The 144,179-nt window shown below is 35.9% G+C and overlaps 1 protein-coding gene across 1 annotated transcript; it reads right to left on the minus strand.

The window, feature by feature from the left end:
* Positions 1-40,631: 40,631 nt before the first annotated feature.
* Positions 40,632-105,843, minus strand: CAPN9 (calpain 9). Its single transcript, XM_003767829.2, has 20 exons — positions 105,397-105,843; positions 88,084-88,153; positions 84,304-84,422; positions 78,951-79,084; positions 75,401-75,569; positions 73,069-73,152; positions 68,875-68,960; positions 67,005-67,082; positions 65,278-65,438; positions 63,969-64,126; positions 62,356-62,564; positions 57,283-57,319; positions 56,417-56,497; positions 54,119-54,176; positions 53,795-53,859; positions 52,803-52,871; positions 51,495-51,573; positions 47,838-47,954; positions 42,550-42,608; positions 40,632-42,257 (listed from the first exon to the last, which is right to left on the minus strand). Exons 1-20 carry the CDS (start codon positions 105,607-105,609, stop codon positions 42,231-42,233), a joined length of 2,073 nt encoding a protein of 690 aa, XP_003767877.1. The 5' UTR covers positions 105,610-105,843; the 3' UTR covers positions 40,632-42,230.
* Between the last annotated feature and the right edge of the window lie 38,336 nt (positions 105,844-144,179).

The following is a 144,179-nucleotide window of genomic DNA, read 5'->3' on the forward strand; positions in this document are numbered from 1 at the left end:
CCTTCTCTTCCCCCTTTTTTCCTCCATGCCCCTCCCCTTTTCCCTTCCATTTTGGGGGAAAAAAAGTGGATATTGATTCAGAAAGGCAACAAAAAGTGATAAGATAGAGATGGGAACTCCTTCAACTGTTACATATGATGTTCACATATTTAAAATCAATTCATTGTTTCTTTGTGTCACCTTGGTAAAGTGGCTTGGAAAAGTTCCTCCTTTGATTTGCATACATTACCTCAGCCCCTTCTTGCTTTCCTGTTGTTTGTTTTCTCTTTAAGGCTATTTTCAGTTTTGGCAGACTTACAACTAGAAGGATTTCAGAGGCCATTTAGTGAATCCCTGACCTAGATCGTTATCCCAAACAACTCTTTCTCTACCAATATCCAGTCTCTGCTTGAAGCCTCCCAAAACAAGGAACTTCCTATACCCTGAAGCAGCCCATTTCTTTATTTTACAATTTCACAACTCTAAGTGTTAGGAAGTTTTCTTATGACTTGAGTCAAATCTTCTTTATTGCTTCTTCTCTTTTAGTCCTGTTCTGTATTCTGGAGTCAAGTAATCATTCAAATATTTGAAAATAGTGATCATTTCCACCCCCCTTCCACAACCTTCTCTTCTTTGCTAAATATCCTCTTTTTTTTTCCCCATGTTCCTTGAATGACATACATGGTCTTCAGGCCTCCATTTCTACTATCCCAAATCTGGGAATATACTCTAGTGTGTAAATATTACTAATAAAACATGGTACTCAGAACTGAATAGAGGGTTTCAGATGTGACCTAAGGTTGAGGACATAGAAACAATCAAGTCCCTTGTTCTGGCTAATATGTTTTTATTTTGTTTTAACTCAGTTTTCACCTATATAAAATGTTTAAGGTAGTAGAAGAAATATAATATGTTTTCCCCTGACTCCTAGTATTTATGCCCCCAGGGATGGTTCTGAGCCATTATAAAGTATTAGGTTGACAAGTCTGACTGGCCCCTGAAAAAGAAATGAAAAAATTGTACCTTCCTCCATTCATTGGAGAGATTGGAGACTATGGGTAATAAATGTTGAAAATGTCAGAAAATGGGGGCAGCTAGGTGACACAGTGGATAGAGTACCACCCCTGAAGTCAGGAAGAACTGAGTTCAAATGTAGTCTCAGACACTTAACACTTCCTAGTTGTGTGAACCTGGGCAAGTCACTTAACCCCAATTGCCTCAGCAAAAAAAAAAAAAAAAAAAAAAAAAAAAAAGTCAGACATAGTGGCTTGGTTTGCCTGCACTGTTTCTTTAAAAAAATCTTTGTTATATGGAAAAGTGCTGAGGTGGGAGGGAGAGAAGTATTTTTGGAAATGAATGAAATCAATGGGATGTTAAAAGCAAAAGAGAGAAACAATGTTAAGAAATAAAATGCTTAATTGATTAGCATTATGAATATGGAAATATCAGAAACTTTAGAATAGCTATTGCCCTTCAGTTCTTCTGATATCTCAGAACATGCTCCATTGCCTAACTCACTTCTCCTACTTGTTTTAAATCTGGTTTGGATCAATAATAATGTTGTTATTTGGTTATGTCATACTCTTCATGAATACCCTTACCAATGAGATAACAGATTCATGAAAGTATATGAAAAATAATGCCTCAGCAAGGTTCTGAATCAATAGTAGAGCAAATACAACAAAAAATAAGAGAATATCCATAGAGGATGAAAGGTTCTGTGATTTGTTCCCAAGAAGCACAACTGGTATGTTCTTTGTGTTCTGATTCTTTATGGGATCATAACCATCCACCAGAACTACCATCTTATTACTTACTTCTCCTTACTTGGAATAGCTATCCTTTAGACCTGACATGCAAAGAACATGAACTCCTCTGCCCTCTCCCTGGGTAAAGAACTCAACTTTGCAACTCCTCACTAAAAGTGAATTGTTCTGGTAGGTAAATAAATGAGTACAAACTCACAACCCACTATATTTATTTGGCTACAAATCAAGGTTTACAGTCTATTTATCCATATATCAAGTACATATTACCAACTTTCCAATCCTAACTCCTAACTCCTATTCCCTCCTGACTCCCAAGTCCTTTCTACCTCTAGCTCTGGGAACAGGAATCAAATCTATGCTATAATTGTTTCTGAAAACTATATGACAGTCAATTGCTCTTTGGTCCATTCACAATCCCTGTGATTTCCAGAACTAAAATTACCTCCCCTGGATTCCACAGTTCTGTTTATCACATTAGAATGTAAGCTGCTTGGTGGTATAAGAATAGAAATTTTTATATTTACATTCTCAGTGTTTATTACATAGTAATTGCTTAATAAATGATTTTTCATTTGTTTACTTATTCCTTCAAATTAGAAAGGACTTTACAAGTCATCTAGTTCCACCCTCTCGACACTTCCATTTTACAGATGAGAGAACTAAGGATCAGAGAAATCAAGTGATTTGTTCATTTGTGTACTTTTAGGATTTGGACCAGGAACCTCTTCTACTATACCATGCTGACTCTTTCAATTAGTCCTCCAATTCTAAGCCCTAACATTCAATAATTCCTAGAAATGCACTTACTTTGCCACAATACTATTATTGTGCTCCAGTTAGGAAACAAGTATGGGCCAATTAATTCCCTGAGAAAAAGTGGGGAGAGCTAACTTCCTATTAAGGTGTCTCATCTGCTTCTGTAAACCTTAAATAGATGAAACAGTGGTCTTTAAATTTGAGGGATAACACTGCCTTAAAAAGTAGCATTAAAGACTTAGAGCTACATAGGACATTACAGTGCAATCTCAGGGATCATTCTCTTCCTATGGCCAGCTGCAGTCTCAGTGGCTTCCTGGTTCTGCCTTTTGTAAGTCTCAATTTAGAGGAAGATGGGAGAATGAAATTATTTCCCTCCTAACTTTGCATTGGTAAACCTTTTCCTGTCTATTCAGTATTTCAGCTGTGTATAGGGTAATCATAACTCACTCAATTTGTCTTTAGCAAGAAGGCTTAAAGTCCCTAATCAAATTTTTCCTTAGAAAACCATATAGGACTTATATTTAGAGCAAGGCTGAATCAAATTACCATAAATTTTATGGAATCCATAGCCTTCATAATTGTTCATGGTTTCATTCTAATAAAGGCCCTGCTAGTAGAAGGCTTGCATGTAGTATGTCTTAATTAACTTTAATAATTTCCTTGGTGATACCAAAGTCACCTCAGTAAACTTGTCCTTCCTCCAACAACTAACTAAAATGAGTTATTTCTACATTCTCCAGTATTGACACGCCATTCCAAAACATCACTCTCCCACCTGTAAAAGGGGAGAGGGAATCCTTTTATTGCATAAGATTTCTTTCCTGATCTCTAGTCTCCTTTTGGAAGAGAAGCTCCATTCCATAGAGAACCAGCTTCCTCTTTCCCTGAAAGAGGAGAAATGCTATTTCATCAAGACTATAGTCTGATATGCTACTCACTCCAGTTCCAAGATGAAACAACTATTCCTTAATCTCCAAATATTTGATTTCTTACCTGAACTGAAAGAATGCTACCCTGAGATCTCAGCCCTATGGACATTGAAAAGCTATCTAAAATCTTTCCCTAATTATTACTGTTCTGTAAGAAATAACCAACAGGATGATTTCAGAAAGGCCTGGAGAGACTTACATGAACTGATGCTGAGTGAAATGAGCAGGACCAGGAGATCATTATATACGTCAACAACAATACTATATGATGACCAGTTCTGATGGACCTGGCCATCCTCAGCAACGAGATCAACCAAATCATTTCCAGTGGAGCAGTAATGAACTGAACCAGCTATGTCCAGAGAAAGAACTCTGGGAGATGACTAAAAACCATTACATTGAATTCCCAATCCCTATATTTATGCCCACCTGCATTTTTGATTTCCTTCACAAGCTAATTGTACAATATTTCAGAGTCTGATTCTTTTTGTACAGCAAAATAACATTTTGGTCATGTATACTTATTGTGTATCTAATTTATATTTTAATGTACTTAACATCTACTGGTCATCCTGCCATCTGGGGGAGGGGGTGGGGGGTAAGAGGTGAAAAATTGGAACAAGAGGTTTGGCAATTGTTAATGCTGTAAAGTTACCCATGCATATATCCTGTAAATAAAAGGCTATTAAATAAAAAAAATAAAATAAAATAAAATAAAATCTTTCCCTATTGCCCATCCTATATTCCGAATTTTCCTCAATTCCATCCCTTCGTGTCTCATCCCAAGGCTATCTATCCCTTTTCTCTGGAATATCTACTCCACTGGCAACAAAGCTGATTTCATCTTAAATCTTTTTCCTTTCCCTCTCCTTCCATTTTTCTGATCCTTATTGAGAATTGGCTGCTTTCTGATAATATAACTTCTTTGATCATCTTTTCCAGTAATTACTGCACTTTCATTCATTTCTTGCCACATCTCCCTTCCAAATTACCACCTTAGATGGAAGAGTTGGAATACTGCATGCTCCCCATTGCTACCTCCAGATTCTTTCTCTACCATCATTGTTCACCTTTGAAGTTACTTCCTTCAATCCATATCTATCACTCAATCAAAATTCTAGTAGATAATGCCCACTGACCACCAGGACACTGCTTTTCTTTCTTCAATGAATTCAGTGTCTGGCTCACAATCTTTCTCTCCTCTCCAGGTCCTGCTCTAATATTAAGGAATTTCACCATATTTGTTGATAACTTTCTATATTAATAATTCCTCAAATTACTCATTTCATATGACCTATTTCTAGACCCTACCTTAGCTGTACACCACGATGCTCATGCCCTTGATCTTGTCACTCACAAGTATTTTATCTTCCATATTCATGAACTCTTGAACACCCTAATTTGATCACAATCTCTTGTCATTCCACCTCTCCATTTAGCTTGCAACACCAAATCCTGTTCTTCATTCACACTGTGACTCCTCAGATTTTCTTCTGGGTCATCATCCCTGCAATAGCCACTCTCTTCTTTCCCCATCTTGATTCCTTAATGAACCAGTTCAACATTACACTATTTTTTTTTTTTTTAATCTCTTAAAGCCCTTACCTCATATTGTCATTCATCTTTTCGAACCTCAATCTTGGATCAATCTTGGATCTCACCATATACTACTACCTTTGCTCCTACACACTTGGTGCTTAAGAAAGATCAGGAAAATCATGATTCCATGAATTTGTACAAATTTATGTTACATAAACCTCACCTGAGCCCTCACCACACTTCCTTAATTAGTTCACTATCCCACTCACTACAGTGTCTATTTCAAACCTTTTTCTCCCTCCTTAAATCTCATAACTTTTCTTCCCACTCACTGCCAAGAATCTTGCCTCATATTTTACTGGAGAAAAAAATTGAAGCTATTTGCCAAGAATTCCCCCTTCTTCTCTCCTCTTCATTTCATGTCACCCAGATACCTTTTGCCTCTTTTTCCTCCTAGTCCTTGTCTCATGAAGAGGTGGCTTTTCTTTTTACTAAGACTAACATCTCTGCCTGCTCAAGTGATCTGATTCTTCCTGTTTTCTCCAACAGATTGTTCCCGTTATCATCTCAATAATCTTTAATCTGTCTACTAGCTATTTCCTTACTATCTAAAAAAAATGCTCTTCTTTCCACCACTCTCAAAGATTTTTTTCATTTGATCTATCCATCCCCACTAAATATTATTACATCTCTACTAACTTTTGGGACTGAAATCTATGAAAAGGCTATCTACAACAGGTGTTTTAACTTCTTTTCCTCTCACTTTCTTTTTAACTCTAAAGTTTGACCTCTGACCTTATCATTCAAAAAAATTTCTGTCTAAAATTTCTGAATAGATATTATTAGTTAGTTGCTCAATCTAATGACCTTTTATCAATATTCCTTCTTCTTGACTGCTCTATAGCCTTTGACACTGTCAACAACCTTTTTTTCTTTGGTACTCATTTTTCTCTAGCTTTTCATAACCCAATTCTCTCCCAGCTCTCTTCTTACCTATATGATTATTGTATCCTTGATTGGACTTTTATCCAGATGATACAGACTAATCATGGGGATCCCACTGGGTTTTGCCCAGGGAATTTCTTCTCTTCTCCCTCTATACTATTGTAATGGGAACTTTGTACATTCCTACATCACCTAACATGGAAACACTGTGCTTCAGAAAGAGGCTATCCTATGCTTTCTGCCACATGGCTGGCAACAGCCATTTTTCTATTGGCTGCATAGCTGGAAGAGGATGCATCTTTAAAACTATGAGACTTTCCCCCTACTCTGTGTCCATAAAGTGAAGATTCAACTTTATGCAGATCAGGACCACTGTGCACTGAACAAAGTATAGTAGGGAAATCCTTTTCCTTCTCTTTCCCCTTTTTGATTCTGTGGTTTGGAGAAATAGTCTCAAAGTGTGGGATTGTTCTACTTTGTTTGCTCTTTTTGGTTTTATGATCAGGCAGTGGAATCTTCACTAGACTTGGGAGTTTCATCGATGGCAAACTTGGAACCAGAATTCAAGTAACCCAATTCAAGCAGAATTAGTAACCCAATCAGGGAAATCCAGAGAAGCTAGGATTCCTCAAGCCTCAGGGGGCCTTGGGCCTTGGATCTTTGTTGGCCTGGACTATGTATGAACTGCATACATGTTATGTTATGAAATTAATTCCCCTTCTTTACCCCCACCCCCAGAAAGGGAGGTTGTATAGAGGGGCATATGACTGTTAAGAGATTAAATGGAACTGGGGTTCAGGGAACCCTTATATCTTTGTTGGAATATGGAGTCAATAATGGAGAATCTGAACAACCTCTTACTCCCAAGATCACTTGAAAATTCTGGAGGGGAAGTGAAATGTAGTATCTCTGACCTTCAGGCAGTGGAGCCCAGAGTGATTACAGTTATACTATTTTACTTGATGATCTCATCAGTTCTCATAGATTAAATTATCACCCCCATATTGATGATTCTTAAATCTACTTATCCAGCCCCAATCTCTCTACCGACCTCCAGTCTTGGATGTCCAACTGCCTATTAGATATCTTGAACTGGATGTTCTGTAGACATCTTAAACTCCATTTGTCTAAAGCTGATCATTATTCTTCTCCAAAATACTCCCCATTTCCCTATTACTATCAAAGAAACCACCATACTTCCCATCCCCCAGGCTCACAAACTAGATATCATTCTTACCTCCTCATTCTCTCTACTCTCCTAAGCTCAAAGCCTGCCAATTTTACCTTTGAAATATTTCTTGCATATGCCCTCATCACTCCTCTGACACTGTCAACATCCTGATGCAGGCCCTTATCACCTCAGGCCTAGACTATTGCAATAGGTTGCTGGTTATTCTCTTTGCCACAAATTTCTCCACTTCAACCTCTCCTCCACTGACTGTGAAAGTGCTGATGTGAGTTCTGACCATATCACCTCCTGCTCCAGCAACTCCCTATAACCTCCAGGATCAAACATAAAATCTTTTGTTTGGTATTCAAATTCCTTCATAATCTGATCTGCACTCCTCCCCCTTTCCCCTATTTGTTTTTTGATTGAGTACCACTGGTTTCCTCAAAATGGCTTGAACAAGACACTTCATCTCTTGATTGGGCATTTCATTGACTGTCCTCATGGCTAGAATGCTCTCTTTCCTCATGTGTGGCTCCTGGATTTCCTGGCTTCCTTCAAATCTCAGATGAAATTTCATTGTTGAGCACCTAACCTAAGTGTGAATCCCAGAAAGCCTGTAAAGGGTTAAAGAAAACTGTACCATTAAGGGGCCGGTCAGTTCTCTGAAAGCCCCCATAGCTCTGAATCATAACATACTTGAAGGAATTGCAAATCAGCCTTTACTGACCCAGATTTTGTTTGTGAATTGGAAATGAAATAAATCAGAGGGAAGTGGGAAGAAAAGCGAGGCCAGAGAACATAACTGCTTCTCAGTCTTCTTGTACTGTTATCATCCTCTCATATGAAGGGATCTATTCTGCTGGTCAGAATTAGATCCCTAGCAGCCACTGTCAGGTGGCTTTTGTAATATTTCATCTTCTACACTTTTCTCAATTCCTCATGATTTTAGTGCCTTTCTTCTATTTATTATTTTCAATTTATCCTGTATAGTTTGTTTGTACATATTTATATGCATGTTGTTTCCCTCTTGGATTGTGCATTCCTAGAGGTCAGGGATTGTTTTTCCTTTTCTTTGTTTTTCTGACATTTTGAACAGTACCTGACATGTAGTAGGTGCTTAATAAATATTTGTTGACTGATTGAATGATTCAGATTCTAACACTATAGTTCTTTGTATATTATGATGAAATGATACCAAAGAAAATAAAACTAGGTACAGAGATTCACTAAAGGGTCCATGGTAAATTAGTGGCAAAAACAAGTCTCAGTCTTGGCAGTAGATAGAGTGTCAAGTCTGGGGTCAGGAAATTTTATCTTCCTGAATTCATCCAAACTCAGACACTTGCTTGTTGTGTGATCCTAGGCAAATAACACTATTTGTTCTAGTTTCCTCATCTGTAAAATGAGCTGGAGAAGGGAATGAAAAACCACTCCAGTATCTTTGACAAGAAAACTCCAAAGAGGATCATGAAGAATTGAATACTACTGAAAAGCAAAAGCAATAGCACCTTGACCAGATCAAGTGTATATAGAAATGGTTTATCTTGAAAGTTATATATTTTAGTGGTATTGAGGATTTTGTCTGAAGATATTTGCTTAACAAATATCTGGAAAAATCATGAATGTTAGTACTACTGAAAAAAAAAAGTTAATCAAAAAAAAACACCAGTAAGTATTCACCTATATCATTACTTTTCCATTGCTAGAAAATATTTATGAGATTAATTTATACATAAATCGAAGGTATCCTTGGTGAAAATATGAGAAAGAAATAAGAAAGCTTTTTTTTTCTTTTTAAAGCTTTTTGTTTTCAAAACATATGCGTTTTGGATATTTTTTCAATGTTGACCCTTGCATAGCCTTGTGTTATATGTTATATCCATATGTTATATGGATGTTAATATGGATGTTATATGGATGTTAATATATGTTAAATCCAATATGTGTAAACATATTTATACAATTCTTTTGCTTCACAAGAAAAAATCAGATCAAAAAGGAAAGAAAATGAGTAAGAAAACAAAATGCAAGCAAACAATAACAAAAAGAGTGGAAATGTTATGTTGTGATGCACATTCAGTTCCCACAGTCCTCACTCTGGGTGTTGATGGCTCTCTTTATCACAAGATCATTGGAACTGACATCAGTCATCTCATTGTTGGAAAGAGTCACGTTGTATCAAAATTGATCATTGTATAATACTGATGTTGCCATGTACAATGTTCTCCTGGTTCTGCTCATTTTACTTAGCATCAGTTCATGTAAGTCTCTTCAGGCCTCTCTAAAATCATCCTCCTGATTGTTTCTTATGGAACAATAATATTCCATAACATTCATATACCATAACTTATTCAGCCATTCTCAAACTGATGGACATCCACTCAGCTTGTAGTTTCTTGCCACTATGAAAACAACAAGCCTTTTGTTAACAATATTCTATAGTAGACTACTACATAATTGATTGAAAGATATATAAAAGACAAGATCATACTATGCTTAATGTCTGTTGATATATTATGAAAAGTTTCCTCAAATTTTTTCCCAGTAAAGTATCTTATGTGCATATGCTAAAATCTTACAAAAGTCTTTAAAAGATGCAACATCATAGTATAGTGGAAAGAGTATTATCCTTGGAATCAAGAAGACCTGGACACAAACTGTACTTCAAAGTAGTTTATATAGCTTACTATCTATATGACCCTAGGCAATTCATTTAATAGTCTATGTCTCAGTTTCCTCATCTGTAAAACAAGGGAATTGTACTTGATGGCAATGTCTAAGGTCTCTTCTAGCTCTAAATCCTTGATCCTACTTGATCTTCTGATTATCAAAAATAAGGCATATTAACAAAGGCACTAAAAACAGGGAAATGTATGCTTTTCAAAGGCAGTTTTCATTGTCATAGAGGATGTCCAGAACAGAGTTCAAATGGAAAAGGCAAGTCCTATAGATGCTGAGGTTTTCCAGATGCTCTAGTTTGTGAATAACATTGTACTAATTCCATTAAGCCTCGAAACATTGCAGAACTCCTAAACAAGATCTACAATCAATCAAAGGAGTTTGTCCAACCAGACACACAAGAAAAACTAAATGGATGAAGAATGTCTATTGTCTAATCTATGAAATTCAGTTGGATGAACAGCCCTTAGAACTGGTCCATCAGTTCATATATCTGTCCATATATGGACAGACATTGCTGATGGAAAGTGAACTGAAGAGCGGGAAGACATTAGACTGGCTTACATTTGGAAAGTTAAGAATCATTTTTAATGACTTCAAGTTTCTTCCTGGGACAAATGCCCATTTTTAAACACTAATATTCTTTTGCAGCTGAGTTACTCATGGAATATCATAGCCTGTGAATTTTATGGGTCACCCAAGGGGCAAATGAAGAGACTCATGGTAAGTATGAATGGGTTACAACCCATTACCAAGAAAGGCTTGCTGAAAGCAGCTTGAACTATATCATTAAGGAGATGAATGACCAGAAGGATAGGAGACTTAATCACAAATCCAGATTGAAGTATAATAGATGGACAGACCATATGTTCCATTGTATCCACAAAATGTCAAGAGAACAAGAGAGAAGCCTCCAGTACATTGAGTCAATCCATTGTGGATCCATATCCACAGTGTTAAGTAAAAGAAGAAATCAAAAATGAGCCACTGGACAAATCATATAACTTCTCTGGTTCTTAATTTCCTCAATTGTAAAATTGGACTAGATGATCTCTATGTTCCAACTCAAAACCTTATGATTCTAAGATTTTCTATGTTTCATAGCTTCTGGCTGGGCAACAGAGTAAAAACCAAGAAAAGCTTTATAGAAGTGATTTTGAGGTATAATCTTTAGGGATAAATAGGATTTTAATAAGTTAAGATAGGAAGCATTTTCCAGGTGCAGGAAATAAGACAAAGGAAAAGGATTCATTAAATAGAAAAAATTTGAGCCTTAGAAATACGAGACATGTTTACAGACAGTGAACAAACTAGTTTGACTAGGGTAGCCAGTTGAGTAAGATGACTAATTGGAGTTTTCTTCAGTTTTTTTTTTTTTTTTGATGCCTTCATTATTCTAATGGACCCAGATAATTTTATAATGGCAAATCCACTCACTACTTCACTTTATCAAGCCAAAATGAAACTTCCTAGTATGCTTGCAGTATTGTTCTTATCAGTTTTTAAGAACCATATCTATAGTTACGACCCTTGTGGAACATTAGACAATTTAAAACTTATATTTGTTGAACATCAAAACACTTATAACTTGCATTTCATTCTTTCTCCCATGCCCTCTTCTGAATTCCAGCTCAGATTAATATATTTGTATTAATATTTGCTCTTATCCTATTGCCTATTTCATTCATTCTGGCACTTAATTATATACAGATGGATATAAATATTTACTGAATTGAGGCCATCTCTGAACTTTTATTTATAGTGACAACTCACAAAACACTTGCCTTATTATGATCATTTCTTTATGGATGAGGAAACTGAGGTTTGGGAGAGGTTAATGACATAAAATAACATCACAGACAAATGTTAGAGTTGGGCTCAATTTATTTACTCAAGTTGCATTTATTAAGCATTATATTATGTGCCCAGCACAGTACAGGAGTACAATTATGGTTTCTCTCAAAAAATTTACATTCCATTGACCTCAACCTAGATCTTTTGACTTCACTATTCTTTCCAATATATCAAAGTACTTCTAGAAACACAGTACCCTTAAACCTGCATTTTTCATTACATATCACGTCTTTTTTTTTATTTGAAAAGAAAAATTTCAAATGATGGGTACTTATTAGCTGCCTTTATTATCTAATGGGGGAAGACCATATACAAATGAAAATTCCAAGTACTTGCTATAGATAGCAAGTGGAATGAACTAGAGAGCAAAATATTGCCTTCTATAAAGAAGAACTGATTGGAAGCTCCAATCAGAAAGCAGAGGAATCTGAGGGATTGTTCAGTATCCAAGGTTGAGTTAACAACATGGTGATGAGGTTGGAAGTGATCAGTTTATCCTGGGAGTAGCATCTTGTTAATGAAATTAAAATGAAGCAGATCTCTAGGGTTTCTTAAAACTATGACCACCCATGAGACCGAGGAATAGTTATGGAGCTGATAAGAACCAAGACTTAAACCTAGATTTCCTCATTTAGGTCTAGTATCCTCTATCTGTTACATCTGTAAGCAAAGGAGTAGGTCTCATATGTGTAGTGGGGGCTCCATATAGATAGAGGGGCTTGTCATTGTGTGTTTCAAAGAGAGGCTGAGTAGACATTTTTAGCTTTCTTCTCCCTCATCCTTCTTGAAAGGAAAATTTCTTTTCCGCCAAGAGGGGAAGCAGGAGTTTGGTACCAGAGACTAACCAGCTCTTCTCAGAGAAGGAAACACTGGGCTAGAAATATGTCTTTCTTTTCCTTTAAATATTGTTACTTTATGAGATATGATTGGATGCAAAGGGAATTCTAAGTTCTATATCCAAAGCTTGGTCCCTTTCCCATCAAACACCAGTTCTATAATGAACACATACCAAATAGCAAAGAAATGCATTTATCCAAGTCACAGCAAAACAAAAAAAATCAGAAAAAGTATACATAGGAAAATATACCAGACAATACAGAGTGAAGGCACTCTCTTACTGGAGTGAGTTCTCTCAAGCAAGAGAAAGTGTCTTGATCTCACCCAAGAGGAAAATCTGGCATAGCAAGTTGGGGACAGGGATATGATGGAGACTTCCAACTCCTGTCATGTCTTCTCAGAGACTTTTCCTTTAGCAATCTCAAGTGGGGGTTGGCCTTTTTTTTACCTTCCTTCTTGAAGCTGGAAGCCAGAAGTGCCCAAAGAAACTCCACACTTGAAGAAGATTTGAAGCTTGATGAGTCTCTTTTGACTCTCCTTAAAAAATCCCAAAAGGGGATGAGTCACCCAAAGGGGACTTTAAGGGCTTGGCCATAGCTAGAACTCTTTCACATCTCACCAATTCTGCTCTCCTCAAAAGTCAGAATATTCATGAAACTTCCATACCAATGGACTTTAGGACAGGGGTTATATACATATTTTATGGTTTCTATGATCAATCCTTGCTCCTAGGATAATCAAACAAACATAAAGAGATTTTTTCAGTCACTTTTTGTCCACCAGCTCTTGTAACCATGGTAGGTCATTTTGAGCCAGTTTCATTTGAGAATTTCCTTTTTTTTTTTTTTTTTTTTTTCATTTGAGAATTTCCAATTTAGTGGTGTGCTGGAGTTAAATCAAACCAATTCCCAAGGCATGAATTTTCATTATGAGTATTTATACTTGAGAAATGGGTAGATGTTACAAACCAAGGCTTGATTTATTGTTTTGTAGATTGTCTAGATTTAAGAAAGTGATGGAGAAAATGTTAATAATGCAGAGTAAATTAAAAATTATGTCATATGTACATTTTCTTTTCAAGAGTTGGTTGTCAAACATTTACTGGCATACCCCTGACCCAGGTCCAGATTCTAGATTAGTACTAAATACTTTGTATCCTTTCAGTGATTGACAAGGAAGTGAAGTTTTTCTTATGTGGAATAATAAATGGGAAGGAGGAGGACAGTTCAGTGTTTTCCCTACTTACATCCCTGTGTTCAACTGAGGTGTCCAAATCAAGCCAGCGCTAGTACAATAACTCCATCTCCTTTTTTTGGTGTGTCAAAAAAAGGTGTGGTGCCATTTGAGTACAAAATGTCTCCATATAATCCTGAGACTGTCACACCTACGGACCTTGCATGTACTCTTACCCAACAAACTCATTACAACTTTATACATTCTGTGATTTGTAGGTATATCAGCTGCTTTGTGTATTTTACAATTAGAAGGGATCTTAATTAAAAATAACTAAACTACAACCAGAAGGGATTCATTCAAACCCCCACCCCCCCATCATCTCCCCACCCCCACCTGCCACACACACATACATTTTATGGATACAATTAAGGCCAAGAAATGCCAAATAACTTTTTTTTTTTTTTTAATTTAATAGCCTTTTATTTACAGGATATATACATGGGTAACTTTAGAGGATTAACAATTGCCAAACCTCTTGTTCCAATTTTTGACCTCTTACCCCACCCCCACCCCCTCCCCTAGATGGAAATGCCAAATAACTTTGCCAAGGACTTTGTTCGATTGTTTTTCAGTTCTGTCCAACTCTCTATGATGACATTTAATGCTTTCTTGGAAAAACTACAGGATTGGTTTGCCATTTCCTTCTCCAGCTCATTTTAGAGATGAAGAAACGGAGGCAAACAGGGTTAAGTGACTTGCATAGGGTCACAGAGCTAATAGGAGTCTGAGACCAGACAAGAACTCAGGAAAATGAGATTTGGTGACTCCAGACCAAGTACTCTGTGCACTATGGCACCACCTAGCTGCTAAGGATGCATGAGTAGCAAAAGATAGAGTGGGACCAAGTCTCTCTAAATCTAGTGTTTTCTTTCCCTATACCTACATAGTTTCTTCCTCTTCAAGGCTGAGCTTTCTTACTCTTCCTGTTTAATCTGACATAGCATCTTTATATATAGTATATTATTACTCTTAACACACATATATACATATGTATGTTTATATATCTGTTTACAATCTACATATGGTAGCATTTGACATGATTAATGTGAAATTCAGTAAAATATAATAAAAAAGTGGATTTTGGAAGGAATCAGAACATCTGGTCTAAAGCCTCAACTCTTACCAACCAGCTGAGGGACCCAAGACAAATAATTTGATCTCTTTAGTACTCATAATTCTTATTTATGCAGTAAAAAATTTGATTAGATGATACTTAAGAGCCCTTCCTAAATACCTAGGCAGCTAGCTGACACAGTGGATAGAGTACTGGATTTGAAGTCAGGAAGTCTCATTTGCCTGAGTTCATATCTGGCCTTAGACGCTTATTAGTTCTGTGACCCTAGTCAAGTCATTTAAACTTTATTTGCCTCAGTTTCCCCATCTGTAAAATGAACTGGAGAAAGAAATGGCAAATCGCTCCTATACCTTTACCAAGAAAACCCCAAATAGAGTCACAAAGAATTGGCCACAACTGAACTACAAAAATCCTTTCAGCTTTGATTTTTTTCCCCATTGACTATAGATTCTTAACTTCCCAAATCATTTCAGGCATGTTGTGAGTTGAACCCAGAGTATGGTTTCTGATACTATTGCTATTTCTACTATTGCTGCTTTACTATTACTGTTACTATTACTGCTGTTGCTACTTTCACTGTTATTACTGCTGCTATTGTTACTGTTACTACTCCTGCTACTGATATTATTAATGTTATTATTATTCCCAAATTAGTTCAGGGGGACTGTGAGTTGAACCCAGGAGAGGGGATTTATTAAATCGATCTTGGGATTCTTTTGTGTAACATGGATATTTTAACTCCTACTAGGCCCTGGAAGGCCCCTCTTCCTATGTTAGGTCCTGGGTAGCAGGCCATGTCCACTCTCCCCTTCTTCGTTTGTGCAATTAGATTTGGAAAATTGAGTTTAAAAAGAAAACTTTAAATCTTGAGGCTCTGACTCCCCTTCATATACCATTGCAATGCAATGAGAAGACTAGAAAAAAAAAGTCTCCAGGTGCTTGCCTCTCTGACTTCATCCCTGTCCAAAAACTACCCTGAGAATAGAATTATTGTCAAGGACAATCTCATGTGCTGCAGTTATGCCCTCGTTATAGCCCCTATCTATCCAGAATCGTTCTACTCCCCTGTCTGACAGGGCCTGAGCCACAATCTCCAAGCTGTAAGTACCAAGTTCACTCCTCTCCCCCGCCCTCTCTTTGAAGTAAAGATAACCGCTGCAAGACTAATTATACTCTCCCTTCTGTATTTTGCTTGCTAAAAAAACTTTATGTAAACACAGTGCCTCAGTTGCTTTGGACTGAATGCTTTGGAAGCATATTCCCATTTCTGCAAGTTAGCTTAAACTCTCCACCTTAAAGATTCAAAAACAATCTCTTCTTGCCTCAGTTTCTCTGGTATTACACTCCTTTGCCACACCCTAACATTCTGATACAGTATCACTTACCTTTTTGGCCTCCTGGACTAATTTGGAGAGAAGATAGATAGGGACATGCAGACTTTAAAGAGGAATAAAAAATGCAGAGTTCAAGAAGGATATAATTGCAGCTGAAGTCTCTTTCCTCTCTGCTGCCAGTGTTAACTTTGTGCTAGTCAAAGGGCATCATGTGGTATTTGCCTTTGGAGTAGTACATCTTTTCAGCTTAAACTATACTTTGAAGGGAGCTAGACATTTTAAGAGAGGTGCAGAGAGCATTTGAACAATCCAAGAAATTGGAGAGGGGGGGGGGGGATTTGACAAGGACTTGGAGTGGAATTCTAGGACCCTAAGCAGAGCAGAGCTCTGTGATGAGTGGTCCTGGGCTCCTGTTTGTATGCATGTATAACTCTGAACAAGAGAATCTTGGAAGCTTCTACAGAGCTCTTTAATCCAATCATAACTTAATTGTCTGTGTGAAGTTCCTGTTTCATTGGGAATGAGATCACTATAATGTCAGTGAACTTCTCTCTCTCTCTCTCTCTCTCTCTCTCTCTCTCTCTCTCTCTCTCTCTCTCTCTCTCTCTCTCTCTCTCTCTCTCTCTCTCTCTCTCTCTCTCTCTTTAATTTGCTTTTGGAAGAACTGAATTCAGGGAGTTCTTGAAATATGTAGTTTGTATTTCATGCAACTTAATCTGCTTTTTTTTTTTTTTTTTACTGTATATTTACTAAAGTAATTAAGTTGTGTGTTTAAATTATGACCTTGAATAAGGGTGGAAAAATAAAAGGACAAGACAGGACAGTAAGTGAAGAGGCTGCCAGAGGATGCATGAGTCATTCTGCTAGATGACAGTTCAGGATATTATGGTGACATGACAGTGGGGACAAATCACTGGTTATTTGAAAGTCATGTGTCCTGTTGACAAGAACTAGGTTGCAATTTTTATTACATTTGAACCCCTGGGTCCAGGAAGAGGTGATACTTGACCAATGAGAAATATTTATTGAGGCACCCTAGTAATTTAATGAAAGCATTAGCTTCCACCGAGGCCACCTAGCAAGGTTACTGTTCCTACGACAACAGTTCCCTCTCTATCAGCCCATCTCAGAATGGTTTATAGATTCAAGCAATTCTATCTCTACAAAAGCTCTTGCAAGAATCTACCTCACATCTCTCAATTCACACAGCAGTCATCTTAATTCAAACATTTGCCTGATCTACAACAAAAGATTCCTAACTGATCTCCTAGCATCCAGTCCCCCCTATTTTCAGTCCGTCATTCACACAGCTACCAAGGATTATTCCTCTCTCTTTTTTTTTTATTTTTTTATTTAATAGCCTTTTATTTACAGGATATATACATGGGTAACTTTACAGCATTAACAATTGCCAAACCTCTTGTTCCAATTTTTCCCCTCTTACCCCCCACCCCCTCCCCTAAATGGCAGGATGACCAGTAGATGTTAAATATATTAAAATATAACTTAGATACACAATAAGTATACATGACCAAAACATTATTTTGCTGTACAAAAAGAATCAGACTCTGAATTATTGTACAATTAGCTTGTGAAGGAAATCAAAAATGCAGGTGTGCATAAATATAGGGATTGGGAATTCAATGTAATGGTTTTTAGTCATCTCCCAGAGTTCTTTTTCTGGGCATAGCTAGCTCAGTTCATTACTGCTCCATTAGAAATGATTTGGTTGATCTCGTTGCTGAGGATGGCCTGATCCATCAGAACTGGTCATCATCTAGTATTGTTGTTGAAGTATATAATGATCTCCTGGTCCTGCTCATTTCACTCAGCATCAGTTCGTGTAAGTCTCTCCAGGCCTTTCTGAAATCATCCTGTTGGTCATTTCTTACAGAACAGTAATATTCCATAATTTTCATATACCACAATTTATTCAGCCATTCTCCAACTGATGGACATCCATTCAGTTTCCAGTTTCTAGCCACTACAAAAAGGGCTGCCAAGGGTTATTCCTAAAGCATAGGCATGACCAGGTCATTCCCCTCCTCATGAAATTCCTCTGGTTTCCTATTTCCTGTAGATAAAATGCAAATTCCTTTTACGATATTTAAAGCCCTTACTAATCTGATTCCAGAAGATTTTCTAGCAAAATAATATATTATTCCCTTTCATATACTCTGCCTTCTAACCTGCTGACTAACTGATGAATCAATTTATTTTCCATTCTTTATACATGATACTCCTTTTCAGATGTCTAAGTCTTTCAACAGACTGTAATCCTCTATTCCTAGAATGCTATCTTTTCCTTGACTTTGTGAATCTTCTGCCACCTTTTAAGACTTAGCTAGTGCCGAATACTTTATTAGACCTTTTCTGATTTTCTCAGTTCTTCCCTGCAGTTATTTTCCATTTCAAAATAGAGTTTTGAATTTGCTTGTATAGATGTGCCATTCCCTGCATTAGGGTTCAAATCTCTTGAGGATAGGGTTTGTTTTTTGCTTTTCTTTGTTTCCCTAGGTCTTAGCACAGTACCTAGCACATTGTTGTTATGTCTAACTCTACGTATTTTGTTTTGTTTTTGCAAAACTACTGCAGTGATTTGCCATTTCTTTCTCTAGTATATCCCCATTTTACAGATAGGGAATTGAGGCAAATAGTAGTTAAATGACTTGCCCAGGATTACACAGCTACTAAGTATCTGTGATTTGAAATCAGTTCTTCCTGACTCCAAGCCCAGTACTCTAACCATTGTACCAGCTAGCTACCTCTGTCTAGCACATTGACTGACTAAATATTTTGCCTAGTTCTGTCTAGAAAGACCCTGCAGCCCACACTTGAGATGGGACTCACGACCTTTTTCAGAACAATGTCCAGCTTCTGTATAGATTTGTCAGGTTTCTCTGATTGTATATTTATTGCCATTATAGATTCACAAATAGAAAAGATTTTGGACTTGCAAAGCACCCTGTCAGAGTTTACTGAGCTTAATGGTTTAGGAAAATAAGCTTTAAGATTTGGGGTACCTATTTGTGAAGATAAGTCTTTACTAACTTCCCTCCCCCCTACCTGAAGCTTATGGAGCAATTCTTACACTTTTGGGTATCTCAGTTTTCTTCCTTTTCAAATGTCTAATGTGAGACTTAATATTTATTTATTTATTTTGAAGCTTTTTATTTTCCAGATATATGCATAGATAGTTTTCAACATTCACCCTTGCAAAACTTTGAGACTTAATATTTAAAGCAGTTATTTTTGTGACAACAAAAAACTGGAAGCTAAAGGAGTTTTGAGGAATGGTTAAACAAATTGTGATACATAAATATAATGGAATACTATTGTGTTGTTCCTTTGTGTGTGGAGTGTGGCCAGGAAATAAGGGGAAGAAAGATGATTTCAAAGAGACACGGAAAGACTTTTTGAACTGATGTAGAGTGAGGTAAGCAGAGCCTAAAGAATAATGAACAATTCAATAACAATTTTGTAAAAATGAACAATTCCAAAAGGCTTGAAGATCTAGTCATCTAAATGATCATTCACATTCTTGCTGATTGATTTAATAAAAAGAAAAGAGAAGTGCTACTCACCTCATAATTGAGAGATGATGGACTAACATGCAGGATAAGAAATGTATTTTTAGATGTGACCAGTGTGGAAATTTATTTTGCTTGACTGTGCTTATGTGATGACAGAGGTTCTGTGATTATTTTTTCTTTTAATGGATAAGAGAGATGAAAAAATTAATTCTTTATAACTATCTCATATTATTGCTCTTTTTATATTTAATATTTGTTATGAAGGAATGCTTGCTGGCTAGGGAGGAAGGAGAAATATATTGAAAAATGAATATAAGTAAAATGATATGATATTGAAGAAGCTAGGTGGTGTAGTGGATAGCATTAGATCTGAATTCAGGAAGCTCTGAGTTCAAATCCAGCCTCAGACACTTACTGGATTTGTGTCACTGAGCAAATCATTTTATATCTGTCTGCCTCAGTTTCCTTATCTGAAAAATGGGGATAATAATAGCACATACCTCCCAGCATTCTTATGGAGATAAGATGAAATAATATTTGTTAAGCGCTTTGCAAATCTCAAGTTATTATTTAAATGTTAGCTATTATACAAAACCAAAATGAATCAATAAAAACTAAGAAAAAAATCTTTAGAGACTTAAAAAGATTGGTGTTATATTAGTAACCAAGGTATATGAAAAAGAAACATTCTATGTAACAAAACAAGGCCTCACTACTAAAATGATATAACCTTTTGTGCCTTTGAACTGCTACCTGTAATCTGACCTCTGGCTGCATTGCCTATTGTAATGATCTCTCTGGCATAAGTTCAATCTTCTCCATGCCTTTCTATTAATATATCTGAGTCTTATCAGTCTATCAAGGGGAGGAAACATGTAAATGTATGTATTTGAATACGTGTATGTACTTGCATAAAGTCAACTATTGGGGAAAGTCTTTAATGATAAAATTCTTTCTATTTCCTGTCCAGGCAGTTTCTTTCTGCCCTATATCTATCACTGTTTGCCTGAACCTAGTTCTAATTCTAGAAAGAACTGCAAAGACTTGAGTTCAAATCTTACCTCAAATACCTTTCTTGTTATTTAATCATTTCAGTCATGTCCAACTCTTCATGACCCCACTGGGAGTTTTCTTGACAGAGATATTGGAGTGATTTGCCATTGTCTTCTCCAGCTCATTTTACAGATGAGGAAACTGAGGCAAACAGTTAAGCGACTTGCTTAGGGTCATACAGTTGGGAAATGTCTGAGGCCAGATTTGAACTTGAGAAGACGAGTCTTCCTGATTCCAAGCCTACTCCTCTATAACTGTGATACTAGCTGCCCCTATTAACTCTGGACAGTTCACTCAATATCCCTATGGTCCAAGTAACTCTCCAAGAGAATATAATAGAGAAAGAGTTAATCTGCATTCATGGTCTATATGTGGTATATGGCATGGCAAGAAAATGGTGAAATCAGATGCTTTCAGTTAGATTTAGTGATCTAAATCCCCATGCCCCCATATTGAGGGGATGATCCATTTGGGAAGGTCCGGTGTCATGGCAGAAAGAGCTGCAGTTTCTTCAGTTTTCCCTTTATTATCAAAGGAAGAGACCTCATCACTGAAAGATGTTTCTTAGAATTCAGTCTTCTACTTGGTTAAGAAAGGGGGCCAATTTGTACTGTAGAACAAATCACTTTCTCAGAATCTGTGTTTCTAACAAACATTCACTATATATCTTTTACCCCTGTTTTTTTCTCCTTTTTCTAAACATGTCTGTGTCAAGTTAAAAATCCTTTTGGCAGGGGAAATGGGAAATTTTATCTTCCCCCATGAGTGTCTCATCATGCACCATGCTGGAACAGTTAATACCCACCCCGGGTGGTCTAGGCCAATAGTGAACACAGTTCTTACTGTGGAAAGAGTCAATATTTTAACTGGACAACAACAAAAAGTACTTTTCCAGTGAAATCAGAGCCTCAGAACACCATGCCATAAAATCATTCTCTATCCCAAACCCTTCCTCCAATGCTTCATCTCTGATACTAGCATTTTGTTGACTATTTTGGCAAAGGACCAGAAAACTTTTGAAAAATAATCCTTTGGAGGAAACAAGTAGAATTAATACTTATGGAATGTAATTTGATTAATCTTTATATCTTTTGCTCCTTCCTCCCATGTTTTTGTACTTTTTAAAGATACTGAATGAATTTATAATTTTTGAAATGACTTAGCTCAATGAGAATTCTATAGGATATCTCTTAAGGTGGATATACCTTGACATTACTCCACTGATTAGCTTAATAATCACAGAAATGGTAGAAAACAGTTTATATGAAAAAAATTTCAGTATTTTAGTTTATTGTAATCTTTTTTAAGAATCAACAACATGATATAACGATCCCCGAAGCTGATGCTTTCTTAAGTTACATTGGGAAACAATGTGTCCAGAATGAGGAAGGTAATAGTTATTCTATATTCTACCCTGGTTTGACTTTAACATACTATGGTGCATTTTGGCTATTATTTTTTAGGGAGGACATAAATAAGCTGGAATGTGACCAGGAAAGGGCAACTAACATCTTAGATGATGAGAGGATTGGTTGAAGTAATTAGGAATATTTAGTCTGAAGATGAGAAGACTTGGATGGTGATGGGGATATGTTAACTGTGTTCAAGTATTTGAAGAGCTTGTATGTAGGGGAGGGCTTATATGTATTTGGGTTGATTCCAGAGGGGAATATGAGGAGTGATGTGTAGAAGTTGCAGTATCATATTTAGGGTGTAATATATGGAAACATTTCATAAAAATTAGAGCTATTTAAAAATGGAAAAGAAGCACCTTGGCATTACAGTGGATAGAGTACTGAAGGCTGTTCTTCATGAGTTCAAATCTGGTTTCAGACACTTACTAGCTGTGTGACCCTGGGTAAGTCATTTAATTCTGCTTATATCAGTGTTCTCATCTATAAAATGAGCTGGAGAAGGAAATAACAAATTATTCTGATTACTTTGCCAAGGAAACTCCAGATGGGATCATGGAAAGTTGGGCATGACTGAAACAACTCCACAATGACAGCAAACAACATAAAAGGAATGAGTCATGCTGAAGATAGTGGACTTACCTTCATTGAAAGTCTTTAAGCATATACTAGACAATTGCTTGCTAAAGATCTTGTAACAGGAATTCATGGTTACATAAAAAGTGAACTAGATGATCTGGGGTATTGGGGCATGAGGGCTCCATTCTAGTTCTGAGATTCTTATTCTGTGATTGTTTGGAAGAGAAAGTATAAGGTAGTGAAAGGAACCCTGATGTGGGAGTCAGTAAAGTTAGGTTGTAGTGCCCCCTCTGCTAATGAGTAGCTGTGTGACCTTTGGCAAAAATCATTAAATAGGTAATAATAAGGACTGGATGATCTAGATTATGCATTCTATTTTCTGACTTTCCATCTAACTTAAATTCCTTAGTCTTTTTTTTTATCTTCTGTTGAATTTACTGTGTAAACTATGACTTCTAGATTTACATTCTTCCTCCTCCTTCTCTCTGCTTTCTTTACTTCTGTTCCCTGGCTAATGAACCCCACTGGAAGAAAATGCAGAACCACATAGACTTGGCCAATTATAAATTAATGCTGTCTATCTTCAACTTGGCCTCTTTCATGCTCAACAATCCTAACATTTGTTTCGTATGCTTTCACAGGCTCATTCTCCATAGCAACTATTTCAGATTTTCTCCATTCCCAACTTTTCCAACTTTCTAATTTCATTGCATCACCCAACTCAACAGATGGTCTACTCCCAAATCCATGTTCTGTTTGACAAATTAGACTGTGGAAATCTTGTCTGATGTTTTCTGATGTCAGTCATCTCAAGATTTCTTCCCTTCCCCATATCCTTCTTCTCCTTCCTTATATCACAGAAAGAGATATCCTACCAAAATTAACTCCTTGTATTCTCAAATCCACTACTTTCATCTCCTGAGGTACTTGTTATGGGTCAGAACTCTTCTATTTAAAACAAGGATTCTTACACGGTGTTAGTTAAATCAATGGAATTGATAAATACAATGGTTATCTAGTTTAACATGGTACTTAATAGTTCTCTAATTCAGTACATGTTCTTAGTACTTAACATATTTCTACAAGATTCACACCTATGATAATGTAATTATAAGAGAGCATATAAGCTTGGACAAACTCAGCCAGTGTCAGAGCCAAAGAAGACAAAGGACTGGAGGCAGGAGTTAAAGCTCTTGGAGCCAAGGAGAGAGATTCATTCCATCTTCGGTCAGGCTCCTGGTGGCACTCCTCGGGAAAGAGGCTCAGAGACAGAGCCAGAGACAGACTCAGAAGAGCTCAGAGAAAGACTCAGAAGGGCCAGACACAGGCTCAGAAGGGATTCAGAGACAGATTCATTCACTTCATCTCACAGCACCGTGGCTGGCCTGGCCTCCTGCACTTCCCCCACTGAGACCAAGGTCAATCTGAAAGGCTCTCTAGAAAGGTTGCCTGGGCCCCAGGCAAGGAAACTAGATTGTGAAGGAGATAATAAAGGATTTGGACTTTAACACCTGGCTACTCTTGTGGTGATTAATCTGCTAAAGGAAGGCTACTCTAAGATCTCAAGAAAATCAACAAGAATACTACACATTCCTCCCTCCCCATTTTAGACCATTCAATCACTCCCTCTCAACAGAATTCTTCCAACCTGCCATTAAATATGCTTAAATCTTATATATTTTTAAAATAGAAAAGCAGAACTTTCACTTGAACTTACTCCCCCTTCCATCTCCTATTGAAAAAATATTACTGTTTTGTTAATATTACTGTATTGTTAAACAACTTTCATTGCTTCCAATCCTCTTATGATCCATCTCTTCCTTTGTCCCTTAAAATATTACTTTTGTTCCTTCCCTTCACTTCAACTTTAATTTCAAAGTTCCCTAATGTTGTCCTTTTTCCTAAATATGTTTTTAAAACTGTCCTCATCTTTTTCATTTTTCAACATCAAAAGACATTTTCATTCCTTACTAAAGTCGTTTGATAATGTACTAGTTTGGTACTCTGTCTCTCACAACTCTCTCTTTACTGATTCTTTTCCCCTGGTATTCCTTGTTTCTAAACGTCCCTTGACCTTCTCTCTGCTCGTCCCCCTACTTACTATCTCAAAGAAAACATACTTTTTCAGAGTTTATTTATACTAATAACTACTGAATCTATCCCTTCAGCCACTAATTCTCACCCAAATTCAAGTTCCATATGTCTACCAACACACAATGATGCAGTGGAGAGAATGTTGACTTTGGAAGCAGTACTCAAATTTTAGTTTAAATCTTGGCTCTTCCACTTACTCTTTGATGACCTTAGGCAAGTAAGTGTCTTCTTATTAATTTCTATGGACCTCAATTTTCTTATCTGCAAAATGAGGAAATCAGATTAAATGATGTTTGAAAACCGTGGCCCATGTCTCATATTATTTTCCACTGTCATCTCAAATTCAACATGTCTAAAATGTCTAACATGTCTAAAATCCAAGATGATTGAGAAGAAAAGAAGGTTTGGAGTAGCCCCTCATAGAGAACAGAACATGAACAATGTAGAAGGAGGAGCACTAAGATAAGTAGTGTCAAGAAAAAGGAGGATAAAGAGGAAGAAGTTTCCAATATATTTAGGAGGATGAGGACTGAGAAAATACTATTGGATTTGATATTCAATAGATGATTATTAACCTTGAAGGAAGCACTTGGTCAAGTAATGGCAGAAGCAAAATTGAAAGAAATTGAGAAGTGAGTGGAAGGTAAGGTAATGGAGGGGAAAAAAAAAAGATATGTAGCCCAGATACCATATATGACATAATGCACCACTTTCTTTTTAATAGTATTTTATTTTTCCAAATAAATACAGACAAAGCTCTTAACATGCAGCTTTGCAAAATTTTGTGTTCCAAATTTTTTCCCCTCTTCTTTCCCCTCCCCCAAATAGCAAACAATCTGATATAGGTTAAACATATTCAATTCTTCTAAACTTATTCCCATATTCATTATGTTGTACCAAAAAATTTAAAAAAAAAAAGATCAAAAGGGAAAAAAAAAACACAAGAAAGGGAAAAAACCCAAAATGTACCACTTTCACTCCCTTTTTCTTTTTATCCACCCTTCTTCTCCTCCTTTTCATTCTCCTCTTCCCCATCTTTTCTCCTTTTCTTTGTCTTCCTTCATCTTTCTGTCTTTCCCTTTTCTTTCTCCTTCTCATGCTTCCTTTTCTCTTTCTCCTCATATTCCTTGCTCCTTCTTTCTCTTTCTCATTATCTTATCTTTTTCTCCCCTCTTTATCTTTCCGGTCTTTATTGTGTCAAATCAGAGAGAAATTCATAAGCAGTGACCTATCTTTAACTTATGGTGTGAAATTCAGATCTGCCTTTCTGTCAGGCATGACCCCAGTAATAGTTAAATAATCTTCTCATAATCTCCAACTAGTTATTTTAAAATTTCTTCATTCTAACTTTCAAAATTCTGAGAACAATCACAGACAGATGATCAGATGGTACACAATGTCTTGTAGTCATGGGTACATCAGTTATTGCTTTGCCTTCAAATAGGTTCTCTCAGTACATTTCTCTGAGGAGTGTTATCTGTCTATGCTTCAGAACAGTCTGTCTTCTCATCATTTCATCTGAGATTTTTTCTCAAGCTGCTCTTATCAGTTTTCCTTGCATTAATTTTTCTATCCCTTTTATCAATCTTCCTATCTACACAATGAAAGTCATTAAATTACATGTAGACAACATTTTTTTCCTATCAGTTTGACTATGATTGGGAGAAGACAAATACAGTTATTATTTTTAGATAGTGGTAGATAGTGGATAGTGCAAACATCCTGTTTAAAGGATAAAACAAAATGGGCTTGATTTTAGGCCACAGATAAGGAACAAGTGAGTAAGGAGCAAATGAAGATGACATAGATTAGAAGAAAATTATCACGGGATTAGACTTCTCAGGGATATGGAAGAACATGGGTATAAGGACAAAAGTATAAGGATTAACTTTGGAACAGAAAATGGTTGTATCTTTCTCAGAGATATTGACAAAGGAGATAATAGAAATTCTATTATAACAATAATTTATATTAGAAAATAAGAGTTCATTTAGATAATTTTTTTCCTTAGGGCTCTTCTTTTCCAAAGATGTGGTTCATCCAAAGTGCAAGAAATGTTTGTGTTTGTGTTGTATAAAATAAGGCACACCTGTATATTTTCAATGATGACTATCATCCCCATCCATTGTCATTGTGACCCTAGTGAGTGTCAAAAGAGCTGAGGGAGACTTTATTTTATTTTATTTTTTTTGTTTTATTTATTTTTTTTTTATTTAATAGCCTTTTATTTACAGGATATATACATGGGTAACTTTACAGCATTAACAATTGCCAAACCTCTTGTTCCAATTTTTCACCTCTTACCCCCCCCCCCACCCCCTCCCCTAAATGGCAGGATGACCAGTAGATGTTAAATATATTAAAATATAACTTAGATACATAATAAGTATACATGATCAAAACATTATTTTGCTGTACAAAAAGAATCAGACTCTGAATTATTGTACAATTAGCTTGTGAAGGAAATCAAAAATGCAGGTGTGCATAAATATAGGGATTGGGAATTCAATGTAATGGTTTTTAGTCATCTCCCAGAGTTCTTTTTCTGGGTATAGCTAGTTCAGTTCATTACTGCTCCATTAGAAATGATTTGGTTGATCTTGTTGCTGAGGATGGCCTGATCCATCAGAACTGGTCATCATCTAGTATTGTTGTTGAAGTATATAATGATCTCCTGGTCCTGCTCATTTCACTCAGCATCAGTTCGTGTAAGTCTCTCCAGGCCTTTCTGAAATCATCCTGTTGGTCATTTCTTACAGAACAGTAATATTCCACAATTTTCATATACCACAATTTATTCAGCCATTCTCCAACTGATGGACATCCATTCAGTTTCCAGTTTCTAGCCACTACAAAAAGGGCTGCCACAAACATCTGTGCACATACAGGTCCCTTTCCCTTCTTTATAATCTCTTTGGGATATAATCCCAGTAGTAACACTGCTGGATCAAAGGGTATGCACAGTTTGATAACTTTTTGAGCATAGTTCCAAACTACTCTCCAAAATGGTTGGATTCGTTCACAACTCCACCAACAATGAATCAATGTCCCAGTTTTCCCACATCCCCTCCAACAATCATCATTATTTTTTCCTGTCATCTTAGCCAATCTGACAGGTGTGTAGTGGTATCTTAGAGTTGTCTTAATTTGCATTTCTCTGATTAATAATGACTTGGAGCATCTTTTCATATGACTAGAAATAGTTTCAATTTCTTCATCTGAGAATTGTCTGTTCATATCCTTTGACCATTTTTCAATTGGAGAATGGCTGAGGGAGACTTTAGGGCTAATTGCAACTTCAATGAATTGGAAAAAGGGTTAGGATTTACTTGAAATGCGAATGTAGCACAAATATGTTCCAGTATACCAATACTCTTATGCATCTGTGGACTTTCCAATATGTGCATTCACTCAAATGATACAGATTTCAGTTTTACTCTGCCTGCCCACCATGGGTCTAAAACAAACTGAGACCTGTTAAAGACCTTAGCTTAAAAAATCCAATGTTTCCCATTGCATCTAGAGCCATTTCCAATCATTTTGATCTATATCTGGTCACTGGACCCAGATGGCTCTGGAGGAGAAAGTGAAGCAAGTGACCTTGCAAAACTCCAAGTTACTTGCATGTCATGGCATTACATCCCTGAGTTTATGGTCCTCTTTGAGAATGAAGGACTAGAGGTGGAGCCAAGATGGAAAAGAGGACACATGCTTCTTTCTGAGCTCTCCTACTACCTTCACGCTAATTACAAAATTCAGCCTCTAAAATGTTTGCTAGACTGACAGAATTCATGAATATTGGGAATGAAGAAAATTACCAGCAGAAGATAATTTCAAAGATCTCCAGAAAAGGTCTGTTTTGATCAGGCATGGGCAAAGGAGTAGGCCAGGCACAGACACAGAGGCCAGCACATGCTGAGCAGATGGAGGCGGAGTGCGGTCTCTTGTCTCTGCATGGTAGAGAATCTACAGGGAGGACTCTACCACAGTGTTGGCTACTCTGCCCTGGTTGCAAGCAAGTAGATCAGCAGAGAAGTTATAAAATATCTAACACAAATGCAAAAGGTAAAGAGTGAACCCGAAAGAGCCAGAGTCTCACAGGACCTGGCCATGCCCAACCAGCACCAGGAGTGACTCAGCACAATCCCAGTGCAGCTGCTGATCCCAGTGCAGCTGCTGATCCCGGTGCAGCTGCTGTCACTTCCTGGTCTGTAGAGGAAGCTTGGAACCTCCTTGTCCTAAAAGCAGATCCCAATTATTTTTAAAAACTGAGTAAAAAGAAAAAGTAAGCTCTAACTATAGACAGCTTCTAAAGTGAAAGAGAACAGATTTCAAACCCTGAGGAAACTAAAAGCAGATTGTCTCCAGATGAAGCTCCAGAGGAGGATATAATCTAATCCCCACCACACAAGGCTCTCCTAGAAGAAATTTTTTTTTCTTTTTTTTCCCCATAATTATAACTTTTTATTGACAGAACCCATGCCTGGGTAATTTTTCATAACATTATCCCTTGCACTCACTTCTGTTCTGACTTTTCCCCTCCCTCCCTCCACCCCTTCCCCCAGATGGCAAGCAGTCCTATACATGTTAAATATGGCACAGTATATCCTAGATACAATATATGTATGCAGAACCAAACAGTTCTCTTGTTGCACAAGAAGAATTGGATTCAGAAGGTAAAAATAACCCGGGAAGAAAAACAAAACTGCAAACAGTACATTCATTTCCCAGTGTTCTTTCTTTGGGTATAGCTGCTTCTGTTCATCATTGATCAATTGAAACTGAGTTAGATCTCTTTGTTGAAGAAATCCACTTCCATCAGAATACATCCTCATACAGTATCGTTGTTGAAGTATATAATGATCTCCTGGTTCTGCTCATTTCACTTAGCATCAGTTCATGGAAGTCTCTCCAAGTCTCTCTGTATTCTTCCTGCTGGTCATTTCTTAGAGAACAATAATATTCCATAACATTCATATACCACAATTTACCCAACCATTCTCCAATTGATAGGCATCCATTCATTTTCTAGTTTCTAGTCACTACAAACAGGGCTGCCACAAACATTTTGGCACATACAGGTCCCTTTCCCTTCTTTAGTATCTCTTTGGTCTCCTAGAAGAAATTAAAAAGGACATTAAAAGAGAACTAGAAGAAAAATGGGGTAAGGAAAAGAAAACTCTGCAAGAGGTTCTGGAAAAGGTATATGACTCAGTAAAAGAAAGATTTGATAAAGTGTAAAAAGAAAACAACTCCATGAAATGTGAAATGGAAAAGGTAAAGAACACCCAGGAAAACAGAATTTGTGAACTGGAAAAAGAAAATAACTCCTTAAAAAAATTTGTGAAATGGAAAAAAATTCCATAGAACAAAACAACTCATTTAAAAACTCAATTGGACAATAACAAAAAGAAATAAAAAGATAAATGAAGAAAATAATTCATTAAAAATCGGAACTGATCCAATTGATCAATGATGGACAAAATCTGCTATACCCGGAGAAGGAACACTGGGAAATGAATATAGACTACTTGCATTTTTGTTTTTTCTTCCCAGATTATTTTTTACTTTCTGAATCCAATTCTTCCTGGGCAACAAGAGAACTGTTCAGTTCTGTACACATATATTGTATCTAGAATATATATTTAACATGTATAAGACTGCCTGCCATCTAGGGGAGGGGATGGAGGTAGGAAAGGGAAAAGTCAGAACAGAAGTGAGTGCAAGGAATAATGTTGTAAAAAATTACCCATGCATATGTTCTATCAACAAAGTTATAATAATAAAAAAAAATAAAATGTCAAAAAAATCAGAACTGAACAAAATGGAAATGAATGTTTCGATGAAACACCAAGAATTAATTAAGGAAAACCAAAAAAAAATGAAAAAATAGAGAATGAAGGACTAACAGCAATAAACTCACCACATGCAATTTTCCTTCAGGTTACCCTATAAGTTTGCCACAAGGGATCTGCCCATCATGCTGAGATCTTTCCTTGAGATTTCTTGACATCATAAGGATATCAATGAAGAATATAGATTTTCCCCTTGCTCCAACAATATGACCAGTCCATCTTTTTTTTTTTATTATACATTCCCTTGATAGCAAACTTTACACTATTTCTTCTGAATAATTCATTGTTTATAAAGTATTGCTCACTCTTAATATATCTTCTCATTGTTGTATTGCCATCTGAATGATCCTAAACTTCAATTCTTCAAAAATTATTCCTTTTATCACTATTTCCTCCTCTCTCTGTGTGATTCTGGACGCTGCCTGTTGCCTTTTCTTTGTTTCCTTACACTTTCTTAGTAATTTCATCAGCACTCTTTCTTGCCACCATGTTGTTTGTTTATTTTTTGATTTGTTTTTGTTTAGTTATATCAGTCATGACTGACTCTTTGTGACCTTGCTTGGGGTTTTCTTGGCAAAGAAATTGAAATGGTTTACAATTTTCCTCTTCAGTTCATATTACAGATGAGGAAACTGAGGCAAACAAGATTTGATGACTTGCCCAGGGTCACACAACTAGCATGTGTCTGAGACCAGATTTAAATTAAAAAAGATGAGTCTTCCTGACACTAGGACTAGCACTCTATCCACTAAGGCACCACCTAGCTGCCACCTAGCAGTTTCTTTCTCATGAGTTCCAGTACCAAGTTTCCACATGAATATCTCCTAGGAATCTCAGAATCAATATGTCTAAAAGTAAGCTAAAACTAAACTTTCTCCCTCAACTGACCACTTCTCCTAACTCCCTCTGTTTCTATAGAAAGCAGCATCATTCTTCTAGAAGTCCAGATTAGCATTTGACACATCAAGTGATGTCTTATGTATTTTACCTTCTCAACATTGTGAAATCCCTTCTCTTCTTCCCATCTACACTACAACATCTCTAATTTAGGTCCTAATTACTTCATAATTACCAATTATCCTTCTTCTTAGATCCATCCTCTTCCTTCTCCAATCTATCCTCCACACAACTACCAATTGTCATTCTTAAAGCATGGTTTTGATCATATTCAAAGGTCATTTTTTGATCTGCTCAAGAAGCTTCAGTGGTTCTCCATGGCTTCTAAGAGAAAATGTAAACTCTTGTGTTTGGCATTTAAAACTTTTAGTAGGGGCAGCTAGGTGATGCAATGAATGGAGCACTGACTCTGCAGTCAGAAGAACTTGCTTCAGACACTTACTAGCTATGTGACCTTAGTTTCTTCATGTGTAAGATGAGCTGGAGAAGGAAATGGCAAGTCATTCCTTTATCTCTGCCAAGAAAACCCCAAATGAAGTCACATAAAGAGCTAAAAATGACTCAATAACAACAAGAAACCCAACTCCTTCCCACCTTTCCATTGTTCTTACTTCTTTATTCCCTTCCATGTATTGTGATCCAATGACCTTGGCCTTTCTGCTTTTCCTTGCACCTAACATTCAAGTATTCTCCCTACCTGATATTCTCTCTGTGTTTCTCTATCTCCTCTCTCCCTCCCTTCTTGTTCTTCTCGTCTGTCTGTCTGTCTATTTCTCTGTCTCTCTCTCTTTCTCTCTCTGTCTGTCTCTCCTCTCCTTCATCTCTTCATCCCAGCTTCTCTGAATTTCTTCAAATCTCAGGTAAAATACTACTTTCTATAAGAAACCTTTCTGGATCCTCCTTAACCTTAGTGCCTTTTCTTTGAAAATACTTTCAATTTATCCCATATATATCTTGTTTGTACATAATTGTTTTCATGTGGTCTTTCCCATCAGATTATGAACTTCCTGGGGAGAGGACTGTTTGATTTTTATTTGAATTTTTTGGCCATTCTTTGCATCTTTAATGCTTACTATAGCGCCTGGAACATAGTAAGCACTTAATAAATGTTAATTAAAGACAGGGTTATTTTCATCTTGGTATTCCCAGAACCTAGCACAGACTGGAATATAAGAAGTACTTGATAAACATTTGTTGAATTGAAAAGAATATGAAGTTGTGAGGTAGTGTTAACTACATAAATGAAAATTCAGTATTTTAAAAAACCAAGAGGCTAACATGATGGATGAAATTACTATAAGTCAACAATTAGACATGGTTGTCTGAGTAAGGCTGACATGGTCTTTCAATGAATATACAGATGTCTTACATTCGGAATATCAGAAGGAATATTCTCTGCCCTTATCAAGCCATATCTGAGGTATTTTGTTCTATTCTGGGCATACCATTTTGGAAAGACAATGGGAAGTTGGAACAAGTAGGAGAAAGATACCAAAATGATACAGGAAATGTAGACTATGCCATACCCAGCATGATTGAGAGAACCTAGAATATTAGATTTGGGTGGAAATATAATTGTGTTGGGGTGGGACGAAGTGGGGGGAAAGTAGGACAAGAGGAAAGGTGGAAAGTATAATTGGTTTCAAGTTTTTGAAATGCTTTCATGTGGAAGAAGAGCTAGAATTGTCCTGTTTGGTCCCAGAGTACAAAGTAAGGAAAACTGAGCAGAATTTTCAAAAAGTGAATTTCATTTATGTATAAGAAAAAATAAACAAGTTTACTAACTTGACTATGGGAAAGAAAATTTGCCTTAGGAGGCACTTGGTAACCATCATCGAAGGTCCTTAAGTAGAACCAAGAGATTATTATAGAGAACTATTTTGTATAATATTGAAGGATTGGAATAGCAAATGGTAATTATGAGAATCAAGGGAGTCACACTTACCTATCTTGCAACTCATTTCTGAAGTTAGTTCAGATTCCCTTTCTATTCAGTTATGTTTCTAACTCTGGTCTTTAATTGTGGGAATTGGGAGACAACTTTATTGTATTATTTTAATCTAGCACTGTATATCTGAGAAGCTAGGCCTTTTTTTTAAACTATTCTTTATGGACCATTAACTAAAGACAGGTTATACTGATCAGAAACTTACTCATATCCAAAGATCCAAAGAATAATATAGTTTTCTTATAACATTTCTAGAAATCTATATGTCTTATCTGAAAATTGGCCCCACACTGAACAATCAGTTATTATTTCCATGTTCCTTTGATTGTATATAGATGCTTGCCAGGAGTGGACCACCTTTTTTGTGATTTTGAGAAATTTCACCTGTTTACTCTTCCCCTCCCAATTTGAAAAATCCCTAACTTTGCCTTCAATTAGAAATCAGTTTGCCAAAAGTTGTAATGCTTCCTTTTAATTAACTTATTTGATTAATTGTTCTAAATATTTAAAATTCTGTCTTCCACTGTATTTGGGATTCAATGCCAAAGATGAGGAAGGCAATTGATCTCAATTATTGGTCAACTGCCACACATTGTTTAATATATCAATATGCCCCAAAGTTCAAACTTTTGTTTCCTCAATTATTCATCTTTTACCAAACCCAATGGATTCCTTGGGAAAATTTTTAAATGTTTTAAAGTGCATAAAATGAGATACATAGGACTATAAAGGAAGTCAATTAGATTGAAATTATTAAAATTGCAATTATTAAAATATTTTTAAAAAATAAATTCATGGATCCCAAGCTAAAAACTCTTATTACAAGTAGTTCAGATAGGGTTGGATCAGTGATTGTAGAGCCTGAGGTAATTTTTGGAAGTCATCTAATCTGTCTCTTTCATTTTAGCAATGAGAAATTGAGGCTAAGAGAGTTTATGATTAGTCCAGTGTCATACTCATATGATGAATAAGTGGCAGATATAAACACAAGACCTTTGACTCCACCTCTAGGATTTTTTCCACTGCACATTAGGATCTCTAAACTTGCTTCCAACTCTTATTCTTTGAAATGAAAAGACTGGATTAAACCAAAAATATTTTCCAACTTGAAATTCTTTGATCATGGCTACACCACCAAATATTGGAGTTCAGATATATCCTTTTGACTTCTGCTAAGAAAATTCCATTTCTCTATATCTAGTGACCTAGTATGTTCAAAAGAAATGGCAGCTATGTACAATATGTAATGCTGTATGGTTTTTAAAAAAAATATTCTGAATTTTTAAATAAGAAAATAAGAAATAAATAGTACCCATTGGCAAATATGGTGAAAGTGCTCCTAAGGAAACTCTAACAATTTTTCTGCCTTTTCCAGATTTCTATATTACCTGAATGTTGCTTTGAGATTGTCATTATAATTCTTTTTTTTTTTTTTGACTAAATTCCATATATGTCTATGAATTGTAGTAAAACTTTTTTGTTCAAAAGACAAGCCATGCACCTGTTTTCCATCAAGGACTTTCACCACAGTACACGTTGGCTTAGTAAGAACTCTTCTATATGTCTGAAATTATGATATCTGAAAGGCATGTCCTCTGTAGCAGAATGTTGAGCAGTAATTGACAAAGTGCCAAATACTATAAAGCATGTGTCTGGAGAGTGACCCATTACCCATTCCTTCCCCAAGCTCACCCACAAACCAGACGATTAATCTGGTTCTGGGCTATCTTGCATTTTCTATCCCGACCCCAGATTTTCCCTTTGGACAAAGCATTCCTAGAAACTAGATCAGGTGCAGACATCACCCAGATGAGATTCTAATCTTTCTGATGCAATCCTTGAGAAATCTTGATCTTAGCCAAGGAATTAGTTGGTTTCCCAGGGACCATCTGGACCAGTTAGGGTTGCCACAAACTAATCCCCCAAGTTTAGGCTTTGAGCTGGCTGAATGTGAACTCACTGATCTTAGGCTGAGCCAGGACTGGTTTCCTGCTGTGGAGGGTTAGACAGAAATGCATAGAATTTTGGATTGGAAGGGCCCTGAGAGCTAGTATGTCCAGATGCCTCTTTTTACAAAAGGAGTGACTAAGACTTTGAGAAATGAAGTGGCTTATTCCTTGGGTACAATTCTGGTAGTGGCAGAACCAACACTTACTTCTGAGCAGAGCTTCTTTTCACTATAATCTCCCCATTTTTGCTATATGTGTGTACTGATTGGGGAGGGCCTTTTTCTGGGCAGGTAAGTTATTCTTTCCACCATAAGTAAGACTTTTGGATCCATCACTAGGATTTTTAGCCTATTTTATCATGTTATCAAGGAGAGAACAGTTTTGGGGGTTTGTTTTGTTTTGTTTTGTTTATCACTGTTTTGTTTTAGAGAGGAATTCTGAAGCTGAGGAAAGGATCCAGACAGATATCAGTAGCAAGTTTACTTTGTCTGCTGTTTATTCATAGCCGCCTAGAGAGTGAAGCTGCCAACAGTCTTCACACTGTCCTTTGCCAGTGGCTCTCAGCTCCAGCTCACAGAGATCAGCTCTCAGGCAGAAGGCAGCTTTGTTTTCTCCAGTAATCAAGCCCTCAGCCCCCCTGTTGAGCTGACACAGGGCTTGGAACCACATAAAGCCTCTGGATCACATGCTCAAGCTAAGCCCCTCTCTGGCATCTGCCACTCTGGCAGCAGTCTATCTACAAGAGAAAGCTCTATAGAGACAAGGAAGTAAAATCAGAATTGGCAAATAAACATAAGCCTGGAGTTTATATGTATCCAATGAGATTTTAGGATTCTTCAGCAACCTGAGAAAGATACATGGCTCAAGGGATTATGAAGGGCAGAATTGGCTCCCCATGGCTAAACCACATATTCCCTTGGCATTATCTCCATCTGATAGGTAAACATTTGTTTTATATCATGGCACCTTGGCCAATGTTTCTTGAGATATGAATAGGTTAATATTCTGTTCTTCTATAATCATTCTATCCTTACATTTCATGGACAAACTTTTAGACAGTGCAGTTCATACTCTGTCCCATTTCCTTGCCACTCACTTAAATTTCAGCCTTTGCAATGCAGCTTCTATCAGCTTCTTTGTTCTGTAACTGCTCTCTCTAAGATCACTAGTGAGCTTCTTATCACCAGTTATCTTGACTTTTTTCCTGACTTCATCCTCCTGATATTGCATTTTCCTGTATTTCTTCTCCTCCACCTTTTCCACTGTTCCCTTGTTAGTTGTTGATTTACGTATTTTACTAGAATTGGAGCTCCTCTTATTTTAGAGATGAGGAAACAGGTTCAGAGAAGTTAAATGACTTATCTAAGATCACAAAAGTAGTGCCAGAGGCAAGAACTGAACTGAAATCTTCTAACTTAAGAGCTAGGGATTTTATTCCTACTATACCATACTATATGCTTAAATATGTATTCCCTTCTTCTTCCCCTTTCCTTTTTTCTTCCCTCCCCTTGCCATTCTTTTTCATTCCTTCCACCATCCTCTTCCTTCATCTTCTCTCACCTCCCCTTTCTTTCTCTTTTTCTTCCTTATTCCCTTCCCTCCCCTCTACTTCCCTGTCCTTTCCCTCTATCCTCATGTTTTTCTCTTCTCTCCTTCCCCCCTTTCCACCTTCTGCTCCTTTCCCCCCTCTTCTCTCTTCCCCTCCTTTCTTCTCCTCTCTTCTCTTTCCTTCTCCTTGGTGATTTCATTTATTCTCATAGGCTTAATTATCATCTTTCTGCTAATGATCTAAATCTTTATCTACATCCTCAGTCTTTTCCCAGAGATCTACTTTAAAACCTTAGTTTTCCTCTTCAGACCATAACTAGATTTTCTGTTCAGTTATGGGAGTGACATTTTAGGAAGGGAACTGATATGTTGGAGAGCATCCTGAGGAAAGGGTTCAGAATGGCAAAAATCCTATGCTGTGTGAACCTTGGCAGGGCTCAGCCTGAGAAGAGAAGACTTTGAGGGAAGCATGATTGCTGTCTCTAAATATCTGAAGGACTGTCATATGCAAGAGAGGTTATTATACTTGCTCTCTTTGGCCCCAGAATTATAAGCAAAAGATCGAAAGTTGCAATAAGGCAGATTTAGGCTTCCTTAAATGAGAAACTTTGATATGCAGTGATAAGAGCTGTCTAAAAGTGGAATGGACTTCCTTTGAAGTTAGTGGGTTCCTCCTCACCAAAAGTTATTAGCAAAGGCCTGATGATCATTTGTCAGGAATGTTATTATACAGTACTGGACTGAGGCATCTGAGTGGTATAGTAAATAGAGCAAGGGAGGTGTTTTTTTTTTTTAGTTGTCTTACAATTGTGTCCAACTTTTTGTGTGGTCTCATTTGGGGTTTTCTTGGTAAAGATACTGGAGTGGTTTGCCATTTTCTTTTCCAGTTCTGTTTACAGATAAGGAAACTGAGGCAAATAGGGTTAAATTAAGTAGGTATCTGAGACCAGATTTGAAATTGGGCCTTCCTGACTCCAGTTCATATCCAGGCCCTTAGTGTGTGACCTTGGATAAGTCCTTCAACTTAACTTGTGCAAGTTTCTGTCTCAGTTTCCTCATTTATAAAAACAAAAATAATAGCACTTACTTCGCAAGGCTGTTGTGAAGAGATGAGATGATATTTGTAAAGTGCTTTGCAAATAATAAAGAGCTATTAGATAGGGTACTTGTTCAGGTATGATCCCTCAAATGCCTTCCAACTTTGAGATTTTATGATTCTGTGATTTTCTTTAGCAAGGCATGATTCATTTCAATCAAACTAGATTTCTTACTTTCATGCAGTTTGCTCACTCTCATCTCTGTGCTTTTAAGCTCATCATTCACATGATGTCCCCTCACCTTTTCATCAACCCTTTTTCATCACTTCCATTAAGACCCAGGTCTGATCCTAAAGGTCATCTATCTCATTGTGAGGCATATGAATACTATTGGGCTTGGATCTAGGGAGCCATGGTTTGAAATTCTGCTTCAGATCCTTTCTGGCCACTTGTGCAGAGTCACCTGGGCAAGTCACTATTTCTTAGAATCTCCAATAGGGGAATGATGATAAAAGAGCACTTACCCTACTAGGTGGAGAAGATCACATTAGATAACACACATAAAACAACTGACTGATCTGAAAGTGCTTTCTCAACATAAATATCCATGTTATAGTTAAGGCTTCAATTTCTGGAGTCCTTCTTAGTCATGCTTTTACTGCTGCCTGAGACTTCCTTCCCCAGTTGAATTGGTAGAAGAGAAAAAGATGTATAACACATTCTCCTCTGAATATTTCTTTGATACAGTCCTTCTGTACTTTGGTGGGTAGTTTAGAATATATTATGGTGAAATTATCTATTGTTTTGAAATGGGTCGTTAGTGTTTTCATATCTGTATTTCTCACATGTGCTTCTACAAGGTTGTCATTGCCTTCTTTTGTATGATCTCCTATACCACATTCTCTGGGGCCCTGTACAGAGTAAGTACTTACTAGAATTTTATTGGGTAAATGTATGAAAAAATTAATAGTTCTTTTGCACTCCCCAAGAGTACAATAGTGTACTTGCTTAGACTGTATTGTAACAATGCCTGGGAATGGATTCTAGCCTCATAGGAAAACTCCCTTAGTTCAAAATCATTTGTAGGAAGGTTATAGTAATAGAGATTCAGATATAGTTGTACAGCATATAAGTGAAATGATTATATAAATTGAATAGTCCTGGCTCTCAATGTCCTTATATGCTACTATTGTTCAGTCATTGAATAATGTCCAACTCTTTTTGACCCCAGGGATTTATCATGCTAATACTGTCTGTGGGGTTTTCTTAGCAAAAATGCTGGAGTGATTTGCCATTTTCTTTTCTAGTGTTATATTCTCTCTGGGAAGATACATTCAAAATCTGATGTGTATATATTCATAAACATACAGATAGATACATGTGTATTTGTATCCCATGTTCATATGATACAATGAAAAGCACTAGGGTAGCATAACATTTCACTTGTTATTTAAAAGGAACAGAGAATGTATATCTTTAGGTTCCATATCCTAACAAGTAAATACATTCCACCTTTATTGCTATAGATGAAAAACCATCCTCAGCCTCTGGATGTCAGCATTGGGACAGAAAATTTAGCTTGTGAGTCAACTTTAAGGACTTTAATCCCAGGATATTTCTTGGTTCTGGCTTCATAATTTAAATGGAAATAGTGCTCTGACAAAGGCCATAAATTTAGAGCTGGAAAGGACCTAGAGGGTTATCTAATTCAACCTTCGTGGATGAGAAAATTCAGACACAGAACAGTTGAATGACTTATCTAGGGTCTTATCATTAATGTGTCTAAGATAGGAATTGAACCCAGGTCCTTCTTACTCTAAACTTAGTGCCTTTTCTTCTACATAACACTGTTCCTCCTATAGAGGACCTAATAAAATTTGGTTCTTTTAAATTTATATCCTATCTTAAAGTATCAAAGTCAGGAGAACTTGAGTTCAAATGGGACCTTAGATACTTAATATATGAGCCTGGCAAGTCACTTAATCTTGATTACAACCTCCAAAACAAGAATAACAATTAAATGTATATCCAGTCCCTTGAAGAATGAAGAAATTAATGCAATGTATTTGTTACCAGTTCTATGAGGATTTCAGAAATTCCATTTTTTCTAAAAAGGGAAAAAACCCAATATTGATATAGTCATAGCATTGTTTCTCTTAAATGCCCATGAAGTTGGATGTTGGGGAAGGTTAAAGAGTTGTGAGCACTGGATAAAGTGACTGTGTAGCCTGGATGCTTGTTCCCAGTTCTGTCTGAGAGCCTTAGCCTTAAATTGTCCTTATTATATCTACTTACTCCCTTCCTGGATCCAAGGTGGTTTGTGGCTGCTAATCTTGGGGAAAGGGGTGAGTCATATAATATATGGTTTAGTGGTTAAGGAAAGAGATGGTGGGTTAGAAATATCACTAAGAAGAAATCTGTGTTCCAGTATCTTTAATTAGCAGCCCACATCTTTGATTTGAAGTTTCATCAAAAATGATACCTATCCTTTCATTGTTTCTAGAGGTCATGTTCATGAAGAGCTCTGAGCAGGAGCTTCTGGGTAGAAAAGTTATAATAATATAAACAAAGTGTCTAGATCAAGATGTTATTTGTCCTTCATTTTAGAAGAGGACCAGTGATATCATGGGTGATTTCTTGACTTGTGCATGAATTGGTTTAAGGGAGGCAGAATCATACAAAGTCACCAGCCTAACTCTTCCAATATCATTGAAGTTCAGTGGAAGACAAAAGCCAAAACAACTGGCAATGTCCCAGAATGTACTGGGTGACCTTGGTGTTTTTGATTTCTAAGTTCTAAACACTCTACAGTATCTGCTTGAGCTGTCTTCATGGCAATTGGAAGAAACTGTTTTAATCTACTCATTTACTGGGAAAAGATATCCTCTCCCAATTCACTGACAGGTCTGAGGTTTGGTTATTCTTAACCTTGGTTAACCTGTCTGCAGAGATGGTTTTATTAGGGTATGACCACTATGTATGCTACACCTTCTTGGAGCCACAGATGAGAGTTTGGTGAAAGGTAGATGGAACAGCCTTGAAAAGGGCTTAACAAACCCTCATACCAGAGATGCTAGGTCTCTGACCACTTCATATATGCACTAGATCAAGATATTAGCAAAGGCAATAGGTACTTAATGAGTGCTGGATGAGTTACTGGGGCAGGCTGGGAGCTGTAAGACTTAGGGTGTTTATAGGACTATGTAGGAGACACTCTCTAAGCCTGGAAAACAAAAAGTGGAAGAAGTGACCTGGAATTAGGATAAAGTCAATAAAAGCCTTAATCAGGAAGTATATACCCCAGGGAGAAGAAGGGAAATTTGTTGAAAGAGGGCAACTGGTAGAAGGGGCTTCAATAACAATGCATAAGGGAGGGACTAGAATAGTTGGAGATTTGAATTTGTAGGGACTGGGGAGAAAGAAAAAAATATGAACTAGGTACAAATACCTTCTTTGTTTTGTATGCCTTTGAGTAAACCTGTTCTATGGATTAAGTGCCTATTAGCTTGGGACTTTAGGGGGAACTAAAACTCCCTAGTGGAAAGTCAAAATCAAATGTTCTCAGAAATAGAGACAGAATGACCCATAGAGCTTACTTGAATTATTATTTAGAAACTCTGAAGATTGGACCAAATCTTTGTGTCTCCAGAGTTAGTGATCTAAGATATAGAATACACATCTACTATAATTTGATTTTGTGATATGAAAAACGGACAGTTTAAATTACCCTAATATTTAATCTCATGAAGGAAACACATTTACAAGGGTATGCTTAATTATGAGTACACACACATCTATAGAAACATTGTCATATGATCTTCAATCACTTGTGAATAATGCAAAATGCCTGGGTTGGTGGGAACAGAGAAAATAATTAAGGATTTTGTAATGTCAAGGGTAATCTGAGTTGGAACTCTTAGTCATCCTTACTAAATTGCATATGATTACTAGAGATGACTTACTCTGTAGGCAAGTTGCCTCCCTGTATCACCACAGATTTCCATTTGATAATGCTTCATTTCTGGGAAAGAAACAATTAAACCTATGGCATTAATTTTGATCATGCTAAGAAGATTCATTAGGTAAGAACATGGGATTATTAAAGAGGGACCTTCATTCACAATTCTTAGATACATGGACATCACCTAGGAAAAATTTTTTGATTCTTGTACTAAAGGGTATGAACTGGTGAGAGCTCACATCCAGAACAGGGACTGCTTCAAATATTCATCGCCAAACTGATGAACTGAGAATAAAAGGAAAAACAGGGAATTAGAAAAACTTGTATTTTACTTCAACTTTTCTGCTAGTTATGGGATTTGTTTTCATCACTAGGGTGCTTGAAATAAGGAATTAAATTTCCTTGATTTACTCTATGTTTCACAGGGTGGCTTTGAACAGTTTGTTTTTTGGGCCTCGGGTGTGAAAGAATAAGCAAGTGATAGAACTCTGAGAAATTATAATGGGAATGGACAGAAGAATCATAGACAATATGAAGAAGAACAAAAAAAGATAAAGGAAAACAGGACAAGTCATACCTCATTTATATTGAGCTGAATATATTCTTTGTTCTTTGCACTGAGAATCTGGAACACCCCTGAAGTGAAAAACATTAGGAAAGCTTGATTATGGAGACAGTTCCTCAAGGTTCCTAGTCATTTTCAAATTCAAAAATCTGCATAAGTTCCAAAAAGACACTGTTGGAATTGCACCATCTAGTGACAGACTGTCAAATGCTTCAAATGAACTAACAAATTTCAGAAAGACACTTCAAATAAAATGTACTGGAATATAATTTTTGAACCAGTGATATCCCATTGAATCTCAAAACAAGCACCTTATTGGGGAAACTATAGATGGACTAGGTAGTCACCTATATGGTATGAATTGAGCATGCCAGCCAGATCTATTTTACTCTGAATTATCTCTTTCATTGTCTGGGGCAAGGCCTTAAATCCTACCATTCCTTATATTTCTTGAATAGCTTTCAAGCTTTCAGCTTTCAAGTTGTTCTAGGGAAGGCCTTTAGCCATCATTAACTGACATTACTGCCACGGTTGTGAGTTTCCTGAAAGCAATATTAATAATCGGTCGACTATCTCCAGTTGATCCTAAGAATATTTTGTTTTGGAGTAGCTAGGAAGAGCAATGGATAGAGTCTTATCTTCCTGAGTTCAAATAGCCATGCGACCCTAAACAAGTCACTTAATTCTGCTGCAATTTCCTCATCTGTAAAATGATCTGGGGAAGGAAATGGCAAATCACTACAGTATCTTTGCCAAGAAAACCTCAAATAGGGTCATGAAAAGTCACATATAAATGACTGAACAATGAACAATATTTTTTTTGTTCATAGTTGCTTGCATATTGTCTCCCCCATTAGACTATGAGATCCTTGAGATAAGGGGCTATTTCTCTTCTCCCTCTTCCTTGCCCTCTTTCTCTTCTTTCTTTGTATCACCAGTATTTAGCACAGTTCCTGGCACATAATAAGTGTTTAATAAATGCTTGTTGACTGACTGAAATGGGAGAGAAGATAAGCACTTGAGAAAAGGGAGAGGAAAAGGGGTACTAAAAAGGAAGATGGCAGACTGCCCAAGTCAAACTTTGCTGGTTTTTTAATTTTTCTGTGGGCAAAATCTAGTCACATAATAAATAAAATGGGTTATATTTGTGACTGCACTGTGTAAATGTATAACTTTCTCTTTGTTTCTTTTGGAAAGAAATTGTGAGAACATGAGGGGATTGAGAGAGTGGAGATGGGAAACCAGGGAGCAGGGAACAGCTTATCATAATAACATTGACACCTAACATAGATTTGGCAGCTTTTCAAGATAAACTTGCTGCTTGGTAGACAACTGAATCTATGATCAACTATTTTCATTTCCTGGATGTAAGAGTCTTTAATTCATTAGTAGAGATGTCACAAGTGATCTTAAAGGGACCTAAAATTTAGTGTGGACATCAGGTATTAGGTGAAAGGTAAATCACATAAAGGATAGAAAGAGGTCTCCCTTAGTATGGCCAATCAGAACATACATTCTGTGGATAAACTTGGACAGAATGCTGGCAAGGATCAGCTGACTGCTTCCTAAGGCAAATAGGAACCAGGTCATTGGCAAGGTACACAGAGAAAAATTGCTCTGAAATGTAGAATTATTATAAAGGTCTTCCAATGAGACAGAAATGGGGAAATCACAAAATATGGTCACATATGAAATCTAGCAAAAGGAGAGCAAGTCCAATTCAGAATTTGTCAGCATGTTTCCAAAATAGACTTAAGAGGATGGTGCTCTGAATTTAGATGACCAATTTCAGTTATTTAGACTGAACTATATCTGTCTAGAATGGAGAAGGGAAATACTATAGATAGATGGAAATATACTTGAAGAATATCCAATTTTCCTTCTTTGATTTCATGCTCATCAAGCAATGTTCTTTTCAATAATTTGGTTTCTTGAATGAATTTACTCATTTGGGCCATGTATGTCTCCCATTAAGAGGTTACCTAGCATTTTGGTTTACATTTTCAGTCTGTCTCCTGTGAGGTTGGTGGTCATGAATCCATTTATCATAATCTCATGAACTCAATTTTAATAGATAAAATTGAGAGCAGAGATGACCACACCTTAGTACCTTTGAAGCCATTTTAAAATAGCCCTTTTAACATTACTAACACATCACCTTACTTGGCATGTTATTTTATCCCAATTATTTTAGTAACTGATTAATGAATGCTTTTGGATTTTATAAAGTTCCCTATTTTTGTCCAATTCTTAGAAAATTTCACTACGGTAAGTGGTGGAACTCCAGATCTTGATTTTCAAATAAACTTTGCATTTGAAGTATCTTGGTCTGAGGAAAAGATACGAAAAACAAGAACTCTGTTTCTGCCTATTTTCTTCCCACAAGAATTGTTTATATTGTAAAAATGGAGATAAATTCACTTTGGTTTTGGAAGTCACTCAGCAGCTAAAAATTCAGAGCAAAAGAACATGAAGATCAAGAAAGTTTCATTAATAGGAAATGTTAACAGTGACATGATGTTTTCTTGAAGAATATTTCTTTGTATCTCCAATTAACCCTCATAAGATTGCTAAAGAGTATTTTTATTAGTCTACATCAGAGATTACCAGATAACTAAAAAATGAAGCTACTTTTCCATGGGAGTAAAATAAGAATGATAGGACATAGAAAAGCAATAAGTGTATGCTGAATTTGGAGTAGGAGGACCCACTTGGGTTCAGATTCTAACCCTTTTCCTTATCACCAATTTAACCTTGGACAAGTCATTTATTTTGACCATTTATGAACAGATATTTGAACTAGATGCCCTCTGTCTACATCCAACTTTAAATCTATGATCCTATGAAACCATAAAGTAAATCTATAAAATAGTCAGAAAGACTATAGGAAAAAATATATGTAATATTGTTTATTGGATTAATTTAGTATCATTTACAAACCTGAGAATGTACAAATGCATTAAGATTTGGTTTGTTCAGAGAAATACATATTTTGTACACTTTAGAAAATCATTTAACCTTATTTTCCCCTGAGCTGGGAAAGTTGTTCCAGAAAGTCATCGGGGAAAATTTTTATTTTCGCTTTTGCTTGAAATTTTATGCTTCACTTCCCCAGTTATCCTATCTCTAAGTTAGAGTCATATTCTTTTGAAGCCAGAAATCTATATGGTCCCAAAAGAATATTTTGTTGGGCAATCCTTTCCTCCTTTATGTCAATTTTAGGTGTTAGAAGATGTCTCCAAGCATCTTTGTTTTCCTTAATAAGCCATTATAGATCTGTCAGGCTATATATTTGTTTAAAATTTTTTTAAAAACATTTTTATTTATTTAAAATTTTTCTTGAATCTATTTCTTTTTACATCCTGCTTCAGTTCTTTAAAATGAAATAAACCTAGAGTAGGAAAGGGCACTACTACAGGTAGATGAAAATATACTTGAAGTACAACCAATTTCACCTCTCTGCTTCTAGGTTCACCAGTATGCTTTTCAATCATTTACTTTTTGAATAGGTTGGAAAAATGAGTTTTGTAAGTTTGGCATCTTTTAGGAGAAGTTATATTTCTTCCTATTTGTCTGAAAACTCTGAAACTGTAAGCAACACTTTCCTATTTTCTTATTTGAGAACTTGAGTAAAAATTAGGTTATGTTCCCTTTAAGCACATCCTTCATTATTTTATGACTTCAGTTTTTATTATACCAGAGTGGAGAGTTCTTTCCCAACAGAAAAGATGCTCCATTACTTTAATCATTTTTCTGGACCATCCCATGCTCTATTCTGTGTTCCCAGTTGTATGATAATTAGATTTTTTTTTTCTGTGTTGTATGTGCAAATGTTATTGAGTTTTTCCAAGGTCAGGAAGACTTCTTCTGCTTTGTTTCCCACATCCTCCCTAATTATGTCCAGCATTTTGTTGACCCTTCTTGGCTATAACAGGTTATTGAGACAAGGTCTCTGGGGTACCATTATGACTCCTAGAAACTTTTCCTAGGTCATGACCAATAAGGTAGCACTAATTAGCATCCAAATACAGCCAATGTTTTTTTTTTTTTTAATTAAAATGATGGAGAAAGTAAAATATAGACCATATGGTGAGGTGGAAAGAGAAGTATCTTTTTAGTTAGAAAGTATTAGTTCAGATTCCAGCTCTGCCATTGACTAGCTGTGAGAATTTGGCCAAGTAACCTCAGCACTCCAGGTTTTATAAAGTACAAAAGTTGGACTATATTAATTATAAGGTTCCTTCCAACTCTATGGCTATAAATCATGGTCATGAGAGTCATTATGAGAGATAACATTTCAACCTTTTCTATAAGAAAATAATTAATTTTGAGCAATGAATATTTGTTAAGAATATACTGTATATATAGCATCATAAGACAAACACTTCACCAATGGGGTTGGAAATCATTTTTTTAAATAAATTTCTTTTCATAATGGCATTAGTTGTATTGGACTTTGACCTAAAGCATGATAATTTTCTAAGATTTATACAGTTTGCACAAATGTAATACCTCCCTTTCTTCCCTCCTTTTCTCCTTTCTTTCCTCTTTCCTTCCTTTTTTCTTTCCTCCCTCCCTCCCTTCCTCCCTCTGTCCCTCTGTCCCTTCCTCTCTCCCTTCCTTTCCTTTCCTTTCTTCCGCCTTCCCTTTCTCCCTTCCTCCCTCCTTTCTTCCCTTCTTCCCTCTGTCCTCCCTCCCTTCTTTTCCTTTCCTTTATTCCTCCCCCTTCCTCTCCCCTATGTCCTTCCTTTCCTTCCTTCCTCTCTTCCTCCCTCTCTTCCTTCTTCTTTCTTTCTTCTTCCTTCCTTCCTTCCTTCCTTCCTTCCTTCCTTCCTTCCTTCCTTCCTTCCTTCCTTCCTTCCTTCCTTCCTTCCTTCCTTTCTCTCTCTCTTTCCATTGTGTTATTAATTGGGGTTATAGATTTAGGAATGGAAGGGACCTCAAAGGTCATGTTGCTAAATTCCTTTATTTTTACAGATGAGGAACCAGAGACCCAAAAAGGTCAACATCCCTAAGGTCATATTAGATATGAGACAGAGGTGAAATTGGAACCCATATTCCCTAATTAGAAATCCAGCTCTGCTTTCCACTGTACCACATAGCCTCCCACTAACTTCATCTATCAAAAGAAAATCAACTGCCTGCTCTTGTAATATGTATTTGTCATAATTTTTTTTTAAACAGTGTCTGTGTCTTGTTTGTGATTGCAGTATGTCTCACCAATTGGGAGTTGGGTTGGATGAAGCCTAGATAAGATCATGCCCTATATGATACTAAGGACATTGGCTAAGGATACTCACGGCTCGCATTCTCTAACCGGATCATACAGTTCAGGAAATCATCAAAGTCAAGTTGATACTGCTCATCAGCATACCTTAGGACAATTAGCTGCAAAAGGTAATTGTTCAGCTGGAAGCCTGTAAAAGACCAGAAGAATTTGTAAGTGACATAGAAGATCTAGGTTGAAGATCCTATGATCTCTAATACAGGAATACAGGAAAAAAGAGGGGGTAACTCAAAAGGTGCTATTTACTAAGAGACCTTATGATAGGGGGACCCATGATCCTTTAGCTTCCTCTATGTCAGACTTTGGGCAGTTCATAGCCTGACTCAGAACACAAGATTTTCAAGGAGATGATAATTGTGTGGGTATGGACAAGTTATCTGATTTCATTGAGATAGGGAACTCCTTCTATCAATAGAAGTTAGTACCTCCTCTATCATGTAGATTACTAAAGTTAAATTCATAAAATAATGGGTCCACTAAATCTTACGTAAGGATCACAACTACCTCATATTGATTTAGAAAACCACATATTAACATTATCTATGTTCAATTATATTTTTATTTGATTTGCTAAATATTTCCTAATTTCATTTGAATCTAGTTCAACAGTTTTTGAAAGTGTCTAACATATTTTAGATAGAAAGCTACCTAGACTACTGAGAGGTTATATGACTTGTCTAAGATCACACAGCTGATAGCTGTCAAAGATAAACTTTGATTCTAGGTTCTCCTGGTTTTAAAACCAGCTCTCTGCCTCTTATCATAATATGAGTGGCATTTGCGTAATTATTTAAGATTAGCAAAGCATTTTACAAACATTTTCTCATTTGATCCTTACAGCAACCCTTCAGAGTTGGTAAATTATTATCTCCATTTCTCAAATTTTGAAACTGAGGTTCAGAAATTACTTGCCCATGGTCACACAGCTAGTTATGTGCCAGAGGTGCAATTCAAACTCAGTCTTCTTCTGACTTCAGATTCAGTGACCTTTCCACTGCTTTCATGAATTTAATATTGTCATATTGAGATTGTGACACCAGCATCTATCCTTAGGACCTCTTGACTTTCTAGGAAGTATCATCCAGGCTGGTAGTCTGCTCTTAACAATTCTGCTCTTAACAAAGACTGACTCCTGACATCCAGGGCTGAGCTCCAAGTTAGCTATCCCCACTTTTGTCCCATCTCCTATTTCAGAGTGGCTAAGTAACATACAGAATTCACCAACATCTCTGGTACCCCAACTGTGGACACCTGCAGAGTAAGCAAATGTTTCCCATGGACATTGGAGTCAGATGCTGTCAGAGGCTCCTGAAAGCTAGACATTTCCTAGGAAGAGTCTCTGCTGGAGTACATTTTACAAACTTTCAGAAATGAGTAATGTACATTAAACATGCCCTGTAAGATATGTATGATAAAGTAGGTTGTTTGTCTTTTTTCATTTCTGCCTGCTTTCTTAGCTTTCAGCAGATTGCTACAAAGGTCACAAATAGATAAAGAATATTCTATACAACTAATCATTGGGATCTATTTGCCTGCTCAGTTACTGTTAAGAAGGGAGGAAAGAAGAGATGTATCCATTTTGATAAAGTTCCTGTCTGAGAGACTTGGCCACAAGCAACATTATTTAAACCTGACTCTGCCAGATTCAAGATCCACATTTCTTTTTTTTTTTTTTTTTTTTTTTAAATTTAATAGCCTTTTATTTACAGGATATATACATGGGTAACTTTACAGCATTAACAACTGCCAAACCTCTTGTTCCAATTTTTCACCTCTTACCCCCCCCCCACCCCCTCCCCTAGATGGCAGGATGACCAGTAGATGTTAAATATATTAAAATATAAATTAGATACACAATAAGTATACCTGACCAAAACGTTATTTTGCTGTAGAAAAAGAATCAGACTCTGAAATATTGTACAATTAGCTTGTGAAGGAAATAAAAAATGCAGGTGTGCATAAATATAGGGATTGGGAATTCAATGTAATGGTTTTTAGTCATCTCCCAGAGTTCTTTTTCTGGGCATAGCTAGTTCAGTTCATTACTGCTCCATTAGAAATGATTTGGTTGATCTCGTTGCTGAGGATGGCCTGATCCATCAGAACTGGTCACCATATAGTATTGTTGTTGAAGTATATAATGATCTCCTGGTCCTGCTCATTTCACTCAGCATCAGTTCATGTAAGTCTCTCCAGGTCTTTCTGAAATTACCCTGTTAAGACCCACATTTCTTTAACTTTGTCTGCTGCAATGACCTTCCATCCATCACCAGCTACTCTTGGAATGGAGTGCCCAGGGACAAAAAAGGTAATAGGTCCTTGAGATGTATAAACAATTTCTCTACCTATAGGCAAAAACTGCTGACCAAGTTCCTGATAGTTTCTACCTTTCTTTATTTTACTTTATAGGTATTCTAGAAGAAAGACAGCTTTTACATTCTTAAAAGGCTCAGGAATTATGTCTGTCAAAGATGTTTTGTGCAGTATCCAGTTAAGCATCCTAACCAGATCATGCTTAAGAAATAACTTAGGGCAGAGAATACTTGACCAACTCCCTTCATTAATTAAAAACAATGATAACTTGATAAATAAATAAATAAATGATAATATTTTTGTGCTTGTATAATAATAACATACATAATATAATTTTATGCTCTTAAAATATTATTCTGAGAAGGGAACTATAGGCTTCTCTAGACTGCAAGGGAGTTAAAAGTACAAAAATAGTTAAAAACTGATTTAGTGAAAACTGACTTAAGGAAAATTAAGATCACTTGGCCTGTTTTCACTCCTACCCCCAAAAAGCCCCCCAATATTCTCACATGCATGCCATGATATGTGAAATTCCATTAATAACATAATATTTGTTGTTGGGCTATTTCAGTTATGCCCAACTCTCAATGACCCCACTTGGGGTTTTCTTGGTAAAGATACTGGAGTGATTTGCCATTTCCTTTTCCAGTTCATTTTACAGATAAGGAAACTGAGACAAACAGGGTTAAATGACTTGCCTAGGGTCACACAGCTAGTAGGTGTCTGAAGAGAGATTTGAATGCAAGTCATCTTAACTACAAACTGGATGTTCTCTCTACATAATGCAATTATATAGAAAGCCCTTAATATAATGTAATTATTGTTCCTCCCATATGCCAGGCAATGTTCCAGGAGCTTTATAAATAGTCTTGTCCAGTACCATAAGAGAATAGATCTAGAGTTGGAAGGAACTGCAGAAAACATCTGGTTCAATCCCTTCATTCTAAAGATAAGAAAACTGAGGCCCATAGGATTTAAATGACTAACCCAAGATCATACAGTAGCAGAGATAGGGTTTAAACCCAGAATTAATATTATTGCCACCATGCCACATGGGGAAAATAAAACATGAAGGGATAAAATGACTTATCCCAAATTGGCCATGTGATAGGAGGTTGCCCTAGAGTCGAACAGCGAATGTCAATATGTGATATGAAAATTAAAGGAGCCTCTTGATCTCCATAAAATATGACAACTCAGTCAGAATTAGGGGTGTAACACCCCTTTGGTTCAGAATGAACTTATTCTTGCTGCATCATTGTTTTGTTCTGCATTTCCTCCATGTGGCTTCAATTCTTGCCCACTCGTCATCTTCCCTTAATGCCCCTTGTTAAAAGCCCAAAAGTTTCTATTTTACCTGCAGCTTTCAAGGCTAGCCGCAGCTCATAGGAGGACATGGTGCCAGATCGGTCAGCATCGAATTGAAGGAAGATATTCTAGGCAGGAAGGAATTGCAACATGTCAGACTCAGAAGGGCTCACAGGATCCTGGTTCTGAAGCTAGAAGAGACCCCAGAGCCCATCTAGTCCAATACTTTTATTTTATAATTGAGAAGGAAACCCCAGAGAGGTGACTTGTTCAAGATCCCCAGGTGATAAGTCACAGAATGGGAATTTGAACTCAGTCTTTGACTTCAAATTCAGGGTGCTTTCTACTACACCACATTGCCTCCTTTCACTTAAAGGTGACTAGTAAAGGAAATCTGCTACTTTCTAAGGTTGCCCATCCCCATTTTGAGATTGTTCTAATTGTTAGGAAGTATTTGCTTTTGTTCAGTTGTTTAAGACATATCTGATAATTGTGGAAATATGCATAAAAGAATTGCACATGTTTAACATATGTTGGATTACTTGTCATCTAGGAGAGACGGTAAAGAGAAGGAAGGGAAAAAAATTGGAGCACAAGGTTTTGCAGAGATCAATGTTGAAAATTATCCATGCATGTGTTTTTAAAATAAAAAACTTTGATAATAAAAAAGGAGAAAAAAGACATCTGATTCTGTGACTCTATTTGGAATTTTCTTGGCTAAGATACTATTCTTTCTCTTCTCCAGCTCATTGTACATATGAGGAAACTGAGGTAAGCAATATTAAATGTTTTGCCCAGAATCACCCAGCTAGTAAGCATCTGAGGCCAGATTTGAACTCAGGAAGATTTCTTCTGGCTTCAGGCCTAGTACTCTATCCATTATGCCATCTAGCTGTTCCAAATGTTTGAGTACATTAAACTAAAAACTTTATACAGTAGAAGCTAATCTTTGGCTTTTTCAAAGATGGTACCCACAGATGGACTAGTACTATTCATCATATTATCTGGATGATTGCCAATTCTTCCCCTCACTTGATGAAAGCACAACTTTAGGCAGGAGTCAAAAAGAGAAAACTTTCTTTAATGGCTTTGTTAGTTCCCTCAAAGAGTGAACAATTTTCTTGACCCCTACCTTTCTAAGGGACTGGTATCCTGGCACTCTACCCTAGAATTTCTTCATAGTAATTGAAGCTTGTTATAATTCCTTCTCTACAACTATCCAATTCTAAATAAGCAAACAGATTGCTTGGCCCCTTTTACATTTATCATTTGCTTCAACTACAGTGAGGAGGTAAAACACCAGATCAGGAGTAACAGTGAGGTACCACACAACCACACAACAATGAGGGTTACATACTATCCACGTCTTCAGTTTGTCCCAGAAAACTTTGAATTCATTGAACTCCAGTTTTCCATTGCCATTGTTCTGTATGCAAAAACATGAGTCAAGAAAAAATATGAACAGAAGTCAAGAGGTCAGAGGGTTCTTGTGGAATTTCAGATCTGGAGTCTGTTTAGAAAGAATGTTGTGTTGGGAAGGAAGAACACTCCTCTGTGGAAACTCAGGGTAAAGAAAACTAAGAATTCTTGATTTTTTATTATTAAAACTCTTTGTATCAGAAGAGAGGAAATAGGAGAATGGTTTTATAAAAAGCACATTTTTTAAAAAGCCCTCTGACCCTATTATCAGTATTTTTAAGTAGGAAAAGAACCTTTTGTCCATTTAAAATCACCCTTACCAGAAATACGCATCAGGAAAAAATAGATGATATAAAAACAAAGAATGAAAATTTTATTTTAAAATTCTTCTTTCTTCCTGCACATGTCCATTCTCTTTCTGTCTTCTTTGAGGTCATTTTCCCCCTCTTTATTCTTTAGAATAGGAAAATAACCATACTGAATCATCTGGGGATACAGGCCTAGCTGGGACCTTTCCATCAAGCTACTTATATTTTTATGCGCCCCATACGTATTTCTGGTGACTTACTGGTACAAAACTTTTACATGCGGCTCTGTTGGAATATGATCAACTGGTAGATAGTAAGAGGGTTTTGTTTGTGTTATCTTTTGAATTTTCAGAGAGTTCAGAAAAGAGAAAAGAAGGTCCTCATAGGATCTGGAATTGTAATAGAGTCTAGAGATCATTTAGTCATTTTACAGATGAGGAAACTGAGACCTAGAGAAGTCAAGAAGTTTCCTATATTCTTGTAAATAGTAAATATCAGGCCCAGAGTTCTGAACCAGATCTTATAATTCAGCATTGTCTCTTGTTCCTTTTTGTACTTGTAGGGCTGGAAAGAGGCTTAGAAATAAAAACACTGATTTCTATCCATGCATTTGAAAGGATACATCCATTAGAGAAATGATGTTTTTGCAGGAAATGAGACTTAGCTTCTTGAATTTAATATTCTTTTCTGCAAACATACACAAGACGAAAATGACAACAAAATTTCCCACTCAGTCCTGAGATTACAAAAGAGCAAGTATGCATCAGATCATCTCAAAAATCTGTGTAATATCTCAGTACAGGAAAAAAGGCAAAGCAGTGTGAAGAATACAGTGAGAGTAAAGGTGGACCTTTAAAAAAAAAATATGATAGACAACATGGCACAGTGATAAATGTTCCACTGATAATTTCATCCTGGAATCAAAGAGATTGGTTTGGACACTTACTTTTTTGTAGCACAGTATTCAAAACATATTCCAGTTCCTCTGCTGTTACCTCCATGTCCTGTTGAAAATAGGGACAATTGCTTTTTCCCATCCCTTAATATCTTCTTTGTTTAAAGGAAAGAGATTCCAGATGTCTTTGGCTTAAGGATGTCAAATTTCTGAGCCAAATTCTATTTACTTCCTCTAGAATGAACAGGCCCTTTAGCACTTTGTACTTTTCTGGCCTCATCATTCTTTGGAACATTAAATCTCTTGGAAAGAGGACCAGTCAAAGGCAAAATTCAGTTAAAAATGTTAGAATTCATAAGGAACTCAGAGGGTCATCTAATTCAATCCATTCAGTTTTTTTTTCAATTAAGAAACTGAGGCCTAGAAAAATTAAATGACTCACCATTGGTCACTTGATTAGATAAATTTTGACTATGAATTTAAAAAAATGATGATAGTATTTTCCTTTGTAATTTCATGTATTTTATTTTATGCTTTTAAAAAACATTATTCTGAGAAAGGAGCCATTGCCTTTACTAGATTGCTCAAAGCTAAAGAAAAGTTAAGAACTCAAGCTAAGAAAAATTGATTTAAGGAAAGTTAAGAAGATCTAATCTATTTCTTTTCAATCCTCCACCCCATCCACCTCCCCCCCAAAAAAACCCATAAATAAGATAAAAAAAACCCCAAACATTTTCACCTGCCTACAATGGTATTTGCAATTCAACTAGTTATGATTCATTTCTTTGAATTAAGGCAATGGCTTCTCCAAGTTTACCTTCCATTTTTAGAGTGCTTTATCATTTTTAAAGTGATTTTACATATTTATCTCATTTGATTTTTATGACAATTCTGTGAGATAGACAATGCTGGTATTATTTTCCCATATTATATATGGAGAAACAGATAAAGGGCTTTATCTAAAACAAAGATTAGAATCTAGGTTTTTTTTTTAAACTCTAATTTCAAGTACTTTATTTTAAAATATCAATCTTCTCTGGGTAGTACTAGATTAAGTAGTTGCTAGTCATTAACATGTAGTATAAATTGTTTAGTAGGTCCTTATCACAGCTAATTGAGAAGATGTTATTCTTTTCAATTGCTAGGATTGGGAGAGAACATTTAAGATGTGGGGGAGAGGCCCTGGAGGGAGGTCAGAGCATGATGCCTTTATGCCTTGAGGACTAGATTTTTCAAGAAATGGTGCATATGTATATGGGTAGGGTATGAGCAGTCAATACTCATCAGGAGAGGACAAGACAACAGGTGGCAACAGAATGGGGGGAAGCAGGATACAGAAAAGGAAATAAAAAGGCAAATAATAATTATCCTTCACTTTGATGACCTTGTACCCTAAGAAATTTTGAAGTGCTTCTGGTGCTTAAAAAAAAAGACTAAATGTTAGTGAGAACAAATGTTCTCACAAAATGTTAAATATTAAGTATTTTAATTATTTCATTGATTTTTAGAAACTTGGCTTTTTAAAAAGTGAAATGTTTAATTCATACTAATTCACATTAATTCTCAGAAACTTGACTTTTTGAAAAGTGAAGTGATTAATTCATACTAATATGTTACTGGATAAAAATAGAATAATGAGTCATATCCTTTTCAGGGGGTTCTTGAAGAAAATGCCATAGCCCAAAGGAATGATACTTAGGATGGGCATTTGAGCACAAAATTTTGTTGTTAAATAATTAGAAGAAATAATTTTAGATAGAGCAGAGGTATCAATTATTTGGTCTACAGCCTACATATGGCCATAGTGCAGCTCAAACTAGATTAAAATGTAATTGGGGAAACATTTAACAATGCTTGGTTGGTTGTTTTCTTTCCTTCTCAAAGAGGGCCAATGTTGGAGTCAAGTCAATGTGTTGGAGTCAAAGTATAAGTATGACTGTTGCTGATCAGATTAATATGATCTCAGAAGGATCTACCATCAATTGGGTACAAATAGTTATTTTTATGTAAAAAATAGTGACCCCTCATTTCTATTTGAATTTGATGCCATTGCTGTAGAGCCTCTCAAATGACAGCACCATACATGTGTATCTATCTCAATGACTGCTTTTACAAGATTCATTAAGCTGTACAATTTTCCTTCCAATGTTCAAGCTAACAAATTGTATTTATTATCATTAAACTTTCTGAGAAGATTATGAAAAAAAGGCAAAATGTCCTTCTCCTCCAAATCCTTTCAGATTAAAGGCAGGCAAGAAATAAAAGTGGCTCAGCTCCATGACTCTTTTCTCAGTTTAGAAGTCTAAAGACATTATTTTGGCTTGAATTAAAATATATTTGTTCTTTTACCTCTCCTGAAATCTGTTCAAACAGTGTCCGAAACTGTTTATCTTCCATGCTTTCTTGATTAGGTGAAGTTGGTTTAGACGGCTAGAGGAAAAATAAAGGTATATGCTGAGATTTAGGAAAAAATGTTTTTGAAATGCTTTGTTTGCATCAAAAGAGTTCATTCTGAGTTGTCCAATGTAAACTGTTGGCATATAGTGTGACTATTGAATGAACTGATTGATTTTCTAATACATTCTAGCTGCTTCCAGATGTACCCATGGTGGGGGGGGGGGGGGGGGGGGGGGGGGGGGGAGGAGATGATGGTGCTAGAGTGGAGGGAATAAAGTTTCAGGTGAACTGTTAGGATAGATGGAAAGTATTGGAGAAATGTTTTCACCATGATGTAATAGACTTCTCTGAGACTCCACTGATCTCTCTCATAGTGATCTCTCTCAAGGGCCTGGTTATCAAATTCATTGGAGTTAGAAGAAAGAAGCACAAAATGTGGGAGCAATGGGGGCCTGACATGTCCTTCCTTTAACCCCAGTAAGAATTTGGAAATTGGGTCTAAGAATCTTCAAAACTTTGGATAAAAGTAGAAAGAGGGAAGCAGCCTGATGAAATTTAAAAAGAAGTGGGGCAGGTGCAGAAATGAGGTTCAGAGTGATTATGTGACTTGCTAGCGGCTATATAGTTAATAAATGTTAATGAAGAAATTGAAATCCAAGACTTCTTGATTACAAATCTAGTGGTCTATCCATGACAAAATATTGAACATTAAAATATTAGCTGATTGTACAATTACAAATCACAAGATTAACCTTCCTTCTCCCATTATCAACTTTTTCTTGAAGGCCTTAAAAACATTTATTACTTGAAAGACTTACTTCTGGGAGAGCAATATCCACATTTTCATCCATTTCCCTGTAGGATTAGAAAATACTTGATTCAATTATAACCCATTGCAATACTCATCTCTGCTTCATCAAAATCCTTTCAACTTTGTGACTAGTTGTGGAGATACCTCTTCCTTTCAACCATATGCCACATTATTCAGTGTCTTTGGATATGCTGGGAGGAGAGAAGCTAATAGTTCTGTAGATTGGGCCAATCTTTGGCCAATTTTGGCCCAAAGATTTGGGCCAATAAGCTCATACTTGTATCAGTACCTTTCATCTGTCTATTCATTTACAATTTACAAAGCACTTTTACATCATTTGATCTTTATAACAGCTATGAAGTTTTAGACCAGATATAATGATCTCCATTTATTAATGAGGAAATAGATCTGAGATGAAGTAATTTGCCCAAAGTCACACAACTGTTGAGGTCATTACTGAAGTTCTTCTTCAGCGATCTCTCCCCAGTTCTGTAGTCATGGGCATGATGATGGCTCAATCTTCAGAAGGTTTGAAGTCTAGGGATTTACCAGAATATTATGTCTTTTATATATGAAGGTTGTATTACTTCAAGAAGGGATACGTAAAAAGGGAGTTTATTACATTAAAGGTTTCATAAGAACATCTGTATGGGATAGTGGAATAGACATTGGAACTTGGACTGGAAGACCAGGAGTCTTGCTGAGAGCCTTAGTCGCCATGTGACTCAGTATTTCTCTGAGCTTCAATTTCTTCATCTGTTAAAATGGGCAGAATATATATACTTGTACCATGAAAGAATTATTTTGAAGAAAATTTCTTTGTGAACTAGAAGGTGATATATAAATGTGTCATGATAGCCACATTCCAGAGGCAGCATGGTAAATAGAAAGAGTACTGCTTCTGCAATCCAAAGACTTGGATTCAAATTCTACCCGTCATTTACCATCTGATAACTCACTTCATCTGCTTCAGTTTCCTTATTTGTAAATGAAAAGGGTGGACTATATAACTGAGGTCTCTTTCTGGCTCTAAATCTGTAACTACAACTTAGTTTAGCTTATTTGTTGAGGGCTAACTACTTATTTGTTTCCAATCTACTTGAGGAAAATATAAAAAGAAAGGAGAATAAGCTAAAGTTGGAGCAAAGTACACACACATTCATATATGCACATGTAGCTCTGTGTTTCTCTGTCTTTTTCTCTGTCTCTTTGTATGTATGTCTTTCTCTCTATGTTTTTCTGTGTTTATCTCTGTCTCATCATTCCATAGAGATAAAATGTCAATCTCTATATTGCTGGAGAAAATACGAAGAAAGAAGACAGGAGATGAATTTATTTTTCAATTAATAACACCAAGGGGATCCCTTCCAAATTTTTTGCTTAGCACTCTCAAATTTTTAGCTAAACCATTGGAGGCAGATAGCATTATAGACCTCTCATCTCTAGGTTATGGAACTGATTCTGAGGTCAGACCTTCTAACAGGCTAAACTCAGTCAGTTGAGGATAAGAATAAAGATTAAATTGTATTTGTCAAATATAAATATTTCAAAAAAATTATAGAGCATTGAACAATGAGAGTCTTCTCTTTATACTCCCAAGGACTTGATACATCTTACTCCAGACACAGGTTCAAAATGAGCTATAAAGTCCTTGCATAAATCTGGTATCTCTTTATGAATATAGTCTGACTTTAATATTTATCTGGCATAATAGGAGGAGAGGAATAGGCTGTAATTCACTAGATTTTTTTTAACTATTAAAAGATTTTAAAAGTTAGGTAGGGCATGGATGTTTTCTGTTAAATTCATAATATAAACAATCATAATGTTAATATACAATATAGGAAACCCTTTTGAGTGTCTCAAATATTCATAAGGGATTCCAATAATTTGATGTTTATGAATATTTTGTTGTACTTATGGATCTCTGGAATATAGCCAACTATGAAAGGAACAGATTCCTCTATACTAGGCTATTTATTTGTTTATAATGTTGAAATCATAGCTCTGGGTTTAGGAGAATAGGATTTGGCTCTGGAGATGATTTGGCAGATAATGAATGAAAGCTGAAATCTATATAGCAATTAGTATACCCAATTTGGTCCTTCAAACTTTTGTGCTATAGCTACTTAGGAATAATTATACCCACTTTACAGCTAAGGAAATGGAGATTCAGAGAAATTTTATGATTTTTCCATGGGTACTCAGTCACTGAGAGGCAGCATGGAGCAGTGGATAATGGACAGCTGATCTTAGAGTGATGACGACCTGGATTTAAGCCCTGCCTCTAATACATAATGCATAAAGCAATACTCTAGGCAAACCATTTAGTCTCTTGGGGCTCTAGACATCTTTCTAAGACTATGCACTTCAGAGAAAGGACTGACCTGGTTTGGCAGAGGAAATTTTTACATCTTGCAGCTCCCTCTACCACTGAAATCATAGGTCCAGTTTCTATCTGCTATTGCTCAGCTAGTATATGTTAGAAGAAGAATTCAAATCCAGATCCTCCCCTACTTTAAAATATGATCTGTTTTCATCATACAATTTAACTCACGGTACAGATGAGAAAACTGAGACCTAGATTTCCCCCAAAGTCACACAGGATAGAGGTCTTATTCAAGTCCTAGTTCTAGAAGTTATTAACTCCATGACTGCAGGCAAGTTAATTGTCTTCTCTGAAACTCAGACCCCATATCTATAAAACGGGGATAAGATATATGCCTAACCTGCTTAAGAGGGTTGTTTGTGAAGATCAAATAAAATATAAGTGCCCTGTAAATGACAAATGTAAATTATTGTCATTAACAGTCTAGGTCACAGTTGTAAGTGGTCAAAACAGGAAGTTCTTCCATAACCACCAACTGAAACAAAATATTCTTGCTAAGACAAGGACAATAAAGAGATGATGAGGCAGCTAAGTGGCACAGTGGATAAAACACCAGCCCTGAAGTCAGGAGGACCTGAGTTCAAATTCGACCTCAGACACTTATAACAATTCCTGGCTGTGTGACCCTGGGCAAGTCACTTAACCCCAATTGCCTCAGGAAAAAAAAAATAATAATGATGATACAATAAGGATGTGAAGTATCAGACTTTGGTTGTCACCTAAATCGTCTGAAGGAAGTTGCAAGAAGTATTCCTCTGAAACTTCCTAATTCCACTATTAGGTACCACACATCATTCAACCACTTCCCATAATGCCTTGTTGCTGGAGCTAAGAAGGAACTTTCCCTCCTTGGGGTATTTACTGCAGGTGTTTTGGGATGTGGTGTTTTGGAGACCCTTCACAAAATTTTTTCAGACAAGATTGGGATGGGGTCGAAGAGTTAAGAGGAAAGCAGAATTCAAACTTACACTGTTATATGTCATTGTTTTCACCTATGGTGAAACACATCAAAGTATCAGTTGCAGTCATGGCTGTTGAAACAAATTGTTTGGTCTCACTTAAAGGTAATTCACCCACAAGTCAAGACATCGGATGATGCTATTGATTTTCAAATACAGAGAATGAACAATAACAACAACAATGTAACAATAACAAAAGACCATAGGAAGTGACCAGGGGAAATGAACCATATTAATCATGAGGAAGGAATGATCATTACTGCAATGATCCCTTTTCTACTCAAAAGACTAAGATAATTAACAAACATAAAAAATAGATTTAAAATAAGAGGACTTGGGTTCTGGGACTTACCCTGTAGCCAACTAGCCACAGATTTGCTATCAGGGCTAACTGAGCTAATAAAGTGATTAACAGGCTCCCCTTCCCTTCCCTCCCCACCCTGGCAATTGGGGTTAAGTGACTTGCCCAGCATCACACAATTAATAAGCTAAGTGTCTGAGGTCACATTTGAACTCAGGGCTTCCTGACTTCAGGGCTGGTGCTCTATCCACTTTAACAAGCTTTATACATATTATTATTTTGTTTAGAAAGTGCAAGGTCTTTGCCCTAGCACCCTGAAATTTAGAGGGATGATAGTACTCTTTTTTCCCCTCACTTGTTAGGAACAACTGAATTTAGCATATAATAAAATTATGATAATAATGATGGTGATGATTTCTGAACTCTCATTTTGGGGTTTTCTTGACAAAGATACTGAAGTGGTTTGCCCTTTCTTTTTCCAGCTCATTTTATAGATGATAAAAATTGAGGCAAACTGGGTTAAGTAACTTTTCCAGGGTCACACAGCTAATATCTGAGGCTGAATTTGAACTCATAAAAATGATTTTTCCTGATTCTAAGCCCAATGCTAATTGATATAATTCCCAGTATAGCAGAAAGAGTGCTAGTTTTGAGGTCATTTGACCTGGCTTCAAATCCTACCTCTTAGATTTACTTTGGGCAAATCATTTAGACCTCAGGTTCCTCATCTGTAAAATGAGAGTTGGACTAAATGGCTCAAGGTCACATGGCCAATATAATAATGGCAATTTTAGGACACTTTAAGGTTTATCAAGCACTACATATGGTAAAAGCTATCATTTGTATAGTACTTTAATTATGTTATTTCATGTTATCCAATATGTATCAGAGAAGTACTTGAACCCTGGCCCTAACTCCAAGGACAGTTTTCTATTCATTATAGGGGCTGATTCCCAATAATTAGTTCAAATAGGGAGCAACAAGAAAGATATTAATCCATCTTTCAAATGGATTATCTTTAAAAGTTGATTCAAGTGACTCTTTCCTACCTGCCTGCCCAGACATGTTTTGTACTTCTTGTTCCCATGGCATAAGCTGCTACTTATTATTTTGATTACAATTATCACCACCACCGTATCATTATTGTTCAGCCATTTTTCAGTACTAAGACACTCTTTATAAACCTGTTTAGGATTTTATTGGCAAAGATACTGGAGGGGGTTGCCATTTCTTTTTCCAGTTCATTTTTACATATGAGGAAACTGAGGCAAGCAGGGTTAAATGACTTGTCCAGGATCACACAATTAGTAAGCATCTGAAACCAGATTTGACCTCAGGAAGATGAGTTTTCCTGATTCCAAGCTCTGTCATTTATCCACTGCCACCTAGTTCCTTGTATTATCATTATTAATATAACAATGTGTTACTCACTGAGTAATGGCTTTCTTCTCTGAAAAGATTCGAAGGCAGAAATTGGCTTCTTGGTGTGGCTCAAAAGTTGTAGGAATCAGGATATATTCCCCAGGGGGCAGCTTAAATCTCTCAGAAACTTCTCTTAAGTTAATATATGTTTTGCTTCTGGCCTGTGAAGCATGATATCTGAAAAAATCCTTGGTGAGATGCTCATCTTTGGCAGGACTCTAAAATGCAATCCGGAAAGGGAAGTTTGCTTAAAGTATAGTACTAGGTTTAATTTGGGAGATATTCACATGATTTGGGGACATATACTTCTAAACCTCTCTCACTCAAAAAGCCCCCTCCAATTTCATTTAGAGTACTTTGGAACCCTACAGGGCAGATTTTCCACTCTTATGTCCTCACATATCAGCTCCATCCTGCTCAGAACTATTTCCATGTCATAAATTCTGGGGTTTTTTGGCCCTTTTATTTGTTTCTACTTTATTGGAACAAAATGTTCCACCTCAAGCTTCTCTTACTTTACCTTCCAGATCTTGTATGTTACTTAGTCAATCGGTCAACAATCCAATTTATTACACTCTTACTTTGTGTCAAGCACTGTACAAAGTGTTCTGAGTTCAAAGAAAGGTAAAAAAAACTTTGTCCCTGCTCACATAATTCACCTTCCAATGAACTTGTCAGATTTAATGAGAATGGATAGATTCTGCCTCAGATGAAATAGCAATGAGGTGATGTTTGGCCTTTGTGAAATATCCTAGATAAATTATTAATCTTCAGTAAAAATAAAAAAACAAGGTCACTGACAAGTAAGAATCATGGATACTCCAAACAGCTTGTAAGGTAGCCCTTATAGAGTAAGTAAGAATCTGAAGCTTATCCTTTGAGAACCAAAATTCCAAAAGGCATTCTATTTCATTTGTTTACATCTAGAGACATATTGCTACCACTTTACTCCATTGCCTTTGTCCAAATATAGTCCACCCCAAAATACAATATGCTGCCCTAAAATGATTTTTTTTAAAGGAAAAAGCATTGAAGTATAACCCTGGGTCAGTGTGTAAAAAAAAATTAAATTTACAATTGAGTAAAAGTTTCATTTATTTTTCATTAAATACTTTCTTTAGTAATGAAATGCCAATTGATGGCACATTGCAGTTAGCAGTTTTAGTTTAAACATTAGGGGAAGACTGAAAAAAAAACTATGGTATAATATAAGACCCAAATTATTAGTTCTTCCCAGGATTTGCACAAGTAAAATTTGGGAAAATAAAGAAAACAGTGGCTTTTGGGACTCACAAAGAGTAAGTATTGAAATAAATTTCTGTTGTTTTCCCTCTAAGGATATAAGGCAATTTTGATAAGTCTTCTCTGCCTACCCATTGCTCCAATGCCACAGTTAGTCCATAGACCAGATTGGACATTGTGTACTTTGAAAATGAATAATCATTTATGAAGAGCAGTTTGGATAAAACTTCAGTTTTTCAAAAGAGTCATGATTTCATGTATATTCCCCACTGATGTGGATTGATCATACCCTCCAAGTCAAAGAAGACAATATCATGAGTTGCCATAATGACAATAAACCATTCCCATTAGTCAACCTTTGAAACCTGGACAGAACATGCCTGGTAAATAGCATATCCAATAGTCAGCAAATCAGCTCCAAGTTTCTTGAGTTTCCTTCTGTCCTTTTGCATGAGGGCTACAATAAAAGTACATTCCTCTTGCCCATCATCTTTCTCAGTCAGAGACAATTTGATCTGGGGATTGGTCCAGAAGGTGTCTGTCATTTGAAAGATATAAAAATGGTTTCCTCCTTGAGCAAAACAAAAGAACAAAAAGTCCTAATAATATCATCTATCCAAGATCTGACTCCATCTCCACTCTGTTTCATTGTTTTCAGTGCTCTCTATTCTGCCCTCTAAGTCTGTTTCCTGTGCTCTCCTCCAACATTCCATTTTGTAGGTCCTTGCATTTCTTCCTCTTCCTGATGACCGCTTTCAAAGTATTCTAAGTTCCAAATATCTTCTAGCTAAACACCCGCTTCCTTCTCTTCTTTCAGGCCCTTCTCAAATCAGTGAAACAAGGCTTTATTAAGTACATACTATGTGCCAACCCCTGGACCAAATACTAGAGATGCAGACAAAAATGAAACAGTCCCTGTCCTTAAGGAACTTACATTCTATCAAGGGAAATAACAGTTTACATATAAGCAAATGCAAAATTGATACAAAATATTTGGGAAGGAGAAGAGAATACATTCTATCTAGCAATGAAGGTTAGCCAATACAAAGATATGGAGACAGGAGATAGAATGTTATATATGAGGAAGAGCATGGTAATCCAGTTTAGCTGGAACCTAGTGCATGAAGTAAAGTAATGGGGAAAAAACCTTATAAGGCACAAAAGAATCAGATCACAAGAACTTTAAATACTGAGTAGGGGAATGTGCATTTTATCCTTTGATGCAGAGTTAACAGGAAGTTGCTAAAATTTGGGAGGATAAGAAAGTAACATGGTCAGACTCTTTGGGAATATAAATTTGGCAACTGTGCATTGAAAAGGGGAGATATTAAAATTAGAAAACCAATTGGGTCTCCATTATAATAGTCCTGGTGATGGGTGATTAAGTCAATTAAAGTGATCATGATGTTAATGGAAAGAAAAGGATGGATGAAAGACTATGTACTCTTGTAGGAGAAGCTTCCAAGTACAACTCTTCCTAATTCTTCACCCAGTCTCAGATTCCTCCCACTTAATGGTAAATACATATTTTCCAGCTTCATGCTAATGGCCTTCTGCATGGCACTGGCCTCAGTTCTGCCTTGCAAATAGATGATCCCTTATGGTTCTCAGATGTCTGTCTCTGACTCTGTTTCGAAGGACTGACCCTCCAAAGGGCAAGAAATGAATGTGGACAGGCAGACCACTGACCCAGGAAATTACGGCATCCTCCAGCAGTAGATCCCCGGACCCAGCTCCCTTGATGGATTGTCACTTCCCATTTGTGAAGGGCATCTTCCTCCAGAGCATCAGGAGTGAGATTGCAGATCTCTACTTTGTCAAAGTGGATTTTAAAATCCTTAAAAGTCATCCTGAAAAGAAGAAAAGCATTACCCAGATGTCTCGTCTTGTCAATGGCTGAGCTCCTAGACAATGATAATCCATCCATGGGAGGTTTTACCCTCTTTTTAATCTTTCTGTATCATCTAGGACTCCTAGCACTCACTGTATACACCAAAGTTAATCATGTAATATATCAGACATCATGCAATGGGAACTTCAAACTGACTTTTCACAAGCAGTGACACCCAAAGAATAAAGATATGGGTGTCATATTGAGGGTTTTGTAGCCCACTTAAGTAGAAAGGAGACAATAGAAACAGGAGATGTTGCAACAACATAAAATCAGTGGAACTTGTTTTAAATACTTTAGACTCACAAGTCAACATAGAGAAGGAAATCCCTAGGTATAAAGGTCCTATTTTTCTCGATTCAGATGTCTCATTCTATTTATTTTTTCATTGTTTCCAACTTTCAGAAATACATACCTTTCAGAAATACATCCCAGGGGCCACTGACCACATTTAAAAGCTCTTAATTGAATGCCTAGATCATTTTGGAGTAAAAATATTGTAGAAATAATACTGCCTTTAAATTATGAAAATTATACTGACCTGACCCCTAGTGGCAAGACATAGCTATTTGTATGGTAGTGGTGATGGATTTTATTTGATCAATACACACTTTCAACAAACCTCCTTGTTATACATGACCTACCTTTGCCAGAAGGTTGGATAGAATAGGGGTATGACATATTCATGGAATGAAGCACTTCTTTGTGAAATACTGATTGGATTGCTTAAGTAATGAACCCACATCCTTGGATCTAATTGTTTTTGATTCTTGATAGCCAATTGATGATTGAAAACCAAGGTGTTATACTGAGGTGACAAGATGCTGTTGTAATGAATTAATAAAAACCCTTCCACAATTCCATTTTTGGCCTTGTTTTGAGACAATCAGTCTTAAGTCTCTCTTTATATTTGCCCAAACTTCCCAAAATGCTGAAGAGAATGGCCTTTGGACTTTTGCTCTTATTGAACCAGCAGAACCCCAGTAAGAAGAACTATAAGGAAATAAAATTCATTTGTAAAGAAGAAAACCACAGGAACAACTAAAATAACATAGAACCATACAACATAAGAGGAGGAAGGGACCTTAGAGATAATCAGTAGCAACAATTAAGTACTTACTGTATGCAAGGAACAATGCATGCAATAGGCAGGGGGTAATGCTGTGTCATTCATCCCAGTGACTTTGGAGAAGTCACTAAAGTTTCCTGAGCTCGAAGGAATTGGGCCAGAAGATCTCTAAGATACCTGTCTTCAAGAGGATTATAGTCTAGTAATTTTAAGGGCAACTAAGTGTCTCTTCTAGGTTATTGTGAGGATAAATAAGTGTTTAACAGTGCCTAGTTAGCACTTAATAAATGCTTATTTTCTTCTCTCCTAGAAAGACATGTATACAAGTAGCAGATATAAATGGTTGTTGAATGAATGATATGATTAATATGATGAATACAAGAGAGATGTATAAGAAATACATCTTCCTTAAAGATAGTAGGAATTGTTTAATAGCATTAGACACAAGTACTGTACCAGAATTCTCCATCATCAAGAGCAGAATGGCATAGGCGTTTTTGTTCAGAAGACTCAACAGAACTCCACTCACCAGAACTATAAAAAATAAGGTTCAGTTTTTAGGAAGAACATCATCACCAAAAACTAAAATAACATAGAATCATATAATATTAGAATTGAAGAGTATCATCTGGTCTACCTCCCCCATTTGACAGATGAGAAAACTGAGACTCACTAAGTTTTCTTCAATACAGTTTAGAAAACAAGCTGCCTGAATCTGTAGTGAGGAAAATCCTTTCTGGATATAAATAACTGTGCTGATTATGCAGTAAATGAGTTTAAAATTAGTGTTATTATAGGTTGACTTCACTGAACACCAATAATGCATCATATTCTTCAGAGAAAACACATGGACTCATCACCTGATGGGTCAGAGGTAAAAAGAAATTGATCAAAGAAAGAACTTTGGAACATTTGAACTGTCTTCATCAAATGTCAATAGATAAAAGCTAGACATTATGGCTATCCAAATCTAGCAATTATGTGTTTGAAGAAGAGGTGGAGTCAAATCAAGAAAAATAGGCCTTTCTTATCCTCCATTTAGCATTCAAGAATAACTGATCAGGTTATTAATTCAAGTATCTCACTACTTGCTATATGAGATTGATTTTGAAAAATGGCTGTTAAGGGATAGCTAAACGGTATAGTGGAGTACCAATCTTGGAGTCAGGAGGACCTGAGTTCAAATTTGACCTCAGATACTAGCTGTATATATTTGGTCAAGTCATTTAATCCAAATTGCTTTCAAAACCAAAGCTAGGAAAAGAACAAGAAAGAAAGAAAAAAGAAACATAAAAAGAAGAAGAAAGAAAACTACCTATTAGTCATGTGTTCTTATAAATTATCTGAATTGTCAGTCAGACTGCTTTGCTAAAATGATACAGTATTGCATTGTGTTGGCACAATAGACAAAGTGCTAGTCATGGAATCAGGAGAATTCTCATTTCAAATTTAGCCTCAGACATTTACTAGCTGTGCAACTCTGGGTAAATCACTCAACTTTTTTTCCTTAGTTTCCTCATCAGTGAAATGAACTGGAGAAGGAAATGGCTAATCACTATAGTACCTTTGCCAAGAAAACCCCAAACAAGTTTACAAAGACTTGGGCATGACTGAAAAACAATAAAACACTTTTTTTCAATAATAACAATTTTTTATTTTAAAAAGATTTGCAAAGATAGTTTTCAACATTCACTCTTGCAAAACCTTGAAATACACATCTTTTTACTGAATATAAAGGAAATCCAATTGTTAAAATTTGTAATGATCTAAGTTTATTTTCTTTTTAAACTTTTAAAAAAAATTTACCCAACTAAGATGATTCCTCTTATGTTCTACATTAAGCCAGATCACTAGTTTAGCACTTAGGTATTAAGGAGACATAGTCATAGAAAAGGATAGCTAAATAGAAAAATTGCCAAAAATATAAATACAGAAAAGTGTTTGAAAAAAGATTATAGATCATCACTGGCAATCAATTACTTTCCCTTAACAATGGTGAAGAAAATCCAAATCTTTGCAAAAAGATCTTTGTTCCAGAGATTATAATAAGAGAGGAGATTTAAATCAAGTGTCTTTGGGAGGGATGAGAATGTTCATTTAAGCTAATTCTATTAAAGTATAAAAGATTATCATTGTTATTGATCCTTTCCTGGGACCAACTTTGATAATGGAAAAAGAAATGGCTCTCTTAGTGGCAGAGGAGAATACAGGTTTTATTTACCAGTTTTATATAGGACTTGCTGCCATTCATCCTAGGTATATAACTCTCCCTTGTCTGGCAATTCAAGTGTTATCAGAAGCTGAAAATAAAGCAGAAAATACTGACTTGTCACTCCAAGGACCATTCCATTCTACCTGGCCCCAAGGATTCCGGACTCTGATGAGTTCAACCTTTTGACCTCGATAATTCACCTACAGGAGGAAGTAATAGAGATAATGAAATTATAAAATAGTTTGAAAGTTTGAACATGTTCATATGTAGTACCCAAATTTTACTTCCTTCCTATTGCTATAATTACAGGAGGTGTGGAGGAAGTAATAGATGGATTCCCCAGTAACTATCTTCTGGGGTGAGCCAGCATAGGTACTATGAAAGAGACTGTAGGTAGAAATGATATTGATATAAAAATCAATGGGGAAGGTGCCAAAAAGTTTTCAGGTATAGGAAGAAGAAGAGTTAGGATAGCAGCCAGAGAGGAGAGTGTCTGCTCTGTCCTTTGTACATTATATGTCAGTAGGTCCCTTGGACAAGAGTGGATTCATCATGTTTATGGGGAAGGACTAGAAGATGGAGACCTGGCCCAAGAGGAAGAGCAGATAAAAAAAATAAAAGACTGGAGAAACTTCATTCAGAGGTGGAGCTTTTTCCTCCACACCACGAAGAGGACTTCTGCTGCCCCAAATTATGAGAATCCTCAACGGACAATAGTCTCTCTGTAAGGTAGTGGAACAGTGTTTGGTAGTTCTGGTGTAGTGAGGGAAGTTCTTTGTTTGCTCTCAGAGTGTGTGTATATTTGGGGAAGAGGATTAGACAATAGAAATATGCCTTTGCTAAAATTCCTGGGTGGCCAGAGCCTGGAAGAAGCTGTAGGTGTTGCTGAGAATTAATATATGAATATATTTTCACATAATTCCTTATAAGCATAGAAACCATATTGAGTTAGCATACTTATTTGGTCACTTGGATGGTGGCCTTTGTTCATTTTTTGTTGAAGTCAGCAGATTTAGGGAGGGGTAGAGGAGGGTTTCCTTGTAGAATAGGTGTCTGAGCTGTTTTGATCACTGAAATGTGCTCATTACATAGCCCTCAGGCTAGCAAAATGACCAAACTTCCATCAAGGAAGGAGAAGAGGTTAGAGTTTCCTGGTGGAGTTAAAAGTTCATGTTATTGGGACTTCCTGGGAATTCACTTCAGTATGGAGTAGTGGGACAGCTCAATACCCCGGTATTATTGTAAACGGAATTAGGTTAATGGCTAACAGTATTCCCTAAAAGTTCAATGTGCATAGGCATCAAGCCTATTTGCCTCCAAAAACAAGGACTAAATTAAAAAAAAAAAACCTTATGCTTTACCACTAAGCTTGTGCAGTCTCCTGTTTAACTACCAACAAGAACATTTATAGTCATTCTTAAACCCTTTGGGCACCAAGGCTAAGTCACTGAAAACCTCATCAAATGCTAAATAGCCCTTGAAATCCTCCAACCCCTAGTTGAGGGATTGATTCACATTTTGAATAATATTGTTTAAATCATCCCAGAGTGGCAATTGGGAGCTATAATACAATGTCGATTAACTAAAACCCAACTAACTGAAACCTTCAATCTTTGCCCTATTTTTTTTTTTCCCTGAGCAAGAGTAAAATTGCTCTTAGGAGAATAATGGCAAATGGCAAATGAACAAGTTGGTATGCAGTATTCATTTTAAAGCTAGCTTCCAGTAGATGCCTTGGTTCAATACAAATTCAGGCCAACATCTCACATTTTCTCCAGTTACGTCTCTATTATTGGTAAGGTGACTACTGACATTTAAAATGATAACTCTGGAGCATTCAAAGGTCCTGAATTATCTAACAACATATCCAAATATATTCTCCATCCTATAATTCAGAAATATAGACATCTTGAAACATTTTCAGCCATGTATGGAAAGAAAAAAAGTTTTGTGCTATAACTGCAGGTAGATGATTCAATTGACCAGAACATACCATTCTCCAAATGATCTAATTAATTGAGATTTACTATAATAATAGGTAGCATTTAGAGAGTGCTTTAAAGTTTATAGAGCACTTTATCTGTGTTCTAACTTGATCCTTATAATCACTTTGCAAGATAGGTGCCATTATTATCCCCATTTTACAGATGAAGAAATTGAAGCTGAGAGAGGTTAAAAGACTTGTCCAGCATCACAGAGCTAATGTCTGAAGCAAGAGTTGACCTCAGTCCTTCATGACTCCATTTTCTTGGAAAAGACACTAATGTTCATCATTTCCTTTTCCAGCTCATTTTCCAGATGACAAAAAAGCAAATAGAACCCAGCAAAACTCCAATGCACATTTTCTCTGCTGCTGCTTCCCCTGACTCCTCACTATCTCCACGTTATTTGAAAACATGGTTAAAGGTTCTGGTTTTATCCTCCCCACTTGTCCCTTTCATGTTTTTACTTCATTCTGAATAGACAGAATTCCTGTGAAAGAAATGGTTTGGAGTCATGATGATACACATTGCCTTATATCCCCTTCCACCACCCCCACTGCATCCATACTTTCTGCCTCTTCTTAATGAAATATTTTCTTCCCTGTCATTCCTAGTGTGAAACAGCATGTGGTGGGCACCATGACTCGCATAATAGTGAGCTTCTTAGAGGTGGAGAGAAAGAATGATTTAGAAAGCAAAAAGGACAGCAGCAAGATAAAGGAAATGTGTCCTTTGGAATGAGATTTTAAAAGCTCTAATATCTATCTCTCTAGCCACTTATACACATACATACACACTTATACTCACACACATACTGATTTGGAGGTTCACTCTATCAATATGTTGCAGAGCTTCTGACACACGCATATGTATATATGTATGCATTTCTTATTGTTCAATCATTTTCAGTTGCGTTCAACTCTTCAGATACTAGAGTGATTTGCCATTTCCTTCTGCTAATTTTATAGATGAAGAAACTCGGGCAAATAGGATTAAATAACTTGCCCCAAAGTCAGAGCTAGGAAGTTTATGAGACCAAATTTGAATTTAGGAAGAAGCATCTTTCTGATTCTAAACCTGGCATTCTATCTACTGTATCACTTTGTCTGTCTGTCTATCTATCCATCCATCCATCCATCCAGGAAGATCTGGATTTGAGTCTTGCCCCTGATGAGAATTGGCCTTGGCTGTATGACTGAGACATTTCTTAAATCTCTCAGTGATCTTAGTAGCTCTCTAAGATTAGAAATTGCAATACAGATATTGATCTAGTTTGGTTAAAGAAAAAGTTCCTCATTGGTAACTTCTTATTCAGATGAAATGATAAGTTCAATCAAAAGAAAGAAAAATATGAACACCACTAACGGACAGCTAAATGGCACAGTGGATAAAGTGGCAGAGCTGGAATGAGGAAGACTCGGTTTCTTGAGTTCAAATGTGGCTTCAGACAATACCTAGGTGTGTGATCATAGGCAAGTCACTTAAGCTCTGTCTGCCTCAATTTCCTCATCTATAAAACGGGGATATTAGCAATTACTACACAGGAAGTGAAGAGCAAGTAAGATGATATTTGTTAAGTATTTAGCATAGTGTTTGGCAAATAGTAGCACTCTCTTCCTTTTTTTTTTCCCACTCTTCCTTTCTCCACCCAGAAGTAGAAGTGCTGATTCAGAACATGCTGCTAACAACAAGGATGGCAGAAGAACAAAAGGTCTGCATTAAGCAAAGAGGATAATTAGCCCCTGAGTGATTGAGCTGGTTAAGTGAAAGAGATTTCAAATGAGGAAAGGTATACATCTCATCTTCAAATGCTGGAAATGAAGAAGAGACTGAAGCTGTTGTTGGCCTACTTTCCTTCCATTATTATCTCTATTTTCCTTGGTCTTTCTCTTTCTCAAATGTTTCCCAGGTTCTTATTTTCTTTTACTGCAAGCACATTGGGTGCTTATAGTCAGTTTGGAGGTGTTTATGGAGGGAATAATTTTCCTTTGTTTTTTGGCTATTTGGGGATCAGTACTTTCTCTGCTGACAAGCTTGCTTGAGGTAGAGTTGAAAAGAATGGGGCCAAATAACAGAAAATTTGAAGGAAGTCTTAACATGGAATTCTGTTCCTTTCTCCACCCCAATAATTAAAACATGTGAAATCCATTCTTAGAGCTTGGAATATAATACCAAGTGTTTGGAATATGATATCATCTTGGCTAGTCACTGGATATTCAAGCGGTCCCTGCGGTATTGGGTTTGGTTTTAATACCCAATCCTGTCTGGGCCAGTTTTCCTTTCTTTTCTATCCCATGTCTTGACAACAGATATCCCTTTTACCTACCTGGTCAATTCCCGTCAAAGTGTATGCGTGACCCTTAATGAGACCAAAAGGTGTCCGTGCTTCTGACTCTGAAGAGTTGCTGATCTAAAGCAAAAACAGAATAGATCTGATAAAGTAGAGCTTTGCAAGAAATATCATTTCTTTTTTATCTTCATCAGCATTAGACACGTTGATTAGACACAATTCATTCCTTTTAATAAGACCAATCCACACACTGCCACCTTCGACCACCCCTTTGACCACCAAGAGAGTACAGGTCCATGTATGCTCCAGAAAACACTTCTGTTTTTTTGTTTCTCTGAGCTCCTCTATGCTGTGAGGACTGCAGGAGAGTGCAATATTAGTTTTCTCATCTAAATAACAATGCTTGACACATCTGGAAATCTTATGGACAAGAACTTTAACTCTTTTATTTCTAAGTAGTTTACTCCATTGTCATTTCTCCAGAGTTTGATCATTTATTTCTTAAATATTCCCCTACTTTTCATTGTAGTCTTTGTTACAACAATTGGTGGTGTTCAATCAGTTTATAAATACTTATTAACTGCAGTAGACATGAGAAATCAGGATTCCCCATTCCCTATCCTTTTCTTTTAGCTTGAAATATATGTTTTAAAAGGATTCATCTCTTTAAAATTAAATATTTGTTGTGCACAAAACAGCTAAGTCTTTATTATTTTTTTTTACTACCTCTTTGTTCCCTGCAGTAGTTTGCATGATAATTAAATGGATCCCATCCATTAGAAGTATAATAATATGCTTCTATATCTTTAGTGAAGATTATACTACTTTGTCCCTGTACCTCCAATGCTCTCCTTCTTCATTTTTTACTCTTAGAATCCCTAGCTTCCTTCAAGAGTCAGCTGAATTGCTACCTTGTTTAAGAGTTCTTTGCTGATCCACTCAGGTTGCTAGTACCTTTTCTTTTGCACACACACATACATGTATATTGTATGTATACACACATACATGCATGTATATGTGCAGCCAGTACCTAGTACCTAATCTTAAGTACAATGGTAATTCTCCATTTTTCCATCAGCAGAAATGATTGGTTTTGACTCTACAGAACATTTTATCCCTTGGCTCCCTCCCCATTAGATTAGTGAGTTTCTTAAAGGCAGGAACTGTCTTTTTCCTATTTGTATTCTTAGAGCTTACCACAGTGCATGGCATATAATAGGCCACATATTTATAATAATCCATATTTATCAAATCAAATTAAAATGATTAGCAGAATGCCTGGTACATAGTAAGTGTTTAATAAATGTTGTTCCTTTTCTCCTTGTTGATACAAATTGGAGTGTTTAACAAAGCGCAGCATGTTATTCTTGTGGAGAAAAACAGAGCTATATGGATTCAACAGTAGTATAATAAGTTGCATTTGAACAATTTGTTCCTTTAAATAATTACCTCATTTTTACTTTATATGTGTTTTGTATATATTTAAATGTGTATATATAGATTCAGTGCCTGACACATAGTAGATACTTAATAAATGCTTGTTTAATTGATATCATAAAACCATTGACATGATTTTGGAAAACCAAGCCCTTTGTCAGCATGAAAGAAAACTATAGATGTCCAGAAGAAGGCAATCAGAATGAAAATCCATTGAAAATTGGAAAAGAAATTGGAGGAGGATTATGGGGTTTATGAAGTATGAAAAGGGAATATAATAGCTATTTTCAAGTTTTTGAAGGGCTGTCATGTGTTAGGGGAATTAGGTTTGTTCTGTTTGTCACTAAAGGACAGAGAAATTAAGACTTGATATCTAAAAAACTTCTTAATCATTACAGCTGTCCAAAATTGCAATAGGCCACCTTATAAAGTAGATAGATGCTCCTCATTGGAGGTCCTTAAACAGAGGTTTTGTGACCATTTTTCAATGATGCTATAATGGAGATTCTTTTTTCAGTCATAAGTTGGACTGGTCTGGATAAATACTTTAGGCATCTTCTAACTCTACAACTATCTGATTTAATGGCACTTCTGAAGCTTAATACTTTTATTAATCATTTACTGTGAAAAAGCTAACAAACCCTTTTGTAGGCTTTGAATAGGAAAGTATAAGAGATTCTGGGACACTGAGGTGGGAAGGGTCCATAATGCAAGAAAAGGGTGTGGAAAGGGAACACATACACATACTAAGGCCACAAGCCTATTCCCCTTTATAATTTTGCCTTGATCTGGCTCTGAATAGAGAAATTAAAGTCCAGTGATATGAAATGAATTCCCCTATTCACAGTGACAAAAAAAAATGTGCCCAGAACTCAATTCTCTGTTCATTCCTATTCTATAGGTCTCCATGCCCCATATATATATGACTTACATCAATGGAGCAGCCCACCATAGAGCTTCTCTTCAAGGCTTTCTCGAGGATCTCATAGAAGTTTTCCGGGGCCTTTTTAACTTCAAAAGTCTCTGCCACTCCTCCAGTGAAATCTTCCATAGCTTCAATTGTGCTTCCACCCTTCAAGGCTTCATAGCTTCCATTCAGTCTGAAAAGGAGAAAAGTACAACATGGCTGTAGAAAATAGTCCTTTGCCAAAGAAAGGAGCACTGCTCAGGGAAGGGGATGAATTAGTGATCACAGGAATCTGGAGTTACAAAGGAGCCTAGAAACTCTCTCTACTAACCTAACTTTATTTTTAAACAGTCATTTTGTTTTCATTTCATTTTTTTTTTTTTTATTTTACGTGATATTTTTATTTTCAGAATGCTCTTATTTCTGAATATATTTTTCCTTTCTACTCAGTGAGCTATCCCTTATTATAACAACTCTGTGTGTGTGTGTGTGTGTGTGTGTGTGTGTGTGTGTGTGTGTGTGTGACACAGAGGTGGGGGAGGAAGGGAAGGAGAGAGGAAGGAAGAAAGAAAAAAGAAAGATAGGGAGAAGGAAAGAAGGAAGCAAAGGAAAGAGAGAAAAAGAATATCAAATGGAATGAAAGAAGAAAGGAGGAAGGGGGATGAGAGGGAGGAAGGAAAAGAGGGGGTAAAAACAGTTCACCAAAACTCACCAATACATGAATTGATTCCAACAGGGTATTTAGTATTACACAACCATAGTACCCACTTCTGCGAATGAGAGACTTTTTTACTTTTCATTTGAGGGATAAAAAAGGTTGTTATTATTTCACAGTGTTAAGGTTCCCCCTCCCCTCTCATTAACTTCATTTTATATATAAGGAAACTGAGTTCCAGAGACAGAAAGTAACTTGCTACAGTCACACAGCAAGTTGGTGGGAAGCTAAAATTCAGGACTACTGAGTTTCAGTCTAATGATCTTTCCACCTGTCTCCCTACTCTTGTTAGGAGAGAACTATGAAAGCTTACGGGAAAAACAAGAGTTTTTGTTTTACCACCTGTAATGGGCTGAGGTTTGAGTTGATGCATTGAGGTCCCAAGCACGTGAGGCTAAATAGTAATTGGACTATATTCTATTAATATATATGCTTGGAGAAAGAATGGCCCCCACCCACTCTCTGTGCAAGTCCTGATGTGTTGTATAGGAAATGACGATTTTGGTGGGTGGAGGCAGGGAGACAGGAAGAAAGGCTGGGAGAGACGGCTGGCTGGGTCTGCTCTGGTGGCTGTTGGTCTCGTGGCTTCTGGTCTGGCTGGCTTCTTGATTCAGTTTTTTACCTCTGACCCACTTCTACCTCCGATTCTTCTTCATTTCTACTGAGAATAAAAGATTGAAGATTTTCCCCTAACCTGAATTCCTGACTCCGGCTGATTTTAAAATACACGGTTATCACAACCACCATCCTGGTCAGACTACTTAGAATCTCTGTCCCCTATAATAGCAGGGCTCCTCTCTTTCAACTAGTATCTTTAACCCTTGAGATAACCTTGGCTGAGCAAACAGCTCTGAACCAACTGAGGGAGGCACAAAATAGCAGATTTGGAAGGAAGTCCAATCTGTATTTGAACCTAGATCTACAACATATCTGGCAGATGAAATAATTAAGCCACTACTTTTCAAGGCATTTCATTCTAATTTGGGCCTAGCTAGAAAGGTTTTCTTTACAATGATCGCCTCCTCCCTCACCTCCCACTCAGCCAATTCATTCATTTCTGCTCTCTTGAGGCAAGAAGGACAAGTCAAATCTCACTTCTATAGTATAGCCCTTGATAACTGGCTGGCAGGAAATGGATTGTAGAGTGTATGGCTAAATCAGTCCATATTCAAATAATCAAGTCACTTTTTGAGTGTGAGCAACTGTTATTTGTTAGGTGATCAAGCATCTTTATGCAATATGCTTGACATGGAAAACTGCCAACTATTTTTTGTTGTTATTGTTAGCCTCTACAAATTGAATTTAGCCAGGCAAAGATGCTCTAGGGTCCCTTCAATTTAATTTCAAATTAATTCAGTGCAAAAAAACATTTACTAAGCACTTCCTAGACAGCTAGATGGTATGGTGGATAGAGCACGAGACCTGGAGTCAGGAAGACCTGAGTTCAAATCCACCCTTAGATACTTACTAGGTGTGTGATCCTGGGCAAGTCATTTAACCCTGTCTGCTTCAGTTTCTGCTTCAGTAAAATGAGCTGGAGAAGGAAATGGTGAACCACTCCAGCATCTTTGACAAGAAAACCACAGATGGGGTCATGAAGAGTCAGATAGGACTCAACAACAAAATCATTTACTATGTATTGAACATTCTTCTAAGTACTAGACGAAATAAAATGCTACCAAAGAAATAATCCTTTTAGGGTCAGCTAGGTAGAGTCTGAAGTCAGCCTGAAGTCAGGTTCAGGTTGAGCTCAACCTCAGATATTTAATACTTCCTGACTGTGTGATTCTGTTACTTTACCCTAATTGCTTCAGCAAAAATAATAATAATGATGATAATCCTTTCTAATAAGAAATATGACATATACACAGATATCTACTATTATACAATAATAATATGTGAACTAAAGTTACACAAAGTATTGTTTTGAAGGGTTCATTTTTGCAACAGAAAAGATCTAGAAGGATTTCAGGAAAAAAATGGCATTTGAACTGGATTTTAAATAATGAGTAAGAATTCTGTAAGCAGTCAGAAGAAGGAAGGGCACTCCAGGAATAAGGAACATTGTTAAGCTCTGGGGATACAAATAGAAGCAGAAAAGAAAGATAGTCCCTGACTTCAAGGTGTCTAGATTTTAATGGGGAAAGGCAATGTGTATAAAAGAAGCTGAAAGGAAAGAGGGAAGTAAAGAAGTAGCTGAAAGTAGCTTGCAGAGGCATGGAATATTGTTGCTATTTTGGGGAGCATGTGATCCACATTACCTGAAGATACGGAGATTCATAGCTGACATTATCTATAGATACTACTTAATAACATTCATATATATATATATATATATATACATATATGTATATATATATGATGGGTAGAAATATACAATATTGATACACAATTAATGTCATATAACAACACAAATTTGCAGTGTGTTTTTTTTTTTTTGGTGGATACATGTTTCTCTCTTTATGTCATTTCAACAGTCCTGGAGTGCCCTTCCTGCCTTCCCATGCTCCAGTGACTTCCTCTGAACTTTTTCGAACCCAATGTGGTGAAAGGAACCGGAGAGAGAATATTCTTAGGTCTAGAGACAGGGAAAAATCTGCAGAGTAATAGAGGAACCATCCGGTTCTTTTTTTTGTCCACATCAAAATTGGATTAGGTCATTTAGAAACAAGTTGCATGCTATTCAATCTTGTGAATACCCAAATCTTTTTCATTTCCTCCTCCCCAGCTTCTAAGCTTTCCTTACCACCAAGTTTATATAAAGATAATAAAAAACCATGAAACGATTCTATTGAGGAAAATGCTCATTTTTTGTGAGATAGTGAAATTCTTGTCAATTCAGTGCAGCTGGACACTCACTTGGCATATGCCTTTTCCAGCAAGGCACTCCAGAATTCATTGTGATCAGCAGAGTGGAGGAAAACCAAACGATCTCGGAAGGTCGGGAGTCGGTCATCAATGACCACATCCAACCATTCGCTGTGCTGCCAGATCTGTTGCCAGGGACATGATGAAAGATAAATGGGTAAATCACGAATAAGAGACATGTTTGTTTATTCAAATATACTACAATTCCACTAATGTCCTCCACTAAAGTTCTCCACTTATGCCTCATCTCAAAAGGTTGGGTCATTTAGAGAAGACTCTGGCAGGTCCCATCAAGAAACAATGAGTTAATTGAGCTTATTTCCATTCTCTTGACTCCATCCAATGGTCCTGTCCCTCATCAAATATCCCAATAAATAACAGTTGAGCTTGGGGAGTAAGTAAAATGGGCATCAGTTTCTTATGTTCTAACTGATTTCCTATTATATCTCCTCTAGTCTATTATAATAACTCTTTTGCTGCCCATTTTGCCAACCCTATTCCAGCTGATCAATAGCCTTCTAACTTTACCTTTTTTATTATTTTTTTAATAGCCTTTTATTTACAGGTTATATGCATGGGTAACTCTACAGCATTAACAATTGCCAAACCTCTTGTTCCAATTTTTCACCTCTTACCCCCCACCCCCTCCCCTAGATGGCAGGATGACCAGTAGATGTTAAATACATTAAAATATAAATTAGATACACAATAAGTATACATGACCAAAATGTTATTTTGCTGTAGAAAAAGAATCAGACTCTGAAATATTGTACAATTAGCTTGTGAAGGAAATAAAAAATGCAGGTGGGCATAAATATAGGGATTGGGAATTCAATGTGATGGTTTTTAGTCATCTTCCAGAGTTCTTTCTCTGGGCGTAGCTGGTTCAGTTCATTACTGCTCCATTGGAAATGATTTGGTTGATCTTGTTGCTGAGGATGACCAGGTCCATCAGAACTGGTCATCATATAGTATTGTTGTTGAAGTATATAATGATCTCCTGGTCCTGCTCATTTCACTCAGCATCAGTTCGTGTAAGTCTCTCCAGGCCTTTCTGAAATCATCCTGTTGGTCATTTCTTACAGAACAGTAATATTCCATAATATTCATATACCACAATTTATTCAGCCATTCTCCAACTGATGGACATCCATTCAGTTTCCAGTTTCTAGCCACTACAAAAAGAGCTGCCACAAACATTTGTGCACATACAGGTCCCTTTCCCTTCTTTATAATCTCTTTGGGATATAAGCTCAGTAGTAACACTGCTGGATCAGAGGGTATGCACAGTTTGATAACTTTTTGAGCATAGTCTAACTTTACCTTTAGTGCTCAAATGTACCCTCAGCATAACTGGTGCTACTTGGACTTGGGTTATCCTATTTGTCTATCTGTCTGTCTGACTGTTTCCTCATCTTTTTAGTTTTCCATTCATACAGGAAATGCTGTACTAATCAACTTATCATCTTATACCCACTTATCAACTTATCCCCACAGAAAAGGGAATGGGAAAGTTAGTGTGTTCACCATTGAGAATGGTACCACAAAGCCAGATGAGAACAGAGCTTCTTTCTTTAAATTAAATCTTGTTCCTTTGTCCTTCCTTCTTTCCCCATGTGACATCCCTTATTAGGTTAGCAGAATGAAAATCCTAAGGCTTCAGCAAGAGGTGGGGGGCGGGGGGGAGGGCAGATAATGGAAGGACATGGTAAATACAGTGGCAACAGCAGCTGTCTTTATAACTATGCTATTGGATAATGACCTTTTCTCTGCATCAATTAGTTATTCTGGATCAGGCTAGTGGGATATTTATTTTTTCATTTCTCCAGAGTTCTCAGTTATGGAATCCTAATGGTAACCATGTCAGAGCTCAGTTGAGCACAGCAGCAAGCTGCCTGCCAGAGGGTAAATTCAGATTACTATTCTTTGTGCAAGGAATCTCACACCTCTTGACAGATGTGCTTGGCACTGTTTGTGATTGCTAAATTCATGGACATTCTTTCCTGCTGTTAGGAGCTTCACACTCAGGTAGATATCATTTGGACATATGTTTAATGAGCAATCCTTAAAGCAGCAACCAGAGTATAATGTCCTCCTATCTTCCTATCAATTTATTGCAATGATTGGAATTCAGAAGAAAGGACTTAAGTGTTCAGGATAATTCAAATAACCTAGTTGACCATATAGCACCTATCTATCTTCATCTTCCTACTTTGTACTTAAAAGAAAAAAACAACAACATTGTAATTGGTATCATAGGTTTAGAACTGGAAGTTGTTTTAAAGGCTATTTAGTTCAAACCCTTCATTTTACTAATAAACAAAAGGTCCAGATAAGGTAAATTATTTGACTAGTGTCACACAGCTCATTAAGGGTCAGAAATAAAATTTAAACCCAGGTCTTCCTGATTTAAATGCAGTACTACCTTCTTCTGAGGTGATGTGGGGAAGGAGCTAGAGCAAGAGTTCTCAGTTTGGGGTCTGTGGACTAGCTTTTTAAAAAATATTTTCATAACTGTACTTCAATATAGGAACAGCTAGATGGCACAATTTATACAGTATATAGAATCATAAAGATTAATCTTCCTATGTTTAAATCCAATTCAAGACACTTATTAATTGTGCAACCCTGGGCAAGTCACTTAATCCTGTTTCCTCAATTTCCTCATCTGTAGAAAGAGCTGGAGAAGGAAATGTCAAAACATTCCAATATCTTTGTCAAGAAAATCCCAAATGGAGTCATAAAGAGTCAGACATGACTGAAAAAAATGGCTGAACAACAAAAATTGGTGAGGAAAAGGAGAGGTTTGAAGAAGCAATGAAATATTCTTGTATATAAGCTCCATCCAGCCTGTCCTGTCAGCTTCAATAGTTGTTGTTGAGTTAAGAAAATACTATTATGTTTGAAAGAAGATGCCACTGGCATCTGTCAAGACTACCAACCCCTAATGTGATTTAGGAAAGACTTTGGAAATGACAGAAGAAACTAAAGGGTGAGAGGGAAAGATTCTGCCAGGAAAAGCTCAGAGAAAAATGGTATGCAGAAAAGAGAGGATGAAAAAAACTCCAGCTCTGTGGGCAAGTGAAGGAGGCATTGTCATCTTGTCATAAGTGCCATTTCTCTGTATGGTGAAGGACAAAATGTTGGACTAGTAATCGGGTACCTTGGTTCAAATTTTGTTTCATACACACATTATAAATATTGTGTATGGCACTTAATCTATCATAATCTTGGATTCCCTATGTAAAATGGGGGTGATGATAACATTTATGCCATTTACTTCAGAGGTTTGTTATGAAGAGTGCTTTATAAAATCTTGAAATTTGAGATAAAGATGAATCATTATTTAGCAAGGGAAGGTTCTAGTTCTGTGATTTGATATAGGGGTACCAGGAAGACACTCCTTAGCCTTCAAATATCTCCTTTACATAGGTGTTATAATATTGGAAATGCTACCATTAGAGATTTATTTCTTTAGATCAAACATTGCCTTTTTGACCAAATCAGTTAGTGGTTTTTCTATTTTTTTTAAATATTGTTTCATTATTATTTTCTTTCATAGGAATTTGTTTCTATGTTTTCTCTTTGATCCATTCCTTTCTTAGGGTTATATTATTTAGTGTCTAGGTTTGAATCTTTTCTTCAAGTCTCCTCTTATTAATTAAAATTTTTATTGTGTTCAGCAAAAGATGTTTATATTTCTATTTCCTGAATTTATTTTTTAAGTTTGTTGTGCTCTATTACATGTTGAAGTTTTGTAAATACATCATGCAAAGCCAAGAAATATGTTTAATTTTCATCATTCCCACTTATTAATTGCCAGAGGTCAATCTATTTTTTTAAATTAAATGCTATTAAGATGACTAATTCTTGTTAAAAATTCTTGGTAATTTAGTAACTATTAGTAACTCTTCTTTTCCTCTTTTTCTTTTTGATAGATCTGTCTAAGCTTAAAAGGGGCTGTGGAAGTCGCTAACAATTATTGCTTTACTCTCTATTTAACCTCTGTAATTTGGTTGATTTTTAAAGTTCTCAGCTATTATGCCATTCAATATATAAATAAATAATATTGTTTTTATTAACCATGGTACCTTTAATATAGTTTTTCTGTGTATTTCTTTTAACTATATCTATTTTACAATTGCTTTGACTGAGATCACTATTGTCCACCTTGTTTTTTTGAATTCATCTAAGGTATTAAAAATATTATTCTAATTCCTAATTTTAAGTATATAAGAATAATTTGCTTTGAATGCATCTTCTGTAGACAATATATTGTTGAATCTATTTTTTTTTCTACTTTATGGCTGAGTTTATACCATTTACACTCATGGTTATGATGATTAAGTATTATTTTTTTCTCCCATCATATCCTATTGTAATGTTTTCTCCCTTTGCCCTCTTCATCCATCTCTTTATAAAGAAAGACCCAGATGAAACATTGCTTTTTTCAAAAATACTCATTAAAATATCTCTAACATGAGAAAATAAATACACTGGTGGCAATTTAAGATTTAGCTAACAGATCAAACTTCTGGTTTTGGTTTTTGTTCTTATCAGAGCTATAATTTTATAGGTGTAAGATGAGACTCTGAGAGGTGAGTGACTTGCCCAGATTCATACAACCATATGTACAGAGGTAATTCTTGAACTTTTCTGACTCCAAGATCAGCTCTCTGTTCATCATACCATGTTGCCTCTGCTATCAATCACAATACCTTGAAGTGAATTAATTTATCAAATCAATCATCCCATTTTCAAAAAGTCTGGGGAAGTATAAAACTTGTGGTGGAGGATAAGGTAAGAAAAATTCACCAAAAAAGGTGATAGGATTGAAGAAAGAAACATAAACTTTTGATCTTTGTACATGCTTGAGAGATATCATTGATCCACATGGACCCACCAACTAAGGTCTTTGAATCTTTGTTTCTTTTTGTTTGTTTGTTTTTCCCTCTGTATTTTTCTCTCTTAATAATCTCATATGACCTTTTTTTCAATGCAGAGGATATTTTTATTTACTAGAAATTATATAGTTACATAGACATGTAGATGTTAAGTGTATATCCACTGAAAATCCAGATTTCCCATGAAGGCAACATAAAAGCTGATTGTTCACTTTACAAAAAGATCTAACATAGTTCATCTTCCAATGGCTTTCTAATCTTCTTAAAATATGATTCAATTTGCCAAAAAAAACTGATTGGCATGCACTTAGAATTATAATTGTTCAATAAAGTAAGGTCCAACTATATTTCATCTAGAATTATCAGGCATATCAAGAATGTTTTTTTGGCTACTCCAGATCCCATAAAAAACAGCTGATGAGGCTTTTCTTCCCACTTACCTGAAAGTGAAATATCCCAGCATAACCAGATCCAAAATTTTGATCTTGGGGCACAACTCTGGCCAGGGTCTTTTCATTAAGTGTGAGAGAGGCAATGGCTGCTAAAAGCCAACAGTCTCCTGCAAATTATAAACTGTACATCATTGTTTTCATCACAAATGTGCACTAAATGCAACAAAATTGCATGCAAGAAGAAACTAGTAGGAAGTTCCAGATGTAACCACATTTTTTGGTGGTATTTTTTTTTAATGGGAATAATGCTGACAAAAATCTCTATGGATCTTCCATCTGCCTCTTCTTCTCCCTGGACTAGTTTATCACAAAGAGCTGTCATTTTCTTGGCAACTTTGTGGAATGAACATCCTCATTTTCTGAACACATGGCTCCAGCACATATTGACTTTAAGTAATTCTATCTTTCTCCTGACCAAAGGAAACAAAGGCATGATCATCATGAATAGAAGAATAGCTGCCCCCAGTAGCTTTTACTGGACTCATGCAGGAATGTCGGTGGATGAATAAAAACAGGGGAAAAAACATTTGTTAAGCACTTGCAATATGATCTTCATTTAGCAAGGTACCTGTCAGATGACTGGAGAGTGAAGTAAGGCATTGATGGATAGGGTTTTTCTGAAAGCCTGGCTGGGAGAGACAATCACCAATGGGAGTGAGAGATAGGGCAGAGTTTCCAGGAGATTGGTGAAGAGAACACTGAAGGAGAATATAGAGTAAAACTGCAGAAAGAGAGTTCCCTCCAAGGTGAATGGAGAGTTTCTGGGATGGTAAAAGTGGTAGGCTGAGGGCAGGAAGAAATTTATACAACTGGGAATTTTAAACTCCTACAACTACTTGTCTAGCACTGTATTGACCTTTTAATGCTTTTGTTGATCTTAAGAATGGATCAGAAGTTGTTTTCAATTATCTAAAATCTTTAAAATTTTGTTCTTTTGTCTATTCTTGTAGAAAATGATTAATATTTAAAACAAATTTAGAGATCTTTTCTGAAAACCACATTACATATACAGATTCAAACATGTTATTTGAATAAATATCTATTTAGAAACCTACTACAGGCATGAATATTGTGGCAGGTGCTGGGAGGGGAGAGAGGATATAAAATATTTGAAAGTGGGTATTTAGAAGTATCCATATAATCAAAGGAATGGGATGCTGGCTTAATTTTTCATCCATATATTTTGTTGCCTCATAGTCACAGTGGAATCACTGGCATGTCAACTAATAATCACTGGGGGAAAAAAAGAATTACATCCATTTGACCCCATATGGATTTCTGAGAAATATACCATTTACCAGATGTTGATATACCTTCTAGGCTTCAGAGAAAACCACCTCATCCTGGTAGAGAAAGGTTTACAAGCAAAAGATAAACAATGAGAACTAAATCCAGGAAGCCCAGTTCTGGGTTATTCCCATTTCTGCTTTCCTGTGACCTTAGAAGTCATAGAATGTTTATGACCTTGGCTATCAGTCAGGTCTCCAGCTGCTCTACATAGTTTCTCTGCTCAGTCATTTGGAGCTTTCTGGTGTTTTATTAATTCTTTGCTTGAGTTCATGTACACCTTCATTTGAGTGGCAGTCACAGGGAGGTGTCAACACTGAGATTAATGTTCATGCCCACTCTGTTTGGAGTTGGCAATTTATAAATAAGTGACAGCATGGAGGCTAGTGTTCATACCCACTCTGTTTGGTTTGGGTGGCAGTTATAGGGAGATTTTAACGCAGAAATGCCTGTTCTTTCATCTCCAACTTGAGAGTGGTGTAGCTAAAGATTAGCTAGAATTATAGCAAAAGAGTGATAGCCTATTGGTGCTCTCTAAGTTATAAAGACTTGCTCATTTTTAGCCAAATAAAGAATTTGTTATTTCCTTGAGTTAGGGTGCAGCAGCTCATGCCTACTCAAGCAGAATGCCTAGGACTGTCAGCTGAGGAGGTGAGTCAGATGCCCATATCACATTCTACAAGACTAAAAAAAGGTGCTTTGAAATTGTATCAGTCCAATCAAATGAATCAGATGGGTTACACCTCACATTTTGTTTTCAGATGGTTACCAAGTGCATCAAAGGTTAAATATAAGGTTGGTCATTTCAGAAATATGTACCACCACAATAAGCCAAGAAACCTTTTTTTTTTAATATATTAAATCCAGGAGAACACTTTTCTCTAAATACATTGGATTAGAAATTTTAATTTCTAGATTCTAGCTTTGCAACAAAGCAGCAATGGATGGAACAAATCACCTTATTCTTCTGGATCTCAGTTTCCTCAATGGTAAAATTGGATGGCTAGATTAGATAATCTCCAGCTTTCAGTTTTAGAAAAAGCTCTAGCTTTCTAATTCAGAAAGTTGGATGCCTTAGGGACTTTCAAGACATAGAAGAAAGAGACAGGATTTGGTTTCCTACTTAAGGTCTAATATCTCATTAATTCAGGAGATCAGTCCAAATTAGTAAGTCCAAATTAAAAAGTCTGAATTGTAGAATTTTTAAAATGCATTTTTATACAATTTTGGCATTAGAAAAGGTCTTTATTCTTGGATGGAGTATATCAATCTACTTCCTCAGTCTGAAATAATCGATATCATATAGGGTCACAAAGTCAGAAATTTAGAGTTAAAAGAGTTTTTGTAGTCACAAACAAACTGAGGCACAGAGAAGTTAGGTAACTGCTCAAAGTAGAAGAACTGGAATTTGATTATGTTCCTCTGATTCTGTGTCCTGTATACAGGATTATAGTATGACAAAGTAGCCTTAAGCTGCTGTCTCTTTGTATAAGTCTCAGTGTTGTCCTAAGTTTTAATGAAAGGAAAAGGGAGACAGAGAAAACAGATCGTTTATTCTTCTGTTTTCAATTATTTTCCTTTTGTTCTACAAATGATTTTTCAAAGTCACCTTTGATATAGCAGCTAGTTCAGGGACTGATCTAGTCACAAACCAAAAGAGTGAGGAACATAATTGGTTTTGAGTGTGCCAATGAAGATATATCTGGCATCAGTAGTAAATGCAAATTGGGGGTATTGTGATTCAGAATAATGGTGTCAAACTCAACTGGAAAGAAGGTTCATATAAATACAATTTGTAAGCTACATATTGACTTAGAAAACCACATATGAACATTATCTGTGTTGTATTGGAATTTTATTTATTTTGTTGAGTATTTATAATTTATATGCTAATCTGATTCATTGAAGAGTATTGTGGGCTCTATGTTAGATTCTGCATTTTAACATTTCTGATTTAGAATATACAGAAACTGACACAGAGTTAAGTCCACTAATGAATTTGTGGAATAGTCATTTTTTAAATGTAAGAAATTAGGTTTTTATAATTTGGCATAATTCCAGGACATAGCTTTGCATTTTCAAGATAGTTTTGTTTTATCATATTGTTCATTGGAATTTGTGAATATATATATTCCACATTGAGCAGGATCAAAACCAGTGGATGCTAAGGAAATGAATGATTATTCAATTTTAGGTTTAGGGACTGAAACAGACCTTGGAGACCATCTCCTCCCACCCTCTCTTTTTGTAGATGAAGAAACTAAGACCTAGAGGGATGAAGTGATTTACCTGGTCAACCAAGGTTCTGAGGAGCAGGGCTGGAATTTAAACCAAGCTCCTTTGTTTTTATGTTCTTTGCTGCATCACCCTGTCTTTCTGTGATACAGCTTTTGTTTTCATCATTATTTGCTGAAACACTTTTGAGAATAATATTGTTTAAGTTCAGCTTTTTGGGTTGACAGCAGAACAAAATGCACTTACCAAGTTCCCCTTGACAAATATCAGTTCTTGTGGCTCCTCCAAGAATAAATTCTGGATTCTTTACTATTTCCTAGAAAAAAAATGAGTTATTAAAATTAGTTCCACCAAAATTGATCACCTTCAGGTTTTCCACTGAATTTTCTTTTGAGTTTGAAGTGGTCAGCATTTAGTGTCAAATTTGGAGAGAACTTTTTCCCCTTCTTTCTTCCATGCCATATTCCTTCTGTCATTGATAGGTTTCTATCAGAAGCCTCTATTTTGAAGATGTGATAGGCTATTTTTAGAATATGTTTCAGTTCTCTTTCTGGGAGATTCTGATTCTGAACTTTGCCACCACTTCCCTTCAAATGGATACTTTCTTGTTTGTAGTTCTCTTTTATGTGTTATCTTTTCTTTATTCCAATGAGGAAAGTTCCTCGAAGGAAGGGATTATATGTTTTTGGCCTGTATTTGGATCCCCAGTGTCTAGCATAGTGCTTGGTCCATATTGTTTGATCATTTCAGTTGTTCCAACTCTTTGTGACTTATTTGGAGTTTTCTTGGCAAAGGCACTTGAGTAGTTTGCAGTTTTCTTCTCCAGCTTGTGTTACAAATAAGGAAATTGAGGCAAATAGGATTAAGTAACTTATTACCCAGGATCACAAGTTAGTAAATATCTAAAGTCAGATTTAAACTCTGCTCCTCCTAACTCCAGACATAGTACTCTATCTACTATACCATCTAGTTATTCTTCTATAATAATGATAGATAGCATTTATATAGCACCTGGAGGAAAGAAAGAAAGGAAGGAAGGAAGGAAGGAAGGAAGGAAGGAAGGAGGGAAGGAAGGAAGCAAGGAAGGAAGGAAGGAAAGAAGGAAAGAAAGAAAGAAAGAAAGAAAGAAAAGAAGGAAGGAAGGAAAATAAAAAGAAAAAAGAAAGAAAAAGAGAGAAAAAAGATAAAAAGAAAGAAAAAAGGAAGGAAGGAAGAACAAAAGAAAGAAAGAAAGAAAAAAGAAAAGAAAGAAAGAAAAAGATAAAGATAAAAAGAAAGAAAAAGGAAGGAAGGAAGGAAAGGATGAAGGAAGGGGATGGAGAGAGAGAGGGAGGGAAAGAGAGAGGGTAGGAAGGAGGGAGAAAAGAAAAGAAATCTCTTCTTGATTTTCCAATTTCTTTCAAGAGCATCACCAGCATTCTAGTTCCTCAGGTTTTCAACCTCAGTCATCCTTGATTTCTCTTTCTGCCTTCATTTACTATGTTAAATCACTTGCTAAGTCTTTTTGATTCCCCTTAGACAACATAACTCTCATCCATCTCCTTTCCACTCATCCAACTAATAAGGACTTTTGTCATCTTCCACTAAGATGATAGCAATAACTTCTGATTTGTTTCTCTTCTCTTTAATCCATTTTCTACATTGTTACCAAACTGGCCTACATAGATATGCCATGTTACTCTGTGTAGTATCCCTGGATTTCCCTGTTTCCTTCAGATCCTAGTTAAAATCTCACCTTTTACAGGAAGGCTTTCTCAATTCCCTTTAATTCTAATGCTTTCTATGTATTTATTCCAATTTATCCTGTACATATCTTGATAATACCTAGTAAGACAGTAAATATATATGTGAAATCATACAAGACATATTTACATGTTAGCCACATTATAAAAAAGTGAGAAAGTGCACAGTTTATCAGTTCTTTTTCTGAAATTGAGTAGCATCTTTTCATCATAAATCCTTTGGAATTGGCTTGTTATATGTAAAAAAAATTTGCATTCATTTTATAAGATTTTTAATTTCAAATTTTTCTCCCATCTTCCCTCCCTTGTTTCTTCTTTTCCAAAGTTGATAGGCAGTTTGATATGGTTTATACACATGCTATCATATAAAACATATTTCCACATTAACTATAGTTGTGAAAGAAGAAACAGATTCAAAGGGGAAAAAACACAAGAAAAATTACATGGAAAAATATGCTTCGATCTGCATTCCACATACATCAGTTCTTTATCTAGTTATAGATAACATTTTCCTTTGTGAATCTTTTGTACTATTTTGGATACATTATGTTGCTGAGAAGAGCTGAGCCAATCACAGTTAATCATCACATAATAGCTGAAACTGTGTATAATGTTTTCCTGGTTCTGTTCATTTCACTTCGCATCAGTTTGTATAAGTCTTTCCAGGTTTTTCTGAAACCTGAAATTTACAATATTTTATATGATCATAGATAACTTTGATTTCTTCTTCTAAAAACTGCAGTAATCCTTTGACCTTTTATTAATTAGGCAATGGCTTTCATTTTTATAAATTTGACCTAGTTCTAAACTCAGTTCTTGTATGAAAAATAAGGCCTTTATCAGAGAAAGTTGTCATAAAAATTGTTAATATTGCTTCACTGTCTGTGATGCCTTCTGTTTCAATTCAGCTTTGGTCCTTTCATTAGGAATGTTTAGAAGTCCTCTTTTTTCCCCCTGCAGGATTGTATTCACTTTTATGGAATAGGTGATTCTTGGTTGTAATTCTAGCTTCTTTGCCCTCTGGAATATCATATTCTAAGCCTTCCATTTCTTTACCATGGAAGCTGCTAAATCTTATGTATCCTGACTGTAGCTCCATGATATTTATATTGTTTCTTTATAACCACTTGTAATATTTTCTCCTCAATCTGGAAGCTCTGAAATTAGGTGATAATAATTCTGGTAGTTTTCATATAAAGATCTTTTTCAGGAGGTGATTGGTAGATTTTTTCCATTTCCATTTTACTTTCTGCATAAACCTCTGAGATGTTGGCACAGTTTTCCTGTATAATTTCTTGAAATATAAGTCCAGCCTCTTTTTTATCATTGCTTTCAGGTAATACATAATTCTTAGATTATCTCACCTTGATCTATTTTCCAAGTCAGTTGTTTTTCCAAAGCGATTTCTTCACATTTTCTTCTGTTTTTTTCATTCTTCTGCCTTTTATTGTTATTTGAAATCTCGTGGAATCATGAACTTCCACTTGCCCAGTTTTCATTTTTAATGAATTATTTTCTTCAATGAGAATTTGTTCTCTCTTTTGTATTTGGTCAATTTTACTTTTTAGGGAGATCTATTCATTAGTGAATTTTTACACCTCTTTTATCATTAAGCCAATTTTTTGTAAGTGGTATTTTCTTTTTTTTTCTTTTTTTCCAAGAATTTTATTTTTATTATTTTTAAAATAATAGCTGTTTATTTACAACTTATATGCATGGGTAATTTTACAGCATTGACAATTGCCAAACCTTTTGTTACAATTTTTCTCTCCTTCCCCCAACCCCTCCCCTAGATGGTAGGATGACCAATACATGTTAAATATATTAAAATATAAATTAAATACAAAATAAGTATACATGTCCAAACCATTATTTTGCTGTACAAAAAGAATCGGACTCTGAAATAGTGTACAATTAGCCTGTGAAGGAAATAAAAAATGTAGGCGGGCAAAAATATAGGGATTAGGAATTCTATGTAATGGTTCTTAGTCATCTCCCAGAGTTCTTTCGCTGGATGTAGCTGGTTCAGTTCATTACTGCTCCATTGGAAATGATTTGGTTCATGTCATTGCTGAAGATGGCCAGGTCCATCAGAATTGATCATCATATAGTATTGTTGTTGAGGTATATAATGATCTCCTGGTCCTGCTCATTTCACTCAGCATCAGTTCATGCAAGTCTCTCCAGGCCTTTCTGAAATCATCCTGCTGGTCATTTCTTACAGAACAATAATATTCCATAATATTCATATACCACAATTTATTTAGCTATTCTCCAATTGATGGACATCTACTCAGTTTCCAGTTTCTGGCCACTACCAAGAGGGCTGAGTGGTATTTACTTTAATAATTTTTGTGCCTCCTTTACTGAGCTGTTAATTCTCTTTTCATAATTTTCTTGCATTGCTCTTAGGAAGTCTTGCTAACCTTGGGTACTATTATCATTTTCTTTTGAAGCTTTGATTGATGCTGTTTTCACATTGTTGTTTTCTAAGTTTATGTTATGGTCTTCCTTACTATTGTAGTAACTTTTTAGTCAAGTTCTTTTTTTTTGTGGTGGTTGTTTGCTTATTCTCCCACCCTACTATATCTTGATTATGAACTTTATATTAAAGTAGGGCTCCACTCCCATTGGAGTGGGGCTGGGGATAGGGAGAGGCACTGTGTCAATCTTGAGGCTTTTTCATGCTGCTATTTTCAGAACTAGTTGAGGAAGTCTGCAACTTTTCAGTGCTTCCAAGACGGTATTCTCCTGGGGAGCGGTCTGTACTTTTGTCTACCCATAACCCTTGATCCTCTGAAGTCAAGTACTAGAACTTCTTTTGACCCTGGAACTGTGGCCAGAGTCACTGTACTCGATCACAAGTGTTCCTCTCTGTTCTGGAACTGTGAATCAGAACTGCTTATGGGCAATAAAATTGCTAATCAGCACCAGATATATCCCCAACAAATGCTACTTTCTAATCCTTTTCTGATTAGTTGTTTAAGTTTCCTGGGCTGCTTCTGGATTGAAAGCTCCCAAAGCTGCTGCTGCTGCTGCTGCTGTTGTCTGAGCATCTCAAAGGTCCGCCACGAATGCTCCTGACCCATTAAGGTTCTCCTCTAACTCTAGTGTTACAGAGCTCTATTGTAGACTTCCTATTGTCTTAGACTAGAAAAAATGTTTTTCTCTGATCTTTTGTTGGTTTAGCAGCTCCAAAGTTGTGTTTGAAGTGCTATTTTAAAGTTGGTTAGAGGGGAATATTAGGAGACTTCATCTGGATCTCAGCTTGTACTCTACCATCTTGGCTCCACCTAGTACTGCCTTTTCTGTTAATGTAAGTCATGTGACCTGTATATTTACTAATGGAAGATAATAGACACACAAAAAAGTTACTTGGTACCTTCCATAAAAAGAATGAGTTTTCCTGATGCTCATGGGGCTTGAATATAAGTTCATTGTATACATTTTCTTGGGTTAGAAAGATCTGTTCTATATTTAATATCTTATTTCAGTATTTTCAGAAAAAAGGAAGAGAAAAATAAGTCAGAAACTTGTATTCCTATGGTTTCCCTGAGTATGAACATGAACCAGAGAAACTTTGTGAGAAATTCCTTATTCTTGTATTTGAAAGAAAAATTGTGCCTGTATCCATTGTGTCTAGGGCCAGATTAGTAGATGGATACAGATAGATTATATAAAATATAGACTACACATAGATTACTCATATGTAATTATAAATGTTATATCCATTTTAGAATGGAAAAAAGTGAGCCTCAGAGAGATTAAGCAAATTAATGAGTCATTTAGCTAGGAAGTGCTGAAACTAGTAGTTCAAACCAGTTTTCTGACTCAACTCCTAGTTCTCTTTGCACTAAAATACTTCTACCCTTTTGAATGAGTCCAAGCTACAATTGATTATATCTTGCATAACACAAGAGGCAAAGCCTTTATGGATCATTAGGTGATTTTCATGAATCATCCCAAGGTTGAGAGACATGATATATTTGCTTCTAAGGATCAATAAATTTACTTGATGAATCTTTATATAATTAGTTTAAAGCTCAGTCTTTTTTCAATGTTAAGTGATCATTTTAAAATGGAGTATGTTACAACATTTCGTGATATTTTGAGATGTTAGTTGCCATTAATCAATAGATAATTATTGAAAACCATAAGTACTCAGAGCTCTTTTAGGCTCGGTGGAGATAATAAGGAAACTCAAAGATATCATTCCTACCTACCTATTAGGCTGGTTGATAAGAAGGAGAAGACAACCTCATGGATCAGATGGGATGTAAACTGGGCTCTAAAGGGTGAGGAGATTAGTTTAGGTAGAAGGAAAGAAGAGGAAATTCCATTCAGGGAGCACACCATGAACAAAAATGTAGAGGAATAAAAAGATATATTTGGAGGATGTTAACAAATATGGTCAGACAACAATGAAAGGTAGACTTTGAGGAAGAATCAGTTTGAATGACTAGGGAATATAGTATAGAGAGTCAGAGCTCAATTTAGTCACAATCCTTGCACATATTAGCTTAGACTAGTTTCAACTTCTCAGTGTTAGAGGCAATTTCTTTGTGTTTTTAAATATTTTCTCCAATTACATGTAAAAACAATTTTTTAAGGTTTGTTATTTTTTTTTTTGAGTTCCAAATTCTATTCCTTTCTCCTTCCCCTCCCTTGTCCCTGAGACAGTAAGTAATCTGATACAGGTTATACATGCACAACAATGTAAAACATTTTCATATTAGTCATTCTGTGAGGGGAAAAATGGTAGGTAGGAAGAAAGAAAGAGGGAGGGAGGGAGGAAGGAAGGAAGGAAGGAAGGAAGGAAGGAAGGAAGGAAGGAAGGAAGGAAGGAAGGAAGGAAGGAAGGAAGGAAGGATACTTTAGTTTGTATTAAGATGGTTCTTTCTCTGGAGACAGAACTAATTGTAAATTCTTTAACATTGTCTTGTATCATTGTATTGCTGAGACTAGCCAAGTCATTGACAATTCTTCATCATACAAAGTTGCTGTTACTATGTACAATGTTTTCCTGGTTCTGATTATTTTATTTCAGTTCAGGTAAGTTTTTCTATTTTTTCCTGAAACCACCCTGCTTGTCATTTCTTACAACACAATCATAATCCATTATAATCACATGTCACAATTTGTTCATTCATTCCCCAGTTGATGGGCATGCCCACAGGCAACTCTTGAAGTCTAAAATTTGTGGAACACTTCCTGATCTGAATTAATATAGAGATTTTCCTCATGGGAAGCTCCTTTCACTAATGGTACCATAGGTCTGGTTAAAAGCAAAACAATAACAATCAAAAACTCACATACATAAAAACCAAACTCAGAAAAAAACATCCAGGGCTCAGTTCTTCTGTGTGATAAGGAATTTTGGTTACAAAAATAGCAATTCTGATGTTTGGGGCTATCTTAACAATAAATAATCTCTTTGGACCTCAGTTTTCTCTACAAAATAGGGACATAAATTTTTCTTCTAGTTCCAAATCCTGGTATTATATCAGATTACATACTAAATTTTTTTCAGATCAATTTAAATGAGAAGATTTGACCTTCTCTCTCCTCTTTTTCTATTTCTATATATACACACAAACTGACCTTTGATAAGATTCTGAGAACTGTGGGGATTTTCTTTTTCTTTCTTTTCTAAGGTTTATCTGTTCCTCCATTGGGTTCTTTCTACTTTTATTGCTTTCTTGTTTACATTGTGAAGAATGTCTCTTGGGACTGGATCTGAGGTGGGGGAACCAGTCTGTAAAATGGACTTGTTACTTTCCATGTCAGCCTCTCCACAGGGTTATGCTATGTTTAACAAAGAGGTGGAACTAGAATGTGTAGCTGATTCCAGCTCAGATTCAGTGTTTGCTATCAGGGCACCTATCCCAGGTCTTCATATGAGTAGCATACCACTAAGGAGAAAGAAAAGGAGGAAGCGATACTTTTCTCAGTAATTATGGGAACAGCAATCTAGCTTGAATATGCATAGACCATTTATTCTGGAGAAATTCCAACTGCTTCTCGGCTAATGGGTCCCAAACCTTTCAGCCAACTATGAGGCAATTGAGCTTTTTGGTATCATACACATTTTCCAGGCTATAAGGTTTCATACAGTAATTGCATTTGGAGGTGTTTTCTATAATAACTTGCATTGCTTTGATGATTTTCATATTGCAAAGCATTTTCCTTCCAAAAACCCTATGAGATAGGCAAAACAAGCATTATTATTTCCATTTTACAAGTAAAGAAACAGGTTTAGTGACTTGTCTAGGGTCATTTAGGTAGTAAATAATCTGAGGTAGGATTCACTTTCAGAGCTGCTCGTTCCAAGGTGCTCTATTGTGCCAGGATACTTTTATGACAAATATGAGTAGCCTGAAGATCAAAGACAATATTTTATTTGTACTTTATTATAGCTGTCATCTCTACAACATTGTTGTGAAATGGGTAGTTGGCATTTTACAGTTGAAGAAACTGAGGCACAGAACAGTCCAACAACTTCCCTGTGGTTTCCCTAGTAGTTATCATGAGTGGTTCAGATATGTGGCACAGTGAATAGTTAGGAAGTCAGGAAGATGTGAGTTCAAATCCAGCTTCAGACTCCCATTAAATATGTATCACTTAATTCAAAAACTGTCAGCTTCTATTTCCTCAGCTGTGACATGTGGATGATAATAGCACTTACTATCCAGGATTATTGTGAGGATTGAATGAAATAATATTTGTAAAGTAATGATAATGATATATAAAATAAAAAATAATATTAGCAAATAACATTTGCTTAGCACAGTTCCTGATAATAAGTTGGTGCTTAATAAATGCTTGTTTTCTTTTCTTTTCCCCATACTGAACACTTGGAAAAGTTTTAATGTCTGCTGTAGAATCTCACTTTCCTCCTAGCCTTAGTTTTGTTTTATGACTGATTAACAACGTAGTTAGGAAACTGTTTTTATTTAGGTCGTAAGATGTGAGAGTTGGGAAAGACCCTAGAAACCACCGAGGTCAGTCAGAAAGAAAAGAAGTTTATTATTTGGGTGAGCAGGAAAATCATAGGTGGTTTAGGAAAACATCCAAGAGACATTTCCCATAAGAACAAAGATGAAGATTAGCTATTGGAAAGAGCACTAATATGGAAGGCAGGAAGCTTATGCTTCAGTCGCTGATCTTGCTGCTCTTCTAGGACAAAGTGGACAGACAGACTGATCTACATAATGTCAGTGGAGTTGGGTTCATGATTTTTCCATTTCCAACTTATGTGATCTAGGACAAATTATTTCCCACTCCCATCTTCAGTTTCCTGAAGGTATAAAAAGATTAGGTTGGAATAATTCATTTCTAAGACCCCTTTAAGCTCTAGGACAGATTGTTGAATTGTTCCAACCTAGAAGTTCCTTGCATTTAATTTCATTCATTGAGTGTTTTTGATACATAATGTGCTTTTCTTGCTATGACTCTGATAAAAATGGCTCAAATATTATTCTTTTCATAAGTAACTTGCAATAGAGATATTCTCCCATTAAATAACCTGCTCTGAAAAAATATTATTCTTGTGACTAGCCCATAATCTACAACTAGTAAATAATGGAGCTGAAATTCATCTAGATGTATATCATGTAGAGTATTGGAACCGAAGTCAAGATCCAAATTCACTCTTGCTTCAAATACTGGCTGAAAATCATTTGACTTCTCTTAATCTTAGTTTACTCTTCTGTAAGATGGGGATAATAAAAAATACCTTACACTATTATTTTGCAAAGTTCCAATGAGATATAGAAAACATTTTGCAAACCCTTCCAACTGTTATGCAAATGTTGGCTATTATTAATATTTAATCATAGGTCTCCTAGTAAGTCATTAATAAATGTCTGTTGAATGAATGATTCAATGTCCTTGAACCAGTAGCTCAGTGTTTCTAGATCCATTTTTCTCTCATCTGTTGTTTTCAAAGAGTGACACTACAAGGTAATGTCTTGATTTAGGGTTGAATTGAATTGAAGTGAGGCAGAGTTGCATAGTCATCAGTCTTACTTTCTCTTCCAGAGTCACTGAAGTCCAATGGCAAAAAAGAAAGGCAAGACACTAGTGATGGCCCAGGATGCAGGAGATGAGTGAGATGTCTTCAATGTCTTAAGTTCTCCACAGCACTTTCTCCATCTGCCTTTATGATCACTTTATGAAAAAAAATTATTTTCATTCACTAATTCTACCAAGAAAAGTCTTCATCTGCTTGGGGTAGATATCCTCTAATTCATTAACAAGTTTGAGTTACCCTCAACCTAGTTTAGCCAAGATAGTTTTACCAAGGTATAGGTGCCCTGCATATTATAGCTTTTTGAAGTCAAAGGTGAGAGTTGAGCACCAGGTGGATACCAAAGGTGGATGAGCAACCCTGCAAAGAGCTCAGTAAACCCTCACGCCATTTAAAATAATAGTAAATTGACTCTGATCTCTTTTCCATAGAAACTTTCATTTCTCACCAGCAAGTCACTTGTCATATTGACCATCCCCGACCTCAAGAAGATCTAGTGACAGCTGGGGTATCAGATCTCAGCTGAAGCATTGGCTTTTTGCCTCAGAGGTAAAAAAATCCTTGTAGTCTTTTGGAAGATCTCAGGAAGATGGAGAAGGGCAAATAGCATTCATGTGTCTCTTGCTAGAGACTAATCAGGAATATGGAGTGTTTGAGTAACGAGAGAAATTGATCAAAGCTGTCATTGTTATACCTTTGTAAATTTCTTTTGTGTATTTGGTCTTTTTTCATATTTTGTGCCCTATTACAGCCATTAGATCACCAGCTTCTCAAGGGCAGGGATTAATGTCAAAAGTCTCCTCTAGACCCATAATACTATATTTGACTTTACCAGCATTTTCTATGAGTACCTAGTTGTGAACACTTAGTGCAGTTTTTTATAAATTGAACTGACTCACTTGCAATGAAGAATTCTTATAAGCTCATACAAAGTTAGCATTGGAAAAAACTCTATATATCATGCAATTTAACTTCCTCATTTTATAATCACAATAATTATTATTAAAGCTAGTATTTATATAATCCTTTAAGGTTTGTAAAACATCATATGTGAACTCAAATGGGGTCACAAAGAGTCAGATAAAACTGAACAATAACAATCATATAATTTGGAAATTTTTTCCTGATATCTTGACTAAAATTAACCTATTTATAATTTCCACAATTTGCTTCTGATTCTGCTCCATGAGGCCAAAGAGAACAAGTCAAATATCTCCTAAGACATATGCCTTACATATATGGCAACTCTTCAAATACTTGAAAATGGCTTTTTTTTTTTTTTTAACAAATATAGTACATTCTCCATATGTCAAGGTTTCATATTAAGCCATCCATGTCCTCACTGAATCTTCTCTTTGTTATTGTTGTTCAGCATTTTTCACTTGTGTCTGATTCTTTGTGATCCCATTTAAGATTTTCTTGGCAAAGACACTGGACTGGTTTACCATTTCCTTCTCAGATTCATTTTACAGATGGAAACTGAGGTAAATAGGATTGTGACTCGTATTTGAGGCCAGATTTGAACTCACAAAGATGTCTTTCTGACTCCTTATTACATCTTCTTTTCTACCAGCTAACCATACTCATTCTTTTAACCAGTCCTTCTATATAATGGATTCAAACTCTTTTATCACCTTAGAGGTCCTCATCTGGACACTACAGCTTATTTATGTCCTTCTTAAACCACAGGGCCCCAAACTGAACACAATATTCCAGATGAAGTCAGAGAAGGAAAGAGTAAAATGGGACTATCACCTCCCTATTTCTAGAACTACTACTCTTTTAGTGAAGTCTAAGACCACTTTAGCTTTCTGGGATGCTTTATCACATTGCTGACATTGAGATTACTGATTACTAAAACCCCACAAAATCTTTTCCAAACAATAGCTATCACCTCCTCTACCCTATAACTGTGACATTGATTTTTTTTTTTTTTTTGGTAATGCAGAATTTATTGCTACTTAATTTCATATTATTTGATTAAGTCCAATCCTCTAATCTGCCAAGATCCTTTTGGATACTGACTCAGTCATATATTATGCTAGCTATCCTTTTCAGATTGCAAAGCTGGGATAAAGATAATATAATTATCTGCACATTTGATGAGTAGCCTTGTAAGCTTTTCTCCAAGTCTAATAAAAATGTTAAATAGTGTACAGCCAACCACAGATCCCTAGATTATTCTACAGGAGATCAGCCAAATTATCAATGAATCATTAACAAGGACTACTCTTTGAATTTGACCATCCAACAAATCCTGAATTCATTTTATTGTATTATTTATAACACATCTCTGTTCTCCAAAAAAAAAAATAGCATGAGATATTTTACAGAAGCTTTGCTAAAATCCAGCTAAGTTATATCTATAGCATTTCACTCATTTACTATTTTAGTAAGGTTATTCAAGAAAAAAAAGGAAAGGAGGTTGATCTGGCAAGACCAGGTTTTGATGAAACCAAGTTGATTTTTTTGGTAATCACCTTTTCTAGTTACTCATCAATCATCTTCTTAAAACATTTTACCAAAAATTAAAGTCAAGCTCCTTGGCCTATAGTTTTCAAACTCTGAACTCTTTTCTTTTTCTGAAAATCAAGGCAATATCTGTACTTTACTCTTTTTAAATTATATAATAACACACGTTTTTCATAATAATAATGGCTAACATTTTAACACTTTAAGGTTTTCAAAATGCTTTGCATATATTCTGTCTTTGAGCTTTACAACTACTCTCTGAGGTGAGTTCTATTAGCTCCGTTTTGCAAATGGAGAAACTGAAGCTTATAATAGTTATATCTTGTTCAGGAGCCTAGAGCCAGTTAAATACCTGAAGTAGGATTCAAATTCGGGTCTTCCTGCCTCCAATTCCAACACTATCCCCAAAGTCACCCAGCCTCCTTTAGTAATCTTTCAAATATTCCTGATAATGGTTCAACAATCACATTTGCCAGGTTTTTTTTCAAGATCTAAGAATGTAGTTTACCTGAACCAGGCAACTTAAATTCATCAAGGGCAATGAGATGTTCTCCTTTTCTCTCTTTACTTATTTTAGGTATTGATTACATGGAGTTTATGTTGGAGATTTTTCCAAAGCAAAGTTCATCCTTCTTGGGAAATAAATCAAGCAAAGGAAGACTAAGCACTCTGCATTCTCCCTATTGTCAGTTATCATCATCCTGTTTGTACCAGGTAAAACAGATGGAGAGAATAAGGCCCAAAGACTTGAGGTGATTTGCTTAAAATCATATAACTTGGCAGAACTAGAACATGGAACCAGGTCATCATAACTTTAAAGTTAATAGTCTTTGCTATACCATGTTGCCTCTAATTCCCAAACTACATATTTGAAATGGGTTTCTCAAATCTATAGGATTCAATTCTTTTTTTTTTTTTTTTTTTTTTTTTGCTGAGGCAATTGGGGTTAAGTGACTTGCCCAAGGTCACACAGAGCCAGGAAGTGTTAAGTGTCTGAGTTCAGATTTGAACTCAGGTCTTCCTGACTTCAGAGCCAATGCTCTATCAACTGTGCCATCTAGCTGCTCCTATGGGATTCATTCTCCTCCTCCTCATAGATTTCTATGAGTCAGTACACACACCTAAATAACAGATCTGGTGTTGACCATTGTGGAAGGGAAAAGACAGCTGGGGAAGAGCTGTGAGTGATGACTTGCATGACTCCATCTTATGGTGCTTTCATTTTGGACAAGAATGTGTTCGGCTCATGGAGAACTGCTCAAGTACTCCCAGCTGAGGAGAGGTCAGGGAGAGATCAGAGCAGGCTATAAAAGAACTATGGAAGTCTTCAGAGAAACTGAGTGGAAAATGAAAAGTAGTTGGTTGCATAGTCTGGGTGGGCAACACTGAGAAGAAAAGTATCATCATGGCTAGTGGAGAGTGAGATTGAATCCCTTTTTGAAATATTTGCATGGGGGAGGAGGAGGAATTCCGGATACATCAATAACTGTAAATTAAGTCTGTATATCTTAAAAGCTTTATTGTTTTGAATGGTTTTGGGAACTAAGCTCTTCGATCACTAAAGTGATTTTTCTGAAATGCAAATCTGATCATATCATCATCCCCCAATACACTTCAGTGACTTCTAATTGCCTTCAGAATCAAACACAAAACATTTTCTTTGGCATTCAAAGCCCTTCATAACCTACCCCTTCTTACCTTTTCAGTCTTCTTACACCTTCCTCCCCACCATCTCCTCTTTGATCCTGTCTGTTTCAGGAACAAGACACTCTGGGAACTCTCTCTCTGGCTCTCCCTAATGCTTGAAACTCTCTTTCTCCTTTGCTCTGATACTTGAGACCTCCTTGGCTTATCCCACCCCAAGAAGCCTTCCCCAACTTCTCTTAAATCCAGTGCCTTCCTTCTATTAATTGATCCCTATTTATCTTTATATACCTTGATTTGTATATATTTGTTTACTTGTTGTCTTCCCCATTAGACTGTAAACTTTTTGAAGGCAGGGACTGCCTTTTTTCCCCTGTTCCCAGTGGTAAGCATAGTTCTTGGCATAAAGAAGGCACTTAGCAAATATTTATTGAATTGAAGTGACTTCATGTTAATACCACATACATTCAGAATCAAAACACAATTTTAAAGAGTGTCTTTATATATTGCTAGAGGACAGGAGCCTCAGAAACAAAGCTACTTGGTTTGTATTCCCAGTTCTATTAGAATGTATTGAAAATCTTTATTGCTGTTTTCCCAGTTAAAGAGCTTTTCATGTTTGTACAGTGTTTTATGATTGTAATTAAGTTAGTTCCCTGAATAAATGAAGCCAGAAAGCACATTGCATACACATACACACTCATATATGCACTGAGTAAAACTACAGAAAAAATAATTTTTATTTACTTTGGACCTTGTCTGATTAACCATCCCAAAAGTCCTTCTCAGGGAAGGATGAAGGGCAAATAATGCTGGATATAGATCTAAAGGGCTTGGATTCAAATCCTGACTCCACCTTTGTCCAGTATATCCCTAGGTTTTAGTGTCCGTACCTACAAAATTAGAGGATTAAACTAGTTGACCTCTAAGGCCCCTTCTTGGCTCTAAATCAATGATCCCACAGAGGTAGGTTTTGTTATCTCCAAGTTACACCTGAGAATATTGAGGCAAAGAGAAAATAAGCTACTTGTCCAACATCACTTGACTTGGCTTGGCACATTGTGAGGCCTTTGTGGTTGTCATTCAGTCATTTTTAGTTATGCCTTTCTCCCCAGGACCCCCGCTGGAGTCATTTGCTATTTCCTTCTCCAGCTCATTTTACAGATAAGGAAATTGAGGCAAACAGGGTACAGTGACTTGATCAGAGATGCAAAGCTAATACATGTCTGAAACTGGATTTAAACTCAGCTGTTCCTGACCTCAGACCTGGTGCTCTATCCACTGTCACACAGCTGCTCTGTATTGGGTATAGCAGCATTAAAATAGTCATTGCCACCATTACCAACTCAAGCTATAAAGTCCTCTTCTTTTTGTTTGTTTTCACTGGAGCTGTGATCTTACTGATATAAGGAAGTGTTGGTCAAGAACCGGTCAGATCAGCACTAGGCAGCAATTTAGAGTTGCCTAAGGCACTGAGAGTCTGTGTGATTTGTCAGGATATCATAGGTAGCAAGTAGAGTCAGAGGTAAGATATGAATCCAAGTTTTCCTGACTCAGAGGCCGACTCTCTCCACTTGACCATTGTCTCTCCCACTCTCCTCTTCTCTCTGTGTCTCTCTACCTCTCCCCTGTCTCTGTCTCTCTTTCTCTGTCTCTCTCTCTCTCTCTCTCTGTCTTTCTCTCTCTCTTTTTTGTCTCTTTGTCTCTGTCTCTGTCTTTTTATCTCTCCCCTCTCTGTCTCTCTCTCTGCTCTCTGTCTCTGTCTCTCTCTCTCTCTGTCTCTGTCTCTCTCTTTCCCTCTCTCTCTCTCTCTCTCTCTTTCTCCTCTCTGTCTATCTGTCTCTGTCTCTCTGTCTCTATCTCTCTCTGCCTCTGTCTTTCTGTTTCTCTTTTATCTCTCTGTCTCTGTCTCTCTGTCTCCCCCCTCTCTCTCTGTCTCTCTCTCTCCTCTCTCTGTCTCTCTCTGTCTCTCTGTCTCTCTCTCTCTCTCTCTGTCTCTCTGTCTCTATCTCTCTCTGTCTCTGTCTTTCTCTCTTCTCTCTCTTTCTGTCTCTCTGTCTCTGTCATTCTCTCTCTCTGTCTCTCTGTCTCTCTCTCTGTCTCTCTCTCTCTCTGTCTCTCTCTGTCTCTCTCTGTCTCTCTCTCTCTCTCTCTCTGTCTTTCTCTCTGTTTATCTGTCTTTCTCACTCTTTCTCTTTCGCTCTCTCTCTCTCCTCCATTGCCTAGAAATCCAGAGTGGAAAATAACACTGTCACCAGACCCCATAGGATCATAAAGATTTATAACTGATAGGGACTGTATACAACATCTGGTCCAATCTCATTTTTTGATATAAGGAAACTTAAGATCCAGAGAGATCATCTTTAAATTCAGTGGATGAGAACAATGTCATAAATTCTCATCAACCCCATACAGGATGGCAAAGTGAATGGAATCTCCTATTCTACTATCATGTTAATTCTTAAGACAGCTAGGTGGCACAATGGATCAAGTAATGACTTAAAGTAAGGAATAACAGAATTCAAATCCTGCCGCAGACTCTTACTAGCTTTGTCTTTGACAAGACAGCCTCAGTTTCCTCATCAATAAAATGGGGATGATAATAGCACCTCTGCCTGTTGTGAGAATCACATGAAATACCATGTAAAATGATATGCAAGTTAGTTATTATTTTGGAGGACCAAGACTTAGGTGTAAACACTCTGGTAAAGTCAGGTTGTGCACCTGATGCATCTTAAGGTGGGTGACCTAGGGCAGATATAGATAGCTTGTCAACAAGAACCACTCCCAAACCAGCACACACCCAAGAGGAGTGGAAAATCAGATTACAAACAGGAAAAGCCAATCTACTATTATCTAGAGTGGCAAATATTAACATTTCACATCAAATACCTTCTGTTAGAAAATGTCCCTAGATCTTGGGGCCCATTTTCTTTCCAAGATCCTGAAACCAAGCCCTCATCTTCTGACTCAAGGATTACTCTGGCACCTTCCCTGCTACAAATTGAAGAAAGGCTCTAAACTCCCCAAGGAATAGGGAGACAGTAGTTCCAGAGGGAAAAACTCTTCTGTATTTTCCACAGCAAATACAAACGTTAGTTGCATTATAATTCTATAACTTTATTTCTCAGCACTAACTGAAGTCTCAATTTCCCCAAAACTCTGTGTCTTTTCTACATTTTATCCTATAAATGGAAAATTCCCTCTCCCTTTTAAATGTTTTTCACCAAGAAAGGTTAAAGCTTTCTAATTTGCATTTTTAAGAATAATCAACAATTTTTGCTATATATTTGTTCTACCTCTCTCTGGACCACCACAGCTCTTTTCCACAAGGTCCTCAGTCACAGAGATGGGATAGGCATCTGATGCCTTGTGATATTCATTCCAAAAGAGCTCATTGCCTGCCTGCCTGCTTTGCCCTTTCCAATTTTCTGTCTTTAAGATGCAAAGTTTCAGAACCAGAGATGTGACAAACTTAGCTAAATCACAGCTATTAGTGGATCACTTCATTGTCTGCCCCTCCTCCCTACTACAATCTCTCCAACTTTATCACTTTTCCTTGATAATTCATAGAGACTCCTATGTCCAGAGTTAATTATCTAGCCACAAAATTGAACAACAGCGATCGGGTTATCCTTCTTTTCCTTCCTTCCCCATTTCTTCTGCACTTACCCCTGGACGTTTCCACACAAAAGGTATGGAGGGCCTCTCACTGAAGAAGAGGGAGGAATTGTTGGCTGGAAAGTCACCATCTTCAAAAAGGATGCCCCTCTGTAGGCAGTCCTGCCTCAGTTGTTCATAGGTCTGGCCTGAGGAGTGGATAGCACGGGAATCCTTGGGGACTGGAGGTTTCTGGGGTCCTGGGGCCTGGTAGGGGTAAGGCATGGTCCTTTCAGATACTCCCCTCAAGCTCTCTGCTCTCCCAGATAAGGTCTAGCTAGAGGCTGGCAATGAAGGATAGGAGGAAGGCAAAAGTATTTGCCCAAATCAATGACGAATTAGTGAGTCCAATAGAAATGCACCTCAAGGCAATGAATGAACTTAGTCTCTTGGCACCCTTCTTCCTGAGCAATGGGACACACCCTCAGAACAAACTGGAGAGTATGTTTGACTGCTCAGAAGACTTTTGTAGTTCTCTGAATTCCTTCTATAGCTAGACTAAAGTAACCGGCAGAGAGGCAGCACCCTTCTGCTTAATGGATTTATGTGGCAGACAAAGTAATATTTGCTTGATGGGAGGAAGAGAGCAAAAAGCCAAGTCCCTACAGAAACTGGTAAAGTGGCAGGTTTTTTTTCTCCTAAGGTTGGTGGAGTAAGAGTGGTCTGAGATGTGCCCATATTTTAAATCATAGAATCTTGGAGACATTGTCTTTGGGTATTAAATCCCCTACAATCCTATGTAATGTTCATATCCCAATATGAACTCTTATTGGATGGGGATTTTAAAAATTAATGTTTTTACAATTTGAATTCCAAATTCTCTCCCTATTTTCAGTCTATCCTTCACTTACTGAGAAGGCAAAGTGATACCCACTAAACATGTGAAATCATGCAAAACATCTCCTGATTAGCCATGTTGCTTAAAAAAAAATTTTAAGTGAAAAAAAATGCTTCAATATACATTAAGAATTCATCAATTCTCCTTGTGGAGATGGATAGCATTTTTTTTTTCATCATGAACTGCTTCAGAACTATCTTGAATTATTACATTGATAAGAGTAGCTAACTTTCAGCTAATCATCATGACAATATTGTTGCTACTATGTTCAACATCCTCCTTTTTCTGCTCATCTCACTTTTTATCAGTTCATATAAATCTTGTCAGGTTTTTCTGAAACCAGACTCTTTTTTATTTCTTATAACACCTCACAATCATAAACCACAACCTGACATTTCCCAACTGATGGGCATCCCTATAGGAAGAGCTGTAACATATTTGTGAGGGGGGAGAAGCTATAAGTACTTGTGAGCATAATGAAAAGCAGGATGTTCCAAGTAGGAGAAAATGAAGATTTGAAATAGAAGGAATAGAGAAAAGGAAAATGAATGTAGAGTCAGTATACTTGAATCTAACTCTTATTATTACTACCAAGTATCACCTTAGAGCTATAACTAAGGTGGTGTGACAGGACATTGTCCTAGGATGCTTGAAAAAACCTAGAGGGTGCTGACAGTACTTATGCTCCTTTAGAAATCAATTAAAATTGGTTAATTAAAAGTAGTTAATGTGTTAGATTGGTACCTCACACATAGGGTTCATGCTTTCTCTCAGAGCACTTTCGGCTCACTGTAACTACATCTCATGGGGATCTATCAGTTATGTGCCATAGCACTCATGCATAGTATGATCTCTCCTACTCCCTGGTCTGGACTCTGGACCGCCTCTTCTAAAAGTCCATTGTCTCTGCTAAAAGCCACCAATGAGACATTTCTTTTTTTTTAATAGCTTTTTATTTATAAGTTATATGCATGAGTAATTTTACAGCACTGACAATTACCAAACCTTTTGTTCCAATTTTTCCCCTCCTTCCTCCCACCCCTTCTGCCAATGGCAGGTTGACCAATACATATTAAGTATGTTAAAGTATAAATTAAATACAATATAAGCATACATGTCCTAACAGTTATTTTGCTGTACAAAGAGAATCGGACTTTGAAATAGTGTACTATTAGCCTGTGGAGGAAATAAAAAATGCAGGTGGACAAAAATAGAGGTATTGGGAATTCTATGTAGTGGTTCGTAGTCATTTCCCAGAGTTCTTTCCCTGAGTGTAGCTGGTTCAATTCATTACTGCTCTATTGGAACTGATTTGGCTCATCTCATTGCTGAAGATGGCCATGTCCATCAGAATTGATCATCATATAGTACTGTTGTTGAAGTATATAATGATCTCCTGGTCCTGCTCATTTCACTCAGCATCAGTTCATGTAAGTCTCTCCAGGCCTTTCTGAAATCCAATGAGACATTTCTATTATATCCTAGAGTCAAATGAAATGATCACTGCCCTGTCTTCCACCATAGGTTAACTTCCTACCTGATTCTTCTTTCAAATTCCTCCTGAAAAATGTGAGATGAAGGGCTCATCATAGCATGAGGACATTGGTTAGATTCTGGGGGACAGAATACCTCTCTACTGTCACAACTGAATTCAATCAGGGTGCAATGAAGTAGCAGTCAATGTTACTGGCGATGTGGACTATCCTCCTGACCCATTCTGAAGAATGAATGAGTCCACTGAGACTTGCACAAAAATCACCATTGACCCAAATAAGGTGAAGCCTATTGGGCATCAGCCAGTGTGACGTCCCACAACATTCTGAATCTCCAGGTAAGTTTCTTCCAGCTGGGTTCCTTCCTTCTCCCTCAGTAATAGTTTTGTTTTATTCCACTGTCTTTATCTTTTCCCCACTATCCCAGCAAACAGAGTGGTCTCCCAAAGACCTTTCCCTTGGGATTTGAGTTTCAAAGTCTCATTCTGAATTCAAATTTGTCTTTAAAAGTTGACTTGAGAATGCCTTTTATACTTTCTTCCACATGTCTTGTGGAGTTTGGCCCAAATGTCAGAATTGCTACAGTTCTCCAATGTTAGCCTTTCAGAAGTCGAGATGGCAGCACTATTTATCTCAGGAAGCCACTCACAAGAACAAACAATCCAAAGCGATTCTAGTCTGGACAAAAAGTCCTGTAGACCCTGAGATTCCAGGGTTGTCAGAGCTTGAGATGCCTCTGTTTGTTCAATAGATATGTCAATATACTTCACCTGTTCCTTAGCTCCTAGTACTGTGAATTAAAATGATGAATTTGCCTTTTCATGGGATCTGAGATATAGGAGTAGCTTTGAAAAATATCTGGTGAAAGTTGTAGTTTGATTTGATTTCCTTGTACCATAACTACTGAGAGGCAGTTAGGTGGCTAAGTAGATGCATCAATAACCCTGAAATCAGGAAGATCTGGATTCACATCTAGTCTCAAGCACTAGCTATGTGACATAGAGCAAGTCACTTAAACTATGTCAGCCTGTTTCCTCAGCTATAAAATAGGGATAATAATAGTATCTACCTCCCAGGGAATTGAGAGAAATAATTATTTCTTTGTTGTATCTAATAACTAATTATTGAACTAGAACTGTTTCCTTTTCTGTTTCCCCACCTAGAAATCAGCCATTGTGGGAAATCTTGGACAAGGTTTACTCAGTCAGGAAAGCTAAAGATCTAATCAAAGAGGGTAAAGAAATTCTAAGTTTAGGTGAATTGATGGATTCCTGTTCATTATGTTTATTCAAACAGGTGTGGGAAAATATGGGTTCTCTCTTTTGTCAAACAGGTGTAATAGAAATTAAAAAATCTCTTTGACCAAGATTTGGATGCTCAGTATCATAGACCTCAAGACTCTAATTGGAATAAGCCTACCAGTCATTATAATCATTCACTGATTGTTAACAAATCGGAGTTGATTGCCACCTTCCAGAGCACTCACTTTTCCAAGGACATATAAATTGTGAACCGGCCACTAGGAATGGTCTTTGGTACAAGAGGGATAGCCAAATGACCATTCCTTTTATTAATAAAATTCTGGCATCATGAATAAAATGAATAATTACTCAGAAACTTTCTCTTGAACTTTTTAAACTTCACAAAATGTTGCGGGGATGAAGTGAAATAAAATTTGTAAAGCACAATGTCTAGCCTATAAAAAATGCTAATACCTCCCTGCCCTCCCAGTTAGGATTCTTACAAGGTGCTAAGTAAGTGGAATTGAGGAGACAATGGTTAAATCTAGTTTAGCATTGATTTAATCCTACAACAAATAATGGCTTCCTAGTGATATAATGATTGGTGTATACGGTGTGGGGCATATAAGGAGGAGCTCTCAGGGCCAGAAAGAGCAAGCGCTGAGACAGATTCATTCCATCATCCACCTTTGTTGTGGCTGTAGGCTCAAGCACAAGCCTTTGGAAGTTGCCAGGAAGAAGCCAGAGAAAGCATTTGGGCAGAACTAAGGAATACAGAGAAGTGGTGGCAGCTGTCCTGTGGAGAACACTGAAACCAAGATCTGGAGGGCCTCCAGAAAACTAGCCAGCCAAGCCCCAAGTGAAGGAGATAAGATTTTGGAAGAGACAATAAAGGATTTGGACTTTAACTCCTGGCTGCATTTGGGGATTACAGAACTGAAACGAAGGCTGCTCCCAAAAGCCCCAAAAGAAACCTGCTCCCAGAGAAAATTACATTTTAGAGAAGAATATTACACCTCCCCTTATCAATTTTGCATTACTATGATGTCATCTGCTATAAGCTCTCTAGGTCAGAAAAAGATTCAGTAAAAAGCAGGGTTCATTATCTACACAGAGAGAGGACTGTGGGAACTGAGTATGGATCATAGCACAGCATTTTCACTCTTTTTGTTCTAGCTGTGTTTTGCTTATATTTTGTTTTCTTTCTCATTTTTTCCCCTTTTTGATCTGATTTTTCTTGTGCAGAAAGATTATTGTGTAAATATGTATACATATATTGAATTTAACATATATTTTAACATGTTTAACATATATTGGATTACTTGCCATCTAGGGGAGGGGGGAAGGAGGGAAGGAAGGGGAAATTTGGAACACATAGGTTTGTGAGGGTTAATGTTGAAAAATTATCCATGCATATGTTTTGAAAATATAAAGCCAATAAAAAAAAATAGGGCACATATGAAAGAGTTTTGTACAAATGGTAGACTTTAACAAGTCCCAAAGATCTAAAAAGGATGGTGTGATGGTACCCTTAGAAGCTTAGAAGCTAGAATATTAGAATTGGAAAAAAATTAAAAGGTCGCCTAGTACACTTTTCCATTCACTGCCAGAATCCCATCTACGGTATTTCTGAAAAATCTCAATAAGAAGTTTCAGGAATAAGCCCCACTTTCAGATAGTGACATTTTCTTCACTAGAAAAACTCTTTAATAATCTAATTGAACATCAACCTCCGTCAACAACTTTTCCAATCTGCCAATGATAGTCTCAATCTTTAGCCAGGAAAAATGAATTCATATTGGGAGAGTGATGTTTCTAAGGTTTACAGAGTGAATGAAATTTAGGATTTGGAAGGAGTTGGGTTAATTTGGCAGTAAAACAAAACAAAAAGCCTAGGATCACCACTATTTTCAAGAGTCTGAATATTTTCATGCAACTTCAAAACTCACAAGAGCTTTCTAGCTGGCTTGGGGACTTTCCGTGCAAAGGACCCTGTTACACACATACCATCAAACAACAGCTGCCTCAATCAGTCACCTTTCTCACCCATCATATATGATCTGTCCTTATCTCATATTTCAAGCTCTCCTTGGAGAAATTTTCTATTTGCTCTATTTCTCTCATGTCCTTTCATGGCTAGATGTTGGAACCACAGGCCCTGGGGCCACATTACATTTGTGACGGCAGTCAAATGAGCCCCTGCTTGAAAGGATTCAGCTGCCAGCATCTTGGCTCCCCGTGAGTCCAGTGAGGCAATACTGCTTGGAGCTGATTAAAGGCACCATGCAGGAGAGCAGGTGTGTTGGCATAAAGACCATTTATTTCTGGTGACATTTGTATCTGGGAGAAAAGAACATCAGCATTTATTGTACTCCCCCCTCCAAATACCCAGCTGTGTGGAGAAGGGGCCCCAAAGCTAAATCCATTGCTGTCAGAAAGCTATATGAGTCTTGCCATTGTTTAATGCTTTACAGATCTTGAGTGCTTTATATTTCCATTAATCACTCCTCACAGTAACTCTAGGATTCACAGGAGTACCATTCCTATGAGTTTAGTCTGTCCGTGAGAAGTAGAGTAATTGAGCTGTTGTCTTATTGTTCTAGAGCTGTATCATCTAGGTGATCCTAGAATTACATTTTCATTTCTAGAGAAAATTAAAAGACTTCAAAGGAGAGAACATAACAAGAGAACTAACTCAGGAGTTTCAAATGGAATATAAATCAGAAGACCTGAATTCAAATCCTGATTCTGCTATATCCTAATTCTCTGAGCTTAGGCAAGTGATGAGGACCTTAGCTTTATACAATTTATACAATGAAGAAGTTGGACAAAAAATTTTTGAGGTCTCTTCTAGGTAATAGCTTGTGAATAATACATGGCTCACTCTCCAAAATTACTAATGTTTCCTTCTTCTTATAATGATCTTATATTAAAGTCAGACTTAAACAATTGGAAAAAATATTAAGTGCTCTTGGATAGGCCAAGCAAATATAATAAAGATGACAATACTACCTAAACTAATTTATTTATTTAGTGCTATACCAATCAGGCTCCCAAGAAACTATTTTAATGACCTAGAAAAAATAACAACAAAATTCATATGGAAGAACAAAAGCTCAAGAATTTCAAGGCAACTAATGAAAAAAAAAATCAAATGAAGATGGCCTAGCTGTACCTGATCTAAAACTATATTATAAAGCAGCAGTCACCAAAACTATTTGGTATTGGCTAAGAAATAGACTAGCTGATCAGTGGAATAGGTTAGGTTCAAAGGACAAAATAGTCAATAACTATAGCAATCTAGTGTTTGACAAACCCAAAGAGCCCAACTTTGGGGATAAGAATTCACTATTTGACAAAAACCGCTGGGAAAATTGGAAATTAGTATGGCAGAAACAAGGCATGGACCCACACAACACCATACACTAAGATAAGATCAAAATGGGTTCGTGATTTAGGCATAAAGAATGAGATTATAAATAAATTAGAGGAACATAGGATAGTTTACCTCTCAGACTTGTGGAGGAGGAAGGAATTTGTGACCAAAGAAGAACTAGAGATGATCATTGATCACAAAATAGAAAACTTTGATTATATCAAGTTAAAAAGCTTTTGTACAAACAAAACTAATGCAAATAAAATCAGAAGGGAAGCATTCAACTGGGAAAACATTTTTACAGTCAAAGGTTCTGATAAAGGCCTCATTTCTAAAATATAGAGAGAATTGACTCTAATTTATAAGAAATCAAGCCATTTTCCAATTGATAAATGGTCAAAGGATATGAAAAAATTTTCAAAGAAATTGAAACTATTTCTAGTTATATGAAAGGTGCTCCAAATCACTATTGATCAGAGAAATGCAAATTAAGACAACTCTGAGATACCACTATACACCTGTCAGATTGGTAAGATGACAAGAAAAGATAATGATGAATGTTGGAGGGGATACAGGAAAACTGGGACATTGATGCATTGTTGGTGGAGTTGTGAAAGAATCCAACCATATTGGAGAGCAATCTGGAATTATGCCCCAAAAGTTATCAAACTGCATACTCTTTGATCCAGCAGTGTTACTACTGGGCTTATACCCCAAAGAGATACTAAAGAAGGGAAAGGGACCCACATGTGTAAAAATGTTTATGGCAGCCCTTTTTGTAGTAGCTAGAAACTGGAAATTGAATGGATGTCCATCAGTTGGGGAATGGCTGAATAAATTATGGGTTATGAATGTTATGGAATATTATTGTTCTGCAAGAAATAACCAGCAAGATGTTGACTATAGAGAGGCTTGGAGAGACTTACGTGAACTGATGTTAAGTGAAATGAGCAGCACCAGGAGATCATTATATACTTCAGTAACAGTACTATATGAGGATATATTCTGATGGAAGTGGATTTCTTCGACAAAGAGAAGATCCAATTCAGTTCTAATTGATCAATGATAGACAAAACCAGCTACACCCAGAGAAAGAAGATTGGGAAATGAATGTGGACTACTTGCATTTTTGTTTTTCTTCCCAGGTTATTTTTACCTTCTGAATCCAATTTTTCTTGTGCAACAAGAGAACTGTACAGATTTGTACACATATATTGTATTTAAGATATACTTTAACATGTTAAAAAAAATTTAAAAAGATAAAAGAGACTCAGAAAAAATGACTTTATATTTGCTTTGTATTCTATTTTGCATATATCTTTACATCTTTCTCGCCAATAGAATATAAGCCTCTTGGCAGAACTCGTTCATTTTTTCATCTTTGTATGATGAAGCACTTAGCACTATAGTAAGAGTTCAATAAATGCTTGTTGATTTTTAAAATTTAATTTATGAATCATTTATGTATTGCTCTTTGACTCCTGCAAACCTCTTAGCATGTAATCTCTCATTTGGGGAGTGGGTGAACAATTTCAACAGCTTTATTTTAAGGGTAACTAGACCTAGCCTAACATCTGAGTTCAGACCTCATGATGTGCTGTAAGGAGTGGTCACCAGCAGATATTTTCTACTCTTTAGAGAAAAATGCTGCTGGAATCAAAATTGATAGTGTCATAATTGGAGGAGTAGGGGGGTTGTCTTCATTTTAAAAATTAGTTTGACTGTCATCAGTTGTAAGGACAAAGTTCAGAAAGGTGAGTAATGTTTAGTTAGCTAAGTCCTCACAAGGACCATTTATCATTTTAGCTATGCTTTTGCTTTGAGCAGCTGACAAGCACCTGAAAAATCTGATCATAGAGTTTCCAATTTTTTAATCAATTGAGTTGGAACTTGGACAATCTTGACCTGAAACCAACTTGCCTTGACTTTCTATTGATTATGCCAGAAAAATATTATTTCTTTTTGTCTTATTCATGATATTTATTTATGTCATTAAAAGCAATTTGATCAAATTCTCTCCTTCCCTCCCATCCCTTCTCCAACCCACTGAAAAAGCAAGCAATATATCAATCATGTAAAACATATCTCCATATAAGCCATATTGAAAAAAAACCCAAAACAAAACAAAAATCAAAAAGACAAAAATGAAGTGACAAATCACACTTTAATTTTCAATCAGATTTCATTAGATCTCCCTTTTTCTATCATGAGTCCTTTAGAATTGCCTTGGATCATTTTATAGATGATAGTAAAGTCTTTCACAGTTGATCATCAAATTTTTTTTTTTTTTTTTTTTTTTTTTTGCTGAGGCAATTGGGGTTAAGTGACTTGCTCAGGGTCACACAGTTAGGAAGAGTTAAGTGTGTGAGGCCAATTTGAACTCAGGTCCTCCTGACTTCAGAGCTGGTGTTGTATCTACTGAACCATCTAGCTGCCCCAGAAAAATGATTTTTTCCCCTAAAAATATTATGATTGTTTATATTATTTAGGTTTTTATATTATAGTGATGAAGTATTAAGTGTGGGGTATAGGATAGCAGAAAGAACATGTGGTATTGGGACTGTCAATTGATCAGTCAGTCATTCAACAAACATTTGTTAATCACCTAGTTTGTGCCAGGCATCCTATTGCATGTTAAAGATCCAAAGACAAAAATAAAATAGTTTTTTGTCTCAAGGAGCTTCCCCTAGATTAAGAAAATAACTTGTACTCATAAAAATGGGAATGTAATTATATCTACAAAGAAAAATCCATGTCTCAGGAGAGTGTGGGAAGAAAATAGTAGCTGGGGGGAACAGGAAAATCTTCATGGGGAGGTAGTGCTTGAGCTGAAGGTCAAAGGTAATGAAGAATCCCAAAAGACAGATGTAAGGAGGGCATTTATTCCAGGCTATATGATTCCCTGAGTATAAGAGATGGAATGTCATAAGGGAGAGATAGAAATTCATTTTGTTTGGGACAGAATGGATGAAGAAGAGTAATTTATAATAAGACTAGAAAGGCAAGCCAGGCTCAGGTTGTGAAGGATTTTACAAGCCAAACAGAGGAGCTGATTTTGTCCTTCAAGTACCAGAAGAAATTTGAGAAACTTGCAGTCTTTCCTTCTAAAATTCCCTAGTGTTTAACTCAAAGGAAGCCCCTGGAGTAATTTTGATTGGATATAGTCTCATTGATTCTCTCTGCTTCTCAGGGGTCTTAAGAATGCTAAGCTTGCAAATTTTTCCTGCAGATTGCTAGGAAACAAACAAATAAACCAAGAAGAATAAATAAACAACTTGACTGATGGTCTCATCTGAAATACAGTGTCAATTGTATTTGCTAGCTTTTTGATAAAAGATGATATGAGAGCACTCAACTGCCCTAGATAAGTTAAAGTCACAAGATCTGGATGAACTACCTTCCAAATTATTTTAAAATAGAACAAACTGAAGGAGATGATTTCTGAGCTACACACAGTGATCTTTAAAGGATTTTGGCAAATGGGAAATCTGCTACAGGTTCAATATCCCAATTTCTAAAAAGGGAGGAGAGTAGAGGCTGTGAATTAAGGCCAAAGAGTTGACAAAGGGTACTCTCCACTAACCAGACAAAATACCTGAATCCTATTCATATCGCATCCCAAATTCATGACATGTGAACTACAAGTTTGACTCCAGAGTTCCTGTGTCTGCACTTGAAGACAACAGAAAGTCAAAGTTCATTAACTAAGAGGGAACTGTAATTGTGCTCTACCCTGCTCAGGAAAAGATTCAGACTGTTTATATCCTAGCTTTTCCATGTTGCCTGTGTCCATTCACCTATGTTCTGGGTCTATACTGAGTCTAAATCTGGTGGGGCTTTCTGAGATCTAGTAGCTTATTATGCTCACATGTTTTGGTAGATGTTTATATTTGATTATACATTTGTTCTCCAGTTATTAAATCAAGTTATTCACTTGTTATTTCTGTTCTAAGAGGAAAATTTCTGCATACAGAATTCGGTATGTTGACCTGCTTTACTAGGAGATCCAATTCCATTACACCATTTTGTTGCAAGACTACAGCTCAAAAGGGGATTGGGTTAGCTAATCAATGAGGGCATGGAGCTAATCTTGATTGGATAGATCTTCAAAACACACATACACACACATACACACACACACACCATTAGATAGTAAGGAGAAACCCTGCAGAAAGATACAATGCTGAAGGATAGTAGTTTATTGGCCCCTATGGCAACCAGAGAAAATGCAGCATTAGCCTGAAACTTTCATCCCAGTAAGACATGCACAAATCAGTAGAGAATGAGACTCCAGTGAATAGCTAATAGCACTCCCTGGTGGTCAAATATCACAGGAGTGGGGAGTGAACACTTCAGAAGGGAAGCAGTAATTACAAAGAATGTGGGTTCAAGATTAAATCATGTCAGACATGCTTTATCTCTGTCTGACAATGTTATTTGATTGATAGCTAAAACAAAAGCTAGACATAGTCTGGATAGATTTTTGCAAAACATTTGACAAAATCATTCATGCTTGTTCTCATAGCAAGTAAGGTGAAGAGATAATAGTACAATTATGTGGATTCAGAACTAGTTGACCGACCAGACTTGAAAAATTGTCAACAATGGCTCCACATTAACTTGGAAGGCGATATCTAGTAGAGTGCCATAGGGATCTGTGCTTGGCCTGATGATACTACTACTACTAGTATTACTATTACTACTATTAATCACTATTACTACTACTACTACTATCACTACTATTACTGCTACTACTACTTCTACCACTACTACTACTACTATTATTATTACTACTACTACCAGTAGTACTATTACTATTACTATCACTACTACTACTACTACTATTACTGCTACTATTATTATTACTATTACTATTATTACTACTACTGTTACTATTACTACTACTACCATCACCACTATTATTACTGCTACCCTTACTATTACTACTACTATTACTGCTACTGCTACTACTACTACTGCTACTAGTATGATTACTATTATTACAACTACTATTACTATTACTACTACTACAATTATTACTACTACTAATATTATTAGTATTATTACTATTACTACTACTAATACCACTACTACTGCTACTATTACTATGACTACTACTATCACTATTACTACTAGTATTACTAGTATTATTACTATTTCTACAACTAGTATTACTACTACTACAATCATTACTACTACTATTATTGCTACTACTAGTATTATTACTATTACTACTACTACTACTACTATTACTACTAATATTATTACTAGTACTACTATCACTATTACTATTACTACTACCACTATCACTACTACTACTACTATTACTACTACGACAATCATTACTACTACTATCACTGCTACTACTACTATTACTACTAGTACTATTACTATTACTATGACTAGTATTACTACTACTACAATCATTACTACTACTATTACTGCTAGTACTACTACTATTACTGCTAGTATTATTACTATTACTGCTACTAGTACTATTCCTACTACTATCACTACTACTTCTACTACTACTACCACTACCACCAATACACACACACACACATACACTCACATACCACATACATATACCCAATCATTGATGTAAATAAAGATGAAGATGTCAAGTTTTTGCATTTTTTCAAATGACCCAACAATAATACTAATACTATGATAATAAACATAATGAATGACAATGAAGACCCAAAAAAGATTTTAACAAGACAAGCTTTAGTTTGAAACCAATTAAATGAAATTAAATAAGAATTTACTTAAAGTAAGTTAGTTGGGTTCTGTGTTGGATTCAAAAAATAAGTTCCATGAGTAAAAACTTACTCATTTATCTACCTATTTTCCAAATTAAATTTCCATCTTTTATGGAGAGATTTTCCCATCTCCTCAGAATTTTATTGTTTTGACTCTGGTAATTATTTCTTATTTATCCTTTATGTAGTTTACTTTGTACATATTTATTTTCACTTGTTTCCTCTATTAACCTCTTGAAATCAGGAATAGTCTTTTGCTTCTTTGTATTCCCAGGACTTAGCACAGTGCCTAGCATATAGGAAAATCTTAATAAAGATTTGTTAATCGATATACAATAATTCTTTTGAACTATTTAAGGTTTTTTTGTGGACTGCAAGCTCAAGATGAGTCAATTATGTCATATGATAGGGAAGAAAAACCAATGTGAGCTTATGCTATATTAGAGGAAGCATAGTGTCCAGAACTAGGGAAATATTTACTCTTCTCCCCTTCCCAGGTCAAATAATATCTGAAATATTGTATTCTGCTTTGGGCTCCACATTCTACAAGGACATTGTTTGTTTTTTTTAATTTTTATAGTTTATTTTTTCCCAACTATATGTATTAACAATTTTTAACATTCATTAAAAAAAATCTTTGAATTTCAATCTCTCTTCCTCCCTTCCTCCACTCCTCCCTCCTTGAGAAGGCAAGCAATTTTATATAGGTTGTACATGTAGAGTTGTGCAAAACATATTTCCTTATTAGCCATGTTGTGCAAGAAAATAGATCCCCGCCCCCCAAAAAATCCCAACCACAACAGGAAGAAAAATTTTAACAGTTTTCTAAAAGTATCTTTCAATCTGGATTCAGACATGATCAGTTCTTTTTCAGGAGGTTGATAGCATTTTTCATTATAAACTCTACAGTACTATCTTAGATCATTGTATTGTTGAGAATAGCTAAATTATTCATTGTTGAACATCAAACAATAGTGTTAATATATACAATGTTCTTCTGGTTCTGGTTATTTCACTTTGTATCAGTTCATATAAGTCCTCCCAGGCTTTTCTGAAGTGATCCTGCTCATCATTTTTTTATAGCACAATAGTATTCCATAAGTAAGAAGGACATTGTTAGGCTATAGAGCATTCTGAAGAGAAGAATCAGGAAGGTTTTTAAAAAATACTTGTAGTTCATGACTTATGATTAGCTGAAGGAACTAGTTATGTTTATCCTGGAGATGAGAGATCAATAAAGAACTATTTCATTATAGGGTCTGTGAAATCTTCTCTATAGTATTACTACTTTTGTTTAGACAATTATAACTCACTGTGGCTTCTGGAATTACATTGTGAGGTACAATATTCAATGGGTGCACTTCTGTCCCATGGTGGTCCCCTGCCTCAGGATTGCTATGTCCTGAAGTCTTCGGTTAGCCGATCACCAAGCAGAGTCACAAGAATCCTGCCTTTTTTCTTTTCCTTGTGGTTGAGATTCCTATCCCTTTTTCATTCCACCACAACTCTGACCTAATGGTAAATCTTCCCTCTACTTTTTTCTGGAGGTCAACCAGAGAAAGTTCCAACTGTGAGCCTCCTTTTTCCCCACCAGTGAAATTGACCTACAATTTGCCAGAATTTGTAGTTTGATCTATACAAGTTAAAATTAATTTGTAAAGAAAAAAAAATCTCTTTTATATGGATTTTCTTCTAGTGCCGTGATCTATATATATTTATTTAATGCATGGTATATATCTATGCATCTTTTTTAAAAAATCAGTATTTTCAACCTGTGATGATTTATCCTGTGCATCTCTTCTGGCATTGCATCCATCGTTGCTTTCCATTTCCTTCCTTTGACATACTCTATTCAATTCCTTGTAAATGATATATTTTTCCACTTTGAGAAGGCTGCATTAAGCAGCAAACACACAATATGTTTGCCTGGATGAATAGCTCAGGAAGATATCTATTTGTCTTTCGTAAGCTAATGGCTTTCATAAAGTTTCATTGCAATCTTGATAACATGACTTCTGAAGCAAATTTATTAGTTTGAATTTTTATGAAAAGACAATTTGTAAAATCACAGATTGTCAGTCATACCCCATCCCTCAATAAGATGTCATAAAGCAATAGTGATATAACCTTGCATTTGTATAGCCACTGGTAAAAAGTGATTTACTCTGTATTTTTTACTAAAGTACCATTAATTAATCTTGTTTGTTAAATAAAATTTCATCTTTAATTTTGATTGTTATAATATATATATATATATAAATATTTAAATATAAATATATAAATATATATATATATAGTGTCTAATTCTACCTGCTGTGGTTAATTCTGTTCTCTGTAGAGTTCTTGTGGGCTGCACTACAAAGAAACATTAATCTCAATCAATGTTACTTATTATTTGTATATTATTAATAATTCTATTATTATAATGATAATTATTATAATGATGTCACCAAGATTTAATAATATCTGAAAGTATTATAGACTTAGCCTTAGCAATTAAGTTCAATGGCAGTTCAATTCAATGACTATTTATTAAGCATTTATTATATAAAGACTTGGTGCCAGGGATACAAAAACTAGATGTATATGCATATATGTAGTTATGTATATTATGTATTATATATAACTTTAATGTGGCATTATATATAGTGTAATATGATATATTATTAAGCACCTATAATATAAATAGCTCCAGGTGCTAATAATATAAAGGTTGTGTGTGTATATGTGTGTGTATATATACATATATGTCTTATGTATATTATATATAATTATAAGTATATAAAAATACAAAACTTTTTCAGGTCATTTGTTAGGACAAAACTGTTTTCATAATAATATTAAGATGTTTGTACTGTAAATATGGTGAGTATCAATAGATACAGTGGCATATTGGTAGATGTGTTATAACTGCCTCTCCACAAAACAAAGTATGCTTGACATTTCAAAGTATAAACTACATTATTTACATTTTTCATTACTTTTTAAATTTCAAACAATAATATATCATGCTTTTACTTGTAGAATTTCCTGATTTCTAATTTTGCAAATACTCACACTGACAAACTCTCAGTTCTTGTAATTTGGTAAGAACTGGCTCCAATACACTATTGTATTTAACCCACATAAACAAAACTCTATAGGAAAATCCTCAATCATTTTTCAAAATGTAAGGGAGTTCTGAGACCAAAAGTTTGAGAATTGCTATATTCAGGAGTATGACATCTAAACAAATAAACCCATACAAGATAACTAGAGAAGCAAGATAGTATAGACAACTAATTTCTCTTCTAAACCCAGATGCTATGAACTAAGGCCACCAGGAAAAGCTTCCTGCATTCCTGGCCCATGAACTGAACTTGGGAATGCATGACTGATGAGGAGGCAAATTATCTTGCTTGTGTGATTGAGCCAAAACCAGCTGAAGCTTTATCTATTAGGAAATCAGCATCATTTACATGGGTCCTTTATTTAAATCATGATTTGCACAACTTGGTAAGACTCACTCCATGACTTCTCAGAAAAGAAAGCTAGCATTTCAGCTGCCTGACCAACTAAGTTTTAACCTGAAGCAAAAACCATGGGCTAGAGAATGGCCTGATCTGGTCCTTCAAGATTCATGTTACTGGCTTAATTCCTTCAGGCTCAGCCAATTTACTTCCAGGACTCTGAGGTTCTCCACTTTTTTTGTTTAAAAAAAAATTAATCAAGGGAAATGTTCATGCTCCTTCTCTGAATAAGACTGTTGATGCTCAAGCTTTACAGCCCAGCTGCTACAACATTTCAAACAGGCCAAATGTGTGGGAAATAGAAATCTATTAATCAATTGAACTAGCCTAGGGTAATCTTGCTTAACAATTTTTATACCAAACACTAATACAGGAAATATTGAATAATTGTACTAACAAGCCTAATAAGAAAATTTATATATGTGGGGCTTGGGCTGAAGAAAAGGAATGAAAATGAAATGGACAGAGACCATTTAGTAAACAAACAAACAAAAACAAAAACAAAAACAAAAACAAAAGACAAGCAAACATAAAATCTTGGGTTAGATTTTTCCTCTAATGCATAGGAGCTGTATAACCATGGGCAAGTCCCTTAATTCCCAGTAATCCCAGGAAGACTAAATTGAAGAATGGCTATAGGCACAGGAGTTTCCTGTGAATTGTCCACATCAAAGGGGTCAAACACATGGCAGTCAGGCTGCATTGTGGTCTCCAATAATCCTAAGTAGGACTATTAAAAGGTATTTGAGAAATTAAGAAATTAAGAATATTAATAAAAATGCAATAGAACATAGATGTTAATATATGATTTTCTAAATCAAGATGCAATCTGTAGGGATCCTTAGGTAAAATTTAGTATCCCTGGTCCTTTCCTCTTCTATTTGAGCTCGATACCAGTACTAGAACAATGAAATCCCAGATCTGGATTATATAATGCTACTCTCAAAGCCAGGAAGATGTGGGCTCCAACCTTGCCTGTGACATCCACTTTTTGTGCACGGTGGGCAAATCATTTAACAGCTCATTGTCCTTGGATGACTCTTTATAAGACTATAAATTGCAGAGTTAGTGTTATGCACTGGTAGCAGTTCTTTACTTGGAGATCCTTACATTGATTTATATTTGGAAACAAAAAGACCTGCATTCAAATACTTGTCTGCCACATATTGTCTATGGAACCACAGTCAAATCACTTACCCTCTAAATGCCTCAAGGAACTTTGCAGTCTTTGAGAGTTGCCTGTTTGCAGCAGTAGAGATTTTTCATTCTGGGAGTTCAACTCATCAATGAACTCACAGTTATAAATCCAAAAAATAAAATAAAATAAAATAATGTAAAACCATCCCATTCATGTAGTACTTTATAGTTATAAAGCTCCATATGAATATTGAATAGTTTCCTTGATTTTCAATGAGTTATAGGACCCAAGTTCAGCTCACAGATTACCTTTTATAGGCAGTCTTTCTTGATGTCCTTGTTCATATTATCATAGATGAAGATCTGGAGACAATTGTTTGCACTCTAATTCCTCAAATTATCATGTGTTATGTATGGAAAGAAAGAGAGAGAGATTTGTCTGATAACATGTTACATTTCACTAGTAAAATGGAAGCATCTTGAGGCAGAGTCTGCTGTTTTTGTCTTTATCTCCTTAGCACCTAATATGGAGTCATATAATCAGTAAAATCAATTAATCAATAAATATTTATTAAGCATCTTATGCACCAGGCACTGTACTAACTAATAAGGGGTACAAATAAAAGCAAAAGATAGCCAAAAACCTCAAGAAGTTAACAATCTAATGAAGTAGGAGTTTAAGAAATGGTTGTGGAATTTAATTACTATTTGATTCAATTATTAAAACTCACCAGTCCATATGTTTGGAATTCTTGGATTATGATGTTATGATGACTGTCATGGCATTATTGCTATTACAAATTTTCTTCAATAGCTTTAGATTTTAATCTCTCTTCTATCAGTGTTTATTTGATTTATTGATATTTCTCCCCATCTCTCCCCATTAGTGTTTGACATATATAGCATGTTCCAAAATACTAATGTAGTTTTAACTATTAAAGCTTAGAATAATACAAAGACTTTGAAGACAACATGAATTTATCTTTCAAATAAAAATGTCATAGGCATAATTTGATTTGAAGAAAATTTACAAGGAAATCTCAGAATATCCTAAAACAATTGGCATTAGAAATCTTATGAAGAGGATCTTATAGATCCATCTATATCCAATTTATGTCCTCCTTTTATAGCTAAGAAAATTAAGACTCAGAGAAAATTAAGACTTAATAGAGACTTGACCAAGATCACACAAGCAATAACAGAGAAAGCCTGAATTCTGATGCAAATTCTTCAAATCTAGATCCAGATGTCAATAATTTATTATAAACCGGGTTCAAAATCTAGATGTAAATCCCTACTCCTTCTATGGTGAAATGTGTTGTAGGCAGCAGGAACCAGAGCACTCATCACTTTTAAGGTACTATTACTTTAATGATTTCAGAACAGCCTATTTCCCCAAAGCAGTCAACTTCTAAGGATTGTCTCATAGAAGGAAGTATCTCGCCTACCATAAATTATACATCTCTAGCCTGAGGCTATAGTTGTCAACTTGATGCAACATTGACTATAATTTCCCACCAGAGGGCAGAATCCTCAAAAAAATGCACCATAGTGGGCTCCTTCAGCTTCTAGCTGGCTAAATATGACAACTGTTCATTCTCAGCTCTGACTGCATTCATTTTGGGCACTATACTTCTTCCTGTCTCAAGATACTTTCTCCTTCTCTCTCTATTTCTCACTTTCCCTCTCTATCTCTTTTCCCTTCTCCTCCTCCTCCTCCTCCTTCTTTTCCTCCTCCTATTCTTCCTCTTTCTCTCTCTCTCTCCTTCTCTCTTTCTCTCTCTCTCCTGGCTCTCTGTCTGTCTGTCTGTCTGTCTGTCTCTCTCTCTCTGTCTCTCTCTCTCCCTTTATCTCTCTCTCTCTGTCTTTCTCTCTTTCTGTCTCCCTCTCTTTTTGTTACAGTATACAACTGCATTCAGATGGGCAAAGTTCTGCCCTGAGAAACCCTAAAACCATTTGTGAGAGACAAAGAGAAGAGACTGGTGGTATGGATGGGGACAAGATTTCAATCTCCCTTACTTGATATTGCAGTTTCTTTCCTTAATGTAGGAATTGGATTTGAAAATTAAGCTAAACTAATTTTAAGAAGAAAAAGTAGAATGTTTCAGGACAATTCAGCCTTTTTTCAATGAGGAAAACCTTTATTGTAGAATACTTTTTGATGTAGAGAAATGTAAAATGTAATCAACACGTGAAATACAGGTAGCATTTTTAGGTGTGAGAATGTTGTAAGGCTTGTGTTGAGACCCTGAAATTGCAAACTTATTCCAAAGCTCAGGGTTTAAGAATCTGAAACTTTAAGGTCTAGGACTGTTAAGTCTCTCTAAGCCTCAGTTTCCTCATCTGAACAATGGGGATAACAACACTGGTGCTATCTACCTTGCCAAATTGTGAGGATCAAATGAATTAATGAAGGTGAGGTGTTTTGCAATATCTATAGATTGCTATATAAATGGCAGCTTTTGTTTATATTATTTTGGTTGGATAGAACTCTGGTTTCTTTGGTGTGGGGACAGTGGGAAAACTCTCTTCAGTTGAACAGCAACTTCTGATAACTTCTGGAGAAAACTCCAGAGGCATAGAAGGATTAAGGAATTTACCCATGTTCCTTGATTAATATGTTAGAGGCTAGTCTTCAGCCCAAGTCATCCTGACTCCAAGTGGCCCACTGAATCATGCTGCTAATAACAACAACAATTGTTATTATTATTTCTTCATTAATCCTTCAAAAGAGCCATGACTTCATAATTATGGTGTTCCTTCTTCTGGAACAAAACATAATCCTTTCATCCCTTAGTGGACAGACTTCACCAAGAGTTGTGGCCAAAAAAATTCATAATCTCTAGAAGATGGCTTTCTGATGATGATCGTTTCTGAATTTAGCTGGGCTGGTCCTAGGGTGTTCACCACAGTTCATCATTAATATTGCTTATCCTTTGTTTAGAAGAGGATCTTATATGAAAAATAATAGCATTTATATAGCACTTTCAGATTTGCAAAGTTCTTTACACACATTATTGAATTTGATCTTCATAATAATCTCCAAAAGTAGGTTTTATTATTATGCCCATTTCACTGAAGAGGAAATCGTAGCTGATAGGCATTAAGTGGCTTAACCAGAATCACACAATTACTAAATGTTTAAGGAAGGTTTTGAATATAGGTCTTTCTGATTCCAAGCCCAAAAATCTATTTAGTACAGATGATCCAGAGTCATTTACCCACTAATCAGGAAACTTAAGCTCCAGGTCAGTCGTCTAAAAATGAATAGATGAATTCCCCAGACATAAAGAGTGGAGAGGTAGGAGGGTGGGGGAAAGAGTTTGTGGAAGTCAAGAGGGTTGAGCCAGTACTATTTTTTGGTGGTGATGGTGGTGATGAACATAATCAATGATGATGTGAGTTGAGGAAGCCGGGATCCTTTCTGTGATCTTTTCTCCCTTTATATAATGGAGGTTGCTGAGTGACGCCTGTATTATTGTCAGAAAAGTCCTGGCAGTGCCCAAAGAAATGGGCATGTAGAAGTCAGAAGTGTGGGAAAGATCAAGTGGTAGGTAAACTGGGGTTCAGTCTACCTCCAGTTCCTAGTCACAGCTGCAACCCTTGGCCTTCAAACAGTATCATTAAATCAAATGTAATTACTGGAGAGAGCCCACTGAGCGAATGCTAATTGAAACTCATGTAAGTAATAAATCATTGGCTGAGCTTCTCAGAACCTCCAATTTATTTCCAGCTCCTCTCCAGAGGAATGGCCCTTCAAAAGCTTCTGTAGTCCTGGCACTAGCCAGGATGACTTTTGGACAAAGATGGAGTTAATTAAGCTGTAGCAAAGGAAAATTGCTTCCAAACCACTCACTCAATAAAGGAACTAACCTAATAGAGGTATCCTTGCCTGGTACTCCCAGGCCTGTTTTTTTTTTTTACAGATACTTCAGAGTTTCTATGTGCCTGGGAATACTTCACATCAAAAAAACATTTATTAAGCACTTACTGTGTGTCAGGGACTTTGCTAAGTTTTGGAGATACAAAAGCAAGCAGGAAAACAATTCTTATCCTCAAGGAGCTTATATTTTAGTGTGCATTATAGTCAAAAAGTAATAATCAAGGGATAGCTAGGTGCTACAGTAAATAGAGAACTGACCCTGTAATTAGGAGGATCTGAGTTCAAATCCATCCTCAGACACTTGACACTTACTAGCTGTGTCATCCTGGGGAAACCTTGCAAAAAGAAAAGTAATAGTCAACAAAGCATTAAAATAATTTAAATTTGGTTCATCAAGGGATTAATAGGGAAGGGAGAAGAGCATAGTCAGTGCAAGGATGATATCTTGGGAAAGAATAAATATGGAAGCATTAGTGATTATGAGGATGAAGATTAGGGACTATTGCAGTGGTCTTCTAGTTGGTTTTCCTTTTTCAAGTGTTCAGTTTTTCTTTGGGAGGAAATAAGAATTCCTAGTCCTAGATTTTAATTTATGTTATATTCTAGAATATGATATCATTTAATCCAACTCTTGAAAAGAGGAAATAGCTACAGGGAGACAAATACAACTTGCCCAAATTCATAGGATACTAATACATGGTAATAATTTAACAAATGCTTGTCCATTCTATTTCATACAACCAAGAGCTACAAAGGACTTTAGATAGCATTAAATCCATCCCCCCAACCTCATTTTGCAAATGAGGAAATAGGCCCAGAAAGGTCTAAGATCACCAAAGCAATAAGTAGCAAAGCCAGGATTTGAGGAGTGAGCCTTCAATTCTGAATCCAGTGTTATTTTCATTATTAATAAAAACTCACATTTTCTATAAAATTTTACATATCTTATTTGAACCTTACAACAAGCCTATTAAGTAGGTATTATTATTCCCATTTTACAGATGAGAAAACCAAGTCTCAGTAAAATTAAATAAGAGATCTGTTCAAGATCATACAGTTAAGGTGTGTTTGAGGTGAAATTCTAATACAAGTTTTTTTGAAGTTAAGCCCTATGCACTTTCCATTAAGCCATACTGCCCCTTACAAAGCTAGTAGTAGAGACAGGAATAATGTCTAGAATTCCTTATTCTCAGGTTAGTGATCTTTTCCTTATAATGGCCTACCTTAGGGAAGGATTTTTTTAGGTCTTTAATCAAGAAGGTCAATCAATTAATCAAATATTTAGTGAGAACTAACTAAGGAAGCATTATGGTACAGTGGAAATGACTTTTTAGACAGAGGACTTAAATTTATATTACTCTCTAATGCTTATTATACGTGTGACTTTCTGCAAATCACTCAACCTCTTGAGGCCTCAGTTTTATCATCTGTAAAATGAAGGAGTTGGAATAGATAGTTTCTGAGCTTTCTTCCAGATCTATAGCTATGATCCTATGAAATGGTTCTACGTGTCTCATGCTACCAGGATCAAAAAGGTAGCAAGCGTAGGGAAAACTTTGGACTTCCTTATATTTCAAACGAGATTTCTAAGCACTTGGTTACTTTGGAAAAGGGAAGGTTAAGAGATCAAAAGGAAGGTGTTATGATTGCACAGTAATGATGCTCCTATTTCTTGAGTGGCCTTTAGAAAATCAATCTCACTTCCTTATAGTCTCAACACTTATTTAATGTATAGAATAATGTATAGAAAGAAATTTAATGTATAGAAAGAAGTAGATGCTCAAATTATTTGAGTCTGAGTACTTGTTGTCCCCCTTTCTCATGTTTGCTGTTGGCCTATAAAATGAATAGGGACATTTTCTAAAAACAAACAAAAGTGTATTATAATAAGAAATAGCATTGAAGAAGACAAAAAAAAAGTCAGAGGAGCAATGAAAAGTTTAATGTGCATAGGGAGAACATTGATGTTAGAAGCAACACAATCTTGAATATATTGAGAAATTGTTTTATAAACTATCTCAAAGAGGGAAAGATGCAAAAGAATGGAAGAAATGTAGAATATTTTTACTTAATAAAGGAGATTTAAAAAACAAAAAAAATAAAATAAAATAAAAATAAAAACAAACAAAAGACCTAACATCATTCAACATTGTGCCTTTTTTTCTAATCCTAATTGCTTTATTGTTTCAATGAACATTTCTCCCTCTTTTATTATGTCTACGTTGATCCTCATGTGATGCTTTATCATTGTAGTTATCTCTTTTACATCTCTTCCTTCCTTCCTTCCTTCTTTCCTTGTTTCCTTTTTAATTATTTCTTTATGGTCTAGCCATACTGTTCTTCTTGCTGCTCTTTGAAACCAGACTAATGGAGTTGTGCTCTCTGAAACAGAGTTGGAATATTCAGCAGTTTAGTTCAAGAAAAGACCTCAATGTCTGGGACCTTATCCTGGCAGATGATCTTCAGAATCTTTCTAAGACAATTCAAGTGGAAGTGATTCAGTTTCCTGAAATGGCATTGGTATAGTATCCAATAAGGTCAGCAAAAGGGTCTGTGGACCTTTGTAGTCAACCTAATACCTCTCCCACATTTTCCTTCCGAGTCTTCCTAGGTGATTGTAAAAAGAAAAGACAGACAGGATGTGAGTGATCAATGCAATGTGTAATGCAGAATAAGACTGATCATGTATATACATACACACATACATGTACGGGCAAACATGTTGTTTTCCCCAAAAGAATGTAAGTACCTTGGGAGAAAAGTCTGTTTTATTTATGTAGTTTTTTTTCTCCAGTATTTATGTGCCTTAAAAAGATGCTTAATAAATCCTTATTGATTGATTGGTTGATAGGAGAAGCAAGAAAATGCAAGATTGCTGAGACTCCATTAAGAAGGTAGTATTAGAAATCATAGAGGAAGTAATTTCTTCCACAAATACTCCATCAATGATCTTTTAAAAAGGCACAGATCAAATAATGATCTATTGTTTTTAATAGAAATGGACATGGTAGCAAAAAAAAAAAATGCTGAAAACTAAAGGGATCGCCATCAATTGGAAAATGGCTGATTAAGTTGTGATCTATGAATGTAATGGAATACTATTGTTCTATAAGAAATGAGAAATAGATGATTTCAAAAAGACATGCAAAGACTTATATGAACTGATGCAGAGTGGAGTAGCAACAGAACAATTTATACTATTATGTCAATATTATAAAAATGAACTATTTTGAAGACTTTTGTATGATGAAGAGTAGAACAACAAAACTGTAAAAAAAATTTGAAAGCTATAAGAACTATAATAAACACAAAGACTAGTTTTGATTCTAAAGGACTGATGATGAAACATGCTATATATCTGAGAAAAGGAATAGATTAAAGGTACTGAAAGAAACATATGATGTTTTTGTATATAGTCGCTGAAGAAATTGGTTTTGCTTGATTGCATATTTGTCATAAGAAATTTGTTTTGCTTTTTTTTTTCCGAGTAGGGTGGGGTAAAGGGAAAATAGATTTCTGTTATTTAAAAAAAATACATGTCAGGTTGGTGCTACAGATATGGAAGGTAGCATACACCTTTAGAGGAAGTGATTTAACTTTGTTATGAGAGTTCTCATGAAGTAGATCATCTACAAATCTTTGTAATATAAAAACAAAACATTATTAAAACTTAAAAAAAAAGAATGCAGTACTATAACCTTGAACAATACAGAGGGGCTTGAAACCTTCTAGCTCTCTGAGAACATACAGATCAAGACAGAAAGAAGCCAGAGGCAGCAGTGCAGGATATAGAAGTCTGAACCCAATACTTAAATGTCTTAAATGAGTTGGTTGCCTGATCATTAGGATTTTATTCCAGGGTACTGAGAGAACTTGGAGATCAGATTGTTAAATGCCCATTTCTAAGGGATCATGAAAAATGGGAGTGGTATTACAGGTCTACAGATGAGAAAATATTTTAGTTTAAAAAAAAGAAACATGATGAATTCTGCAAATTGTTGGTCAGTTAGCTTGGCATCTAATCTCAGCAAAATTCTTTAAGGTATTAAATACATAGTGTGTGAGCACTTAGAGGATCAGAGATCATTATGAGTCAGAATGAGTTAAAGCCAACTCATACAAGACTAACCCAATTTTCTGTTCTGATATGCTATGCTGTTAGAAGAGAAAATGTCAATGACATGGCATTCTTAGATTTCAATAAGATATTTGACAAAATCTCATGATACCCTTGTGAATAAGACAGAGAGAGGGAATCTAGAGGATAAAATAATTACCTAGATTTGGAATTAGTTGAATGATTGGACTAAAAAAATGTTGATTAATTGGATGGCTTCAAGTTAGAAAAAATCTATAGTAGTATATTACAGAATTCTGCCTTTGACCTTTTTTCATTCAGTATTTTTATTAATGATTCGAATAGCTCTATAGAAGGGACCTTAGAGATTTAAGTCTTATTATCCAGACTTCAAAGTTCATCTAAAATTCACCTCGGATCACTTATTTCCTCTCATAAACTTTCTTTTTACTGACTTGACATATCCTAGGATGTAATTTATAGTCAGAAAACCTGAATTTATTTAGGAAAGGAAGGTACTCTCTTAGGGTAACTAAATGATATAGCAGATAAAATGACAAGCCTAGAGTCAGAGAGACTCTGTGATTTCAAACTAGTCTCAGCTCCTTACTAGCTACATGACCCATGTCATGTCACTTAACTGTTTGCCTCAGTTTCTTCATCTGTAAAATGATCCGGAGAAGAAATTGATAAAGCACCCCAGTATCTTTGCCAAGAAAACACCAAACAGGGTCATGGAGATTCAGACACAATTACAAATGGCTGAAAAACAACAAAAGTACTCTCTTGGCCTGGCTTTCAATTTCTTCTTAACCCTTTTAGTTTTATCTTTTCCTCTGAAAATCTGAAAATTTTTTTTCTGAAAATTATTCTCACTGATAGAGAAAGGGAAGTGAAGTAGCACTGACAAATTCTACTAGAAGGTCTATAATCTAACATTGTTCCTGTGACCCCTAAAAGTGTGTTTATTTCTCACTTTCTGTTCTTAACCCCAGTTGGACTTAAAGGGACCATTTTTTTTGTTCTTATTCTTAACCACAAGCCTAAAATAATTCTAGATTTTGTCTTTCCTCCTCTGTATTAGTTTAGTTTTGAAGGGAATCCATATGTCTTCCTATGAAGAAGATTTTACAATCCAGAAAATACACCCAGCCTCAAGCATTTGTGGGGTGTCAGTCATGAGATTTTAAAGAAACTTCAAGATTTTACTTTCCCCCAAATATATTTACTATCTCTGCTACTGTCATGCATCACTCCCATTCTATCTCTTCAGGAATTTTCTGAAATGTCATTTTCTCTGGTAGCCAACCAGTATCGACAAGTGTAGTGTAGTGGAAAGTTTATTTAATTTTCTATTGACATTGAAATAATAGGACCTTAGTTTAACTCCTAGTTTTACCACCAATATCTAAATGATATTGGGAAAGTCATTTAAACTCTCTAGACCTCAGTTCCCTCATCTATAAAATGAGGTGATGGTCACTAAGATCTTTTCTAGCTCTAAATCTATTATATAGATATATAATATAAATATAAACTTTTTCTACTCACAACCCCTTTTCACCCCAGAAATTTTTACATGCCCCTGAGCATATAGGAATATAAAACAGGTATACAAATCAAACATTGACTGATAGTAAATCATAATTTCACAACCTTCACATTCAATTATTCAAATTCATATGGAGTCACAAGCCATAGTTTAAGAAGTTTTGATATAGAAGACCATTTTTAAAAAGCTCACTTACCTAGGAAGGGAATTTTCTTCCACTGTCACATTAGTTAATAGTAATCTGAGTAGTTAAGCTATTTGTCCTCTTAGAAGGAATAGACATGAAATGAAGAGATATATTTCAGTGGGAACTCAGAACCTGGTCTGATTGAAAAAACTGGAGGATAATGGGAGTTTGAGAGTGGGATGGAGAACAGGAGAAAGATCAGATTGTGTAGTACCTGGGTAAGAGTAGAGGGAACTGAGAATTATGGAGAACAGTAAATAAAAATGTCACCTGCTGCACAATATGCCTAGTGTGTCAGGATAGCCTTTTTCTTTCTAATAGGAGAAACAGGAAATTCTTTATTAAGTTAGAAAGCAGAGACACTTAAAAAGCATGATCGGCAAGATGGCTTCACCCATCAGAATTGTTGCCAAGAAATCAAATAATGGGGGTGGTTTACCAAGATATTGAAAGATGGTAGGAACATTAAGTTTGTCTGAGAAAATACATTTTGCATCAGGACATGTGTAGGCATCTGTAAAAACCTTTCTGCTTTGTCAGGTTTAATTTTTCTTTTTAAATTCCATCTCCACTCTAGACATGATTCTTGTTCCTGCCTATATCCACCTCCCTTCGCTTTTGAAAAACATTTAATTTAAAAAATATATTGTGAGCTTAGTAATCATCAAGAAAGAAAAAATTACATAGCCTCATAGACTCAATTATTTTGAAATAAAAGAGGTCTTAGAAATAATCTAAGCCAACCCTCTCATTTAAACATGAAGAAATAGAAGCTGAAAGAGATATAGCTTGTAAGTGTCTGAGGAAAGATGATAGCTCAGAGAAAGAAGTAAGAATGTTGTATAATATGAACTCCATTTACATATAGTTTGTTTTTAAAGAAACATATAAATATACGGGTGTATATATATATATATATATATATATATACATATATATACACTTATATATGTATATATTATATATACACACATACTTAATTTAACAAGATTAATTTGTACCTATCCTTTTTGTTTTATTTTGTACTTTTCTTTATGTCTGTTGCTACTCATATGACATTTCCCCTCCCAACAACAGAATACCTCCTTTCTAACAAATATATATAGTCTAGCAAAGGATATCAACATTTTAGTCATGACAGAAAAAATATATATCTTATTCTTCATCTATAGTCCATTACTTCTCTGTAGAGAGGAAGAAGGGAAGTTCCATCATAAGTCCTTTGCAGTGACTAATATTCACTGCTATGATTAAAGTTCTGAGGTATTTCAAAATTGATTTACTTCACATTAATTGTTGTCGCTATAAAAATTGTTTTTCCTAGCAATATGGCTCATTTCACTATGAAACAATTCACATAAGGCTTCTCATGTCTATCTGAATTCATTGCTTTTACTAATTTTTTATAGAACAATAATTTTCATTACATTTAAATATAAATGTGTTCATTCATTCTTCAACTGATGGACATTCATTTTGTTTACTATTAGAAAAAAATGCTATTATAAATATTATTGTATCTCGGTTCATTTTCCATGACCTTGACATCTTTGGGATATATGCCAAATCATAGGAATACTGGGTTTTAAAAAATCTGTTCTTTGATATCACAAATGATTTTATCAGAATTATTCAATCAACTTACTGCTCCACAAAAAGTGCATTAGTGTGTCTGTCTTCACACAACTCCTCCAACAATTGCCTTTTTGGGGGCTCTTGTCCATATTTGCCAATCTAATGAATGTGAGGTAGAATTTCAAATTTTTAATAATTTGCATTTATCTTGTGTTCCAATAAATTTTTTCATCTGGTTGTTGATAGATTTTATTTCTTCATTTGAGAACTACCTATTCACATCCTTTGCTCTCTTACCTATTATGGAATGACTTTTGTTCTTACATTTGTATCAGTTCTTTATATAATTTCAAGATATCATTCCTTTATCAGAAATTTGCTGTATGTTGCCCATTACTTCCCTTCTAATTCTAACTATTTATTAGGATTGTGCCTAAGTCTTTCAACTTTATGAAATTCAAATTATCCAGTTTAAATAAAAAGTTTTCTACTCATCATAATTAAAGTCTTTCCTTTTCATATGTGTGTATGCATGCGTGTATGACAGAGAGATGACCATTTATCTTGAGATCATATTATCATATTACCATTTGGAGTTTGTTGTGGTATATAGTCTTGTTATTTGTCTTTTTTTCCCAGAGGACAAGTCTCATCACTACGTGATGGGTGATGTGTTCACTTGCACAGGATTGGATTTAAGTAACAGAGATGCACATAATCATCAGTCTTACTCTCTCTTCCACAGTTACTGAAATTCACTGGCAAGACAAAAGTCAGGAGGACTGGTGATAACCCAGGATGACTTTGGCCTCTTTAATATCTGACCAAGCTCTAAGCATTCCACAGTGCCTGATCCAGTCACATTCATGGCCACAGAAATATCTACTTCTTGATTATCTTTTTTTCAGTTGTAATGACTGATTTGGGCCAGTTGTTCAGAATTTTCCTTGTTGGAGAATGATACTTCAGTACTCTCAGGAAATGGTTTTGTTTCTAGAAAACACATCCACTGTTCATATTTGATTTAGTCCAGCTGCTCTTCTTATTTTTAAATACCATTTGTACTTCATTATTGCTTCATCTGCCCACTCTGTTGGGGAAAGTCTTCATATGCTTGGGATAGACATCCTACTAATTCACCTATGGGTTTGAAGCTTGTTGGTTACCCTCAACCTGGTTTAGTCCATCTCCCTATATGATTAACTAGGATGTTAATTTCTTGGAGCCAAAGGTAAAAGTTGGGTGGCAGGTAGACACCAAAGGGAAATGAGCATCTCTGAAAAGAGCTTGGCAAATCCTCACACCAGAGGTGCTAGTCCTTCCTGTACACTCTGGTCACCCTAGACCTAGAACTAGAAAGAAAAATAAAGCTAAAATTCATCAGTAACCTCCTGAAAGGAACCCCAAAATGAAACAAAAGTCATAGCTTCTAGTTCAAAGAAAAAAATGTAAGAAACCACCAAAAAAGAGTTCAAATACCAAAAATCAGAGTAAGTATTACACAGTATGTGACAGCAACTACTATAAAGAAGACAGCTTAGAATCTGGTATTTCAAAAGACAAAAAGATATAAACATGCAATCAAAGACAGCACATCCGGAAAAACTAAATACAATCCTAAAAATAAGGGGGGCAATGGTAGGTGAGGGGATGGGGGGGAAGGAATTGGCCTTTAATGGAACAGATTTTCAATCATTCCTAATGAAAAAGTTACAACTGAGCAGACATTTTAAAAAATAATAGCTTTTCATTTTTTATTGATACGAATTTTTAATTTTTTTAATTAAAGCTTTTTATTTTCAAAACATATTGATGGATAATTTTTCAACATTGACTCTTGCAGAACCTTGTGTTCCAAATTTCCCTCCCTCCCCTACCCCTCCCCTAGATGGCTAGTAACTTAATATATGTTAAACATGTTAAAATATATGCTAAATCTAATATATGTATACATATTTATAAAATTATTTTGCTGAAATCAGCAAAAAGAAAAAAAAATGAGAAAGAAAAAAGCAAGCAAACAGCAACAAGAAGAGTGAAAATGCTATGTTGTGGTCCACCCTCAGTTATTACTGTCCTTTTTCTGGATGTAGATGGCTCTCTTCATCACAAGATCATTGAAACTGGCATCAATCACATCATTGTTGAAAAGAGCCACATCCATCAGAATTGATCATCTTGTTATTTCCTTGTACAATGATCTCCTGGTTCTGCTCATTTCATTTAGCATCAGTTCATGTAAGTCTCTCCAGGCCTCTCTGGAATCATCCTGCTAGTCATTTATTAAACAACAATAATATTCCATAACATTCATATCCCATAATTTATTCAGCTATTCTCCAACTGATGGGCAACCACTCAGTTTCCAATTTCTTGCCACTACACAAAAGGCTGCCACAAACGTTTTTGCACAAGTGAGTCCTTTTCCTTTCTTTAAGATTTCTTTGGGATATAATTAGTAGAAACATTGCTGGATCAAAGGGTATGCTCAGTTGGATAACTTTTTTGAGCATAGTTCCAAATTGTTCTCCAGAATGGTTGGATCCGTTCCCAGTTCCACCTACAATGTCTCAGGATCCCAGTTGTCCCACATCCCCTCCAACATTCATCATTATCTTTTCCTGTCATTTTAGCCAATCTGAGAGGTGTGTAGTGGTGTCTCAGAGTTATCTTAATTTTCATTTTTCTGATCAATAATTATTTAGAGCACCTTTTCATATGGCTAGAAATAGTTTCAATTTCTTCATCTGAAAATTGTCTGTTCATATCCCTTGACCATTTATCAATTGGAAAATGCTTTGAATTCTTATAAATTTGAGTCAATTCTCTATATATTTTAGAAATGAAGCCTTTATCAGAACCGTTGAATGTAAAATTTTCCCCCATTTATTGTTTCCCTTCTAATCTTGTCTGCATTGGTTTTATTTGTACAAAACCTTTTTAACTTAATATAATCAAAATTATCTATTTTGTGTTCAGTAATGAAGTCCAGTCTATTTTTGGCCACAAATTCCTTCCTTATCCATAGATCTGAGAGGTAAACTATCCTTTGTTCTTTTAATTTGCTTATAATATCAGTCTTTATGTCTAAATCATGAATCTATTTCAACCTTCTCTTGGTATAGGGTGCTAGGTGTGGGTCAATGCCTAATTTCTGCCATACTAATTTCTAATTTTCTCAGTAGTTTTTGTCAAATAGTGATTCTTATTCCAAAAGCTAGGGTCTTTGGGTTTGTCAAACACTTCCTATAGTCATTATTTTGTTCTGTGAACCTAATCTATCCCACTCATTGACTACTCTATTTTTTTAAGCCAGTCCCAAATGGTTTTGATGACTGCTGCTTTATAATATAGTTTTAGATCTGGTACAGCTAGGCCAGCTTCCTTCCTCCCCCCCCCCCCCATTAATTCCCTTGAGATTCTTGACCTTTTGTTCGTCTAGATGAATTTTGTTGTAATTTTTCCTAGGTCAGTAAAAATAGTTTCTTGGGAGTTTGATTAATATGGCACTGAATATGTAGATTAATTTAAGTATTGTCATTTTTATTATATTCTTTCAGCCTACCCATGACCACTTGATATTTTTCCAATTGATTAGATCTGACTTTATTAATTTGGAAAGTGTTGTGTAGTTGTGTTCATATAGTTCCTGACTTTGCCTTGGCAGGTAGATTTCCTGAGCAGACATTTTTAAATGGAAATGCAGGGGGAAAGGAAAACATAGACAGGTTCATATTTGCTTAATTAAAAGGATAAAAGTCTTCTCACAACTTTAATATCCATGAGGGCCATGCTGTTTTTGAGCCATTTCAGTCTCATCTGATTCTTTGTGACTCTACTAGGAAGTTTTTAGGCAAAGTTAACTGGAGTGCTTTGTCATTTATTTTTTCAGCTCATTTTACAAATGAGAAAACTTGGACTAGCATGGTTAAATGACTTGCCTTAGTCACACATATAGTAAATTTCTGAGACCAGATTTGAACAAAGGCAATTGAGTCTTCCTGATTCCAAGCCCAGTGCTTTATCTACTATCTACCTCTCTGTTCCTTATAAAGTCACTTTTTTTTTTATGATAAAAGAATTGATGGTTTTGTTCTGTTTTATTAGTTTTAACAAAAGACAAAAATAGGAGGGATAGGGAACTATTTGGGGAAGAATTGAGGAGGAAAGGGAGGAAAATCACACATAATAGAGATACATAAAAGTATGTATATATAATAATGGAGAAAGGTGGGATTAATGGAAATGACAGTTCATTTTCATCAAAATCAGGTAAAACAACATAATTACATTACAATATTTTATACTTAAAAAGAAAATGGGATGGTAAAGGAGCATGAGAAAAAAATAGTGTAAAAGAAAGGCAACAATCATAAGCAAAATAGACTGAAATGTTAGAGAAAGGAGCTTGAAGGAGGTTTTTAGAAGGAAAGAAATGAAGAGTAAAAATATGGTACCAAGGGCAAAGAGGGCAAGGGCAAGAGGAAGAAAAGAGTTACAAAAGAGATGAAATGAGTCATTTCATGTATAAAATACAAGAGTCAAACTCTCATTTTTATCAACTTTATCTGTAAAGAGGGGGAAATAGGAGCAAAAAAAAATTCAAGAAAAGCTGGAAATAAACATTTGACATGAATATGAACTGAATGAATTCATTCAATGAAATAGAAGAGGATAGCAAAATGAATTAGAAAAAAAAATCCAACAATATTTAAGAAACAGTTGAATCACAAAGATTCCCATAGAGTTAAAATGAGGGGTTGAAGCAAAAACTATTATACTATTATACTTCCCCTGAATTCAAACAGAAATAGCCATAATGAGTTCAGATAAGGATATGGTAAAGATAGACATTAAAGAAAAAACTGTTTGCCCCTGTAATATATGATGGTCACTCAGAAATTATTCTCTTAGGTCTTACTTCACTCTACCTCAGTTCATCTACCTCATTTTGGGTACAATAAAATTCTATTAAATCCATATAACATAATTTGTTTATCTAATAGAAGGAAAACTCCTTAGTTTCTAAATTTTGACTACATGAAAAGAAATGCTATGGATATTTTTGAACTTAGGGGTTTCCCCCTATCTTTAATATCTTTGAGCTAGAGTACCAGCAGTGACATAAGTAGGTCATAGGTATGTAACAAAGTTTAGCAACTTCCCTTCCGTGGAATTTCCATGGAAATTGCTTTCCAGAATGTCTGGAACAATTTGTAGCTCCACCAATAGTGCAGTAGTATGCCTGTTTCCCCACAATCCTCCAGTTAGTCATTCTTGTGTGTTTGATTGCCAATCCTCTAAGTGTGAGGTATATCCTCACACTTTGCTGCTGCTGTATCCTCACACAAGTTGCTGTAACTTGCATTTCTCTAACCATTAGTGATTTAGAGAATTTTTTCTCATGGACATCCATAAGCTTGGATTTTTTCCTTTGAAGAAAACTATTTATATCCTCTGATCATTCACTTATTGGGGAGGGAGAATAGTCTTAGTCTTACAAATTTAGTTCCCTATGGATCTTGGCTATAAGAATTTTATCAGAAGCATGATGCAAAAAATTATTTTTGTCCCCCCCCACATTTAGCTCTTTTTAAAAAATTTCCAACCACATCAGACTTTTTAATTCAAAATTTTTAATTTCATATAACCAAAATTGTCCTTTTCATTGCATGAGCCTCTCTTAATGCCTAGTCATGAACTCTTTCAAAAGGCATCTTTTCCCTTGTTTAATTTATGTTGTGCTCTTTAAATTCTAGGTCATGTATCCATTTGTAGTTTTTCCTAGTATATATTGTCAGATATTACTGTAAATTTACTTTTTTTCAAGCTGCTGCCCAGTTTTTCAATAATAATCTATTTGTTATCTACTTTTTGTTTCCCTCCAATTAACTTTTTCTTTAGGTATTTAAATTCTATTGCCTTAGTTACCTATATGTTAAGTATTGAAGTTGATTTATTATTTGTGGTACCTTAATATACACTCATATATTTTTAATACATTCACATCATTTTCCTAGAACTTTCCATTCCTGGAAGCTTCTGCTTTAGGTACTTCCCTTTCCCCACGGAACTTTGCCAATTGATAGCTTCCTACTTTTGACATTAGGGGAATGGATTAACACGTCCTATCCATGCACAATGACAGATATGACTCCATCACCGGGATAGGGGTGGAGTCATGATTCCAGATGAAGAGGAAGGAAAAGTCATGCACATGGCAGCAAGAAGGTTGGTGAAATTGTGGAGGAAGTGGCTGGAGAACAGAGAAATAAATCATGGTGGTTGGTGGGGCTGTCCTGAAACAGTGCTCCAACAAAAGCTGTCATCAATCAAGAGAATGGATCCTCTGCGTAGGTGAAGACGTCATCTCTGTGTGAGCTGCAAGGTGTTTGGTGATATTGTGAAGGAGGTAGCAGGAGAGAATCTAGCCTTATCTCTTTAATGACTGATCTGGACATATCATTTGCCCCGAATCCTTTCTTCCCTTGTTTCATGTTTCTTGTTAGACATCATTACTCATACCTTCCCTTGTACCTAAAATCTGTGAGTTAAAAAACATATTTGTAATTAAGATCTATTACTGGATGTTCTGCATCTTGTTTCAAATCATCTACTTCCATAAGCCCATTGCAATAGACAGAAACAACAAGGTAGATGAAAAAAGTATCCTGAAAAGTTTTTAAAGGAAAGATACTGTTTAATAATGAAAATTAAAACTGAATGAATAGACTATTACTCTGTCATTTATATATTGAAATGTTCATGTGTGCTGATATTTTGTAAGTTTACTAAAAAAAAAAATAAAAAACTCTGTATGAGTTTTTCAGCAGATCATTCAGGCCATTATCCATGATTCTTTTTGTGTGTGTGTCTTCTTAGTTATATTGAAGATCATTTTTTGATATTTATCTGTCCCTTTCACTCTCTTAAAACCTAGAAACAGCTGTGTGGTATAGTGGATAGAGCACTTGAACTGAATTCAAGGAGACCAAAGATCAAACCTAGCTTTTCTCTGTGTGATCCCGACAATCCACTTAATTTCTGTTTGCTTTAATTTCTTCAAATCTAAAATGGGTATAATAATAAAAACAACCTCATGGGATTGTTATGAGGATCAAATAAAACAATATTTATAAAGCACTTAGCATAATGCCTGACACATAGTAGGTACTTGTTTCTTTCTTACTCTAAGGTCTACGATATGAAATCTCAGACTAAGTTTTTTCAATATTTATTTCATGGAAATCTTCACTAAAGTATCTTGTAGGAGTGTGGTAGATTATAATCTATAAGGGATCTTAACAGTTTATCTAGTCCAAATTCTTCATTTTATAGATGAAAATAAGGTAAGAAAAATTAAATGACTTTCCTAAGGTCACTCATTAAGTGGCAGAGCCAGGTTTTAAACTAACATCATCTGACTCAACATCCATCCTTCATTTTAGTCCATCATGGTATAGTCCTTGAAAATTATATAAGTAGAATACAAGCATGAAGTTCCTCCCAAACTAGAAAAGATCTTGAACACATGTCTCACAGATGGACTACATGCCTAGTTAAATGTGGAGAAGCTTATTTTCAAAAAGTTGGCCATTGGATGGGATCTGCTGAGACATGGAGGATTTGCCTTTAGTGCTCAGGGTGCCCACACTGATGAAATCACAAATATTTGTTTTTCTATTTCACAGAAACAGACAATAGCAATAAAAAGAACATAGAACAGTTATCATTTGCATCATTTATAAAACACATGTCACAATACTAAACCAGTAATAGTCCTAAACTAGGTGATACTTTAATGTTCTTTCTAATTCAAACATTTTATATCTTTTCACCTTTTATACAATTATCTCTCAGTGATGTAGTGGGGAAAATCTTTCATCCAATCTCAAAAGACATTGTGAAAAATGGATGAAGTCAAACTACTTTCACTTTGGGGAAAAGCTTTGGAAAATCTGTGAAAATCTCCTTCCTAAATTCCTAAACTTGCCTGTTTTGTATTCTATTCTGTCAGTGTTCTAGTTTCTGCTAGATGACAACTAACTAATCTGAAAAACTAATCAATTTCCAAGTAACTTTAAAGAGTCTTGATGGAGAAAAACTCCTTAATTCAAAAGTAGGGTGGGATTTTCAGGTAACATGGAAGATTAGAGAAAGAAATATTTTTGAGTGGGTCAGACTCTGATAGCACCCCTCTAGTCCCAAATTCATAAGCAGCTCTCTACTCCCCCTTCAAGAAAAGTGAGCCCTGATTGCTAGAGATCTTTATTTTGGATTCTTGAGTACTTTCTTATTTCCATGATTATACTGGACTATCCTGAGTTTCTTTAAAATGGGCGAGGCTTGGGGAAAAAAAAACAAAAACAGATAAATGACTGATTCAGAAATCAGAATTCAGTGTTCTTTAATTTTATGCTAATATCACATGCTTGAAACAATTTGTTACCGACCTCTACTCATCCTGTTTACTTTGGCTCTTTTGGATGGGAAAAGTCTACAAAAAGGGATTATGCTCACTATTTAATAAGCCTAGATAAGACATAGCTGACTAAGTGGAAAATTCTGTCTTCTTTCCATCCCCTAATCCCAATGGTTTTTTAATGATTTAACTTCTGCCCTTGTTAGCTAGAGAAGTTGCTCTCACTGATCTCCTGATCCTCTATTTACCTAGAGAATCTTTCCAACTTCTACAGGAAATACTGAAAGAAAAATGTTAGTTTAAGTCACTCTATTGGACAGAACCTCTTATTTGCAAACAAGAAGAGGAAAGAGAATTCTCAGTGGAACCAAATAGTCTTGTTTGTTCTAGGACAAGTATATGTGTGAATATTGGTCATTTGTCCTGTTACTTAAGGAAAAGCATCCATCCAAAAAGTTAGAGAGTATGATATCTGAGTTAATCACTTAATTTGAGCCACTTGCACTATGTTCAGGCTTTCATGTTCACTGGTTAGTCCATATCCCTGTTGGCTTGCACAGGGTATTTAAGCCAGAAAACACCCAGATTGTTCCTTCTACCTGTTAGCCTCACTAGCAAATAACTAGTTTTTTGTTGGCTCCAGTTCCATTCTAGTCCAGAAATATTGACCCAATATTAAAATATATGTAATAATCAAGGATGGACCATGTAGTATAAAATGGTTAGCCCTCATTTGGTATGGATGGATATGATGTGGGAGCTTATCTACCAAATTAACAAGGGAGAATGCAATGTCCAACGTCATGAAGAGTAAAAGCAAGACCATGGCTACACTACCTAGTAAGGGTGGATGAACCAACATTCAGGACAGCCATCAATTTACATTATATTACATTACAATTGGATAATCTTTTCTTTATTCTCCTATTTCCAAGAGGTACATTGGGGATAAAATTATATCTATCACAGATCAAATATTGACAGGCTAAAGATATGATGATCTCTTTAGGTGTTCAGAATAAAAGCCAGTTTTCTTGGTCTCTCTGTCTTAAAGAGTCAGCTTAGCTCCCTTTCTCCAAAAGTGGTTACTCAGAAAACAATTGAATCACATGCTTATTGAAAATATAAGTAAACAGAAATTAAGGAAGCTATACAGATTAAGGTAGATGGATGTCAGCATACAAAAGTTTAAATAAGCTTTTTGACATAAGCAAGTTAGTTTCCCAGCTTAATGAAGGAGATAATGATCTAACTAAGAAATTGACTCCAAGCAGTTTCTAGGAGTACAGGTGCTATGAATAAAAGGACATGTTGAGGAACCAGCTTCTCTATATATTTTCTGCTCTGGGGACTTGCATTTATTATTTCTAAGTTTATGGCTTGCTTCTCATTCAACCTGTCTTAACTTCCCTATTTTCTCTAAAATGTCTACATTTATATAGCATTTGGACTCAAAAGTATCTCAGCCAGCCAGGAGCCATATCTTCTTTTACAAAAGTAATCTCCAACATCCCATGATGGTCCTTTAGGTAATTACCCTCAACCTTCTTGTGAACAGAGATGTTACTATAGAAATTCACTATTTTTACTTTCAGCTTGCTGCTGCACCTTCCTGGATCTTTGGTATAGATGGGAATACTTCCTAAGCCTCTCACTTGTGTTTCCAAAAAAGATGTAGTTTGCATAGCACCAAACCCTGTTAAAAACCATCTCAGCAGATTGACTAAACCAGTTTGAAGGTA

The sequence above is a fragment of the Sarcophilus harrisii genome, chromosome 4 (assembly GCF_902635505.1).
Source record: "Sarcophilus harrisii chromosome 4, mSarHar1.11, whole genome shotgun sequence".
Lineage (NCBI taxonomy): Eukaryota > Metazoa > Chordata > Mammalia > Dasyuromorphia > Dasyuridae > Sarcophilus > Sarcophilus harrisii.

Coding starts and splice junctions, on each gene's coding strand:
- CAPN9 (XM_003767829.2), bottom strand. CDS start 105,609: ATGCCTTACCCCTACCAGGCCCCAGGACCCCAGAAACCTCCAGTCCCC. Junction 73,153..75,400: donor TGGTGGGCTGCTCCATTGAT/GTAAGTCATATA, acceptor TTTTTGCTTTAG/ATCAGCAACTCTTCAGAGTC. Junction 65,439..67,004: donor CTTGATGATGGAGAATTCTG/GTACAGTACTTG, acceptor TCTTCTTTTCAG/GATGACTTTTAAGGATTTTA.